General features: G+C 41.1%; 3 protein-coding genes across 4 annotated transcripts; all 3 read left to right on the top strand.

Moving 5' to 3' along the window:
• The first annotated feature begins 6,567 nt into the window (after positions 1–6,567).
• ndufa9a (NADH:ubiquinone oxidoreductase subunit A9a) lies at positions 6,568–23,440 on the top strand. Its single transcript, XM_063072569.1, has 11 exons — positions 6,568–6,718; positions 8,561–8,725; positions 12,055–12,152; positions 13,157–13,248; positions 15,198–15,339; positions 15,436–15,538; positions 18,591–18,661; positions 18,770–18,846; positions 20,287–20,382; positions 22,912–22,978; positions 23,187–23,440. Exons 1-11 carry the CDS (start codon positions 6,667–6,669, stop codon positions 23,355–23,357), a joined length of 1,134 nt encoding a protein of 377 aa, XP_062928639.1. The 5' UTR covers positions 6,568–6,666; the 3' UTR covers positions 23,358–23,440.
• An 8,898-nt stretch (positions 23,441–32,338) lies between these two features.
• gtse1 (G-2 and S-phase expressed 1) lies at positions 32,339–62,430 on the top strand. 2 transcript variants are annotated; one of them, XM_063072146.1, is made up of 11 exons: positions 32,339–32,452; positions 33,659–33,714; positions 36,003–36,060; positions 43,615–44,233; positions 47,294–47,441; positions 54,238–54,585; positions 55,194–55,263; positions 57,267–57,518; positions 57,968–58,139; positions 58,365–58,478; positions 62,062–62,430. In XM_063072146.1, the coding sequence occupies exons 2-11, from the start codon at positions 33,693–33,695 to the stop codon at positions 62,146–62,148; spliced, it is 1,890 nt and encodes a 629-aa protein (XP_062928216.1). In that variant the 5' UTR covers positions 32,339–32,452; positions 33,659–33,692; the 3' UTR covers positions 62,149–62,430. The 2 variants fall into 2 exon arrangements, with proteins under 2 accessions (XP_062928216.1, XP_062928217.1); XM_063072147.1 differs by lacking the exon at positions 32,339–32,452 and adding an exon at positions 32,697–32,729.
• Positions 62,431–65,477: 3,047 nt separating this feature from the next.
• On the top strand, positions 65,478–103,632 carry trmu (tRNA 5-methylaminomethyl-2-thiouridylate methyltransferase). The gene is made up of 11 exons (XM_063072148.1): positions 65,478–65,630; positions 82,350–82,515; positions 85,968–86,074; positions 88,940–89,056; positions 91,416–91,588; positions 91,697–91,750; positions 92,644–92,710; positions 96,206–96,306; positions 97,453–97,597; positions 98,794–98,876; positions 102,254–103,632. The coding sequence occupies exons 1-11, from the start codon at positions 65,546–65,548 to the stop codon at positions 102,383–102,385; spliced, it is 1,230 nt and encodes a 409-aa protein (XP_062928218.1). The 5' UTR covers positions 65,478–65,545; the 3' UTR covers positions 102,386–103,632.
• The last annotated feature ends 4,897 nt before the right edge of the window (positions 103,633–108,529 follow it).

Genomic DNA, 108,529 nt, shown 5'->3' on the forward strand with positions numbered 1-108,529 from the left:
AAGTTATCCACACTGGTCCAGTAGCATGATGGCTTTATAAGGGTTTTAACAGTGGAAAAAATTGTTGAGGTAAACACTCAGCCAAGCTGTAATCGAATGGGTGGGAGGTCAATTGGCCCGCTCCTTCCATTTCTTGTGTTCTGTTACTGAGCACGTTCAGAAAATCATAGAGCAGTTTTATTTAAATATAATTGTATGGACTAAATTTATTTCATTTCTCTTTATTCACTACATTTTTAAGAATAACCTGTCCATTTAACCATGAGGTAAAATGCTTATCGGCAATAGATTAATAGCTAAATTACAGAAAATATTTAGAAATTTGCTTTTTGCCATGTAGTCAATGTTTAGTGAATGAAGGCTTTACCAGTGAATCAGCAGTTACCGCCATCCTTTTCATATGGTTGCTGGCCTGCCACCTTGTGGTTATTAAATATAAGTGCATAACTAAATTTAAATAAAAATTGATTCAAACGTCACACTCAAGTGCATAATTTCAGCTATTGCTGCAGCTTTTAAAAGGTCCATGTTAAAGGCCAGCACGGTAGCGTATCTTCACAATAGCAGCGACCTGGGTTTAATTCCCGCTGCTGTCCATAAGAAGTTTGTATGTTTTGGGTGCTTTGGTTTCCTCCCACAGTCCAAAGACCTGTTGGTTGGTTAATTGGTCTTTGATTAGTCCTAAAATAGGATTAACTTGGGGGATGGCTTGATTGGCCTACTCTGCACTGTATCTCAATAAATAAATTAAAAACAAATACATGAACTGTTTGTTTAGACACAACAGCGTGTAAAGGTGTATTTGTGGTAGACAACAATTTACCAGAGGTTAAAACATTTGCAAATATATAATGATTCTATGCTTCTCTCTGTGGTGATAGAACACATTCCAGGGAACTTTCCTGGAAAATACCAACAAAGTGCATTTGTGAATAGATAATGGAAGGGAAAAAGGTAGTCAAAATAATTGGGAAACTTTTATACATAAGGAAATGTGCAAAGGCACTCTGCAATACTCATTATTCCAAATGTACCAGAGTGCACGCCACAAAGTTTTACTTTACATGGTAAAGAAAACTACTTTTTAACCTACAGCTTTATCTAACTCTAGATATATACAGTGCAGAAAAGACCCTAACACGAGGAAATCTGCAGATGCTGGAAATTCAAGCAACACAGACAAAATGCAGGTGGAACGCAGCAGGCCAGGCAGCATCTATAGGAAGAGGTACAGACGACGTTTCTGGCCGAGACCCTTTGTCAGGACTAACTGAAAGAAGAGATAGTAAGAGATTTGAAAGTGGGAGGGGGAGGGGGAGATCCGAAATGATAGGAGAAGACAGGAGGGGGAGGGATGGAGCTAAGAGCTGAAAAGTTGATTGGCAAAAGGGATACAAGGCTGGAGAAGGGAGAGGATCATGGGACGGGAGGCTCCCCTCCCCTTTTCTTTCTCCCTAGGCCTCCCGTCCCATGATCCTCTCCCTTCTCCAGCCTTGTATCCCTTTTGCCAATCAACTTTCCAGCTCTTAGCTTCATCGCTCCCCCTCCTGTCTTCTCCTATCATTTCGGATCTCCCCCTCCCCCTCCCAACCACTTTCAAGTCTCTTACTACCTCTTCTTTCAGTTAGTTCTGACGAAGGGTCTCGGCCCGAAATGTCGACTGTACTTCTTTCTATAGATGCTGCCTGGCCTGCTGCGTTCCACCAGCATTTTGTGTGTGTTGCAGAAAAGACCCTTCTCGCCCTTTGTGCCATGTCCCCAATTTAATTGTGCCATGTCCCCAATTTAACCTTAGCCTAATCACGGGGCAATTTACAATGACAAATTAACCTATCAACCGGTACGTCTTCGGACTGTGGGAGGAAACTGGAGCAGCCAGGGTCACAGGGAGAAAGTACAAACTCCTTACAGGTAGTGGCGGGAATTGGGAACCCAGGTTGCTGGTACTGTAAAATGTGCCAACCACTATGCTACCATGTTGCCCCCACTACTTTTCCTTGTTAGTTCAAGTTCAGAATGCCCTTAGCTAAATCATACTGGAACAGCTCCACTAAATGAGAGTCAGGTTTATTATCAATGACATATATTGTGAAGAGTGGCGTTTTGTAGCAGCAGTACAGTGCAAGTCATGATGCTACAATATGTTACAAAAACAAAGCAGAGGATGAGTAATGATGTAGTGTTCATGGGTTCGCGGAGGGGTGTTCCGAAATCCAGTGGCGGAGGGGCAGAAGCTGTTCTTAAAATGCTGTGTTTGGATTTCCAGGTTCTCCAATAATAGTGAGATGAAGAAGGCATGTCCCAGATGATGCTGAGTGCGAAGATGTTGTTGCTACACCACTCAACCAGCTGATCTATCTTGCTCCTGTATGCTTCCTTGTCACCTGAGATTCTGCCAACAGCAGTGGAGTCAAACGTGGATTTATAGATGGTGCTTCAGCTGTGCCTCGCCACAGAGACATGAGCGTAGAGCAGCGGCTAAGCATGTCCCCTTGAGGTGCACCAGTGCAGATTGTCAGTGAGGAAGAGAAATTATTATCAATTCACACTGACTGTGATCACCTGATAAAGAAGTTGAGGATCCAGTTGTGGAGGGAGGAACAGAGGCCCAGTTTTTGCAACTTTTTGAGTAGTAGTGAGGGGATGGAATGTTGTCGAATGCTGAGTAGTAACTGATAAACAGCAATCTGATGTCTGTTTTGCATTCTCTATTTGCCCCAAAGCCCAGTAGCGAGACAATGAGATTCTATCTGTTATAGACCTATTGCGGTGGTAGGCAAATTGCAGCAAGTTTAGGTCCTTGCTCAAGCAAGAGTTAATTCCAACCATGACCAACCTTTCCAACCATACCAGGATATCGTCATTGAAGCATCTCACCCTGCTCTTTGAGGGGATCGGTATGATTGATGCCCTTTTGAAGCAAATGGAAACCAGCATATGCAACACTGAGTCATTCCAGCCAATTGTCGCCTCATGTTTTTAGTGCCCAGCCAAAAAAAAAAACGCCGGGGCCTGATTCTTGCCCTCTTGAAGGATGTTCTGACTTTGTCCTCCCAGGCAGAGAACATGGAACCACCAGATGCTGTTGGGATTTGTGTATGTGTGGTGTTACTCTCCCTTTGAAAGCCAGGCATAAAAGGTGTTGAGCAAATCAGGGAGTGAAGCATCACTGCTATTATGCTGTTAGGTTTTTCCTTATAGTAAGTCAGGCCACATAAACACTACACTACATTGCCAGGGCAAACCAGAAACCTTGGCTGACTGCAGAAGTTCGTACGCCGCTTAGGGACCGCGACACTGCCTTCAGATCGGGGGACAGGATGACTAATGTCAGCAAGAGCCATGATTTCTCATGCCATCAGGAAGGCAAAGCGTGAGTGAGTACCCAGAAACAACCTTTGTGACCTCAGAGACACGCGGTGCACGTGAAAGGGTATTTAACCGGTAACCGTGTACAAGCCCATCCTGCGCATCAAAGACAGCGACGCCTCCCTTCCTGATAGGCTGAATGCCATTTATGTACGATTTGACCAGTTGAATGATGTGACATTGAAGAAATCCCCCTCCTGCACCACCCACCGCCCCTCCACCAGCTGCAGCCGAGGTGAGGAGGATCCAAGCCGGGGTAAACCCACACAAAGCTGCGGATTGAACAACATACCTGATCTGGAGCCGAGGGGCTGTATGGATCAGCTAAGAGATGTATTAATGGACATTTTTAACATCTCTTTGGAACAGTCCACCATCCCTGCAGGCTTCAAGGCTGCTACCATCATACCAGTGCCCAAGAGAGCAACGGTACCTGGCCTACATGATTACTGCCCAGTGGCACTGACTTCTACAATCATGACATGCCTTGAGCAGTTGGTAATGAATCGTATACAATTCCACCTTCCAGCTACGTTGGACCCTTTCCAGATAGCTTACCGCTCAAACAGTCCACTAGTCCACTGATGATGCCATAACCTCAGCCCTCTACTCCATCCTTTCCCACCTAGAAAATGAGGCTGTTATTGACTTCAGCTCGGCGTTTAGCATGATCATCCCTCAGAGGCTGATGGATAAACGGTCCTCTTCAGGACACAACGCCCTTCTCTGTAATTGGACCTTGGACTGCTTGATGGAAAGACCCAGTCAGTCAGAGTTAGCAGCAACATCTCAAGCTCCATCAGCCTGAGCACTGGTGGCCTCAGGGTTGAGTGCTCAGGACTGCACTGCCAGATTCAGCTGCAATTGCATCAAGTTCGCTGATGATGGCCTCTTCAGTAACAATGCTGAGTCGGCATACAGAGAACCCTGTCAAATAATAACCCGAGTCTGAATGAGAAGACAAAAGAGAAGATTATGGACTTCAGGAAGGCACTGGTCAACCACTCTCCATTGCACACCAATGGCTCTGCTGTGGGGAGAGTGAAGATCACGAAGTTCCCTGGTGTGCACATAACAGGCGATCTAACCTGGACCCACAACAGCTCCTCACTAGTCAGGAAGGCACATCAGCGTCTACACTTTCTGAGGAGATTAAGGCGTGCGAGGCTCCCTGTGCCCATACTAACAACTAACTACAAGAGCACCACCGAGATCATTGTGTGATACGGAGGCTGCAATGCATCAGACCGCAAGACCCTACAGAGGATAGTTAAAACCACTGAGAGGATCACCAGTGTCTCCCTTTCCCCTATTTGTGACATTTACAGACAGCATTGCAACGAAGGGCCCAAATCATTGTGCAGGATCCGACCTCCGATCCCACAATCTCTTTTTACCCACTACCGTTGGGGAGGAGGTACAGAAGCATCGGGACTAGGACTGCCAGACTGGGTAACAGCCTCTTCCCTCAGGCTCTGAGACTAATGACTGCCCTGCCACCACTGAAGTTTTATCACTAGGGTAGCATGCTGTTTACTGTACGTTCACAGTTTACATGTGCTGCATGCATTTTATTAACATATTTATGGTGCTAGTTTGGTTTATGTGCTGTCTGTGTTATGTGCTGTGTGCATGCATTGTGGTCCAGGGGAACATTGTTTCATTCAGTTTTATAGATGTACAGTCAGATGACCGTAAACTTGAATTTGAACCCTGCCACAGGTGCCATCTGCCTGGTTGTGTCTCTAACTTAATACGGAATTGCCTTTTTGCTCTCACCATGACTTCCCATTGGTCATATCTGGACTTCCTGTAGAGTTCTACATTGCCAGTTTTGAATGCCACGGATGAGCCCCTCGGTAGACTGCAAATCTCACAGTTCACCCGTGGCTTCTGGTTTGGATATGTCCGGTATGGTTTTGAAGCCACACACTCATCCATACAGGTTTTTATGAAGTTAGCTACAGTATATTCATTCAGATCCAAAGATCAATTCCTAAATACAGTCCAATCCACTGGTTCAAAGCAGGTCTGCAAATACTCCTTTATTTCCCTCGACCATATCTTCACCGTTGGTGCTGTCTTCAGGCTCTGCCTATATGCCAAGAGTAGAAGTTCTAAAGGGGACTTGTTGGTGGTGGTTTGTTTGACTTCTTCAAAGTGGCATGGTTAAAGTCCGGTACAGTGATGGGAAAGGTATTAGGGTGCAGTCCCTTGTGACTTCTGACCATGGCGTTCAGCTCCACCAGCCTGACACCTGCCAGAATCACAGGTAGTGCTCTACTGGGACCAGAGTAGCTAGGGTGCCTAAAACTGTAGTAATTTTATGTATTACACTGTACTGCTGCCACAAAAAAATCCATGACATAAAAATAATAAACCTGATTCTGGTAAGGGTCTCTATTGTGGACAGAGTGGGAAGGGGACAGGGAGAGGGGAATCATGACTGGGAAAAGGGGGAAGGGAGAGGGAAAGAAGCAGGAAGCACTAGAGGGACATTCTGTAATGATCAATAAACCAATTGTTTGGAATCAATTTACATCGCCTGTAATGATCAATAAACCAATTGTTTGGAATCAATTTACATTGCCTGCTGTCTTAGAGTTGGTTGTATCTGCACCCATGCCACTCCCCCACCCTTGGTACTGCCACCTGTCCCACACCCCTCCCACAGCGCTCCACCCTCGCCATTCCCAACATCCTTTGCTCCTGCCAGATTTACAAACTCGCTTTCCGCTGCATGTTGACAAATAGATTACTGTGCGAAAGCCTTAGGCACCCTTGCTATATTTATGTGCGCAGTACCGTACATTTGGCTTTTTTTTTAAATGGCCAGACACTTGGTTCTGATCAGAATCACCGGCAAAATTCTGTATAATCCTACAACAATGTATTTAAAATATTATTGATTTATTTGACGTATATTTAAAACAGTAAACCCTGGCCCACTTATAGTGGGCATTAATAGCCCAAGCCCATGGTAACGTTTTAAGTGCACTCGGCACTCGGTAGTTAACAGCGCTGGGTGTACCGCACTCCTCGCTGCAGACCCTATGGATCACAGTTGTTCTGGTGCACTGACTCTCTGCATCGTAAATTAGATTTAAAACAACAGACACTACAAGTCCGAAACAAGAAAAAGTGGAAAGCTCTCTGCGGAACAGGCAGCATCGATAGGGGAGGGGAGCTCCAATTTACACTGCACCTTCGCCAACACTTCCAATATTCCTCCGTGGAAGTTCCCGGGGATGCGCGCTGCTTTGCTGTGATTGGCTACAGGGTGTCAGCTGACACAAAATGGCGGCGGTGCTCGGTGGCCGGGTCCGCGGCCGCGTCCTTCCAATGTCACGTAAGTGTTGGTTGTTTCCCCCTCTCCCGGTATCCCACCGTAAACCAGTCTGTCTTTCCCGTGAGCAGGGGGTTTGAAGGGCATCCTCTCTCATGGCGCTAAAGTCTGTCTGTACACCTAACCCGGGGAAGGACGGCTGCACAACCGGCGGCCTCCACTTTTGGGGTAGATCGTCGCCGTTGCCCCCCGAGCTTCGCAGCAGCCTCCGACTCCCTCGGTCTGTTGTAAGCATCTGAACTACGGCCTGGAGTCTGTGCTTTGGCCCGACGTACGTAATTATCACCCACAGCTTGGTGTCTGTGACGAGTAAGTCTGCAGATGCTGGAAATCCAGAACAACACACACAAGATGCTGGAGGAACTCAGAAGGTCAGGCAGCATCTCTGGAAATGAACAAACAATCGACGTTTCGGCCGAGATCCTCCTTCAGGACTGTAAAGGGTGGGGAAAGACGCCAGGATAAAAAGATGGGGGGTGGGGAGGAGGATAGCTAGAAGGTGATAAGGCTAAGCCAGAAAATAAAGGTAAAGGACTGGAGGGGAGAGTTTACCACAGGAGAAGGGGGCCCAAGGGGAGGTGATAGGCAGGTGAAAAGAGGTAAAAGGTCAGAGTGGGGAATAGAGGAAGAGGGGATGGTGGGATTTTTTCTACTGGAAGGAGAAATCAATATTCATGCCATTCTTGGCAGAGTGTTTACAGGCCACAGTTTTATTTATGTTTTCCAGGTACATATAATTACCAGGTTGTGTATATAATCTCCCAGCTGGATGTCCCCATTGCCAGAGTAGGAATTGATGTTTAGCCTCTTTCTCTAATAAAATGTGTATACAGTGAGGCCATTTGCCCCATTGATTCTGATTAGTTTGTTTATTTATCACACTGTATATCAAAACCTACAGTGAACTGTGTTGTTCAGTTGTGTTGGTTGTTAACACTAAGTTGTGCAGAGGACAGCCCACATTCTGGCACCAACATGGCATACCCACAATATTCAGCAGAACACCAAACAACAACAAATTAACCTTTTTTTTCTTTTACATACACACACGCACTCTTCATTCTACCTTCTTTTTATAATTCCATATGTTAAACTTCTGTCATGTATTTGCCAACTTTTCTCTGTATCTTGTGCAGTTTCAATTTTTTTAATTACATTTGTAAATTTTGAAATGGTCACATTAACATATATCTTGGCTTCTGGCACTTAGGCTTAGAGAATGCCACTATATTCCTTCATCCACCTTGTATCCTCATCAAAGTATTCACAGCTAGGCACACACTCTGCCAGACTCTGCATGTAATCTCTGGTCACTCTTCCTCACACAATATCTATAGAGATCCTACAATTTGGGCTCTTAACTCCTCCCGAGAGAGAGAGAGAGAATGTGGATTCTTCAAGGTATAGTTTGTGAAGGTAGAGATTCTAATCCTTTAAAAGAGCATGAATATAATCTATCATGTGTTTTTTTCCTTGTTTGAAGGTGTTAATGAACCTGTTATGAACTACACTTAACATACATCAAAGTTGCTGGTGAACGCAGCAGGCCAAGCAGCATCTGTAGGAAGAGGTGCAGTCGGCGTTTCAGGCCAAGACCCTTCGTCAGGACTAACTGAAGGAAGAGTGAGTAAGGGATTCCTTACTCACTCTTCCTTCAGTTGGTCCTGACGAAGGGTCTTGGCCTGAAACGTCGACTGCACCTCTTCCTACAGATGCTGCTTGGCCTGCTGCGTTCACCAGCAACTTTGATGTATGTTGCTTGAATTTCCAGCATCTGCAGAATTCCTGTTGTTTGCGTTTAAATGAACTACACTTAGATAACTTTGTGTTTGTATTATGTTGTAGGTGCTGTGTCACCAGGTTTTGCCTCAGTGTCCATTATCATTCAAAAACGGTATATTCATCCTGTTATTCCCGCTGGTAAAGGTGGCCGATCATCTTTTAGTGGGATCGTAGCGACAGTTTTTGGAGCATCTGGATTTCTTGGACGTTATGTGGTAAACAGACTTGGTAAGGTCCAACACTTACATTTATTGATATGATGGGCAATAAGAACATATATTTCTTAATTACTTTATTATGCAGAGAGACTTTCTCAGACATCAGCACATTACTTCAAACTCAATGCATTTCAAAGGATTTCTTGTTATGGCTGCTACAGCTGGAAGACCATGTTATGAATTCTGTGCTGCATAACAACTTGAGAGAAAATGTACTTGTTTCAAGGATGACCAAATCCCCAGAACTTAACATATCAAGGAAAGCTGTCATCAAAGAAAATTTTCAGCATGTGCAATATAGGTAACAACTGACTTTATAGTCAATTATTTTCAATAGATCAAATATCAGAAGAGTGAATTGTAGGTTATTTTTGGTGTACCCACTTTCTGCATTAATGTCTTACAAAGTGCACAAGCAGAGTTACTAGTTAATGTCTCTGAAGCTGCATCATCCTTAGTTGGAAATCAGAGTAAAGGGGAACAAGTGTGTTAAACTAAATCATTGCCATCATGAGAGAGAAAGCATTAGACAAATCAATGGGTCTAAAGACTGACATATCACTGATTTGTGCACTTATGTTCTGAAAGAAGGTGCAGTCGAGATGTAGGGTTGATTAGTTGAGAATTTCCAAAATTCCCTACATTCTGATATGGTCACAGCTATTCGGAAAACTGCAGATGGGAATATTACTGTTCAGAAAGGAATGCCAGAGAAGCTATTAGCCTAACATCTATTGTTGGAAGATGCTGAAGATCGTTATTAATAGGGTAGTAACAGCCACTCTAATCATAAGGAAATAGACAGTCAATGTGGTTTTATGAAAAATGAAATGTGTTTAACAAACGTATTGTAGTTCTTTGAAGATGCAGCTAGTGGGTTGGACAATGGGAACCACTGGATTTAATTGGATATCAATAATGGCAGAAGGTGCAGGCAGAAATTATTTCTTGAGGTATTGAGAATAGAACTCAACTTGTGTTAAAGGAGTCACTTTAAAATGTATAAGCTGTAGATAGCAGGTTGCAACTATAGTTAGAGTTTGGTGCTGAGGTTTGTATTGAACTGGACCCAGTCTGCTATCTGGGCTTGATGTTCACTATCTTCTTGGCCTTTTCTGGTTCTGGAGGGTGAGGAAAGCTGACTGCTCTACCCAAGATGGAGTGTGAGCTGCATGCAGAAGGTAAACTGAATGAGATTGAATGCTGGTGTTTGGAGGGATCTGTGTGTCTCTCGACTCAATTATGGAATGATATACTTGCATTGGAGGCAGTGAAGAGAGTCTAATGGAGCAGTTTCTGGGTTGAAGATGTTACTGTATGAGGAAAGATAGAGCAAACTGGACCTATAATTTTGGAGTTTATAATAATGAAAGATGCTATTGGATCATAGAAGATTCTGAGGATAGCACATCAAGCAATTTCCAGTGGTGGGGGGTGGAATCAAGAATTAGAGGGCATATTTCCCGAAAAGGATTACCATTTGAGATTGGGATGAAATATACTTTTTGCTCCCAGCAAACTATGAACTTTTAATTATTTCAAAAAGCCGTGGATGCTGATTTATGAATTTTATAAGGCTGTGGTAATTTTTTGGACTATGGAGGAATCCAAAGGCAAAAGAGTGCAAAAGGGTGGCCAAGATTCAATCAGCCATGACTTTATTGAGTGATGGAGCTGCCTCGATGGTTCTGTATAGTCTACCTCTGTTCAGATTTCTTGTGTTCTTGAATCCAAATCCAAAGGGCATTTTCCCTCAATGACTTTCCCCACCATATTGACAGTTCAACATTCATCAGAAATCTAAAAGTAATGTTCTCAAAATACAGGAGGATCTCAGCAGGCCATGCAACATCTAGGGAAAAGAGTAAACAGTCAGTGTCTTGGGCTGAGACCCTTCTTCAGGACCTGATGAAGGGTCTTGGCTTGAAATGTTGACAGTTTACACTTTTCCATAGATGCTGCCTGGCCTGCTGAGTTCTTCCAGTATTTTGTGTGTGTTACTTGGATTTCCAGCATCTGTTGATTTTCTCATCTTTCAAAGAACAGGGATTTTCTTCCACCACCATTGATGCTGCCCTCAACCACATCTCCTCCATTTCCTGCACATCTGTCCTTATTCCATTCTTCCACTGTCATAACATGAATAGGGTTCCCTTGTCCTTGCCTTTCACTGCACAAGCTTCCTCATTCAGCACATCATTCTACGTAACTTCTGCCACCTTCAACAGGATTCTACCACTAAACAAATCTTCAACACCCCTCTCCACTTTCCATAGAGATTGCTGTCTACGTAAGTCACTTGTCCACTCATCCCTCCTCATAGATCTCCCTCCTGATACTTATCTCTGCAAGTAGTTCAAGTGGTACAGCTGCCCCTACACCTCCTCCCTCACTACCATTCAGGATCCCCAAACAGTCCTCCACAAGGCGACACTTCACCTTGCCCGCCTACTGGTACTCCTTCTTTGCTACCTGTCCCACACCCCTCCAATGGCACTCTACCCTAGACATTCCCTACATTTTTGCTCTCACAAAATTTATAAAATCATTCTTTGCTCTATGTTGACAAATACAGTACTGTGCAAAAGTCTAAGGCACCCTAGATAGATACACATTTGCACAGTACTGTACATTGGTGAGACACAATGCAAATTAGGGAACCGCTTTGTCAAGCACTTTTGCTCTGACCACTGCAAAAGGCAGGATCTCCTGGTGGCTTCCAATTTTAATTCGACTTCGCATTCCCATTCTGACATTTGTGTCTATGACCATCTCTATTGCCATGAGGAAGCCAAACTCAGGTTGGAGGAGCAACACATTCCATCTGGGTAGCCTCCCACATGATGCATGAACATTTTTGCTTCAAATCCTGGTAATCTCCCCCTTTCTCCATCCTCCTCTCTTTGTCCACTCCCCATTCTGGTTACCATCTTAATCACTCTCAACTGTCCATTAACTCTCCCAGGTTTCCCCCCTCCTCTTTCTTCCAATCCCTTTCATTTCCTTTCAGCTTCAGCCCATTGTCTCTTCCACCTGTTCCTCCCAACTTCTTCCTTCATCCCACCCTCCCCCTCACCTGGTCTCACCGATCACCTGCCAACTTGTACTTTATCCCTCCCACCTCCTTATAATGGCTTCAGCCCCCTTTCCAGTCCTGATGAAGGGTCTCAGCCTGCAATATCAACAGTTTATTCCCCTCCATAGCTGCTTCCTGATTTGTTGAGTTCCTTCTGCATTTTGTGAGTGCGCCACACAAGATTTCCAGCATCTGCAGAATCTCTCCTGTTCATTAAAATAAAAAAAGTTTTGTTTAATACTAAAATGCCTCCTTCCTTTTAGGACGGATTGGCTCTCAAGTAGTGATTCCATATCGCTGTGATCCATATGATGTTAACCATCTCAAACCCATGGGTGATCTTGGACAGCTGACTTTTCTAGTGAGTCTCATTACTCTTGTAAGATGTTGATAACAATATATCATGGATAAGTTTAATGGGGTTTTAAAGTTTTGTTGACGTAATTGACTTATTGTGCTGTTTCTGCTGCTGAACAACTGTTCTGTTGAAATTATGATGGAATAAGCAGTGATCAAGTGGAAATGTGTAAGCAAGTCACCCACATTATCAACTAGTGGAACTCTTTGTTGAGTTTACTTGAGTTAGAAGTTTGTGGTTTAGACTCTGACTCCACAGATTGAGGCACATAATCAAAGCTGATTACCCAGTTGTGTTAACCCTACAGCTATAAAATCCTTGTATATAAATCACATAGAGTAGCTATACTCTAATTTTGGTACCTCGGGTATTCCTGAATTTAACTACAAGCATGGACATTTAGGCCTTCAGCTGCTGAGGTGCCAAACTCCAGGCTTCCTTGCATGTAATTCTCTGTCTCTCTTTCCTTATTTAAAATGCTCTTGAAGTGTGTGCTCATCTGCATGGTACTGCCTTGAGATGTTGTGGGGCTTATCAATATTAAATAGCCTACATGAATGAAAGTTGTTATTGGGAATGCTGTCTCCTTCAGGTGAGATGTTAAACTAAAGTGTTTGGTGGTTGAGAAGTGTAGAAAGGTGGCAGTGATCCTGTCTAAGGAATTGGATAAATAACTGGTTGTTATTTATAAAGCCAGAGTGTCTTTCCCATTGCTTCTGTAAAGTGGCTCAGTAGCCACATGTAAAATTCCATTTTTCCCCCAAAAATTATCTTTATCTGTATTAAGAATGGTAGGTCTGGTAGGCCTGAAATAGTACTGAAATTATCCCACATGAAATCTGCCACCCCAAAGAATTCAAATAGGGAACGACAGTAGATTATGAATATAAACATATAAGGAGCTTTTTAGATTTGGGGGTGTTACATGCTCAGTTGCGATGTTGCAAAGTGTGGCTGATTTTTTAAATATAATGTTAATCAGTTCTGTATGATTTGATTTTTCCGAGGAATGGAATCCTAGAGATAAAGATTCAACGAAACGAGCCGTCGAATGTTCCAATGTTGTTATTAATCTTGTTGGAAGGGAGTGGGAAACTCAGTAAGTGCTAATTTATAAAAGTAAGGTATTTTCCTATATGTTGTTGGGTATATTGACTCTGCTGCCACAATGTCAACAAATTTAACGACATATGCAGGTGATACTAAGCCTGATTCTGACTCATTAAAGATGGGTTTTCTGTCCTCTGCAATCTGGAAATTATTGGTATACCCAGAATGAAGCTTGTATGACTATACTCTTAAGAATACAGTTTGTCTTTTAGTTTTTTTTTCCTCCAAGGTATTGATTCAGAACAGTTAACATTTCCATAGTAACATCCTTGCACTAATGTAACTGCTACTAGTGTAGCCCCCCTGGCCAGCCTCAGGGTCTCTCGGCTCGCTGTCGTCTAGGGAAACAGTCCTCGGCCCCGCCAAAGTGGGTAATTAGTTTGTGTGGTTGCTGTGTGATGTACCCCACCCCACCCAAATGACAAGACAATACACTAGATACAATTAAATGATTTACAGTTTATAGATATTACTGGAACTATATAATTAATAGAGAATAAAATATAAAAGGAAAATAAAAGGCGCCACACTTATCAAAGTTCAATCTCTTCGTGCACAAACAGTTGGAGCTCAGGACCCTTCTTCATCCTGTGACCCCCTCGGACTACCTCGACCTGCCGCCTGGGACCAACAAAGGTGGTCGACCAGACGCTCCACACGAGTCCGTCTCTGTCTCCTCTCCTCGCCGAACACCCTGGACCTCGAACTCCTGCTCGGGGTCTGACCCTGTTAGCGGACTCACAGCACCTGGCCCATCCTCTTGTCTCTCTCTCCCGCCTTCTTCCCAAAAATCCATGCATCACAATATCTTACAGACACACAGAAAGCATAACAACTATCCCAATTGGTTAATTCGCCCTCTTATCAATAGATAATCCAAAACAAACTGCTAGTGGGAGGACTTTCTCAGCATTTACCAGAACAAAGAAGCCAGTTTAATTATAACATAACAAAGAAGCCATTTTAATTAGCCTACACAGTCAACATAAAAGAAGAAACCCCTTACACTAGTTTACACCCATATTGCATAATTGTACATTAATATTCATATACTTAAAGCTCAGAAGAGTTTATACTGTACATTGTAGTTAGCAGGGTAAATTAGCAGGATGTCCTCGACATCCACATTTCAATTATTAAGCCAGTTTATTGAAGCTAAACAACAAATAGGCAAAGTACTATGGCAGAGGTAATTTTGTTGTGTTGATGTAGTGCAAGGTAGGGAGTTCTGAATTGACCATTTATTCTACTTCTCTATAAATGTGCAGAGTTTGACCATAAATTTTCCATTGTACTCGAAGACAAAAATTACCCCTGTCCTGTCATAGAGGATAGGATATGTGCTGGCATCTGTCATATCCCTTGAAGGTGAATCACCGGTATCTATTGTTTAATTTCAACATTACTAAAGTAATGCTAACAAATAACTGATTTACTTATGAAGGAAGATGGCTGCATCTTCCCAATATTGACCAAATCTGGGGCCATTATCTCAACGTGTATCCTGCTGTTATCTAATTCTGCTTCACATGTTTGTCTTAACTTCATGACATGTCACTTTGGCATAGCATTCAATCTTAGATGAACTAATGGCTTCTCAGCTGAACATGAATCTTTTATTTTCACCACAGATTTTGTACCGTCAGTCCAGTTTCTATCCTTTCCCTCGTTGGTCTCTTGCACCAGACTTTTTGTGACTTTTGGTGCCCTGAACAACCCAAAATTCTTCAACATAAAGACTGTTTATAAAGACTTAAGGAGTGCCTGCATAAACCTCTTCAAATTTTGTGTAGACATTGGGTTGAACTTTTCCCTGCATCTAGCTAATGTTGCATTTAGGATTATTGGGCGCAATTGACAACAGTGACTGCCAAAAACAGTACATTTTAAGATATTTGTCATTTACTATTTGTTACTAAATGTTTTGCTTTCTTTTAGTAACTTCAGGTTTGAGGATGTACATGTCAAAATTCCACAAGACATTGCTCATGCCTCCAAGGAAGCTGGAGTTGAAAAGTTAATCCATGTTTCTCACCTGAATGCTGACATAAAGAGCATTTCAAAGCTCCTAAGAACAAAGGTAAGAAGAATGGTACATTATGAAAACTTAAGTCTTTAGAAATTGGCAGCAAAGTGTACGAGTGAATGGAAATATGCTTGCTTTATTTTTTATCAGGCTGTCGGAGAAAAGGCTGTGAGAGAAGAGTTTCCAGATTCCATCATCATCAAGCCATCTGAAATATTTGGAAGAGAAGACAAATTCCTAAATTATTTTTCACGTGAGAATCTTTTCGGATCACTAAGATGTTTTGAATCTCAGTTATAGAATTGACAGAATCTTTGATCTGGAATATTACTTTGTCAAGTGGAACTCTTATAAAACCGTAAAGGACAAAGAAGGAGGCCATTTGATGCAATGAATCTGTTACATTTTTAAAAAGTCCCGTTTAGTTGATTATTTTTATAGATAATCCTGCAGATAAGAATTGGTTGATTTATTGTTGATACATGTACAGAGATATAGGGAAAAGCATGTCTTCCATTACTGTTTATATAGATCAATTCATTACACCATGTATTGAGGTAGAACAAGGAAAATCAGTAACAGAATGCAGAATAAAGCATAACAGCTACAAAGAAAGTGCAGATACTAAACATAAACACAGTGGCAAATACTTAACTAAAGTATGCACTCAAGCCTTCACTGCAGCACCCCCCCCCCCCCCAATGTCTATCATTTCTGCGGCACCTATTGTCTACCTGGTCCACAGCAACCCGAAAGGAAGCATGGTTATCGTGTGCTAGATTTAAACCCTAAACCCTACTGGTGCCATGATGTCATCAGCTAAATGGAAATTAGTTGGTGGAGGGGGTGCTGCGCAGGGGAGTGACTTTCGATGAGCAGGTAAGTCAAGACACTTAATGCAGCAGGGGTAGAAGTGTACCTTGATCTTAATGGTACATGATTCCTGGCTTTTGTACCTTCTGGTGATGGAAGTGAGAGATGAGAGAATGTCTGAGATAGCTGGAGTCTTTGATTATCCTGGCTGCTTTACTGAGGTTGATGGAAGAGAGGCTGGTTTCTGTGATGTATTGAGCTGTAGCCACAACTCCGCAGTTTCTTGCAGTCACATGCAGAGACACCAAGCCATTATGCATCCAGATAAGGTGTTTTCTATGATGCATTAATGAAAATTGGTAAGGGTTTACTTTAAATACATATCTAATGGTCCTCTGAAATTTCTTATAAAATCTGATCCCACCAACCTTAAGTTTCTAATCGTTCAACATAGTGGGGTGGAAGCAAATCATTTTTAGTTTGATGTATTAGTCAATTATTTTGAATCAGTAATCTCTGATTATCAGCCCAAGTCAGAGGAAACAGTTTCTTTATAGTTGCCTTATCTATACATATAATAGTTTTGAATACCTGCATTAAGTTTCCATTTGCTGTAAGGCAGACAATTCAATCTCTCTCCTGACTGAAGTTCTTCAGCTTTGATATTATTTCACTTCTGCTTTAGTTTTCCCTAAACATTGGTGCTCAGTCTGAGCCCTTACCAATACAAAGTAAGATTGTAGCATAACTTGCTTTTGTATTCATTGACTTTATTTACAAAGATTGCATTGATATGCTTTCATAATTTCTTTTTCAACTGTCCTTCGTGCTTTTGGTGTCGGTGAATGTACACCCTCAGATCCTTATTAATGTGCACCTTCTAAGCAGTACAATATAAATTCAACTACCTTCCTGTTGCACAAGTGAAAGTGCATTTTTAGCCACTTAATCAGATCATCCATTATTAACAAGAAATGCGCTAATATTGATATCGGTCCTTAAGGCATCCTGTGGTGCAGTTCTCCGGTTAATAAAATATCCCTTCACCAACACTCACCCTTAAGTAATGGTCAGGACAGTATATATGAATGTTATTTAAATTGGGAAAATCATAGAAAAGCAGAAGTCCAAGCAGATTTATGTATATGTGAATATAAAACACTATAATATCCCAATATTGTAGAAGATTAATGCAATACCATCCTTTGTATCTGAAGAATTAGAGTGCAGTGGGAGTGGGGGGGGGGGGGGTGGTAATGCTTCTTATGTGTAAAGCCCTGGTTAGATCACATCTTAATACTATGATGAGTAATTCAAAAATTTCTAAATGTGTTGAGTTTATACAAAAAAATTAAATGTATAATATCACCATAAATCAACTGAGGGTGATAAAGGTGGCAGAGTTAAAATCAGGATAAGAGAATAGTTTATATCACTTGGCTACAGCTTCCAGCATTGAAGACAACCCAGCTGATTAGCTCAAGCAAAAATTTTTCAGTGACAAAAGTAAGGATTGAATTAGAGTGTGGAATATGAACTTCCTTTGGAAATACTGTATACAGGTCCACAATCTCTTATCCAAAATCCTTGGAGCCAGTTGCATTTCGGAAATAAGAATTTTTTGGATTTCAGACCCCCTCCGCCACCACAATACCAAAAAAACACGTATGCTCAAGTCCCTTATTTAACCTGTGTCAGTGCGGTGGACTTTAGGACCCGGAGGTGCACCAAACTTAAGCACATTTTCCCGTATACTTTAAATCATCTCTAGATTACTTATAATACCGAATACAATGTAAATGCTATGTAAGTAGTTGTTATACTGTATTGCTTAGGGAATAATGACAAGAAAAATTTTTATTTCCAACAAAAACATTCAATAAAACATAGAAATATACAGCTTCAAACGAACCGAATCAAACAAATGGTAAATGACTTACTGGAATAAATGTAGAACATCACTGTCACTATAAAACTTAAGTAACTTGTCTTTCTGTTTACTTAAATCACATATAGTGGTAGTTCCGACACTATTTTCTTCAGTAAGACACTGCATAGACACACCACGATCAAGCTTCTGCAATAACTCCACTTTCTGTGTTATTGATAATGATACATGCTTCCTTCTCTTTTTCTCATTGTTACCCATAGGGGTATCTGCAGCTCTTTTTGACATTTTTTTTGACAATAGTAAATGCACGTGTAACCAGTACGAGCGCTAAGCCACAACTGACGTCTGACATCTGGCGACCTCTGCTAGTGCTGCCACGTCACACCTGAGTGACATCAGCTGTTGGCGGAAAAAACTTTGTTTTCGGAGCTTTTCGGGTTTCAGAATTTCAGATAAAGGAATGTGTGCCTGTATTACTTCATTGTACTATTAAAAATCAACAAGAGTGTTCATTGCGGGTATTCATAATGAGAAACATTTGTTTGTCCTTTGCTTAATTTTAAGCACATAATTAGAGAAAATTGCAATTTTTATTTTCCAGAAATGCGTTGGTTTGGGCGTGCCACACCACTTATTTCTATGGGCAAGAAGACTGTGAAGCAGCCTGTATATGTACGTACATTAGGAAATGGGTTCTGATTCATTTACAGTATTTACTTGGTCATTACGTTCCTACTAATTATTTCAGTTAACTGTACAGATTTTTTCTGTTTTAAATAGGTGGTGGATGTGGCTAAAGCGATTGTAAGTGCTATTAAAGATCCCGATTCCAGTGGGAAAACGTATGTTACAGTTGGGTAAGTAATCAGTAGCCTAACAATTACTGCTTGCTCCCCCAACCCATAATTTCAATTCCCCACTGCCACCCTCCACCTATCAACTAAAATACACACCACCACCAAATTTATTCTCCATTAATGGCTTCAGAACTTTGGAGCCCATTGTTCCCATTATTCAGGGATGTTTGTAGAATCTTGGAGTGATACAGCATGGGAGCAGCCCACTGAGTCTGCATTGACCACCAACCACCCATTTACACTCAACCCGCTGTACCTTCCCAACATACACAAAAGTATTCCCACATGCCCCATATTCTTCTGTCTTTTACACATTCAGGCAATTGCCAGCAGCCAGTTAACCTTACCAACCCACACTCCTTTGATAAGTGGGAGGAGATCAGAGCACCTGGACGAAACCTATATGGTAAAAGGAAGAACATGCAAATTCAACACAGATAAGAGATCACAAATGGATGTGATGTCCACCATGGAGAGGGAAAATTGCTTGGGATGAATAGAAATATTTGTACCATTGCACCCTGTGAATATAAAGTTTTAACACAGGATTGATGAGAATAGAACTATTTATTTTAGGTCGCAAGCGCGAGGAAATCTGCAGATGCTGGAAATTCAAGCAACACACACAAAATGCTGGTGGAACGCAGCAGTCCAGACAGCATCCATAGGAAGAAGCACAGTTGACGGATTCGGCCCGAAACGTCGACTGTGCTTCTTCCTATGGATGCTGTCTGGCCTGCTGCATTCCACCAGCATTTTGTGTGTGTTATTTATTTTAAGTGATGGTTGATGAGGTGCTAATTGACAGAAGAGTAGTGGCAGATACATTGCTCTTCAAGCAGAGCCACGTGATCTCCAAAGGCCAACTCATATACTAGAACAGGCAATTATACAGCTTTTGGATTTAATTTCTCTTGAGGCTTAATACAATATTGTAGCGGTCTATGAGGACTGCCTTTCAATGTGAGATGAGTGAAATGAAAAACTTAAGCTTTTATGTGAATGCCAGCAGTCTGAGCCAATATCTTTACCAAGCATTAAAGTGCTAGTTAAATTAAATTGGAGGGGAACTTGGATACTAAGATTGATTTTAGAAATGAATTGATAAATGTACATCAGTAAAAATGTTGGAAATACACAACAAGTCGGCCAGTCAGTCAAGCCTGATCTGTGGGATGAGAAACAGCATCAGTGTTTCGGGTCAGGAATCCTTTATCAGAACTGAAATAGAAACAAGTTTGCAAAGCTGCAGGTTGAGTCTGGGAGGGAGTTGTCTGATAGGGTCTTTGACCTGAAACGATTCTGTGTCTCTTCTCACAGATGCTACCTGACCTGCTGAGTATTTACAGCATTTTTTGTTTGTGTGTGGGGTGGGGGGGAGTTAGTTTTTCTTTCTGGTTCACTATCCACACATTAAAAAATTGTTTTTTCACTTAACAGGCCCCATCGATATCTTCTTCATGACCTTGTGGAATATGTATATGCTGTTATGCATAGACCATTTATTTGTTACCCATTGCCAAGACCTCTCTATCAGTAAGTACTTAAAATAGATGAAAATGTGAGAATACACTGCAGTCCATTGATATCCCAATGTGAAATTCCAAGTTGCCTGTCCCCGTCAGTTTTCTCTGTCTGTAGTTGAGAGTTTTCTCCTGTAAAATTAAAATTAACAGAAATGCTTTTAAAATTCTTTAAGAATCTCAGGGATGTTGATGTGCTACTGAAGCACGTTATGCTGCCTGACCCACTGAGTTCCTCCAGCATTTTGTGAGTGTTGCTTTTAATATCTACTATATTATCTTAAAAGGTTCTGACTATTTTAACACAGTTAAGACATACCAAATATATACAATGAACACAACAAATTGGGATTGTCACTGAAACTTGGTAGTGACCATGGCCAATCAAATTTAAGTACTTGCCCATTTAATTCACTATTAGGCACTGTCATGGTGTATTTGCATTTAAGTCAATGAAGATCTAATTGGTTAGCACAGAAATGTGTTAGTTGATTTTAAAATGAACAGAGCTCATCATTGATTTTTCCTGATCCCAGATCATCGAGTCATTAAGGGAGGGATTAGACTGAAATTATCACTTTTTTTTAAGGAAATCGGATGAAGTGGATTGAAATTATTTCTGTGGGGGAGTCCAGGAGCGGAGGGGTGTAATCATAACATTGGACCCAGACTTTCAGGACTGTAATCTAAGGGAAATACTTCCATGTGCAGTGAGAGGTTGAAACTTGGGACTTATCTGCAAATGGCAATCAGTGTTGAGTCAGTTACTAGTTTTAACTGTAAAGTTAACAGGTCTTTAACCAAAGATTTAAAGAGATGTGGGAAAGACACAGATGCATGGAATTTGCTCATAAATCAACTTTCTTGTGAAATGATGGAACAGATCTAAATGCTATGAAGGAATACACCCGTTCCTTTGTTTCTGTGTTCGTATCTGATGTGTAATGCTTGAAGTTTACTGATGTAGTTAGGATAAGTGAAGTTTAAAGTTTATTATGTGAAGATGGAAGTAAGCACAGTTAAAATATTTCACAGTAAAATTTGTCCTCCTGGTTATGCAAGACTATAGGCAGGAAAATAAAAATAGTTCTTCATGTAAAAATATATTATTTAAGGCTTACAGCTTTAGTTGTATCAAATAGTAAGAGTAATAAAATACAGTCCTAGTAACCAGTCCTGAATTTACCAGGGAGTAGCTGAATAACCAAAGATTATAGTGAACTGCATCATTTGCGTCAGCAACCAACACAGTCTGAGGATTGCTGGAGCAACCCGCAAGTGTTGCCATGCTTTTGGTGCCAATATAGCATGCTCACAACTTACTAACTATAACCCGTCCATCTTTTGGAACGTGGGAGGAAACTAGGGCACTCAGAGGAAATCCACATGGTTACAGGTAGAGCATACAAACTCCTTGCAAACAGTGACAGGAAGTGAACCCAGGCCACTGGCATTGTAAAGCGTTAACACTAACTACTACGCCACCATGCCATCCTGCCATTATATCGTGCTTGCCTTTCAGAGTACTGGCTCACATCAGTACTGTCAGGACTGATGATAGCAGGAACTTGCCCCATTGCAAGGACTGGGTGATTCCACTGACGTTGAGTTCCAGGGAGCTCAGCTCAGCTTTGCAATAAGGAATGACATGATCAATGGATTGAGTGTGCGGAAGGTTAGTGACTTTCATGGAGCTGCCCACGTCAGTAACTGCCTGTTATGGGTCAGACATTCTGACCAAATTATGGGTTTTTGAAATTTGTTGTATGTGTTTGAAAGCTTAGGTCTAGCCTATATGTTGTCATTGTAAAAAAAAAAGATTCTGCATTCCTTTGCTGACTCTCTTGCACTGATCTTACCTAATACTGGATGGTTCTTTACACTTGTGCCACTTTTCCTCCAGTTTTGTGCATCTCATTTCCCCTTGCCAATAATTATTACATACTAGTGCTAATCCCCTTTAAGAATAGTTAAATCCTGCCACTTTGCAGGAGTGAATAACTAGTTACTCACACACCGCACCCCCAACCCCAGCTTATTCTGTCCCAGAGCCTCAGGAATCTAAAGTCCCAAAAAACTCTGAATGCATCTCTTCAACCATAAGTCACAACATTTTTCTGCTCTAATTTTGGATCTACTATGTTACTTAAAATATGTTCAGCTTCTGACCTTAGTTCTACAGTAAGGTTATAGAGTCATAGAAAAGTACAACACAGAAACAGTCCCTTTGGCGCATCTAGTCTGTGCTAAACAATTTAAATGGCCCACTCCCATCAACCTGCAACCAACCCATAGCTCTCCATACCCCTAGCATCCATGAACCTCTGGAAACATTGAAGTCGAACTCGCATGTGCCACTTGCTAGTGGCTTGTTTCACTCTCTCATGACCCTCTGAGTGAAAAAGTTTCCCTTCGTGGGTCAAATATTAATTATTTATTTCTCCGCAGTAACTACTTGTCCTCCTGAGTATTGAATTTTGTTTTAGATCAGTTTGAATTCTTTTGTTTTAATCTGTTAATTTACTTTTTTTTCCCCTGACAGCTTGGCAGCGAAGCTGTTCGAACTAAGCCCGTTTGATAGGTGGACATCACGAGACAAAGTGGACAGGGTATGAATGCACGGTTGCCGTACTTTACATTATTAGATCAATGCTTTCAACAGAACTGTACTTTTTTTTAAGTGTCCATTTTCAAAAAAGAATATGGAAAGATTTATTTTGAACTTTTTAAAAAAAAAAAATCCGTTTTCAGTGAAAGTGTGAGGTCTGAAATCACCATTAGCAAATTTTCATATATACATTGTTCAATTTATTTTAGTTGCACATCACAGATATGAAGTACACTGACCTTCCTGGACTGGAGGACCTGGGAATTATCCCAACACCCATTGAACAAAAAGCAATTGAAGTTCTGCGACGCCATCGCAGGTACCGCTGGTATGCTGCTGATGTAGAGGATGCAAAACCAGCAACCCCTGTGAACTACTGATTCTCTGGAAGCCATCCCACCTACTTATCTAGTAAATGTACAGAAGTTGAAATGCTCGGTTTTAAATAAATATATAAATAGAACTGCTTTCCTTGTGCTTTATTAAATGGATAAGCTTAAGAGGCTAGAGTAGCTCTGATTTGTCACAACATTCACTTGTGATATGACTGCAAGTTTGGGTGTCAGTGGTGTCACTTACTGTGCTGTCAAAGCAATTGGTCCAGCTGTACACAGGGTCATGGGCACAGAATCAATATTGCCGTTTCATTGTTGTGTTCAGAGGATACTGCACTTTCCTGCTTTCTAGGTGCTCTGATTTAGGATCAAGAATTTGTTTCTCAGTGATAACAGGCTTGATCCATCAACTGGCTATAAAACTGGAGTAGGTTATTTAATCCTGAGCCTATTTTCTCATTCATTGATCTATCTAACTCTGTATCCCCCAGTATCTAGTTAATAAAAAATCTCATAAAGATGTAAACCAATAATCTAGCATTAACTGTCATTTTCAAATATGGCCTTATGCCAAATTTCAGATGTAGAAGTGTTTAATTTCACTCCTGAAATCCCTCCTTCAGTGTTAAAACCATCCAAGATGTCAGCTCTGTCCATTTTATCCTCTTCAGAATTTATTTCCTTAATTTACTAGTTCTACTATCTTTAGGACCTGAGCTCTAAAGTTGCTTCCCTTTGTTGCATGTCTTTTGTCCTTTAAGAAGCTCCTTAAAACCTGCTTCTTTGATTACTACGCCTTGATTATGATTAACACAACAACAATCAAATATATAGCATATATCTCTGTAATTTTGCTCATGATTAACATGATGGATGATAATTGGCCAAAATCGATTTGTATTGCTTTTTACAGGCTATATACTGATCTTGGGACAATTAGTTCTCTTTCTTGCTTTTTTTAAATGTTAGATTGGCTTGAGCAGTTTCCAAATACATGATTTTTAAATTAAAACACTTCACGTAATTAAAGCTCATCTGGAATGTCCTCATTTACTTTATGTAAAATCCCGGCATAGATGGAGTCAGGTTCTTGAATTAGTCACATTGGTTTCATTATTTTTTTTTCAAAACAATTGTACATGTTCATTTCAGTGGCACCTTATGCCTAATTAAAAATTGGTTGAAAATGCAATGCCATTCTGTTTGAATACTCTAAATTTAATTTTTCAACATGACTTTTACAATAGTTTCCATATCATCGTTTTTTTTGTGTTGATTTTAATATCCTTTATAATTTCCTTAACACACTATTTTGAGCTTTTGCTATCAGTTTTGTAAAGTTTGGTTAATCTTAAGTCAGTCTTAAATCTAGAATCTTTGTTTCTCATTGTTCAGTAATAAACATATTAAATGTGGTTTGCCCTTCATTTTCCTTCTGGTAACATTGAAGCCCTCAGAACATAATTAGTTTTGCAGCTTCAGATAGCCATTTCTTTTCTCTCTCCACCGAGGTCTCTTGTATTCTGTCTCCAAGTACTGATTTTGAAATAGTTATTACCTTGGCAACTTGGTCAGCAGCCTATCCCACCCCTTAGTCTCTTTGCAATCAAAACATTTAAGTTTTCCCTATTCTAGTTTGAAGGGTCCTTGACTTGAAATATTGAATCTGTTTCTTGCACCACTGATGCTCCTTGACATACAATGTTTTATTTGGATTTTCATCTTTTGCAATTTCTTTTGCTCCAAAGACTTGCCTCTTGTTTGATGAAATACTATTACAGAAGACAAGCCTGTACACATTAAAAATATGAATTGCTTTACTGGCATGAACATGTCCACTCCTAAATTTAAAATCACTCCTTAAGAGATATTCTGTGCCTTTGCTATATGGTTATCTAATCTTGAAATTAATCATTCTGACTTTCCATTGCTGCCAGGGAGCTACTGGATGATTTCCTCTGCAGGTTTGCATGCTTTGTTTTATTTTAATACGAGACCATAAGACAGGAACAGAATTAGGCCATTGAGTCCATCAAGTCCGCTCTGCTGTTTGATCATGGTTGATTTATTTTCCCACTCCATTCTCCTACTTTCTCCCCGTAACCTTTGATGCCCTTACTAATCAAGAACTTATTCATCTCTGCTTTAAGTATACTCAATGACTTGGCCTCCACAGCCGTCTGTGGCAATGAATTCCACAGATTCACCACCCTCTGGCTGAAGAAATTCCACCTCAGCTCGTTTCTAAAAGGGATACCCTTTTAATCTGAGGCTAAGTACTTTGTTGCTTGACTCTCTCACTAACAAAAACAGCCTTTCTGTGTCCGTTCTTCAAAGCCTTGCAATATTTGTTAGGTTTCTATGAGATCCCCATCATTCTTCTAAACTACATTTGAGTACAGGCTCAGAGCCATTAAGTGCTCCTCATACATTAAATCTTACATTCCCAGGATCTTCCTTGTGAACCTCTGGATCCTCTCCAATGCCAGAACGATCTTTCTCAGATATGTGACCCAAAGCAAAGTCAAAGTAAATTTATATCAAAGTACATGTATGGTATCATGTACTACCTTGAGATTATTCCTTGCAGGCATTTACAAGAAAATAAAGAAATACAATAGAATTTATGATAACTATATATAAACAAGGACTGACAGACAACCAATGGGGACTAAATGGGAGAATGGGTCAGCTCATGATAAAATGGCGGAGCAGACTTGATGGGCTGAATGGCAAACTTCTGCTCCTTTGTCTTATGGTCTTAATGTGCAAAAGAAGACAAATTGTGCAAATAAAAACAAACAATATTGAGATCATGAGTTGTAATTCTTGAAAGTGAGTTGTGGAACCAGTTCAGAGTTGTGGAGAATATGAGAAATTCTGCAGATACTTAAAATCCAAAGTAACACACACAAAATGCTGGAGGAACTCAGCAGGTCAAGCAGCATCTATGAAAATGAATAAACAGTCAAAGTTTCAGGCCAAGACCCTTCTTCCTGCACTGGAAAGAAAGGAAGAAGGCATCAGAATAAAAAGGTGAGGGGAGGAGAGGGAGGATAGCTAGAAGGTGATAAGTGAAGCCTAGTGGGTGGGAAAGGTAAAGGACTGGAGAGGAGGGGACCCAGGTGAAAGTGATAAGCAAGTGAGATGAGGTAAGAGGCCAGAGGGGAGGGAGTGGGTTTTTTTTTACTGGAAGGAGAAATGGATATTTATACCATCAGGTTGGAGGCTACCCAGACTGAATATAAGGTGTAGCTCCCCCACACTGAGGGCAGCCCCATCATGGCACAAGATAATGTCAGAATGGGAAGCAGAATTAAAAAGTTTGGCCGTGGGTAAGTTCCACTTTTGGCAGGATGGAGTGGAGGTGCTCAATGAAGCGATCCTCCTATTTACATCAGGTCTCCCTAAAGTAGAGGCAGCTGCATTGGGAGCACTGGGCACAACAGGCAATCTTAGAAGATTCGAGGTGAAGTGTTGCCTTACCTGGATGGGCTGTTTGGGGCCCTGAGTGGAGGTGAATGGGCAGGTGTAGCACTTTGGCCAGTTGCAGGGTAAGTGCAGGGAGGGATGGATGGACAAGGGAATCATAGGGGGAGCAATCCCTGCAGGAAGTGGGGGTGGGGGAGGTAAATATGTGTTGGTGGTAGGATCCCTTTGGATATGGCAGAAGTTGTGGAGAATGTTGCGTTGGATACGGAGGCTCGTGCTGGTACATAAGGACGAGGAACTATCATTTAAGGCGGCAGGAAGATGGGGTGAGTGCAGACGTTTGGGAAATGGTGAAGTTGCATCTGAGGGCAGTATCAATGGTGGAGGAAGGGAAGCCCTGTTCTTTGAAGAAGAAGGATATCTCTGATGTCCTGGAAAGGGAAGTCTCATCCTGGGAACAGATATGGTGGAGACGAAGGAACTAAGAATAGCATGTTTACAGTAGACAGGATGGGACGAGGTATAGTCAAGATAGTTATGGGACTGGGTAGGTTTTTCAAAGATGTTAGTTGACTGTTTGTCTCCATAGATGGAGACAGAGATTTTTTAAAAATCCCGAGTAAATTTAAGGGCAAGGTGGAAGTTGGAGGCAAAGTTGATGAAATTGATGATCTCAACAGGGGTGCATGAAGCAGCACCAATGCGGTCATCAGTGTAGTGAAGGAAGAGTTGGAGAGCATAATCAGGGAAGGCTTGGAATATGGACTATTCTATGTAGCCAATGAAAAGGCAGGCATAGCTGGGTCTCATGGGTGCCCATGCCTACCCCTTGAGTTTGGAGAAAGTGGGTGGTGCCAAAGGAAAAGTTGTTGAGGATGAGGACCAGTTCTGCCTGATGGAGAAGGGTGGTTTTGAGGGGAACTGCTTATTTCTTTTATTGAGAAAGAAGCAGAAAGTTTTTAGGGTTTGTTGATGGGAGATAGGTGTTTATGGGACTGGAAATCCATGGTGAAAATGAGGCACCCAGGGCCAGGGAATTGAAAGTTAGTGAGGAAGTCGAGAGCATGAGAAGTGTTGCACGTGGAGGTGGGAAGGAACTGAATCAAGGGGGACAGCATGGAGTTGAGGTACGAGGTCATGAGTACAAGCAGAAACAATGGTCCCACCTGGAATTGTGGTGAGTGAAGTTATCCATACCAGTTTAGGAACCTGATGGTTACTGGGTAATAGCTGTTCCTGAAACTGGTGATGTAAAGCCTAAGGCTCCTGTACCTCCTGCCCAATGGCAGTGGTGAAAAGAGCACATGGCCTGGATGGTAAGAGTCATCGATGATGAATGCTGCTTTCTTGTGACAGCATTCCACGTAAATAGTGGGAAAGACTTTACCTGTGATAGACTGGGCTGTATCCACCACATTTTGTATTCTTTTCCATTCCTGGGCTTCGGTGTTCTCATGCAAGGCTGTGATGCAACCAATTAGAATACTCTCCACTGTGCCTCTTTAGAAGATTGTCAAACTTTTTGGTAATATGCCAAATCTACGCAAACTTCTAAGAAAGTAGAGTCACTGGTGTGCCTTCTTTGTGATGACACTTCTGTGCTGATCCCAGGACAGATCCTTTGATATGTTAATACTGAAGAATCCCCTAATGAGGACTGACTCAAGGACCTCTGAATTCCTCCTCATATAATCAATAATCATCTCTGGTTTTGCTGATGTTGAGTGAGAGGCAATTGTTGTGGCACCATTCAACCAAATTTTCAATCTCTTTCCTAAATGCTGATTTGTCACCACATTTGATTCTGCTATTGTCCTTTCTTGTAATCCACTCCAACAGGGCTCCTCTTAATGTTATTATTAATTGAAATTCACTATGGGGGAAGGGTGAAACTCCCCACATCCCAATCTATCCAACACTATAAAAGCTGCATTATTTTAATAACTTATCAGGTTTCCCCTTAACCTTCTCTGATATCACAACAGCCCCAGTTTCACTGATCTTGCTGTAACCTCAGTCCTTTAACTCCTATGTCATTGTGATGAATGTCCTTTCTATCCTTTCTCCGATGTTGATATCTTTCTTAAAAGCGTGTTTCAAATCGAATCAAAGTAACAAATCATTTGTAAAGAGCTAGAATAACTCCGTTGTTTCAACTGCAAAGCCCTTATTAACTGACTATCCCATATGTTATCATAATTACTTTGTTCAACCTTGAGAGCTCTCTTCTTGGATTAATACAATATACATTAAACTCTTTTGCTGTGCTACTTCTGCAAGGGTGCACCACTATGCAGTTATTCACATTAAATTAACACTGCTATATGCCTTTCCATTTCACCAAGCCTATTCCCCTAATGTCAACAAAATCTACAGCCATTAATTTCATCATCTTCATTGTCAAATTTTGAGTTATCACTTTGAAATGTTAGTCTTTGTAATAATGTCATCACTTACAGCAATTAAAGCAACAATCCCAACACTGCCTCCGAGGTGACCCGTGTCAGAAAATTAGTTGTTTGCCAGAAAGTTATCCATTCAGTACTAAGCTCTTCCATGTATCTCTTTGTGTCAAATTTGGAACACAATTCCTAATCTCTTTGATACCACATACTTTTATTATCTTATTCAGTCATTTAATCCATTACTGAGCAGTATAATTCTAGTATATTGTGAATTATTCAAATTGATGGAATAGAATCAATAAAGGACGGATAAGAATTTCATATTCTGCATGCTCTAAATGTGTGCTTTGCTTCTGAATTAAAATACTATTGAAATTGGAAGCAATGTTTAGTGGCAAGTATAGAACACACAGTGGAGATCAAATTCCTAGCCTTTAATTTTGTCATCTTACACTGACAGAACATATCATCCTTGCCTGACTTTCCCGTTACCCATGTTTTTATTGGGTTTGAGCTGATCTTCTCCAGCTGACAATGTGAATGCACAGCTAAGTACTCCCAGACACATCCTGATCGGATCCTGACTTCTTTGAAGTCCCTACATCATCTCCTTCACATCCTCCCCAACTCCCCCAGCCTCAAGCCCTACCTCTCATGTACCAGGTCTCACTCAGGCTTCCTCGGACTTTGTGCGTTCTCAAAGTTCAAAGTTCTCAGGACTGGGTTGACACTTCAAGAGCAGTAAAGGCATTAGATAAATTAAGGTGATTGTTATTACATCAGATGATGTGTGGGGAATAAAAGTACAAAATTATAATTGACATAGCTGACAGCAAGGCTTTGCTCCCAGATGAGCTCAATGTCTTTTAAGTTGGCTTTGACCATCAAAAAATGGAGGCACCTTCACGAAGTCCCATATCCCCTGACGACCCTATGATGTCAGTCTTTGAGGTCAACGTGAGAGCACCCTTCGGGGGGGGGGTGAGCCCATTGAGATCACTAGAGGGGGTACCAGGCTGAGTACTATAGACCTGTGTTGATCAACTGGCTGGAGTGTTCATCAATATCTTTAACCGCTCACTTCGGCAGTCTGAGCCAGAGAAGATAGCTTCACTCAACTGTGCCCACAACTTATAGACTCACTTTCAAGGACTCTTCATCTCACACTCTTGATATTTATGGTTTATTTATTATTATTATTTACTTTTCTTTGTATTTGCACATCTTGTTGTCTTTTGCATGTTGGTTGTTTGTCCTGTTGGGGCGCAGCCTTTCAATAATTCTATTGTGTTTCTTGGATTTACTGTGCATGCCCGCAAGAAAATGGATCTCGTGGTTGTATATGGTGACATATATGTACTTCGAACTTTGTGAAATCCACCTCCTTCAAACAGGCTTCAATTATACCAGTGTCTTAGAAAAAAGTGTTATCCTGCCTCAATGAATATCGTCCAGTAGCACTTACGTCCACTGTGATGAAGTCCTAGGAGAGCTTGGTGACGGAAGATATCAACTTCTGCCTGAGAAGTGATTTGGATCTACTCCAATTTGCTTACTATCAACAGTAGATGCTATTTCATTGTCTCTTTACTCAATCTTGGAACACTGGGAGAGCAAAGATACATACAACAGGATGCTGTCCATTAACTACAGCTAGCCATTCAATGCTATCATCTCTTCAAAGTGAATCAATAAGCTTCAAGTCCTAGGCCTCAATACCTTCTCGTGCAACTGGATCCGCAATTTCTTCACTTTCAGTCCCCAGTTGGTTAGGATTGGCAACACCATCTCCCTCGGCACAGGTGCTGTGTGCTTAGTCCCCTTCTCTCATCATCTTCATTATGTGCTCTGTCATATGATTAGGCTATTATGGTCTTAGACCATGATTGTTCTTTGCAATTTCTTCTGCAGAAGTGGTTTTCCATTGCCTTCTTCTGGACAGTGTATTAACAAGATGGGTGATCCCAGCCATTATCAATACTCTTTAGGGATTGTCTGGCTGGTGTCAGTTGTCGCATAACCAGGACTTATGATATGCCCCAGCTGCTCATACAACCATCCACCACCTGGCCCCCTGACTTCACTTGACTCTGATCGGGGGGCTAAGCGGATGCTACACTTTGCCCAATGGTGACCTACAGGCTAGCGGAGGGATGGAGTGCCTTTCACCTCCTTTGGCTGAGACACATCTCTACCTTTACTTATGACTGTGAGCACCATCGTTATATTTAAGGTTGCTGAACACACCACTGTCATTGGCTGAATCAAGTATGGTGATGAATCCACATATAGGAGGGAGATTGAAAACTTGGCTGAATGGTGCCACAACAACAATGTCCATGTCAGCAAGACCAAGAAGGTGATGATTGACTTCAGGAGGAGGAAACCGAGGGTCCATGAGCCAGTTCTCACTGGGGGATCAGAGGTGGAGAGGGTCTGCAACTTTAAGTTCCTCTGTGTTATCATTTCAGAAGATCTGTCCTTGGCCCAGCATGAAAGTACCATTATGAAGAAAGCATGACAGATTCCTCTACTTTCTTAGAGGATTGCAAAGATTTGGCATGACATCTAAAACTTGACAGACGTCTATAGACGTGTGGTGGTGACTGTATTGACCGGCTGCATAATGGCCTGGAATGGAAACACCAATTCCCTTGAAAGGAAAAGCCTACAACAAATAGTGGATACAGCCCAGTCTATCATGGGTTAAGACCTCCCTACTATTGAGCAGGTTTGCATGGGCATTGTCCCAGGAAAGCAGCATTCCCTACCACCCAGATCATGCTCTCTTCTTGCTGCTACAATTAGAGAGAAGGTACAGCAACCTCTGGACCCACACCACCAGGTTCAGAAGCAGATATTACCCCTCATCTGTCAGGCTCTTAAACCGGAGGAGATAATTTCACTCGCTCATTATTGAACTGGACTAATTTTCAAGGACTCTTCATCTCATGTTCTCAATATTTATTGCTTATTTATTATTATTATTATTATTAGATCTTTTTAATCTTTATTTTTGTATTTGCACAGTTTATTGGTGGCATATATGTACTTTGATAATAAATTTGCTCAGAACTTTTGAATTTAAAATTGCTTTAAGAAAGCAGCGGGACATGACAGAACTACAACTCCCCAAATGCATTGCCGATGGGGGCGTAAGCGCTTATCGCTAACGGCTTAGTTTAAACTCACCAATCAAACACGGGCATTTTTGTCCTGTGACTAAATTTAAAATCGTGGCGTTAGAAGCATCGCAGCGCAGTGGTAGTTTGTGCGGTGGGTGCAATTGAAGATTGAGCGGCTGTAAGTAAGAGTGGTCAGATGTTAGACATAGTGGGAGAAAGAGCAGTGATTGTACCTCAAGTTTGAGCCTGCCTTACGCTAAGGCCTCAGCCGCCGCTTATCTCCATCCCAGGCCGGCGGTCACCCAGGATGGATGGTTCAGCACTGCAGCCTAGGATACGCTTCACCCTCCTTGGGCATGGCCCAGGTGTCCACAAAGACGAGGTTGAAGCTGTCCGTTAATCTGGAGGAGAAACGAGTTTTTCTTGCGTGTGCAGTTGTTCAGCACTAGGCTAATGTAAAAGAGTGGGAATTGCACGTTTTATCTTAATAACTCATTGTTAATGAAAGATAATATGTTGTCATTGCTCCTTGCACGCACCTCATCGTCAAGGCAAATAAGATAATGTTCTAATATGAACCTGACGTGAATTGGAAATGTCTATAGGTCTAAGCATCAATATGATGGGTGGGCGGGAGTAGGGGGGAAGAGTGGAGAGGAGGAAGCTTTAAAAACAGACCAGAAAAGGAAATTGACTCTTGAAATTAAAATTGTATTGGTTTAAACAAACATGACCGGAGTGGCAAGGGGATCCGCAGCTGGTGTTGTGGAGATTCTGAAAAGTTAAGCATCGGAGTCGGGTTTAATATCACCAGCGAATGTCGTGAAATTCGTTGTTTTGCCAGCAGCACATTGCAATACATAATAAAATATAAATTGCAATAAGATATTAAATAAGTAGTGACAAAAGAGCAAAAAAAAAGAAAACTTTTTAGTGTGCTATTTAGACCTTAAATTTTCTAGTACGTAATTTTAATATTGTAGCATAAGATCAAATTGAGCTTTAACTTGTAATAACCTTCTGTATATTTTGACTTTAACTGATATAATTGGTTTTTAATGCATATTTGTTAGCAATGTGCACTTGTGTACGTTACTGTATAGCCAATAGCTGTATTTTGTTTTGCTCCATTTGCTGTTGAAATGATTTGAGGAAATTTGACCTTATCAGAACCCTCAAGTCAAGTTTATTGTTATTTAACTGTATACTGTCAAATGAGACGCTGTTTTTCCAGACTAGGGTGCAAAGCACGGTACACACTTGACACAGAATAAATTATGGAAGTAAAGATGAAATGTGTGTGTCTTTGAAAAGTGAGCACTGGAATATCCTAAAACACTATTACTGTTCATTTATATTTTTTGTTTGAAATTTCATACCTCAGTTTTCACCAGCTGCAGAGATCAACAATACAAGAAATGGATTGCCCAAGTGAGAATGGTAATCAAATTTGTTTACATTTATTGTATTAACTGTTGGTTTGTACTTGGTGTTAACTAACTTACTGCCCATTAAGCAGCTGGTACTTAAGGCAGCAATGAAGGTCCTCCATCTCTGGCAATGCTCAGGGCTTCATTGACAGCAGCTTCCTCTTTTTCACTACTGTCAGTCCTGCGAGTCCTGGGTGAAGTCTCAGGAATGCCACCACATTCAGATGTAGATCGATTCTTCATTGCTGTTTATGTTTTTAAAAAAATAAATAAAATAAAATAAACCTGAATCCAGAGGACCCAGCGGACCACTCTTAGTCTGGTTTCTACCCTTTGACCTGTTTGGCAAGGGTGAGCCAGCCAAAGCATAAAGGCCTGACTCCAGGCGACCTAGATCTCTGGGTCATTGAGGCATGCAAGCCTCCAACCCAATGCAAGGTTTTGGTCCTCTTGGAGGACTTGGTGTTAAGCATTCAGCAAAAAGTATGAAAGGGGACAGGCTTACTTGGTCTGGTTCTCTGAGTCCATTGACTGGTCATGAAGGTTATGGGGTTGATTTACACATTACAATCTGGTACGGAATAGCCAACCTTGTGTGAGGTGTTGGGTGCGTTCTACCACGTCAACATTTGAAAAACACTAGGGCAATCTTGACAGAATGCTGGTTTATTGTGTGCAGTTTTGTCAGCTAGTTTAACTAGTCATCCACATAGTTATTATTTCCAAGTGCTGAGTATACGAATATGTGAAAGTCCATTACCTTTCCACCATGATTAATGTTTCTAAAAGTCTGTAGGAGATGGTGGTTGGGGTGATTGTAGAGGTAATTGTGTAATACAAAAGTTCCAGTGATTTCAAGGTGCAAGGAACAAAAAGTGTGAAAGAGCAGTCAGTAGAATATATATTGTTTCCTGTGTACTCCCAGTATTGTTAATTGAATCAGATGCTGGCTGGAATCAAAGGGAATATAGATGCAATCTAATGAATTCCATAGATTAAGGAAAATTAGACAAATTAATCTGTTCAAGGGAATTTGTTGGCTGCTGGGGAGTTGTCTGATTAATGTGACTAGTTTTTATAAGAGGGGGGAAATCAACTGGTTTAATCATAAGATATAGGAGCAGAATTAGACCATTTGGCCCAACTCATTTTCCCTCTCAGCCCCAATCTCCTACCTTCTCCACATATCATCCCTTCATGCCCTGACTAATCAAGAATCAATCAACTTCTGCCTCAAAGACTTAGCCTCCACAGCTGACTGTGGCAACAAATTCTACATATTCACCACTCTGGTTAAAGATTTGGACATCAATGAACTTGGCTTGCTTTCTGACAGATGCAATAGCTGATTGTCAGGGGATAAATGGTAGTTAAACATACTAATATTCTAAAATGAATTTCTGGGGAACTCCATGGACTTGATGCTCACCAATATGTAACAGGAATCAATAATTTGTCTTATTAGTTTGGGTAAATGAAGGGAGAATTGTGATCTGTGATCAAGCAGCATTGTTCTCTTGTTAGGTCGGATTTTGTGTCCAGATTTTGAACTTAATGGGATATTTTGCTGTGGTAAGGTGCTATATAAATGTAATTTGCCATTGACTATCTTTCGTTCTTGATACAAGTCAAGGGTGGTGTAAGGTGGGGTGGGGGAGGAAGTATGCCTAAACTCCATGGATAGGAACTAAATTGTATAAAATGGGAATTTGTTTTTTTTAAGGCTATTAACCTGGGATATGAACCTAAAGCTGCTTTATTAAGTTAATTATATGGAAAAATGACAACTCTATGGTAGGAGTTGTGGATAACTTTATAAATGTAGTTAAATGACAAAGAGAAATCAAGAGTTAGGTATGAGTGATAGAAAATAATTTGCAGTGTGACAATGGATTAAGGAGAAGAGGAATGGGAGTAATTAGTTTGCTGCCCTGGGACGCAACATGGATCTGAAAGGCCTTCTGTTATCATTTGTTAGGAAAACTGTAAACTGGTTAGTGAGTATAGAACAGGCTCTCAGATTAAGTGATTTTTAAAAGATGAAGATGCAGAGTCATATAAACAGTTAGGTACTTGAGTGTCAAGAGATTGTCGGAAAGAAAATAGTTTGCTTTGAGGCTTTATGGCTGACTCCTTGTCTGTACATGTTAATTTAAACAATTAGTGATAAATATTGCTTTCTACTGGTGATTTATGTTGAGATTTGACATTGATTTATTTTGGAAACTCAAAGTTGTAGTTGGTGTCTGTTTGTCTTTTAATTGTTCAATGACTTCAAAATGTAACTTGTATTTTCAGACTTCAATCTTTTGTCTGAGGAGAATTCTGACTTTGACATTCTGTTATCTCCAGCAAGGTAATGTTTTTTCATGATCTTTGATTGCTTCTACTAAGACAGACAAAAAAGATGGTGACTATCTTATTCCAAAAAGCTTGATAAGATACCATATAACTGCAGGTGATGATTGTGCTCCATTTAGTGATTCCTGAACGGTTCTCAGGTGGGGAGTAGTTTTGGTGAAAAATTATAATGGTTGTGAACAGAGACTAAAGTCAAGTGCAATATTTGCAGGTTTCCAGATATAATTGAAGCATGACTAATGATGAGCAATACATCCCTTTCCACTGATGCTGCCTAACTTGATGAGGATCTTCAGCATTTTCTGTTTTCATTTCAGATAACCCACATTTGCTGTAGCTTATTTTGCCATTTCACAATATTTAAGTCTGTCTTCCTTTCAGGAAATCACAAAACTTGGATTCTTTTTTGGGAAGAAAAGAAATTGCCGAGTTCAGTAGGACAAACTGATTTTTTTTTCAGTAGAACCCACAATTTAAAAAAAAAATAGGCTCACTTCTTTGCCTGCCAGTGTACAAAATGCCAAAATAATCCATTTTAAAGTTATGTTATTAGTCAGAGGTTAGCAACATCAACCCAAACCTCCAATTTGAATGGTCTCTTTTTAGGGAAAATTCTCATTTGAGTGTGCCTTAAGGGAAGACTGTTTGGATTGGAACATGGGGCTAAATTAGAGCCTAGCAAAATTTGTGTTGAAGCAACACACATAAAAGTTGCTGGTGAACGCAGCAGGCCAGGCAGCATCTCTAGGAAGAGGTGCAGTCGACGTTTCAGGCCGAGACCCTTCGTCAGGCAGGACTAACTGAAGGAAGAGTGAGTAAGGGATTTGAAAGTTGGAGGGGGAGATCCAAAATGATAGGAGAAGACAGGAGGGGGAGGGATGGAGCCAACTGGACAGGTGATAGGCAAAAGGGATACGAGAGGATCATGGGACAGGAGGTCCAGGAAGAAAGACAAGGGCGGGGGGGGGGGACCCAGAGGATAGGCAAGGGGTATATTCAGAGGGAGAAAAAGGAGAGTGAGAGAAAGAATGTGTGTATAAAAATAAGTAACAGATGGGGTACAAGGGGGAGGTGGGGCATTAGCGGAAGTTAGAGAAGTCGATGTTCATGCCATCAGGTTAGAGGCTACCCAGACGGAATATAAGGTGTTGTTCCTCCAACCTGAGTGTGGCTTCATCTTTACATTAGAGGAGGCCGTGGATAGACATGTCAGAATGGGAATGGGATGTGGAATTAAAATGTGTGGCCACTGGGAGATCCTGCTTTCTCTGGTGGACAGAGCGTAGGTGTTCAGCAAAGCAGTCTCCCAGTCTGTGTCGGGTCTCGCCAATATATAAGAGGCCACATCGGGAGCACCGGACGCAGTATATCACCCCAGCTGACTCACAGGTGAAGTGTTGCCTCACCTGGAAGGACTGTTTGGGGCCCTGAATGGTGGTAAGAGAGGAAATGTAAGGGCATGTGTAGCACTTGTTCTGCTTACACAGATAAGTGCCAGGAGGGAGATCAGTGGGGAGGGATCGGGGTGACGAATGGACAAGGGAGTTGCGTAGGGAGCGATCCCTGCTGAATGCAGAGGGGGGGGGAGGGAAAGATGTGCTTAGTAGTGGGATCCCGTTGGAGGTGGCGGAACACACTTTTATGTGTGTTGCTTGAATTTCCAGCATCTGCAGAATTCCTGTTGTTTGCGTTTTTAAATTCACTACTGCGAAGCCTCTTCCGGTGATGCCTACACCGAAGAAGTTTAGATCCTCTCTTCGGGAGTTCAGTGAAACCATCTCTCACTGCTCCCCATCTGTAATTTCTTTGGCTCTTCAACTTTTCGACCACACTTTGACTCAGACTTGCTATCACAGCCATATATCCTTTCTTGGAACGTGCCTCCGTCGCCAACTTACTCCAGTTGGCTTTAGGATTCGTTTCCAAGCCTCTCAATTTGGACCTTCTGAGGATCCCAGGTACTCACATGTTATTGACTCTGCCTCTCGCCGCTTCTCCCGTCAAGCTCTGAAGGCGACTCTCTCCGCCATGGGGAGGTACTTGGTGTCCCTATCCCAGATCCTTCCACACCTTCGGGACACTTTCTTCACCGTCTGTAATGGTCCTACCCGTTATTTCATCCTCCGTCGGATTCACGCCTGCAATTGCCGTTTTTTTTGACTTTGTCATGTTAGGCAAAGATCGCAAGATCCTACATCTACGGACTCCAGAGCCTGCTGGCCCTGAAACTAGCAGGCATGAACTTCAGATTGCCTCTGCCATTGATCTCACCGGCTCCAACACCTCAGGGCATATTCAAAACCCGGACTCCAGCAATGACCATGGACACATTCGAAGTGATTGCACAACCACCAACTGCGACTCCAGCCTTGAACTCCAGGCCGGGTCTTTATGTGCTGCTATTGTGACTCCCGTCTCCCCTTCCCCCACCACCACTCTGCAACTCCGTCTCCCTCAGATCCCACTGTCAGCTCCTGGGCCCTCAGAGGCTCCATCTTCCTCTCACCCCAACCATCCCCTCTCCACTGACACCCCCAGCTTCTCTCCTCCCCCCTCTGATCCCAGCTCTCATCTGTGCCGGGTCTTTACCATCCCCTCCGACCTTCAACTGTCGGAGGCAGAGCGCTCTGTCCTCAGTAAGGGCCTCACCTTTGTCCCCCTTCGCCCACACCTCAGCGAGTTCCGTGTTCGCCACCATGCGGAACTCTTCTTCCGCCGTCTCCGTCTCCGAGCCTACTTCTTCGGCAAGGACTCTTCCACCCCCACCGATGACCCCTTCTCCCGTCTTCAACCCTCCTCTTCTTCATGGACACCCCGCTCTGGTCTTCTGCCTGCTCTGGATCTCTTTATCGCTAACTGCCGATGGGACATCAACCGTCTCGACTTCACCGCACCTTGTCCCCATTCCAACCTCATTCCTTCGGAACGCTCTGCTCTCCACTCCCTCCGCACTAATCCTAACCTTATTATTAAACCCGCCGATAAAGGGGTTGCTGTTGTAGTCTGGCGTACTGACGTCTACCTTGCCGAGGCACAGCGACAACTCTTATTTACCCCTCGATCGTGACCCCACTAAGGAGCACCAGGCCATTGTCTCCCTCACCATCACCGACTTAATCCGCTCAGGGGATCTCCCATCCACTGCTACCAACCTTATAGTTCCCACACCTCGCACTTCCCGTTTCTACCTCCTACCCAAGATCCACAAACCTGCCTGTCCTGGCCAACCTATTGTCTCAGCTTGCTCCTGCCCCACCGAACTCGTTTCTGCATACCTCGACACGGTTTTATCCCCCCCTTGTTCAATCCCTTCCTCCCTATGTTCGTGACACTTCTCACGCTCTTAAACTTTTCGATGATTTTAAGTTCCCTGGCCCCCACCACTTTATTTTCACCATGGATGTCCAGTCCCTGTATACTTCCATCCCTCATCAGGAAGGTCTCAAAGCTCTACGCTTCTTTTTGGATTCCAGACCTAATCAGTTCCCCTCTACCACCACTCTGCTCCGTCTAGCGGAATTAGTCCTTACTCTTAATAATTTCTCCTTTGACTCCTCCCACTTCCTCCAAACTAAAGGTGTAGCTATGGGCACCCGTATGGGTCCTAGCTATGCCTGCCTTTTTGTTGGCTTTGTGGAACAATCTATGTTCCGTGCCTATTCTGGTATCTGTCCCCCACTTTTCCTTCGCTACATCGACGACTGCATTGGCGCTGCTTTCTGCACGCATGCAGAACTCGTTGACTTTATTAACTTTGCCTCCAACTTTCACCCTGCCCTCAAGTTTACCTGCTCCATTTCCGACACCTCCCTCCCCTTTCTAGATCTTTCTGTCTCTGTCGCTGGAGACAGCTTATCCACTGATGTCTACTATAAGCCTACTGACTCTCACAGCTATCTGGACTACTCCTCTTCTCACCCTGTCTCTTGCAAAAACGCCATCCCCTTCTCGCAATTCCTCCGTCTCTGCTGCATCTGCTCTCAGGATGAGGCTTTTCATTCTAGGACGAGGGAGGTGTCTTCCTTTTTTAAAGAAAGGGGCTTCCCTTCCTCTACTATCAACTCTGCTGTAAACGCATCTCCCCCATTTCACGTACATCTGCTCTCACTCCATCCTCCCGCCACCCCACTAGGAATAGGGTTCCCCTGGTCCTCACCTACCACCCCACCAGCCTCCGGGTCCAATATATTCTCCGTAACTTCTGCCACCTCCAACGGGATCCCACCACTAAGCACATCTTTCCCTCCCCCCCCCCCTGCATTCCGCAGGGATCGCTCCCTACGCAACTCCCTTGTCCATTCGTTCCCCCCCCCCCATCCCTCCCCACTGATCTTCCTCCTGGCACTTATCCGTGTAAGCGGAACAAGTGCTACACATGCCCTTACATTTCCTCCCTTACCACCATTCAGGGCCCCAAACAGTCCGTCCAGGTGAGGCAACACTTCACCTGTGAGTCGGCTGGGGTGATGTACTGCGTCCAGTGCTCCCGATGTGGCCTTTTATATATTGGCGAGACCCGACGCAGACTGGGAGACCGCTTTGCTGAACACCTACGCTCTGTCCGCCAGAGAAAGCAGGATCTCCCAGTGGCCACACATTTTAATTCCACATCCCATTCCCATTCTGACATGTCTATCCACGGCCTCCTATACTGTAAAGATGAAGCCACACTCAGGTTGGAGGAAAAACACCTTATATTCCATCTGGGTAGCCTCCAACCTGATGGCATGAACACCGACTTCTCTAACTTCCGCTAATGCCCCACCTCCCCCTCGTACCCCATCTGTTACTTACTTTTATACACACATTCTTTCTCTCACTCTCCTTTTTCTCCCTCTGTCCCTCTGAATATACCCCTTGCCCATCCTCTGGGTCCCCCCGCCTTTGTCTTTCTTCCCGGACCTCCTGTCCCATGATCCTCTCGTATCCTTTTTGCCTATCACCTGTCCAGCTCTTGGCTCCATCCCTCCCCCTCCTGTCTTCTCCTATCATTTTGGATCTCCCCCTCCCCCTCCAACTTTCAAATCCCTTACTCACTCTTCCTTCAGTTAGTCCTGCCTGATGAAGGGTCTCGGCCTGAAACGTCGACTGCACCTCTTCCTACAGATGCTGCTTGGCCTGCTGTGTTCACCAGCAACTTTTATGTGTGTTGCTTGAATTTCCAGCATCTGCAGAATTCCTGTTGTTTGCGTTTTTAAAATTTGTGTTGATATTTGTTAGTTCTGAACTGCCGCAAGTTAAGATGCCAATGGATATGGAGGAGAGGTAAGGTTGAAACAAAGGGTTTTTTTGCTGATATCTAATGGCTTACTATTTAAAAATAGTATTGATCTTCCCTGCCTTCGTACTAGGGTACATGACCTATATGTAATCTTCCTGGAGTACTTGAAGATGCCAAAGAGTTGCTGTACATTTTTTAGCATCATTTCTAGCTTTATTTTGAAACACAATGTATTATGGACTAATTTATTTTAAGTATTGGTGTTTCAACGATTGAATTTATGAGCATCTGGAGAGACATAATCTGATTAAGGATAGTCCAGCATGGCTTTATCAAGGGCAGGTCATGCCTTACGAGTCTGATTGGATTCTTTGAGGATGTAACAAAACACATTGGAGGTAGAGCAGTGGATGTAGTGTATATGGATTTCAGTAAGGCATTTGATAAGGTTCCCCATGCAAGGCTCCTTCAGAAAGTAAGGAGGCATGGGATCCATGAAGACCTTGCTTTGTGGATCCAGAAATACCTTTACCCGCAGAAGGCAAAGGGTGGTTGTAGATGGTTTGTATACTGCATGGAGGTCAGTAATCAGTGATGTTCTGCAGGGATCTGTTCTGGGGCACCTCCTCTTTGTGATATTTTTATATATTTATATATAAAAATAACCTGAATAAAGAAGTAGAAGGGTGGGTTAGTAAGTTTGCTGATGCCACAAAGGTTGGGGGTGTTGTGGATAGTCTAGAGGGTTGTCAAAGGTTACAGCGGGACTTCAACTGGATGCAAAACTGGGCTGAGAATTGGCGGATGGAGTTTAACCCAGATAAGCATGAAGTGGTTAATTTTGGTAGGTCAAATTTGAAGACAGATTATAATATTAATGGAAGACTCCTGGCAGTGTGGAAGATCTGAGAGATCTTGGAGCCTGGGTCTATAGGACACTCAAAGCTGCTGTGCAGGTTGACAGTGTTGTTAAGAAGGTGTATGGTGTGTTGGCATTCATCAACCATGGGACTGAGTTCAAGAGCTGTGAGGTAATGTTATGGCTATATAAGACCCTGGTCAGACCTCACTTTGAGTACTGTGCTCGGTTCTGGTGACCTCGCTACAGGAAGCATGTGGATAGTATGGAGAGAGTGCAGAGGAGATTTACAAGGATGTTGCCTGGATTGGAGGGAGTACCTTAAGAGAATAGGTTGAGTGAACTTGGCCTTTTCTCCTTGGAGTGATGGAGGATAAGAGGTGACCTGATAGAGGTATATGAGGTGATGAGAGGTATTGATTGTGTGGATAGTCAGAAGCTTTTTCCTAGGGCTGAAATGGCTAACACGAGGGGGCATAGTTTTAAGGTGCTTGGAAATGGGTACTGAAGGGATGTCAGGGGTATGTTTTTCACACAGAATGGTGGGTGCGTGGAGTGCACTGCCAGCAACGGTAGTTGAGGTAGATATAATAGGGTTTTTTAAGAGCCTCTTAAAAGACCATATGGAGCTTAGAAAAATAGGGGGCTATACGCTGGGGAAATTCTAGGCAGTTTCTAGAGTCGGTTACTAGCTGGCACAACGTTGTGGGCTGAAGAGCCTGTAATGTGCTATAGGTTTCTATGTTCTATGTGCTAAGCACAGAATTAGAATGGCGCTCTTTAGCACTTCATGGAAATAAGAATTAGAGAGAAGCTGTTCCGTGCCACACCTGACATCTAGTTCAAGAATAGGTTAGCAGCTGGGATATGGTCTGGAGAAGCAGAATAGAGATAAAGTTCAAAGTGCATTTAATATCACGGGTGGAGATGCATTTCTACTAAAGGAGGTGCAAGGTGCTCCTTCCCTCCACTAGCCTGCAGGTCACCCTTGGGCAAGGTGCAGCACCTGTTTAACCCTTCCCCACCCCATGAGTCAATTAGGGTCACGTGAAGCCATGGGAGCAGGTGGTAGATGGTCTCATCAGCGGCTGGTGCACATCACAAGTTCTAGTTATGCAACCACTGATGCCAGGGAGACAATTTCTGAAGAGTATAATGGCTGGAATCACCCATCTTGTAAAGACGATGGTAAACCACTTGTGTAGAAAAATTTGCCAAGAACAATCATGGTCACAGAAAGATCATTATCGCCCTTGTCATATGACACAGCACATAATGAGCGAACATTTATTATCAAAGTATGTATACTATGTACAACCTTGAGAATAGTTTCCTTACAGAAAAGATAACTGCTCAAGTTGTGCCTAAGCAACATTTAGGAGGAAGTTTAACTTTTGTGTTTCAAACAGAAGGCAATAGGCGCAGGTAATAGCTTTACGGTACTAAATTGTCTTTTTTTAAATTCCTAGTGGGAAAAGTGATGAGGATGATGAAGTTTTTCTTGGACCAGTTGGACACACAGAAAAATGTATTGCTACTGGCATTGATTTAGATTGCAAGCAAGAGAAAAGTTTACAGCAGACAGACACTTTGAACTGGAGTCCTCTGAACACTGACAAGTTTATTGAGGTTTTTAGAGAAGCCAACTTGTTAGCACAACATTATGAAAATCATGCAAAGGAGAAATCTAAAGCAATGGGAAGTGAAATTATTCACAATAAAGCAGTGGAACAATTCATAGAGGAATCAAAGTTAAACTTAACCCTTCTAAAGGGTATCGCCAGCACAGGTTCTCCAAGAAAAATGACCTCTTTCATTCAAAATACACCACTGAAGTCTCATCTGCCTGCAATTTGGAACAAGCATGAGGACAATTCACAAGCTTGTCTTGGCATTCCCATAAAATCACCGAAGAAAGCTGCTGTTCAAGCAACTAGCTGTTTTGTGCAGCCCCTTCAAAACTCTCTTGATTCTTCCTCCTTAAACAATCAAGAGATTACTGCTTGTAGTGAGACCACAAATTTCAAGGAAGCTCCAAAAGATCGACCATCAATACCTGAACCAACAAAACCCATGACGTCAGAAAAAGTAAGCCCTATTTAGTTTTCAAACTTTTCTCTATAAAATGTTTATTATTATTTACAGTTAACAAGTCGGTTGGATGCATAGCTTAAAAATAGGAGTTTTCTTTAATGGTTTAGTGCATGGGAATGCAAGGCCCAGAATTAAATAAATATGTTCTGCATGAACTCCAAAAATGAGCTTGTTTCTTATTCTTGTGAAGCTATTTGAAGTTAAATTTGTTATCAAAGTACATGTGTCACCCTATACACACTGAGATTAGTTTTTTTTTGCGGGCATACTCAGTAAATCCTAGAAACATAATAGAATCATGAAAGACTGCATCCAGCAGGACAGACAAACAACCAATGTGCAAAAGATGATAAACTACGCAAATACAGAAGAGAAAAATAATAAATAAGCAACAAGTATTCGGAACATGAGATGAAGAGTCCTTGAAAGTGAGTTGATAGGGTGTGGGAACAGTTCATGGTGGGGTGAGTAAAGTTATCCGCTTTAGTTTAAGAGCCTGATGGCTGAGGGATGATAACTGTTCTTGGACCTAGTGGTGAGTCCTGAGGCTTCTGTACTACCTTCCCGATAGCAGCAGTAAGAAAACATTGCCTTGGGGGGTGGGGGATGTCCCTGATGATGGATTTCAATAGTGCACGGTGTATTCCAGGATTTAGGCCTACAACAATGAAGGGCCAATATTGGGGGAAAATGCAAGTGAAGCATTTCCCATGGACCTGGGGCATCCTCTCCTTGGTAAAGATTGTGAAATTGGGAGGTTCAGCTGGTGCAGCCTGGACAAGTAGTTTGGAGTTTGTGGCCCCTGCTTCCCATGTAGAGGGAATGGATGTTTGGCTGATGGACTGTTAATCAAGCTAGATGCTTTGACATGGATTGGTAGAGTTTTTGACACTTCACTCATCTAGGCAAGAGGAGACTCCTTTATCATGTTCCTGATGTGTGTGTCTTGAGTGGTTGTGTTTGAGGTTTTAGTATAATAAGCTTCTGATCTATTCTTGTAGCCATAGTACACACTTCATTGATTAAACTGATTTTCTGGTCTTTTTTTTTGGGTAACCTCCTCCCCCAACCCCACCCCTGTCCCAACCATGATATTGGTGGTGGCTCAGAGATGATAAAGCCTTTTGAATGTTAAAAATGAGTGGTTGTTCTTTCCTGCTATAGATGGAAATCCTAGCAATGCCATATCATAAGTGCAACTTGTCACTTACTGAGTTCTGAATGTTGTCGAAGTCTTGCTGAGGAATTGTTTATAGAATTAAACATTATACTTTTATAAGCAGGGCTCTACACTTTTGACATTTGGTATAAGAGTGTAGTCGTTGGTGAAGAAGCTTGGGGCTGGTCACTGCTTTAATCAAAATCAGGTTTAGTATCACTGGTATATACCGTGACATTTGTTAAATTTCTTAAGTTTGCAGCAGCAGTAAAATGAAATGCATGATGTGTGGAAAAAGTAAATCAGTTGCTGTGTGTATATTAAAAATTGTGTGAAAACAGATAATAAAGTGAGGTAGTGTTCATGGATTCAATGCCCATTTAGGAAGAAGCTGTTCCTGGTTTGCTGAGTATGTGCCTTCAGGCTTCTGTGCCTCCTTCCTGACAATAACAACGAGAAGAGTGCATGCCCTGGGTGGTGGGGGTTCTTAATAATTGATGCTTCCTTTCTGATTCACCCCTCCTTGAAGATATTTCTGATACTACAGAGGCTAATATCCATGATGGAGCAGACTTTCTGTAGCTTCTTTCAATCCTGTGTGGTAGCCTCCCCTCCATCAGCCAGTGATGCAAACTGTCAGAATGCTCTCCAGTACATCTGTAGAGTGGCAAGCCGAATCCCCTCAAACTCATAATAGAATATAGTCACTGTCTTGCAGGCTTTGTAGCTGCATCAATATGTTGGGAGCAGGTTAAATCCTCAGGAACTAGAAATTACTCTCTCTCTCTACTTCTGATCCCTCTGAAGATTGCTTTGTATTCCCTCATCCTACCCTTTGTGAAGTCCAACAATGGTTGTATCGTCAGCTAATTCTTACATGGCATTTGAGCTATGCCTAGCCACACAGTCATGGGTATAGAGAGTTGAGCAGTGGGCTAAGCACACACCTCTGAGGTGCACCAGTGTTGATAGTCAGTGAGGAGGAGATATTAGACCAATCTGCACAGATTGTGGTTTTCTGGTTAGAAAGTAAAGGATCCAATTCCTGAGGGAGGTACAGAGCAAATCTGACAATTGTATCCATTTTCTATGTGCAAGGTATGACTCCAGCCACTAGATTATTTTCCATTTAATGCCCATTGACTTCAGCTTTTGACAGCACAGCAGCAAGCTGCTCTGATAATGTTGGTTAAGGATTGTCACGTTTATCCAGCCTCTAGAATTGGGTTGATCAGTCCATCACTTGGATGAGGAGTTTGACGCTTGGAGTTTAATCATGGGCATCAATGAGCAGCTAATACTGCTTAGGTTATTGATGAACCTTCTACCAGTGAGATTTGTCCTACTTTTTTGTGAACTGGATAACCTGGGATTTCCTCATTGTAGATCCTTGCTCTTCTTGAAAGCATGAGTCCTCTAGCAACCTGAATGCTATTTCCAGTAACGGCAGTAGTTCCAGATGTCAATGGCTCAGAACTTTTATTTGTGCCTTTAAGCTGTTTAAAAAGTCTCATTTTATGTTGTAGACTTTTAAATCTGCCTGTCAGACCCATATAATATGCAAACCCACGCTGACAGAGAATGATATTGAAATTGTACAATTGTGCTGATGGCTTAGTCTGCCTTTGTTAGCAAGTGTGATATTTGCAATGTTGCAGAGCAATGATGTACACTTAGCAATTCGGTTGAGCTGCTTCGGAGGTCTATACAGCTGGGAAGATATTGAAGATGAGCACAGTGGAGTTCTTTGGAATAGGTTACTAATCATTCCCCCTACCCCCCCCCCCACTGATTGTTAGTTACTGAAGATCAGGCAGCTCAGTGGAAACGGTAGTTTGAGAAAACCTTTTGTAATGCATGCATCTGAGGCAAGTAAAATTATATTTTTATTGCAGATCTGTCCACCTAAACCACTCGAGTCTAAAGCTTCAGGTTCCATGAGGAAGAGCGATGCTCCTTCAGTAGGAAAGCCTCTCAATCGTATTTCATCATCTGCATCCAGTATCCATTCCAGTCTTCGCACTTCCCCATCTGTTGGCCGATGTAAGTTAAATTTTCAATTTTACAAGTTAGTGTTTTTCACTTAAACTTGTGCTATGCAATCTCTCCCTGTTAGTTTCTTAATTTAATATTACTTCTGCTTTACTGTGTCATTTTGTTTAAGCACAGGAATCTAAAGTTGTGTGCAAGGGTGAGGATGAGTAAACTATTGCATTGAGGCTTTCTTTCAATTGTCACTATAAACACTCATAATGAAAAGTTTCTTTTTTGATGTTCTGCCTTGATTTTAAAACTAAAGCCCTTGTAGGGTCTCTGCCATAGGGAAAGGAATTGCTGGTTTGTTTGTTTTTTTTTGACTAGGGTTAGGGACATAGCTTTCCACAGATAAAAAGAAACTCCGATACCACTAGTGTGCCTGGCAACAGAACTGAGGTTATGTTGACCTTCAGCAGTCAATCCCTCTAAGGATATAACAATTTCAATGTAAATTTCACTTGTCATAACAAACATAAGCAATCTCGCAGCAAACCTACTCCTAGCACAGTGGTGTGGTGATTAGCACAATGCTTTACAGTGTCAGTGACCCGGGTTCCATTCCTGGCACTGCCTGCAACAAGTTTGTAAGTTCTCCCTGTGACCACATAGGTTTCATCCCACAGTCCAAAGACCTACCTGTTGGTAGGCTAACTGGTCATTGTAAATTTCTGGTGATCAGATTGGGTTAAATCAAGGGTTTCTCAGTGGCATGGCTCGAGGGGCTAGAGAGGTTTGTTCTGCACTGTATCTCAATTAATGGGGGGAAAAAAAATTCCTGACCCACATTCCAAATCCCAGTCACTCACCTGATCCTCACTTGCTCTGACCACTCACAGCACAAGACATCAAATGCAATCCATCTCAAGGCAAAAAAGATTCAACAAATACAATTATGGTGCAATGTGCTATATTTTGGCCAAACACTTTGAAGTAGTTCGTTGATCTCGCAAGTATATGGGTTAATGGATAATAAGAATTTAGTGTACTGAAACTTGATTTAGGATTTTAATAACATTTAATTGTTTGAGTAAACTTTTGAATTTTACTAATGGAGACTAAAACTATTGAAAAAGGAGGAACTTTTCTTGTTCCATTCTCTCAAATCACAGCATAATAATAATGATGAATCTTTAAGCAGATTATAGCCATGCTTCTAGAAGGGGTGATTGATAAGTTCATGGCCTAAGGTAGAAGGAGTCAATTTTACAAAACCTAGCACATTTATTTTTCAACATAGTTCCCTCCTACATTTACACACTTAGTCCAGTGGCCGTGGAGCATATGAATCTTGGATCTCCAGAAAGTGTCCACAGCAGGGGTGATAAGTTCGTAGCCTAGGAGATGAGTTATATAGCTCTCGTTATATGCACATGCAGGTCAACTCTTTGAGTGATTTTGCAGAAGTTTGAAGTTAATCCATCAGGGGTGATTGATAAATTCGTGGCCTAAGGTAGAAGGAGATGAGTTATTAACTTCAAACTTTCTGCATAATCACTTAGAGTTGACCTGCATGTGCATGTAACGAGAGCTGTATAACTCATCTCCTTCTACCCTAGGCCACAAACTTATCAATCACCCATCTGTGGACACTTTCTGGAGGTCCAAGTTCCGTATGCTCCACAACCGCCAGACTAAGTGTGTAAATGTAGGAGGGAACTATGTTGAAAAATAAGTGTGCTAGGTTTTCTAAAATTGACTCCTCTTACCTTAGGCCACGAACATATCAATCACTCCTCGTATTTTGTCTCCTGGAAATCAATACCTCAATATCTATTTGCCACCTTATGTCCAAACGAATGTTGGTAACTTGGTACAGATTAATAATGGCAAATTGTGAAAATCGTTCCTGTGGTTTCCTTCATTAAGATGCACTGGTACTCCACTTATTGCTAGAATTTAGAGTTTATTTAAAATCTTTCATCCATCCCACAATGCGAGGGAGTAAAATTCTTTGCGTTATAACTCCATTGCAATGTACAGACATGTGATTTTTAAAAGTCTAATGGCTTGTAGAAAGAAGCTGTCCTGGCTTAATGCTGTGGTAGCATTTGCCAGGTGGAAGCAGCTGATAGTTTATGGTTGGGATGACTGGTGTCCCCGATGATCCTGCTGCTATAAATATCCTCAATGGAGGCAAGTTCACATCCACAGATGTGCTGCACTGTCCATGCCATTCCCTGCAGTGCCCAGCGATCAAGGTTGGTGCAGTTCCCATACCAGGCAGTGATACGCTCTAATGGTTCCCCTGTAGAAGGTCTTGAGGATTTTTGGGGGGGGGGGGGCGCATGCCAAACTTCAGTTGCCTGAGGTGGAAGAGATGCTGTTGTGCTGCTTTTTTTTTTGCCACAAAGTGGATGTGTACAGTCTGGGTCAGATCATTCGTGACATGTATACTGAGGAACTTGAAACTATCCACCCTCTCAACTGCAGACCCATTGATGTTCATCGGGCAGAGCCTGTCTCCATTCCTCCCGTAATCCACAATCAGCCCTTTTGTTTTTTGGACATTGAGGGAGAGGTTGTTATCCTGGCACCACTGTGTCAGGGTGTCAACCTCTCCTCTGTAGGCTGTCTCATTGCTGCTAGAAATGAGGCCGAACAAAATTGTGTCAGCTGTGAATTTGATCAGCAGATTGGAGCTGTGTGTGGAAGTACAGTTGTCAGTGTAAAGGGGGTAGAGAAGGGGACTTGGAACACAACCCTGGGGCACTTGTGTTGAGGGGCAAGGGTGAGGGAGCCCATCCTTGCCATCTGTCAGCAATCCGATGAGTCTAGGATCCAGCTGCACAAGATGGGGTGTAAGCCATGTAGAACAATGCTGCTTTTGATACTCCTGTCTGATTGTTCACCTTGGAGAGTTCACTGATATCTGTAACCTCTTGCTTTAGCAGTCTGAGGTACCCAACTGCTTCAAGCAGGCTTTAATTGTACAGATATGGTAACACACTTCCATTGAAGTGCTTTTGAGAGGTTGGTGATGAAACGCTTCAATTCCTGTCTGAGAAGTGACTTGGATCCACACCAATTTGCGTACCATCACAGCAAGTCAACAGCAGATGGCATTTCATTGGTTCTTCACTCAACCCTGGAGCATCTGAAAAGCAAATGCATTCATTAGGATGCCCATTATTGAATACAGCTTGGCATTCAGAATCAAAATCACTTTATTGCCAGTATGTGAAACATGCCAGTATTGATTATGGTTCGGTGCCAAGCATAAAACACAGGACAATGCCATAACTAACAACACACCAACAACTAACAGTTTACAGGACAGCAGTGCAAACAGCCATGAGCAATCAACAATTAGCGGAGCGGTTACATGCGCAAATGTCAATAGTCAAGCAAATACGAACAGACTACATAATTATCAACAGAACAGAGATCAGGAAAGACCATTTAATGGATGTTGTGCAGGGACTATTGAGGTATTACACTTGAGTGAGTTTTGTTGAGAAGCTGATTAGCTACAGGAAAGATGCTTCAGAGATGACATTTGGTCCTGGTGGTGATGGGCTTTTAGCATCTCCCTGATGGCAATTTGGTGAAGAGGTGACTGCAAAGGTGGGTGGAGTTGGCAATAATTTTTTCAGCTCTTTTCACACTGGCCAACGAGTAAGTCTTTTAATGTCAGTAGCTGACAGCCAATGATCTTTGAGTGGACCACTTGCTGTAACTTGGACTTGGAGAGGGAGGAGGTGGCGGGAAACCAAATACCATCATCACCTCACAACTAATCAATAAGTTTCAAGACCCAGGCTTCAATACCTCATTGTGCAATTGGATCCTTGGTTTCTTCACTTTTAGACCACAGTCAGTTAGGATTAGCAACAACATCTCCTCCGCAATCTCCATCAGCACAGATGTACCACAAGGCTGCATGCTTAGTCCAATGTTCTACTTGCTTTACGCTTATGACTGAGGCTAAGCACAGCCTCCGTACCATATTTCAGTTTGTTGATGACACCACTGTTGTAGGCCGAATCAAAACTGGTGATGAATCAGCATATTGGAGAGAGATTGGAAAAATCTGGCTGAGTGGTGCCACAAGAACAACCTCGTACTCAATGTCAGCAAGACCAAGGAGCTGATTATTGACTTCATGAGGAGGAAACCAGATGTCCATGAGCCAACCCTCATTGGGGGAAATCAGTGTTTAAGAGGTTCAGCAACTAAATTCTTTGGTGTCCTCATTTCAGAGGATCTGTCCTGAATCCAGTACACAAGTGCAATTACGAAGATAGCATGGCAGTGCCTCTACTTTCTTGGTTTGTTAAGTATAGGTGTGTCACCTAAAACTTGACAAGCTTATAAAGATGTATGGTACAGAGTATATTGACTGGTTGCGTTGTGGCCTGGTATGGTATGGAAAATTCTACAAAATGAAGTGAATTCACCCTAGTACAACACAGGTAAAGCCCTCTCCACCACTGAGCACATCTACATGGAACACTGTTATAACAAAGTGGCATCCATCATCAAGGCCCCCCACCCCCCAAGCTACTGCCTTCAGGAAGGAGGTACATGAGGCTCAGGAACAGTTATTACCTCTCAACCATTAGGCTCTTGAATCAGAAGGGATAATTTCACTTGCTCCATCGGTAAACTGTTCTCGCAAGCTATGGACTCACTTTCAATGACACTTAATATTCTTGGTATTTATTGCTTATTTATTATTTTTTGCGTTTGTATTTGTACAGTTTGTCCTTTGCACGGTGACTGTTCGCATGGGTGCGGTTTTTCATTGATTATGTTTTTTGGATTTATTAAGTATGCCCGCAAGAAAATGTATCTCAGGATTGCAGTTGGTGTACTTTGGTAATGAATTTACTTTGGGTTAGGTGAATGACCACAGAATTCAGAATTATAATTGACCTGGGTCAGTTACGGGTCGCTGAATTCTTTTGTTCCTTCTCCAGGAACTTCTCCAGCTTGTAGCACTGAAATGGGGAATCTTCTGTTGGGCAGACTATTGATCCTTATTCTCCTTGTCCCTGGATTGGGGCCCTCCCTTACAATAGTTTGTTTCCGAGCTCTCACTTCTAATCTTTTTTTATTCTTTTTCCTCTTTATTTCTACTCTGTTATACTTCAGTTTCATTTGTCATGATGGATCCAGCTGGCTTGTGTCAATCTTTCATTGACTGACCCAAGGCTACAGGTAGCATGACCTCATTGCTCTTCTCCCAAATGGATGTCATTCCTTTTTGTTTTTCTGAATTAGGCTATTTCTAGTCAGTTATAGCCAGTTCAAGTCGTACGCTGGGATTGGGTTATTACAGTTTTTGGGTTATTCTTATAACTTCTGTTAATTCTGCATTGTTGAAGTGTTCCATAAATAACTTCTGTTGGAAATTATTTCTATTTAGAAGATCATTGGTGGAGTCTTCATTATGTCCACTTTTGATTACTTTAGTCTAGCAAGAATTAGTTCAGAAAACTGGTTCAAAATGGTGGTCACAAGAAGAATCACTCAAATGTCAGCCTTCACTTTTCTCACCACATGGTAAAAACAAAAACATTGTTTTGTGCCTTGTCTATTGTCTTTGTTCCAGCTAACTGTTCTGCAGTTTAAAAAAATTTTGGGCCAATAAAACAATGTTAGTACTTGCTCTCAAGCTTTTCCTAACCACTCAGATTTTTTTTTATATGAAGTCCCAGAACCTGTTGCAAATACCTACTCCCTGGTGCTCTCCTGGTAATGAATTGCTTAACAACTACTGCCCGTGAGAATTGGTGTTGAGTGAACATCTCTTGTCCCAACAAGAGGACCTATTTATTTGCATTTTAATATTTGTAAACAAGGAAACTGAAACTTAACTGTTGGATTATTTTCTTGTTTCTTAATAGTTCTAAAAGCTATGTATCAAACTGTCATTTTCTGTAACAGCATTGTGGTTGAATGCTTTGCACTTTAAAAGTTCAAAGTAAAATTTATTATTAGAGTACACGCATTTCACCACATATAACCCTAAGATTTTTCACAGGCATACTTGGCAAATCTGTAGAGCAATAACTGCAACCATCAGGATCTGTTAACTATAAACTGTGCAAATGCAGATATAAAATAGCAATAAATAACTAGCATGAAATAATAATAAAAGAGTCCTTAAACCAGTGTAACTGTCCCCTTTTGTTCAAGAGCCTGATGGTTGAGAGGTAGTAGCTGTTCTTGAACCTGGTGGTGCAAGTCCTGAGACATTTCTACCTTACGGCAATAGCGAGAAAAGATCATGGCCTGGGAGGTGAGGATCTTTGGGTGCTGCTTTTTTATGGCAGCATTTCATGTAGATGTGCTCAATGGTTGGGAGGATTTTACCTGTGATGTACTGGACCAAATCCACTACCTTTTGTAGTATTTTCCACTCAAAGGCATTGGTGTTCTCTTACCAGGCCATAGGGCAGCCAATCAGCACTTTACACCACACATCTGTAGAAGTTTGCAAAGCTTTTTTGACGACATGTTGAAAATTTCCAGACTCCTGAGAAAGTAGAAGTGCTGTTGTGCTTTATTTGCAATTGTATGATTGGTCAGGACAGGTTTTCTGAGATAGTGACCCCCAGAAATTTAAAGTTACTGACCCTCTCCACCTCTGATTACTGGCTCATGGACCTCTGGTTCCATCAGTTCTAAAAAGACTCCTGTTCCTGAAATGTTAATGCTTCTCTTTGTGCAGATGCTGCCAAATCTGAGTGTTTGCAGTATTTTCTCTCTATATTGCATTTACAGTAAATTGCTTTTCTGCAAAATATAAGTAGTTATTTCTAGGTTTAAAATACTACTCTTGCATTTTCTTTTGCAGCATTGTCTCTAAACTTGCCCTTGAAAACATCAAAACTGCCAGCCCCAAAAAACAGCAGAATTGCTGTACCAAAAAGTAAGCTATCAAATTCTACATGTGTAACCAATGCTCAAAGCACCAAATTAATAAAACCACCAAATATTTCTAAACTCTCCACACCTGGAAAAGTGAATCGGCGAGGACCAGGAACACAGACTGTACCTTGTCGAGAAAGCTTGCAGAGAATTGGCTCAACAGCTAGTAAGAAGTCTGATGTACCAGTAAAGTTGAGCAAAGCTGAGAATGTGCCTGGACAAGATCAATGCTCAAAGGCTAAGCCATTTTCACAGCCTCTGCAGAAGACCAGTGGTAAATATAAACTATTGTCTGAAATAGTTACATCTTGCTAGCTTATTAATAAGCTCTTGTGTACCTTTGTGGCTGCTTTTTCATTCTCAACTGTATTGAATATTTGGGCATCACAAGTAGATGTCACTGCTTTGACGTTGTGCACTGTTGGAAATACAAATGATTGAATGAAAAATTCAAATGGTGGGAATGAAATGAGAAGAATGATCCCTCTCCTTACTCTTTTGAACTTGCTAAAATAGACTTTTTTTGCTTGATTAGTATTTGATTTGCATCTGAATGCTGCAGCTTGTGCTTTCTGATAGAAGGCTTAAGAATTTTGCACTTGCGTATTATAATGGGCAATCAAAAGAGGCAAAAGTAGATCTGTACTGTCAGATTTGAGATCTTTTTCATGGGAAAATGGACCTCAAAGGAAATCTATTTTGGTACAAGTCGTGGGTATGCAGAATTAGGAAAATTTGCATTTTTTTTTAACTTGTGGATGTTGGCTTTTGTATAATTAAAATTATAAAGCTGTTTGTGTATTCTGGAGTTTAAAAAAAAGTTTTCAGTGTTATTCATGAGCTGAACCAACTGTTTTACATTTTTAAAATTTGATCTCCAAGTACCATCACCTGGAACAAGATCAAAAATAACTGAACCGAAGAAGACATCAGTGTTCCATGAATTTGAAAGGTAATTGCATCCTGTTGCGTTAACAGTAGGCTACTAATGCAAGCATGTTATACAGATTAAAGATTTGTGAATGTTGTGTATTTAAATGTTTTTTTCCTGGAAGTCAGTCAGTCATTACATTGCCATTGGATAAAACAACTTGTGGCTTTGCACCCAAGCTCAGCCTTGTTTTTCCACAATGAATATTAGTGCTCTTGCAACACAAGTTTCGCATAGCAATCAAGCCATTTGTTTGTTTTATTTGTGTGTCTGGAGTAGGGTTGGGCTTTTCCTCCCTCCTGTGACCTAGTCGGGGAAAGATGCTTAAATGAACAATGATGGTGATAAATTGATACCAGAGCACCTAAGTAGAAATTGCCCATGTCCATTCTGCTTGATGCTGCCACAATGGTTATTAGCAATGTGCAGCGTGGGGATGGGGCCTCTGATCCCATTTAGTTTTGGCTTTATCTTTTGTATTAGTTGACTATTAAATTCACATTGTTTACATTGTAAAATCACCTTTAAGCTTCTCAAAATACATTGAGAAGCTATTGATCCTTCCAATCTCTGTCTTGCCAGTCTGTATTGCTGCCATTCAAATCTATGGCTGTGACTTTGCTCCTGTCAAAATAACCCTAACTTCTCACATGGCAATATGAGATCTGACTGTTGCATTATGCCCCTTGACCTCTACAGTGATTGGATAAAAATGTGGATCTCAAAGGTGCATTTATTCAATTGTGCTTCCTATACTTGAATTCGATGTCAGATTATACCCAGAGCTGTTTCAGCAATGGGGTCTGTACCCACTGCTGTTATCTCCATCAGAGGGTCTTTTACTTTTTCACTTTGACATTGATCAATGATTATATTGGAAAACATGATGTCTCCTGATGGCATCCTCTACATCGGCTTCAGCACTTGAATCTGCACAGGAGTCCTGTCAGGTGTTCATTCCCAGGTGAGTTGCTTTTTGTTCCAAGCATTTTGAGGGATGAGGGTTGAATCAATCCATTTTCCTGCATCTCTGCTCTAATAAACTGTTGGTAGGTCCCATTCCTTTTTTGCATGTTCTCATGGCATCCGTTTGAATGCAGCTTAAACCTTTTGGCATTCCTTTTACATCAGTTCCACAATGAAATAATTCAACACACTACTACCTGTCTGTTGCCTTTCTCCTTTCATAGATGCCTAGCTCAAAGTCACTTCAATTCCACACAAAAATGCCACTTTCCCATTATTTCCTTTGCTGATTTAATTGGTTTTGGATTAACCAATATCCCTTATTTTGAAAGCCTTCATTTATTTTGATATTCTTTCCTGCAATTGTATTTTCTTGCTCATGAGTTCTGCACTCTAAGGCAATCCGTTGAGTAGTTTTAAAGGAGCCATGTATCTTTTCTCTGTCTGTATTTTGTCTTGTGCATTTAGTAGGGATAATTTGCCAAGTGGGTTGGAGTGTTGTAGAAGCGGAGAGTATAGCTATGTATTTGTGCTTTGTTTTTAGTTCAATTTTCAATCTGTTTGGAATTAGAGGCAACCAAGAATACTGTTTTCATATATTTTTTTGACTGCTTCACTTCGTTTCAGACCCCCCTCCCCGTGCTCAGTCTCTGAGCCTGTTGCATGTCACTGCATTCTTGCAGATGTTAACCTGTAGCCCCTTATCTTTTGCACCCTGCAGCCTACACATTTGTAGCCAATGCATCAATTGCAACTTTGTCCCTATCTATATATTTGAAGGAACATTCCATAAGGCTGTCAACTCAATTATAGAAACTAAGTTCAAGAAGTGTTTTCTTGTATAGCATATTCTGCGGCTGCAATTTTACAAATGTGACTTTTTTAAAAAGAAAAACTACAATCACTTTTAAATGACTTTTTTTGTTCAGTTTTCCCCCTTTTGATTGAGGTGGTAGAAATGTTTGCCATGTTCCTAAGGTGCCAACAGATGTTAGTTTGCATTAAGATGGTTCCTTTTTAGTTTATAGCCTGCTAATTTCATGTTGAATCTTTTTCAGTGGCATAGCAGCTGGTACTCCAAATAAAACTCTGGCTAGAGGAATGCTGCAAACGCCTAATGTGCCAAAGAGAAGAGTTTCAATGACACCTGGCACAAGGCCATTATCTGGTTTACCCACACCACAGAGCCGTCGGTTGTCAAGTATTCCAGCATTCACTCCTCGCACGCAACCAAGGCTTGGGTCGTTATCTCGGCAAGTCATGTCTAAGCGAAATCGTAGTATGTCTGCCAGTGGTGCAGTTTTGGAAAGGTGAGTAAAGTAAAATAGAAATTGTAATGCTTAGGCTGTGTGGAAGATAGTTGCCTTTTAAAAATTCTTTTAAATTTAAAAATGCCTATGGATTGAATGTTAAACCTTGGTAGAAAATATTATGTAAAAATGTTGATAGTAAAGGGAAGAATTCTATTTTATGTTTTAGTTCCTCTAGACTGGTCATGCCTTTTACTAGCAAGTATTTCTCTGGGCACAAAGCCATATCTGTTGTTTTATAATGCATTTAAAATACATGAAATCTGAATGATCAACTATGGAGAAGTTTGAGATTCGACCTCTGTTTTGTTCATTGAGAAATGCATTGATTGTGATTAATTGGACATGGATACATCCTCCAACTAAACATTTGTAAGTATAGTAATGCTGGAAATTCAGAATACTTGGACATTTTTTCAACTTGTCAACATTTTTCTTTCCTCTTCCAGAAGTAAGCAAAAACCGTCCGAGAAGCCTGAGGTCCTCTGTTCACCTAATTCCTCTGGAGATGAGATGTCTGCTCCTCTGGTTCCTGGCATTCTGGATTTCTCCCCTGATAAACCACAGACCACATGCAAAGACAAAGCCAAAGAACACGTATTTGAAATTCTAGGCAAAGAGGTAGTTATACATATTAACTGCAACAACGGTTTGTAATCCAGTTTTAACAACAAAGATTTAAAAAAAAAATACAAAATACTTTTAATAGCCCTTTTTGAACAATTCTATTTTTTTATTCTTAATAAATGGAACAATCTGCAACTGCTTACCAGGCCTATTGAAATAATTCATCAAGCAGAGCATTTTCATGTTTTATTTTCATCTGTTTTTATTTTCTCACTTTAGAATCTTCTGGTTGAAATTAATACAAAAATTAGGCCAATTGAAGATCGTCTGCTAATTGATCTCTCCAACACTCCTGATCAAAAAAGAATTGTACCAGTTAAAGTTCTTGAACCAGTAAGTTATTTTTGTTCTGACTATCTTGTATGAACTTGGCATTGTTGCAAGTTTATCATTTAGTGTGCCCAGTACTCGTCCATAGACTTCTAAGTATTAGCAACACAATTCTATGCAATATGCTTTTTGTTTAGTTCTTTTAAACACTCATTTGAGTTGATGAAATTTGAATAATATTATAATTTCTCTTAAAATTGAAGGATTCAGGACTGGATCTATTTGTTTAGTGCAGAAAAAGAATTTACTTCGGTCATTTACTAAAAACCTGAAAATAATGAGAGGTTGTAGCTTAAGTATTCTTATTGGGGGGGGGGAACGGTGTAATTAAGGTAGAAGATTTGAGTGAGGGTTTTAATACTTTTAATTCCCCTAATATAAATATCAATATGTATGTTTGTATTTTGCCTTTGATGGACTAGTAACATAGCTGTTGTTAGATCCCGGTGCTTTTGCAATCCTAAGGTAGGGTTCGTAAATCGTCATCGATGAAGAATCCAAAGATTCTCTGGAAGTTAAGAATGAGACAGAACTTGTTGCTTACAATCATTTTATTAAGTGTTACAAGAGCAAAGAGGAAGAAGCATGATGAGAGATGAAGAAAAGGGTGAGACTAAAAGCAGTGTGGTGTTCTTGCATGAGGCTACTGATAGCAGAAAATTCTATAGATAACGGTTGACCAGTAAGATAGCCTGATTCAAATAATGATACCCGCCACTGAAACAGTTTCCAGAAAAAGGCAACTTCAGCTCAATTGATGGAAAATTCACTAAATCTTATGGTATACGTGATTGTATGAAAATGCAAAAAAAACGAAGTTAAACTATAAGAAAAAGTAACAATTCCACATTCCAATCCATCATTATTAAAAATCTCTGGTGCATGTTTTGTAACTCTTCACAATCCTTGCCTCCGCGCCCCCCCCCCCAGCAAAATCGTGTTAACTTTGCCTGATTACTTCATTTTTTTTCTATATTCCCTGCAATAATGCCTATACAAATGTATATGGGGGATGTTCAGCTATTGGGCCTTGGTTTTCTGCAATGCATTTCCTTCCCTTTAGAAAATAGTAAATGTAATTTGTTCAGAATAAAGCTGGGGTTCCGAACTTCTTATACTATGGACCGCTACAATTAATTAAGGGGTCCATGGACCCCAGGTTGGGAACCCCTGGTCTAAGGGACCTTCCATAAATTCACAGAATTTTAGAAAATTAAAGCCAAAGCATGGTTTAACATAATTTTGCCAGCCAGCCTTTAAAATCATGTGGTGAACTTCATTAGGACCCTAAGATGTATTAATCTGTGGCTCCAATCATTTGCTCCATACCCATTTTCCTGAGTTTTGTTCTACATTCCAATTCCTGATTTGAAAGTAATTTATAGGATGTTTTAATGAAGACTGACCCAAATGCCTGTTTAATTCATTTGCTTTCTCTTTCTATTCCTATTTCCAGCAAGCTTTATTCCTTGTTCTATTCTTCCTTTGATCTTTCCATTTTCTTTTTTAATATTGTGTAAATTATCAGTCTAACAGTTTTGACAATACAAAAGGAAGGATTGGGTATTAAAGAGGACAACTGGTTGACAATGAGCATTGGAATAGTTGCGAAAGGCAACACATCAAAAAAGTGGAAATACCCTACTTCAAGACAGTCAATTTCAATGTTTCTAACTCGCCTGTATTCTAAATTTCTTTCCATAATCAGTGATGTCCATGAAAGCAACAGATGTCCATCAGCAGTCTTTCAAGATTAGGATTGCTTGGTTTGGACTCAATTATTTTTTCCTTTGGGTTGCAGTACAACTTAAGTGGCTCTTTTAGCAGAAGAGTTGAAGGGAGATTATTAACGAATCCTGGAAAGTAACAAGCAAGTTCGGATGAACATTTACCTCTAAGTGGGGGGTGGGGGAGCATGATATAAAAATAAGCAGCTCTGCTAACCTTTACAAATAACTGGTTAGTTCTTGGGAGTATTCAATATAACTTTGGTCTCCAGACCTTTGGGAAGGATGTCATGATCTTGGAGAAGAGGTCTCAAGGTTAAGTGGTGACCTTGGAACAGTTGTAATTGAATTGGTTAAGTAGAGGATGAGTAGACATCTTCAAAATTTGAGTTTTGAAGGAATCTTTGGACACAGAGCTTGGAATAAAATGATGCAACGGACTTTTAACATTGTAAATCACGAGTTGTTATGTCTTCCCTCTTGCTGTGAAACGGAGATACCTCTTTCTCCCTTATTGGAGAGAGCCTGTGGTATGTCAAATACAAGGTGAACATGTACTCTTTGGGGTACTGTAAGTCTGTGTCTTTGCTGTTGCTTTGCTGCATGCTTGAGTGCTCAGTGGTGGGTACCGATGCTTTATTTTTGCTGGTGGGGGGAGGGGGATCATTGCTTGCTGCTGCTTGCAGGAGGGAGGGAAGCTGGGGAGACTTTGGGGTTCTAGCATTTAACTGTAATTCTTTGTGGGCACTTTTCATGAATGGTTGCGAAGAAAAAGAATTTCAGGATGTATATTTTACATTTCTCTGACATTAAATTTACCTTTGAAACAAATGGGGGTGAAACTATTTTCTGTCAGGTAGGTAAATAAAGGGGTTAATTGGCATGTTTTCCACCACCTTTAATATTTCAATTGCCATTATATTGGGCTTGCAGTGTGTGAACGACAAAAAAATTCTGCATTGATGTTGGGTGACAGGGTAGCATAGCCGTTGGCATAACACTATTACAACACAAGCAACCAGGTTCAATTCTACATCTGTCTGTAAGGAACATACAAAATGCTGGAGGAACTCAGCAGGTCAGGCAGCATTTATGGAAAAGAGTAAATGGTTGACGATTTGTATGTCCTCCCTGTGACTGAGTGGTTTCCTCCAGGTACTGTGATTTGCTCCCACATTCCAAATACTTGTGGGTTAGTAGGTTAATTGGTCAATTGGGCACTGTGTTCTCGTTGGGCCAGAAGGGTGTGCTGTATTTCAAATAAATGAAGTAAGTTGTGTCCAGGCTACAGAGACACCAATGAGAAGGATGCAGACTCAGGGCACATGGGGAGACTTTCCACCTGCAGGTGTCACTAGAGTGTCACAATATCCAGGCAGGGAGAACTTGCTGATCCTTCATGGTCACTGGGCATGAATCCCAGAACTTCTACGCATAGCACCGTGGGAGTAACAAGAAGAGACAGACTGTAGCTATTCAAAGAGATGCTCTCTCACCACCACCTCAAAGGCAATTAGGATGAACAGTTAATGGTCTTCCTAGCGATACACGTATTCTGGATAAACTAATTGACAAAGCAAACACTCAGGGGTGGGGGGGGGAGGAAATGGGAATTATTTCCCCACATAAGAGTTAAAACTTGCAATAAGGTAGCTGTCTGGGTGGTGAAAACAGGATTTGCTATAGATTATTAGCAGGCAACAATTTGAAGGGACCTAATTTGAAGAGTAAATGCAGATGGGGATATCTTGTCTGCAAGCAGAATGGTGTAAATGAGCTCCTGTATTATAAGATTCTCTGAAGACTGTGTATCTGGATTTGCTTTGACTTTTACTAATGTTTAACATTTTCAATTTCAGCTTATAGATTTCAGCTCCCCACTGATTTTGTTGAGTCCAGTGGACAAAGAAAATGTGGATGTGAACTCTCCTTTGCTGAAGTTTTGAAAAAGTTGCTGTTCCATACTTAAAATTGCTTCTGTCTCTTCAAACTGTTTTGCTTTCTGTGAGTTTTTAATGTTGGTGTGAGGCTGCAAGTTCTTGTTTCTTTTGATGGGCTGAAATTGATGCAGTCTTTTGTACAATTGATATAAATATCTTTTTATTCACAATTTAAAATGGTTTAAATATTTAAATCCAATCTTGATGCATTTATCCTCAATAAAATTTGCCTGATTTGAAAATAATTGTTTTTAAGCATGAATAAAAGTCTAATTAAATCTGAATAAATGTGTGTGTAATTTTTCCAGTGTGTACACTCAAACCCTACCCCCAACCCCTTGTAGGTGGTAAATTTTGGGTTTTGTTAAAATTGTTACATAGTGATCACATATGGTCATAAAATTGTGACCATGAGTGGATAATGAAATGTTTTAGAAAATGGGTTGTGTGACATGGATTGTCATTTTTGAATGTGGCTTTGAAGCTCAAAGTTCAGAACAAGCCTTTTATAATGGAATCTGCAGGCAGTAGATTGGGTCAATGAGAAAGTTGTAGAATCTTCCCTGCCCAAGGCTCTGTCCTACTAAAGAGGTCAAGGTTTAAAAGCCTAATTTATACCTCAGTTTCATTGTTTTCTTGTTTTAAGTCTCTCAATGTTTTAGATTAGATGACGTTACAAGAAAGGAAGTTAAAGAATATTTCCATTGCCAATGTGTAGGGACAATGGTTTTTGATATTCTATAAATAGGAATGGAGGCTTGGGTATTCCTGGAATTGCAGTTCAAATCTTGCTATCATTAATGAAGAAATATTGATGTCTTTAAGATGGTGGAATTCTCAGTTTTGCATAGTTTTTTTGGTCTTTCAAGATGAGATTACTTGTAGGGAGGGTTACCACTAGCAATTGAAGGAGCATTTAATTGAAGATCTAGTCCTTCAACAAAATGCTGGGAACTTGTCAGCCTTGCGGCATCTGAGGAAAGTGAGTCTTTAAACTGAAGTGTTAATGGATTTCTTTCCACATGTGCTTCACTGACTGAGTGATTGTAAGTTTAGGCAATCAATTAAGGTTTTAATGCAGTATTACTGACATGAGTTGCATGAAGTGTTGTAGAATGCAGGGCATTTTAATTGCATGTGTTGAGCCTTTGAAAAATATTGAACTGCTTGTTCTTTAATTAAAGAACAAGGAAATGAATTTACAAGAAATAAAAACACCGATGTTGGAAATACTTGAATTACACACTCAATGCTGGAGGAACTCGATAGGTCAGGCAACATTTATGGAATGAATAAACAGTTGATGTTTCAGGTTGGAACCCTTCTTCAGGACTGAGAAAGGTGGGGGGGAAGTCAGAGTAAAAAGGTGGGGATGGGAGAGGAACGAGGATAGCTCGAAGGTGCTAGATGAAGCCAGATGGGTGGGAAAGGTCAAGGGCTGGAGAAGAATGAATCTGATGAGGAGTGTGAGCTATTGGGGGTGGGGGGAGAGAAGAATCCAGGAGAGAAGAGGAAAAAGGTCAGTGGGGGGTTGGGGTGGATAATTGGGTTAGATAACTAGTTGATGTTTTTAAGTTGGTGCCCTTTAGGAATTTTTAAAAAATGGGGGGAGGAAGCAAATATCAGGGCTAAAAGGGGCCATGAAATGCCCTTGGCAAATATGATTAAAGAGATTTCTAAGTTATTTTACATGTGTATTAGAGGTGTGTGTGTGTAGCCAGGCAAAGGTTGATCCATGCAAAGATCAGTGCTGAAAACTTGATCTTAATACAATTTTTATTTATTTTGTTTAGAAATAATGTAGAGTAAGCTCTTCAAGCTATGCTGCTCCAGCAGCCCCCTGCCAAACATGATTAACCTCAAGTGTGGTCGTGTGAAGGTGGAAGCCATGGGGGCCCATCAAGCTTCGGCCCAGGACAGTGGACTCTGACGAGCTGCCCTTGGCGGCCTATGCCCCATTTGGAGTGATGGGCGTTAAGAAGATAATGATGGTCATTGTGATGGGCTGAAGGGCCTTTTTCTGTGCTGTATCACTGACTATAAACAAAACTCGAGCACTTTTGCCAATCACTGTTGACCTACTAGACGTATTTTGTTACATTTAAGTTTTGTGTACATGTTGCGGCTTTTTGCGACCATTCTAATATGGCGATGCAATATTCTTTGTAGGTGATGAGATTCAGTTCTGAATTGGATAGATTGCTCTCTGTCATGCACACCCATCTGGTTAAGACCACATAACACAGCCTCTTACTTATCTGGTCTGTTTACTTCCCATCAGGTCAACTCCCCATATCATGCCACAACACAAAAGTAGCTATATTTCATTAGGAGTTTGGGGAGATTTGGTAAGTCACCAAAGACATCTGCAAAATTCTACTCTCATACTGTGGATAAAATTCTAACTGGCTGCATCGCCTTCTGGTATCGGGAGAGGGGTGGGGGGGCTACTGCACAGCATCGAAAGAAGCTGCAGTAAGTTGAGAACTTAAATCACCTCCATCATGGACACTAGCCTCCAGAGCATCCAGGACATCTTCATGGAGCAGTGCCTCAGAAAGGCAGCATCCATCATCATTAAGGACCCCCATCCCCCAAGTCATGCCTTGTTCTCATCAGGAAGGAGGTACAGAGGTCTAAAGGCATACACTCAACAATTCAGGAACAGCTTCTTCCCCTCTGCCATCCGATTTCTGAATGGACGTTAAACCAATGCTGTTTATTTTCCACTCACAAACGAGAGAAAATCTGCAAATGCTGGAAATCCACTACTTATTTAACTATTTAACATTTATGATATATACTTACTGAAATCCAGTGTTTTCTATTACTGTATTGTGTATTGCATTGTACTACTGCCGCAAAGATAAGCAATTTCACGAGAAATGCCGGTGACATTAAACCTGATTCTGATTCACTTTCACCTGCGTGGCGGTCCAGTGCTGCAAATCGGATGGACTGATTCCCTCTCGTGACCCTTCACTGACTGCGGTACAAGGAGCCACGAGAGGGGATCAATACCTCCAATTTATCGATCTGATTGCTAGGGTAAGTAGTTGCATGTCATGAATCATGTAGCCAGCTGCATGTTTGCGGGTGAACCTTACATTCTTCCAGCAGGTACGGACTGAGATTGCCAGGCATACACTGAGGATCCAGGGCGCTGGCTTCATAAACCCTAGGTCCCCATGGCACCGGTTCCGGGCCCCCCAGAATCTGGATCATCCACTACCCCCTCGGAATGGAGCCGGTTGGAGCTTCCCCCACCGGGGCTGAGTGACAACCAGGGAGCCGGGCCCTTGTCTCCGGCTGCAGTTTTCCGGCGGACCGGTGTACAGCGGGCGCCGGGTGGTGACCCTCCCTGGGGAAGGAGCGGCGGCGTTGCCCCGGGTCAGCGTGGCGGATGAGCCGGTGGCTGCGCCGAGTCGTGTGCGCTGTGTCCGGCGGCGTGGACAGCGCCGTCGCGGCGGTCCTGCTTCGGCGGAGAGGTAAGGAGCAAGTAGCGAGCGGCAGAGGGCGGAGAGGTCATGGCGCCGGCCCAGACCGAGGGATTTGGTCGCCGAGCTGGAGACTCATTGGGGTCAGTTTTAACCTCGGGGATTGTTCTTGTAGAGTTCCACGATCCCGTGGGTTTCATCCTACCTAAATAATTTTCGCATTCACCACGGTGTAATGGAATTGCTTGTTCGCATTACTACAGTCAGGCAGGAGGTATAAAGCACTAGGTTTTGGATTAGCGAGCCTACAACCATCAGACCTGCACAGCCCTAACCCTCCCTCAGCAAACTGACCAGCGTGGGCCGCCACGGACTTGTTTCTGATTGTGTTTTGTTTTTTGCATTGAATTGTTTTGGCATAGTCTTTCTCTCTCTTTACTGTCGCATAATTAGTGCATCATTTGTATTCTGTGTATTTTTTTGTACCCACCTGCGTGTGATGCTGCTGCAAGCAAGTTTATTATTGTAACTGCACCTCACCTCACTGTACTTTATATGACCAGTTTGGCTTGAGTGTGTACATTAAGGAGATGTAGGGGGTGGTCACAGGCTGGTGTGGAAACACAAATGCTCTTGAGCAGAAAATACTACAAAAAGTTTGCGATACGGCCCAGTCGATCACCTCCCAACCATTGAGCGACCCCTACCACCTAGGTAGGACATGCTGTCTTCTCGCTGCTGCCGTCAGGAAGAAGGTACAGGACCCTTCAGACCCACACCACCAGATTCAGGAACAGTTATTACCCGTTATCAGGCTCTTGAACCAAAAATGTTGGGCATGAGGCCAAGTGGTTAAGGCATTCGTCTAGCCATTTGAATGGCACTAGTTCGAGCTTCAGCTGTGGCAGCGTGTTTGTGTCCTTGAGCAAGGCACTTAATCATACATTGCTCTAGTCTGAGCGAGGAGTGGCGCCCCACACAGACTTCCAATCTGCACCTTGTAAGGCATGAAAATGCCTGACACAGGCCTCTCATGGTCTGAGTCGAAGCCCCCCACTCCCCGTCTGAGTCAACGTCCTCCCTCCCCCCGAACCAAAAGAGACAACTTCACTCAACTTCACTTGTCCCATCATTGAAATGTTCCCACAATCTATGGACTCACTTTCATGGACTCTTCGTCTCATGTTCTTGATATTTATTACTTATTATTTCTTTCTTTTTGTATTTGCACAGTTTGTTGACTTCTGCACTCTGGTTGAACGCCCTAGTTGGGTGATCTTTCATTGATTCTATTATGGATTTATTGAGTATGCCCTCAAGAAAATGAATCCCAGGGTTGTATGTGTTATGTATGTACTTTGATAATAAATTTACTTTGAACTTTTGATGTTATTGAGAATGTATGGAGAACAACCATAGCGTAAAACACTTGAATAGAGTGGAATTTGTTAAATGTGACCAAGAAAGCTTCCTTGATCAATATTGAGTGGGACATACTAGAAAGAGTGCCTCACTGGGCCTCCGTGGGGAATGAGGTAAAGCAAGTGGTGGGTATGCCTCTTGTCGAGGATTTGGTCAAGAGACTTTAATTCTATGATTTCTAAAATAGTTATGGAGAAAGGTACAACTCGCTCGCAGGGTAGGGTCCTGAACTGGGACAGGGCATGTTTTAGATCCAGACAAGATTGTTTGCAGAGAAAGAAGCATTAGGGTCAAAGTCAAGTGGGAGGCTTTTAAAAGTGTGATGTCAAGAATTCAAGGTATGCATGGTTCTTTTAGGGTGAAGGGCAAGGCTGATAGGTTTTGGGAATCCTAGTTGATGAGAGAGATTAAGGCTATGGTTAAAAGGGGGGAGAGAACAGCACATAAACAATTGAGAACTAGTCATAGAGCACATAAACAACAGGAATTCTGCAGATGCTGGAATATAAGCACATATACATGTTCTTCAGCCCAATGAATCCATGTCAACTACAGTGCCTACCCAGATGGTCCCAATTTTCTGTGCTTGGCCCACATCCCTCTAAGCCCCACCCTTCTATGTACAAATGCTTCTTAAATGCTATTGCTGTAACAGACTCAATGACTACCTCTGGGAGCTCGTTACATATGCTCACCAACCTCTGTGGGAAAAGTTGCTCTTCACCTCCCTTTTCACACTTTCTGCTCTACCCCTAAGTTATGCCCCTAGTTTTGGAGTCTCCTACTTTGGGCAAAAGACTGTTATCAATTATCTATGCCAGGGGTTTCCAACCTTTTCTCTGCCATGGACCAATATCAATAAGCAAGCGGTCATGGGCCCCAGGTTGGAAGCTCCTGATCTATGCCCTTCATATTTTTTCTATGTTTCTATAATGTTGCCCCTTATTCTTTGACATTCCACAGAACCTGGTCAACCTCTCCCGGTAAATCAGTCCCTCTAGTTCTGGCAACAGCTTTGTAAATCTTTTCTGCACTCCTTCCAGTTTGGCCTCATTTTTCTAATAAGGTGATTAAAATTGTACTCAATACTCTATAAGTGCAGCTTCATCAACAGCAAGTACTACTGTAACAACATATTGTCCCAACTCCTATACTCATTGTCCATACTGATGAAGGCCAGTGTGATAAATACCTTTTTCACCACCTGTTGACCTGCGAAGCTGCTTTCAATGAATTATGCACTTGTACTCCTAATCCCTATGTTCCATTACAGTCTTTACTGCTGTACAAGTCCTATGCAGGAATGACTTTCCAAAATGCATCACCTCATATTTACCTGTTTTGAAATCCATTTGCTACTTCTCAACTTCTGTAACTGATCAAGATCCCTTCTTAATCTACAATAACCTTCTTCACTATCAACACTTCCAGTTTCACATCATCCAGAAACTTATTGATCAAACTATGTATAGGAGTAACAAATAACAAGGATCACATCCCAGCACTGCTCCCTGAGCCACACACCAGCCTTCATTCCAAGAAACAACCTTCAGCCACCAGACTCTACTTCCCATCTCTGAGTCAATTTTGAATCTACTTAACCAACTCTCCCTGGATTCCATGGGACTGGTCCTTCCAGATGAGCCTGCCATGCAGGAACTTGTCAAAGACCTCGCTAAAGCCCAAATAGATGACGTATGCCATCTTATCCTCATCTAACCTTTAGGTTACTTCTTCAACAAACTCTAAAAGGTTCATCAAGCATGACCTTCCCATGCACAAAGCCATTCTGCTTCCTTCTAATCAGACTCTGTCTGCTGAAATCCTGGTAGATTGTGGATTCTGTTCGTCTGAATTTCCTCCAATGACGTACCCACTACTGATGCCAAGTTGATCTGCCTGTAGCTCCTTGGCATGTCCTTGCAACCTTTTTTAAATAACGTAACAGTTTTAACCATCTTCCCATTTTCAGAAGCTTTATCAGTAGCTAATGAGACTGTAAGAAGTGTAGGGGTGCACGGGGGTGGGGGGGGCGCTAAAAAGAGAATATGAAAGGGATTTGGCAGTATCTGCCCTGCCTAAGCCAGTCCAGGTATGCCTGGATAAGGTGGAAAACTTTTCAGCTTACATTGTGGGCAACATTTTAATTGACTTGAATTATGAATTGAAATAACTGGCAATTTCAAAAACAAAATGCTGCATGATGGAGAAATTTCATGGTGATTTTCCTGATCAGCAACCCAAAATCCATGAGGTACACCAAAAAGTACTCAGGAAGCAAAATCTTCGTGTCCAGTGTAATTGAATTTTAATTCCCAACATGTTTTTCAGTTACTTAAAGTTCTCCTTTGCAGGATTTGAATTTGTGCCTCTGAATAAATATAGAAACATAGAAAAACCTACAGCACAATACAGGCCCTTTGGCCCACAAAGCTGTGCCAAACATGTTCCTACCTTAGAAATTACTAGGCTTTACCCATAGCCCTCTATTTTTCTAACCTCCATGTAGCCATCCAGGAGTCTCTTAAAAAACCCTATCATTTCCGCTTCTACCACTGCTGCCGGCAGCCCATTCCACGCACTCACCACTCTCTGCGTAAAAAAAAAAACGTACCCTTGATATTTCCTCTGTATCTACTTCCAAGCACCTTAAAATTACGCCCTCTTGTGCTAGCCATTTCAGCCCTGGGGAAAAGCTTCTGACTATCCACACGAACAATGCCTCTCATTATCTTGTACACCTCTCATCCTCCGTTGCTCCAAGGAGAAAAGGCCAAGTTCACTCAAACTATTCTCATGAGGCATGCTCCCCAATCCAAGCAACATTCTTGTAAATCGCCTCTGCACTCTTTCTATGGTTTTCACGTCCTTTCTGTACTGAGGCGACCAGAATTGAGCACAGTACTCCAAGTGGGGTCTGACCAGGGTCCTATATAGCTGCAACATTACCTGTCGGCTCTTAAACTCAGTCCCACGATTGATGAAGGCCAAAGCACCATATGCCTTCTTAACCACAGGGTCAACCTGCGTAGCAGCTTTGAGTGTCCTATGGACTCGGACTCCAAGATCCCTCTGATCCTCCACACTGCTAAGAGTCTTACCATTAATGCTATATTCTGCCATCGTATTTGACTGACCAAAATGAACCACCTCACACTTACCTGGGTTGAATGCCATCTGCCACTTCTCAGCCCAGTTTTGCAGCCTATCAATGTCTCGCTGTAACCTCTGACAGCCCTCCACACTATTCACAACGCCTCCAACCTTTATGTCATCAGCAAACTTACTAACCCATCCCTCCACTTCCTCATCCAGGTCATTCATAAAAATCAAAAGGGGTCCCAGAACAGATCCCTGTGGAACGCCACTGGTCCTCCATGCAGAATATGACCCGTCTACAACCACTCTTTGCCTTCTGTGGACAAGCCAATTCTGGATCCATAAGCAAGGTTTCCTTGGGTCCCATGCCTGATTACTTTCTGAATGAGCCTTGCTTGGGGAACCTAATCAAATACCTTACTGAAATCTATATACACTATATCCACTGCTCTACCTTCATCAATGAGTTTTGTTACATCCTCAAAGAATCCAATCAGGCTCATAAGGCACGACCTGCCTTGATAAAGCCATGCTGACCATCCCTAATAAGATTATGTCTCTCCAAATGTTCATAAATCCTGCCTCTCAGGATCTTCTCCAAAAACTTGCCCACCACTGAATTAAGACTCACTGGTCTATAATTTCCTGGGTTATCTCTACTTCCTTTCTTGAACAAGGGACCAACATTTACAACCCTCCAATCCTCTGGTACCTCTCCTGTCCCTATTGTTGAAGCAAAGATCATCACCAGAGGCTTAGCAATCTCCTCCCTTGCTTCCCACAGTAGCCTGGGGTACATCTCATCTGGTCCCGGTGACTTATCTAACTTAATACCTTTCAAAAGCTCCAGCACATCCTCTTTCCTAATGACTATACACTCAGGCATTTCAGTCTGCTGTAAGTCATCCCCACAATTGCTAAGGTCCTTTTCACTGGTGAACATTGAAGCAAAGTATTCATTAAGTACCTTCGCTACATCCTTCGACTCTGTGCACACGTTTCCAGTATCACACCTGATTGGTCCTATTCTCACACGGCCCCTCCTCTGTCTCTGTCAGCCCCTCCTCTGACTCCCACAGCACCCCCCATCCTTTTATCTCTGCTTCTGTCTTTGATCAGTATCTTGTGTCAAATTTAATTTTCTGTGAATAGGACAGTGTAAATAGTTACCCTGTTATCATTTCTCCCACACAAATTGCTCTAGTCAAGTACGTTGAACACTGTTGTTCTCTAAAGGGAAACCCATCAGGTGATCAACAATAATTGTTCTCTTTTGTTATTCTTGCTGAATTAACAGTGACGGCTCCATTGTATTTAATTGCTATTTTCTTGTTGATTAATCTTTTAAAAAACACAATTAAACAGGGTGCAACTAACGTACCACCAGAGGGGGCTCTGGTATTATTTAATTACTTTTCAAGACCTAGCCATGAGTTTGAAAGAATGAGCAGCAGACTTTCCTTGTGTCTCAACCAGTTAGTGGTTTCATGTTGGAGACCATTAAAGTTTGATCTTCACTTAGCAGTGTTACCTGACCTCACTTTGAGGCTTTAGGGGCAATGGAGAAGATATGGTTTCCATCTTTATTCCTTTTCCAGCAAGTCTCTTGACATAAAGATATTCTGCATGAGCTGAGACGGAGACACTGAGGCTGCAGATCGGGTAAAAAGCAACGTAACGAGACAGAGATATAAACCATAGAAAGGGTGCAGAGGAGATTTACAAGGATGTTGCCTGGATTGGGGAGCATGCCTTATGACTACACGAGAATAGGTTGAGTGAACTTGGCCTTTTCTCCTTGGAGCGGCGGAGTATGAGGGGTGACCTGATAGAGATGTATAAGATGATGAGAGGCATTGATCATGTGGATAGTCAGAAGCTTTTCTCTGGGGCTGAAATGGCTAGCACGAGAGGGCACAGTTTTAAGGTGCTTGGAAGTAGGTACAGAGGAGATGTCAAGGGTAGGTTTTTTTTTATGCCGGGAGTGGTGTGTGCATGGAATGGGCTGCCGGCGACAGTGGTGGAGGCGGATATGATAAGGTCTTTTAAGAGACTCCTGGACAGGTATATGGAGCTCAGAAAAATAGAGGGCTATGGGTAACCCTGGGTAATTTCTCGGGTAAGGACATGTTCGGCACAGCTTTGTGGGCTGAAGGGCCTGCATTGTGCTGTATGTTTTCTATGTTTCTATATTCTATATCTCCTTTCTATCATTATGGGGAATGTAAGATCGCTGGCAAATAAAATGGAGAAACTAGCGGTACTCACGAGGACACACAGAATGAATACCAGGAGCATAAGATCATAAGAAATAGGAGCAAGAGTAGCCATCTGGCCCGTCGAGCCTGCTCCACCATTCAATAAGATCATGACTGATCTGGCACGATCTGGAATGCAGTGTTGAGTGTTTCACTGAGACATGGCTACACTAGAAAACCCAGATTCCAGTGCTACTGTGAATGGTTTTCAACGCTGCAAGCAGACAGAGTTAATCTATAGTGTGGTAAGAGGAGGGGAGGTGGGCTGTGCTTGTGAACAACAGATGGTGTTATGCCGGTTACATTTCTGTGAAAGAATGAATCTGCAGTCTGGACATTGAACTGCTTGCTGTGAGTTTGCATCCATGTTATCTACCATGTGAGTTCAGCCACGCCATATTGCTCGTTGTTTACATTCTGCCTTCCTGACGCAGTCCCGATGCGTCTGATGTCATACACATTACCATCGTGAGACTCCAGATTCAACACCCCAGTGCGTTCTTTGCAGTATCAGGAGACTTCAATAATGTTTCTCTCTCGACAGCCCCACCCATCTTCAGTCAGTTTGTCAGGTGTCATACAAGAGAAAATAAAACATTGGATCTCTTGTATAGGCATCCGTTAGTCTCATGAGACCGTGGATTCGCTCCTTGGAAAGTTTCCAGGGCGCAGGCCTGGGCAAGGTTGTATGGGAGACTCCCCTCTCCATGCCACCGATGTTGCCCAAGGGAAGGGCATTAGGATCCATACAGCTTGGCACCAGTGTCGTCACAGAGCAATGTGTGGTTAAGTGCCTTGCTCAAGGACACACATACTGCCTCAGCCACGGCTCAAACTAGCGACCTTCAAATCACTAGACAAACGCCTTAAACACTTGGCCAGGTGCCAACACTGGATTGCTTGTATGCAAATGTTAAAGTTACATACAGTTCCACTGCTCTCCCCCCCAACTTGGAAGATCAGATCATCTCTGGTTCACTTCATGCCCTTATATACGGTCAAAGTATAGCAACAACTAGCTGCCACCAAGAAAGCTAAGAAATGGTTTCCAGAGGCCATTGAGGCCCTGAAGGGCTGCTTTGAGGTTACTGACTGGAATATGCTTTGTGAGGCTATTTGGGGAGGACATTACTGATTTACTTATTGTATCACTGGCTATATCAATTTCTGTGTGGGCACTGTAATATCATCAAGGGCTGTTGCTGCTTCCCTAACTATGAACCATGGGCCACCAGTGATGTAAATGCTCTTCTCGACCACAAAAAAGAGAGCCCTTAGATCAGGAGACAGGGAGGAATTGAAACCTGTGCAGAGGGAGCCAAAGGAGAAGATGAAGGTGGCTAAAGAGGAATACAGGAGAGAGCTGGAGAACATATTTGGGCAGAGTAGCACACGGGAGGTGTGAAAGCCATGAAGAACATCACTGGCTTCAATCAGCCTGGCTGAAGAACCATTGAATGCAGCCATAAATGAGCTAATGAGTTAAACAAATTCTTCAGTATATTTGACAATTGTCCTCCTGTACACACCCACCTCAGCACATCAGTCCAGGTGCTGAGGCACCCAATGCTCCCTCAGCACTAACACCTCCCCTCCCCCCCACCTCCTCCAGTTCATGCCTATACCCCCTCCTTCCCTGCATCTACCATCCATACCTCCACATACCAACTGCTATTGTCCCGATCTTCACCTCCCCCAGCCCCCACCTTCCACTAACTCCCCAGTCATCATGGACACACCTTTACTACTGAGCACGTGAGAAGGGCTCTGTGGAAACTCAGACATGGCGAAGCATTGGGACCAGATGGTGTGAACTCCAGGGTCCTGAAGGACTGTGCTGAGCAGCTGTGTGGAGTTCTCCAGCACATTTTCAATTTGAGTCACTGCCTGGAAAGGGTCCCAAAAACATCATGTCTGGTCCCAGTGCCCAAGAAGAACCAACCAAGAGTCTTGAATGACTATCAGCCAGTGGCCCTGATTTCACACATCATGAAGACCCTATAGAGGCTGGTCCTGGCTCACCTCTGACCCTTGGTCAGATCAGCCGTCCATCCCCTACCAGGAGCACACGGAGTCGGCAATGCCTGCTGAACAGAGCCTACTCCCATATTGATAAGCAGGGCAGCACTGTGAGGATCATGTTTTTTGATTTTTCTAGTGCCTTCAATACCATACAGCCCTCATTGATGGGGGAAGAGTTCCGTTCAATGCACTTCCTTTGCATCCTGGATAATGGACTACCTGATGGGCAGATCACAATTTGTGTGGCTTCAGAGCTGTGTGTCAGACATGGGTATAAGCAGCCCTGGGGGCCCCACAGGGGACCATATTGGCTCCCTTCCTGTTTACTCTGTATACCTCAGACTTTAGATACAGTACTGAGTCATGTCATCTGCAGAAATTCTCTGATAACTCAGCAATAGTTGGGTGTACAAAAAGAGGACAGGAGTATGAATACAGGGCCCTGGTGGAGCACTTTGTCAAATGGTACAAGCTGAATCATCTGCAGCTCACATCAGTAAAACAAAGGAGACTGATGGAGTTTAGGAATATTCAGCCTGCCCTGCTCCCTGTTAATATTGATTGTCAGGGCGTGGATTTGGTGAGGACCTACAAGTCTGTGAGGGTGCACCTGTACAGCAGACTTGAATGGAGCACCAACGCAGAGGCTGTGTACAAGAAGGGCCAGAGTTGCCTCTACTTCCTGAGGAGACTGAGGTCCTTTGAAGAGTGCAAGCCTCTCCTTCACATGTTCCCCCATCTGTTGTTGCCAGTACAATCTTCTACGTGGTGGTATGCTGGGGCAAAGGCATCACCACAAGTGATGTCAACAGGTTCAATAAACTGATTAGAAAGCCTGGCTCTGTTATGGGAGTCAAACTAAACACACTGGAAGCTGTAGTAGAGCAAAGTACCCTATGGAAAATCCTGGCATTTCTGGGCGATATTTCTCACCCTCTGCATGCCACCTTGGCTGAACAGAGGAGCACTTTCAGTAATAGACTAGGAACTGTGCTGCTACAAGAGTGCTATATGAGGTCATTCTTACCCTCGGCCATTAGGCTCTGTAATTTGAGTCAACCTACAGCCGGGGAAGTGATGACCCCCTCCTGTTAGACAGTTGATAACCTCTGTTTACCACATCCTGCTATCTGGACGGTGTGAATGTGCACCCATTACTGTACAATATTACAGAAATTCTTGCAGTACCATCTTATCAGTGCGAACTTGGAAATCTTGTAATCTTTGACTTGTAAATCTTGTACATCTTATTTTTAAAATAACTTTTTTTTATATTCCTTCTTACTTCTCTTCTATTGTGTATCTGTGCACTTGCTACTGTGACACTGTAATTTCCTTTAGGAACAATAAAATACCTATCTATGAATTTTAATAACATGACCGGAAAAAAAATCAAACTAGTTCTCAGGAGTTTTAATTTATTGAATGTTTTGTATTAAATTGTCACAAATACTGATAAATCAGAAGAATAATTGGTGTGGGATCTAGCAATATTTTAATAATTTTTTGAAACAGCTTTTTATTTAGGAAATGTAGTGGGAGCTATGAATTGTTATGCATGGCCAGAGTGTTTGCTACAGATAGAGATACTTACTTCTGTTTTACTTATTTAATCAGCAAAGGATTTGAATAGAAGCTCTCACCATGTTTCAGGTATGCCTTTGAACTGGTGCGTTCTTTAATCTTTTTTACATAAATCAGTGTGAGGAATTTTACCTGTTCTACTTAATTTGATTTTGTTCTTGATATATTTTCCTGAAATATGCAGTACTGTTAATAAATTATTGTTCCTTTATGCTGAGAACAGTAATTTAGTTCACTATCAGATTACATCAACCCCAGTTTTAAAATCCCTTTGTTTTAGCAAACAGGTTAACCATGAAAATGTAAATACAGTTGATCAAGCAGTGAATAGACAATTGTATCAGCATTTAAGGAGTTTCTAGATGAGCACTTGAATCGCTTAGGCCTAGGGGGTGTGGGCCAAGTGCTGGGAGGTGGGATTAGTGCAGATGGGTGCCCACTGGGTTGGCATGGATGTGGTAGGTTTTTATTTATTGAGTTACAGTGTGGAATAGGCCCTTCTGGCCCTTTGAACTGCGCAGCCGAGCAATCCTTTGATTTAACCCTAGCCTAATCACGGGACAATTTACAATGACCAATTAACCTACCAATCAGTACGTCTTTGGACTGTGGGAGGAAACCGGAGCACCCGGTCACAGGGAGAATGTACAGACTTCTTACAGGCAGTGGTGGGAATTGAACCCTTGTCCCTGGTACTGTAAAGTGTTTTTCAGTGGTTCAATTTAATATTAGAGAATGTACACGACACTGATTGGCCTAAGCTTAAATAATATTGAGGCAGACTACAGAGAGGAAGTCATCACCCTGACACAGTGGTGTCAAGAAAACAACCTCTCCCTCAATGTTGCAAAAACAAAGGAACTGGTTGTGGACTACAGGAGGAATGGAGATAGGCTCACCCTATTGACATCAATCAATCTGGGGTTGAGAGAGTGAACAGCTTTAAGTTCCTTGGCATACACATCACTGAGGATCTCACGTGGTCTGTACATACGGGATGGGTGGTGAAAAAGACACAATAGCGCCTCTTTCACCTCAGACATTTGAAGAAGTTTGGTATGGGTCCCCAAGTCCTAAGGACTTCCTATAGAGGCACAAGTGAGAGCATCCTGACTGGCTGCATCACTGCCTGGTATGGGAACTGTACTTCCCTCAATCGCAGAACTCTGCACAGAGTGGTGCAGACAGCCCAGCGCATCTGTAGATGTGAACTTCCCACTATTCAAGACATTTACAAAGACAGGTGTGTAAAAAGGGCCCAAGGATCAATGGGGACCCGAGTCACCCCAACCACAAACTGTTCCAGCTGCTACCATCCAGGAAATGGTATCGCAGCATAAAAGCCAGGACCAACAAGCTCCAGGACAGCTTTTTCCACCAGCTATCAGACTGATTAATTCAAGCTAACACAACTGTATTTCTATGTTATATTGACTATCCTGTTGTACTTATTTATTACAAATTACTATAAATTGCACATTTAGACTGAGACGTAACGTAAAGATATTTACTCCTCATGTATATGAAGGAAGTAAGTAATAAAGTCAGTTCCATTCCATTCACTTCAATTCACATCCTTACTCTTTGCAGACATTCATGAAACAGAAGAAAACAAAACCCAAAGAATGAATAACAGGAAACGTTAGAACCCCAGAGCTCCCCTGCTCTCCGCACCCCCACACGCAAGCAACAGCAAAAGCATCAACCCTTCCAACCCCCGCTCCAGCAAAATCGTCGGCTCCCGCAATGCAAGCCACAGCAAAGCCCCCAGAGACCATCAGAAACTATTATCCACCCCAACACTTTGACATCTCACTAATGAGGGAGAGAGAAGTCTCGCTCCTGCAGCCGATAAAGAGGGAGCCCATTATAACACTGTGCCACGTTGTATGGCTTGTTGCTGTACACCCCTGCGCTTCAATAACTGGAACATGTAAATCACTAAATCTGGGAGATTCTGATAATTTTCCTCACATACATGGAAAAAGTATAAAGTCTACTGTAAAATAGCACAACGGATCCAGTTCATTGACTAGTTACAGAGTTCTGTGAAACCCTGCAGGATGTTATCAGCCTAAATGATGCATACAGCTATTGAAAAGATATAATCATACAAATCTAGTGCTGATTTTTTTTTTGCTGATTACTGGCAAACTAGTGCCTTGTGCAATGAAGGTGTCTCTTTCTGACATCTGTGTTCAATGTAAAAGAATATTTTCATGATTTGGAAATTAAGGTGAACTAGTGGGTTATATATTAGAACACAGAACAGTACAGCACAGGAATAGGCCCTTCAGCCCATGATATTGTGCCAAGTTAATTAAATAAGTAATTAAATGCCTGACTAAACTAATTCCTTCTGCTACACAAATGTCAATATCCCTCCATTCTCTGCACATTCATGTGACTATCTAGGAGCCTCTTAAACAGCTCTATTGTATTTGCATCCCTAGCAGTGGTTTCCAGGCACCCATTACTCTTTGTGTTTTTTTTGGAAAACAACCTCCCCCACACATCTCTTTTGAATTTACCCCCTCTCTCTTGAAGACATTTCGATCCTGGGACAAAGATACTGGCTGTCTACTCTGCCCCTGCCTCTCTCACTGCTGAGGTAATCCAGAAGCAATGCTAGCCTTTGAAATGTGAAGGTTTTTAAAAAAAAACATGTTTTCATATGGAGTTTTATCAATAAGAATACATTTTATATTGAATCAATTAATTTTTGAAGATGTAATTTGTGGCTTGCACCTGATGAGCACAGGCGAGCAAATACAAAAGGGGAGCCACTATTTTCTCCCCTCTCTGAGGAGTCTAGGGTTCTTCATCATACCTACATTTCAGACCACTGATCTAACATCTACTTTGCCCATCAAACTTGTTTCAGGGTCTGTACCCGGCCCATTTCTATCAAATCCTCATCTTGTAGCCAGAAAACCTGGTGTCTGACTTGTTTGATCGTGAAAAGTGGCTGGAGAGGTTTGGAAAACAGGTTCATGTGTTTCTTGTACAGAACAGCTGTATTTTGTAAATACATTGAGCTTTGGTGCTGCTTCAAATTTTTTTCTGATTATACATTGCACAGTTTTGCCTCAATTCAACTTCTGTGAATTGAGGGATGGGGCATTGATTGATAGAACATGGAACAGTATAGAAACAGGCCCTTCAATCCATTGTATCTCTGCCAATTCAGACGCCAATCCCATCTAAATTTACATGGTCTATCTATCTTCATTCCCCACCTGTTCTTGTTCTTGTCTCAGTGTTTCTTAAACATTGCCATTGTATTTGCCTCAACCATTTCAGAATGGTGGCATGTTGCAGGCACCTGTCACTCTAATTAAAAAAGAATTTTGCCTTAAATCTCCTTTGAAATGTTCCCCTCCCACTTTGAACAGAATTTTCAGCTTATTTATTTATAGTACTGTGCAAAAGTGTGAGGCACATATGTATAGCTAGGGTGCCCTAGACTTTGGCACAGTACTGTGTTCATCAACATATAGCAGAGAGCGAGTTTGTAAATCTGACAGAAGCAAAGGATGTTGGGAATGGTGAGAATGGAGCACCATGGGAGGGGTGTGGGGCAGATGGCGGGGTGGCGAGTGGTATGGATGCAGTCACACCTAACCCTGAGATTCCAGGTAAGGTCATTTGATTCCAAACAGTTGGTTTATTAATCATTATAGAATGTCTCTCCAGTGCGTCCTGCTCCCTCCCTGATCCCTACCCCTTTACCCAACCATGATTCCCCTCTCCCTGCCCCCTTCCCACTCTCAGTCCACTAACCAATATCAGAATCAGGTCTATCATCACTCACATACGTCATGAAATTTTTTTTCCTCCAACTAATAAGACAGAGCAAAATCGTAAAAGGTATCAAGGTGGCAGGGATTGAACAGAAAGTGGCGTTATTCGCAGATGATGTTTTGGTCTATCTGAGTGAACCAGAAAAATCATTTATAGGATTGTTTACACTGTTGGATGACTTTGGGAAAATATCAGGTTATAAAATAAATGTAAAGAAAACGCAGGTTATGTCCCTAAATTATACACCTTCCAAAAAAATTGCAGGATACATATGATCTTAAGTGGGAAGCTAAATCATTAAAATATTTAGGAATAACCCTGCCGAAGGATCTTTCAACACTGTCACAGGTAAATTATGGGCCATTAATCTCAGAGATAAAAGCAGATATGCATAGATGGAATCTTATCCCCTTTTTAAGTTTAAATTCAAGGATAAATACTATAAAAATGAATATTCTTCCTCGGTTATTATATCTTTTCCGTACTTTACCAGTGGAGGTGGATGGTAATCAATTCAGGGAATGGGACAAATGGATTTCCCGCTTCATTTGGCAAGGAAGGAAATCTAGAATTCGATATAACACCTTACAGTTAGGGAAGGAAGGAGGAGGTATGGTTCTTCCTTGCCTGAGAAATTATTTTTATGCCTCACAGATAACCCCTCTGTTATATTGGTGTAATAGGGAATATGAGGCTAGATGGAAGGAAATAGAATTTGGATTAGTTGACAGTTTTCCTCTTCAGGCCTCAATAGCTGACAAAGGATTGATGGCCCAGTTGGAAAAATTTAATAATGCTTGGATAAATCTTACATTAAAAGTATGGCAGAAGGTGGTTAATTCATGTGGAATTAATAACATGTTAAAACTCTTTAGATGGTGTGCATATGATACCGAATTCCTTCCCAACAGAGGAGATAAAAGATTTGAGCTATGGATAAAGAAAGGTCTTACAACCTACCTCTCATTTATAGATAAAAGAGTATTACAAAGTTTCCAAATCCTGCAGGACAAACATGGCCTAGAACATAATGACTTTTTTAGGTACCTTCAAATACGAAACTATGTTAACCAGAGTTGTAGATATACAGACCTATCAACAGTAGAATTAGAATTTTTCAAGATTCTGAAGTCGGCTTGCAGTTCAATACCTAGTAAATCAGTTTCTCGCCTATATAATGCACTCTCCCATGCTAAAAATGTAAATACACTGTATATTAAAGAGAAGTGGGAGAAAGAAGTGGGGTTGGTACTTTCAGAGGAGGCTTGGGGGAAAATCTGCAGCTTTCAATGGTCCTCGACTAATTCTTTGACTTGGAGAGAACATTGTTGGAAAAACATTATAAGATACTTCAAGACCTCATATCAGGAAAAATATAAAGATACAAATGTGATGTGTTGGAGAAGGTGCGGTTCCAAGGAGGCAAATCATTTTCATATTTTCTGGGATTGCCCTAAATTAAGTCTATTTTGGGAAGGTATTCATAGAACATTAGTTAAGGTACTTAGGTCCCAGATACCTCTGAACTTTGAGATGCTCTATTTGGGGCATGTATTGTTCCTTGAACAGAAGGAAGATATAAAGTTGCTACAGGCCCTCTTAGCGGCAAGTAAGAAATCAATCACTAGAAAATGGCTAAATCCAATACCACCTACATTAGAGATTGGTACGAAATTATCTTGGAAATATTTAAAATGGAAAAGTTGACTTACTCCCTGAGAACTCAAAAAGAAACATTTTATCAAATCTGGAATAAATGGATTGAATATATAACCCCAATGCGAGCAGACTTTAGATGACTCTCCTAATGATTTATATTGCTCTTCTCATCAACACAGTAATATTGCTAACGTAAGCACCCCTAGTCTAAATGTTTGTTTTTTTTTGGAAAATAGAGAATTAACACAAGTAAAGGGAAAGATTTGGGAAAGGGATAAAAAAAATGAAAAAATTAAGTAAATAAGTACATAGGGATTGGATAATTATGTCTGCGGGCAGGAACAAGCACGAACAAATTGGGATATAAACACCTACAATGGTTGGTATATAGGCTTGTATGCAACATTTTGGACCAGTGGAAATGGTCCAGAAGGGTTGTATGGAAACTATTACCACCATTTTTCTTAACAACTAATTTCATTACTTAGCCTAATAGGTTAGATTTACCACAGTACATAATTATCTATTTAAATGTTTATTTTCCTTTTATATCATCTCAATGTGTACTTAAGAATGTATAAATAATTGTAGTTTTATACATATAAAAAAATGGAAAAGGTTATATGTGTGCAAAAAGTACATGATAATTGTGAATTCCTTATCCAAATAAAAATAAAATTAAAAAAAAAGAAATTTTTTTTCCTTTTGTGGTAGCAGTACAGTGCTACAGGACTGTGGCATATAAAATTACTACAGTACTGTGCAAAAGCCCTAGAATCCTGAGTGATATATATGTGCTCAGTATTATAGATAGATAGCTATACTTTATTAATCCCGAGGTATATGTCATTTTGTATTTAGAGATGTATATGCTTTGTAGATTGTGTGATATTAAAAGAAGAATTCAAATCATCTTCACTAGGTTACCAAGTGACGGGTGTCTTTATGAAAAACTGGGACTTGGTGGATGAACATGGCACTTGTACAAGTGATCAGGACTGTAAAGATGCACACCAGCTGTGTAAGATGCTTGACATCCCTTTCTATCAGGTTTCATTTGTGAAAGAGTATTGGCATGAAGTCTTCAGGTAATACAGATGTTTTCTAATTAATTTTTTTATATTCATAAGAGAAAGAAATGTTTATGGATTCCAGGCTTTATTTTGAGGGAGATCACTTCGTATTGCTATAGAAAGTTAATTTTTTTAAAGTCCAAAAATATTACTTACAATCAAAAATAGATGATGAGACAGTTCTCTCAGTTCAAATTGAGAGAACTAAAACTATTAATCTTTGTTTTACATATATCTTGTTCTGAAATTTAATCATTTATTTGGTAAATTCAGACTCTCCCAGTTGATATCTCTATTTGTGTGAACGTTGCTTCATTCTGACATTGGTGAATTTCTTTTCTTTATATCCTAAAGTGCTGCTGTTTGTAATGCTGCAGTGTGCTCTTCCCTTTGCTTCATGGTTTTGATTGATTAGGTTTAATTTCATACACATTGCTTGAAAAGCAGAGATGGAATTAGAACAAGTGAGTAAATAACTCTAAACCTCCTCCAGTACTTCTTGACAACAGTATCAACTACTCAAAGCAAGTGCTTGAAAGTACCGTTTCAGTTGTAGAATGCTTCCTAGCATGTGGGAATCATGGGAAATGCATTGAATCTCGTGTTGGGAGAAGTGAAAGAGATTTGTATTTTCTTGTTGAATCAGCTGGCATTTGTTGTTGTTGTTCCTCCCCACGTCTTGTGCTGCATCAGGTGGCAACCCTCCCATTTCTTTAGCACTTGTCTATTTTTCTTATAAGGCCATTTACCTTCTTTAATTCTAATCCTTAGATACATTTAGAACTTGTAATTTTATTATTTTGACATCAGGTTCGAATCCAGCCGGCTCCTTACGCGCCTTCCATTCATGCTGGGCTAACTCGACGGTCAGCCCAGCACGAATGGAAGGCGCGTAAGGAGTCGGCTGGATTCGAACCTGATGCCAACGGGTGGTGCGGATGCCACTACACCACTCGCTGGCGTCAGTCACCTTCAGCCCAAGTAGATCCCTAATGGGGGAAAGCCGGAGGCAGTAAATGTTCAAAGAATCCCACAGGATCATGTACATAATTAAAATGTCAAAATAATAAAATTACGAGTTCTAAATGTATCTAAGGATTAGAATTAAAGAAGGTAAATGGCTGATGCAAAATACCCTGGTGAATCACCAGTAGTACAAGGAACTTGAGACACTTCTTAGGAAGGAATGTTTTTTTGAAATATAGTTTATTGTTGCCACTGTTACGTACCCTGTAACTGGGTTGCCAAACCAGCAGAAATGGACCACTTAGTTGGAGTCTGGATTACTGGAACTAAGAAAGTTTTATTAAAGAAATAAGTAACACAGTACTCAAATAGTAAGGATATAAATGCAACAGGTTAGCAATGAATAAACACACGTACACAGAACTAGGATAATAGGATCAATCAAGCTCTATCGCAGTCTAGGGGTAAAATGACACAGAGTTCAGTTCAGTTTCAGTTCGCAGTAATCGCCGTTGTGCCGTTGGGGAGGGAGAGAGAGCGAATGCTGATATTCAAATCGGATTCAACAGACCTTTGATATTCCTTGCAGTTAGCTTTTCGGCGCGAGCCCTTTTTAATGTCTTCTGTGGTCACCGACTGGTGACCCCTCTGTTCCCGATACAATTGTTCTTCTGCGGTGAACCCGGCACCCAGCGAGGGTGGACACACACACCAGGTTCCTGCCGACCGTACCGCCTCACCCTGTGTGTCTATGGTTGGTTCCGCAACTAGATCTCCACAACTCTCACCAACTTGTGGGGGCACACCGCACTTCCAGGGTCTCATTCTCGTGGTGTCGTGGTGTGTGTCTTGCCTTAGCGAACCTGTTCCTTTTATCCCCCTGCTGGCCTGTCCATCAAACTTCAAACAGTTCAGGTTCAAAGCAACCGGTCTCTGACAATACTCGGAACTGTGTCTCCTTTTCGTTAATCTCTCTCTCGTCTCCCATTAACATTTCTGAATATTCCCCCATTGTCTTTCTTATCAGCCTCAATCTTCTGATAACTTGGTCTTTTGTCACACCACATATACCAAGATGCTGTGAAAACTTTAATCTTGTGTATGGATGGATCATGCTGAACGTTAATTACACTGAGGTAGTGAAAGATATAACACAATGCAGAATATAGTGTTGCAGTTACAGAGAAAGTGGAGTACAGGTAGAGAAATGAATTGCAAAGATCATGAAGAGGTAGATTTGGAGGTCAAGTATTTGCCTTTTACTGCAAGAGAGGTCTGTTTAAGAGTCTGATAACGGTGGGATAGAAGCTGTCCTCAAGTCTGGTGGTGTGTGCTCTCAGGCTTTTGAGTAGTATTTTTTGAGGAAATGTTGTACGGATTTATTAGAATGATGCCTGTGTTTTTGGGGATTAAGTTATGAGAGATGATATAATTCAGTGGCATTTGAAAAATTAAATTATGATTTAATTGAAGTTTTTAAAGAAATTAAGGAGCACCAAAAAGAAACTACTTTGGCTGTTTGGGGAATTCTGGAGTAGTTAACTCGGCCTAAAAATTAGAGCTATGTCTTTCAAGAATGAAATTAGGAAGTACTTCCACATGCGAAATTCCATATTCTATATAATTCAATTTATTCATACCATTCAGGTATTTGATTTACTTGTATTGTCATCAGATTATCAGCATTCCTACTGATTGCCGCATCCTTCATGAGCTTATCTTTCTTCTCCATAAATGTACTCTATGTCTACACAACCTGTTCTCAGTAGTCTCCGTGGTAAAAGTTTCTTTTCTTTTCAATCTCATGTTTGAAATCTTGGTGAACAGTTTACTTGTCTCTAGTTCTGTGCTTCCTTCCACTGGAAATTCTTATCCTCTCTAATGTTTTCATAGCTGTAAAGCTCTTTATTAGATCACCCTTTTGACTTCTCTTTACCTTAAAAAGAGATGCAACCTGTCCATCCTTCCCTACTGTTCTGACGTCAGCTGGTTTAAAATTTTTGTCTGATTTTGCATTTGCTATCATATTTCCTTTTGCTTCCCCATCCCTCTCAGATTCTTATTTTTCAATTAAAGGAGATGACATTTTTAAAGTCAAAGTTCAATACCTTCCACGTAGTTATTGAAATCGATTTGCAAGTTATATTCTGCGAGTATTTGAATTCCTAGATGTGAATAACATTGGTCCCAGCACTGATCATATGGTCCCCAGTTTCTGTTTTGGTTACAGATGAGATGAGCTAAACAAATGTTGTTGCAGTAGAGCAGAGGTTCCCAACTTGGGGTCCACAGACCCCTCATTTGATGGTAGGTGCCTATGGGGTAAAAAAAGGTTGGGAACCCCTGGAGTAGGGTGAGACTTTCAGCAGACCTCTCAATGCTATTACAAATCTGAACAATGAGATTTTGAGCCGATGCAGTGTTGATCGGTTTAATGTTTGAAAATCAATTACCAGAATATGAACAAAAAATTAATATATTGTTTTTTTTCTCTTTTCCAGTAACTTAATAAAGGAGTATGAAATGGGGAGGACACCAAACCCTGATATAATGTGCAATAAAAATATTAAATTTAAATATCTGTTGCATTTTGCCATGGAAATGCTGGGTAAGTGATTAAGTATTCACTGGATGCTTGAAAATACAATATTTTGTGCATTTATGTTCAGCTTTATTAATAGATATCTATTTATTGTGCACTCTTACATAAATGATGCAATTCAGAAATGTCTAAGAAATAATATTTCAATTTGGCTTCTAGTGTTTTAACAATTCTTTGAAAATCAGAATCAGGTTCAATACCACTGGCATATGTCATGAAATTTGTTGTTATGTGGCAGCAGTACAGTGCAATACATAAACTGTAAACTACAGTAAATATATAATTTAAATAGTGCAAAAAGAGAAAAATGCAGATATGACTGGGATTATTTTGTAATAAGCTACAAATGTTTGCTGATACATTGGTAATAATTTTGTCATTATGATTAATAAATTCATCTACTAAACTGTGATAGCTTTGACTTTACACTGGGAGTCAAGACTATGTCAGGCGAGACTGTTATCGAGCAGAAGAGTAACTGAATTTCAGGTTGATATCAACTAAGAGAACTAAGGTGCGAGAAGGAGGGTTGGAGAACATTATAAAGTTTTGTATCACAGCTTAACTAGTTCTGAATGTGTTTAATTTGTTGAGAGATACATTACGGGAGCAGGCCCTTCTGGCCCAATGAGACTGTGCTGCCCAATTACACCCATGTGACTAATTAACCTACTGATCTGTAAGCCTTTGGACTGTGGGAGGAAACTGGAGCACCCGGAGGAAACCCATGTAGTCGTGGGGAGAAGGTGCAAACTCCTCACAGTGCAACTGAACCTGGGTCGCTGGCATTGTAATAGTGTTATGCTATTTTGCCTCTCGACTTCGCAAGTACATGCGAACACTTTCAAAACTGGAAAAAAGTTACAGAAGAGTTCAGAGAACTTTTGAACCCTGCTAATTTTATCAGATTTACCTGCCGCTGTCTGTAAGGAGATTGTACGCTCTCCCCATGATTGCATAGGTTTTCTCCGGGTGTTCCGGTTTTCTCCCACAGTCCACGGATGCACTGGTTGGTAGGTTAATCGGTCATTATAAATTGTCCCATGATCTGCCTAGGGTTAAATTGGGGGTTGCTGGGCGATGTGGCTTGAAGGGCCTATTCCACACTATGTCTCAGTCAATCAATAAATAAATACCTTATGAAACTCCTTTTTACTGGGCTTGTTCGCCCCTTGCTGACAGCCACTGGACTCAGTGGTGAGAAAACTACCTTTGTCACATTCCGTACATCTAGGGTCCATATGACTTGGGTCCCACCAAACCCGGGAGGTTGGGATGTTTCGCCAACCCGAGCCCCGATCTGTGTGAATACTGTGTACTTACTGCCCCGTGTAATCGCCTGTCAGCAAGAAATAACAGACCATACACTGCATACAATTATAAAGAAAGTATATTTACAAATTACAGCTTTATCAAACAACTAGTAGGAAAAAGAAAAAAAAAGGGCCTGTTACAGTTAACCCAGTCGAAATGCTCACATAAGTTGGAGCTCATCTCAGAATTGTCTTTAACTCACGTGCTGGACCCGTGGTCTGCGTGAAAGCCCACACCACCTTCCGAATGTCGCTTGAAATCCATCTTGAACAGACAAGCTCCCCCCATGGGAGTATTGGTCTTTCTTCCTTGAAGCCATTCATCTGCACAAAGCACCTTGTGCAACAGGGACGGTATCCTCAGCCATCTTCCCTCCTGTCTTCTCCCGGCTCCAAGCAAAATCGACCCACACCAGTGTCCATCACAAAAACCTCTCCACCCACCATTCACCAGAACCTTCTCCCAATTCCACCATCCTGACGAGATGACACTACATTCCTAAGCATGAACATTACAACCCCTTCTCTTTAGCTCAAACCCAAACATGCTGAAAGCAGACCAGACTGCTTTTACAGAACTGCTAAAATGAAATACCTACGGTATAGCAGTAAAAACATGAACCAGGGCATTACACTTACAAACAGGACCTAGGTGGCAGGAGTACAATTCTCTGCCATTTGTATATAGATGAGAATTGACTATACGTATGTGCAATCTAAAGATATTACTGAGATTATTTGTGGTGCTGCAATTGAAAAAAAAATTAGTGATAGCATCTCTTATGTTGTAACATAATATTTTCATGATCCTTTCCCCTTGATGGTATATTCCAGAGTTGTGTCACGTGGCCAAGTGGTTAAGGCATTGGACTAACGACCTGAAGGTCATGAGTTCGAGCCCCAGCCGAGGCAACATGTTTTGTGTCCTTGAGCAAGGCACTTAATCACACATTGCTCTGCGACGACACTGGTGCTAAGCTGTATGGGTCCTAACGCCCTTCCCTTGGACAACATTGGTGTCGTGGAGAGGGGAGACTTGCAGCATGGGCAACTGCTGGTCTTCCATACAACCTTGCCCAGGCCTGTGCCCTGGAGAGTGAAGACTTTCGAGGCGCAGATCCATGGTCTCACAAGACTAACTGATGCCTTTACCTTTACCTGTGCCAGATTAAGCCATCAATTTGGTCCGACATGGATAAATATAGTTGATCAGTGTCTTCACTGGGAAGTCACACAGGGAATGTATATGAAATGGGATAACCTGAATCCATCATCAGCAACCGGAACTCTCAAATAGCATTTTCAAGTATAATATGTTACAATTTGTATCTGCAGAAAAATCTCAGAAAACTTTATTCTCATTCTTCTTAACCAAATAATACAACAGTTGTACTATTCATGATACTGCCTTGACAAGAATTGGCAAAGGTTTGTTTTGCTTTTTTGAGACATCTAGTATTGAGACTTTAACTTTGAATATTATAGTAGATGAAATCTGTATTCCTGTGCATATCAGAAATTAGGATATGTAATAGTTGCATTTTTCCTATTGAGGTAGGGGCAGATGCGATGGCAACTGGTCATTATGCCAGAACATCACAAGATGATGAAGAAGTTTTCCAGCAAAAAATCAGCGGAAATACTGAAGATATTTATCACAACCATGATAAAAATAGTGAGTGAATGGGATTAAATTTCTTGATTTCTTAATTCTTAAAGGTCTCTTGGTCAAAATAATTTTGAACACCGTGTAATCTTAACATCCAATTTACCTGGACTGATTTGCAGAATCTCCAGAGTAAAGAAATGAAACTACCCATGGTTTGAAGCTTTTATCAGGTTGTACATCTGAATGCAAATTTATATACAGAACAGTATAAAAGTCTTGGGTAGATAGATAGCCAGGGAGTTTAAGAGTTTTGCACAGTACTGTATTTTTCAACAAGGAGCAGAGAGTGAATTTGTAAATCTGGCGGAAGCAGAAGATTTTCGAAATGGGTGGAGGATGGAGTGCTGATGGAGGGGTATGGGACAGGTGGCAGAGAAGGAGTGCCAGGGCTGGTGGAGGGTGGCACAGGTGCAGACACAGCCAGCCCTGAGACATCAGGCAAGGTTATTTGATTCCAAGCAATTGGTTTATTGATCATTACAGAATGTCTTTTTGGAGCTTTCTGCTCCCTTCCCTCTCCATTCTCCTTTTCCCAACCATGATTCCCCTCTCCCTGTCCCCCTTCTCACTCTCGGTCCACAGTAGAGATCCATGTCAGAATCAGGTTTATCGTCACTCATATATGTCAAGAAATGTGGGTTTTTTTGCACCAGTATGGTACAATACATAAAAATACTACAGAATTTTGCAAAACTCTTATACACTCTAGCTATATATGTGCGTAAGATATTTTTACACAGTACCGTTGATGCAGTTGGATGTACATGCTATGATGCATTATTTAGTAGCAATCTGTACAGATCTGAGCTGTAATAACCATTATTGTAGCTGCTACTTCTGTTCTCTTTTTATTACTGTTACTTAAAATGGAGTTTGGCTTTATTAGCAGGAATACTGCTCCACCAGCTTTCTAATCTTTCCCTTCCCAACAAAGACTTTATTTCTCCTCTCTGTCCATAATTGAAGCAGGCATCTATTAGAAGATTAGAAATGAACTGTGGCTAATCTTAAATCTAGATAATGTTTCTGTTAGAAATAGACTGTGTAAAGACATACATCAGCAGAACTCAGATAACGTTAATTTAGATTGTTTAGCACTGACATGCAGCACTTCCCCTAATTTTATGGTTGAAATCCATAGAGTCTCAACTGACTGAAATGCAATGTGATTAGTACGATTAATACTAGTGAGGATCCAACTTTGAACTGAGGCACAGTTGTACAGCTGTTGTCTGTTTGCATGTTATCCCAGTGACTGCTTGAGTTTCTTCCCCATGTCCCAAAGACAATTTACTGATCGGTAAATTGCCCCGAATGTGTAGGTGAGTGGTAGAATATGGAGGGGATAGGGACAACAGGTTGCAGGAAAAATTACTGATTGAATGGAATTGCTTGGGTAGCCAGCAAGGTCTAGACACACCAACATGGTCTCCTTCTATGTCATAAGAAATATGAAGCAAATATTTCCAATATATATCATTTGTAGTGATATTGCAATTCTGATATAAAGGAAAACTGCAACGTGAGAATAATGCAAGTGGAAATTTAGAGAAAATAAAGCATATAATTGAAAGCATATCTTTATGCCTGCAGTATATTGTGTTGCCTTGGGTGTATTGGGTTATTACGGTCATGTACTGAGATAAAATGAAAAGTGAAACTGAAATGATTTCTCCATCAAATTAATCCCTTTTCCTTACATCATTTATTAATCTGAACAATCAAAGTTTGAGGTAATATGAGAGCTAACCTTCAATAAGCAGGCATGGAAAAACATGGCAGCTCCAAAAAGTAAGGGAAATGATGCGTGTTGTGTAGGATGAAACTGAGCAGAGAAGTTGTATAGAGGGCAGGCTGACATTGGAGAAAGAACTGAGTCAATATGGGGGTGAAGAATTTGCAGAAAATAGAAGAGATAGCATCCAGACTCAGTCTTATTGGTGTCGTACGAGCAGTGGTGTTGAAAAATGTTGAAGAGATAAAACTTCCTTTCATTTCCCTGGCTTGAAAGGCATGCTTTATTTGGTAATGGTTATCATTAACACTGAAGTTGTGAGGATATAAATGTCAATGGTAGTTCACTTAAGCTGTTGTAAGAATAAGGCAGCAACAAAAATCGAATATCGTGCATTCAGACATAAAGTAATTGAAAGTCAAAAGTTAAGTCGATTGTCATGTGCACAGGTGCAATTCAACACGTGGCTGCATCACAGACATGTAGTATTAGAGACAATATTCACAAGAAAAATATACAAATCACAAGTTAAAAGTTTAAATTAAGGTTTAAATTGTTCAGATGTTTAAATTGAATATTAATCTATTAAACCATTCTACCATTAACATCTGGTTTCTTTTCCATTTGCAGCTGTAAGACTTTTGAAGGCTGCTGACCCACAGAAAGACCAAACTTTCTTTCTGAGCCAGGTATCCCAACAAGCTCTACGACATACCATCTTCCCCCTTGGCGAATTAAGGAAAAATATTGTAAAGGAAATTGCCGCAGAGGCAGGATTTCACCATATATTGAAAAGAAAAGAAGTATGATATTTTGAACATTGATTTCTGAGATTGTAATTCTTGATTCAACAGAATGACATCTATTGAATGCTTTCCTGTGGTGATATATATATACTTCACTTCTTACAGAGCATGGGAATCTGTTTCATAGGAGAAAGAAATTTTGAAAATTTTATTCTTGAGGTTGGTTTATATAATTTCTATATTAGAGCTACTTTGTAATGCATCAATCCCTGTAAGAAAGTAGGATTATTTCACTTTTTACACTGTTTAAGTATCAAGAATACAAATATTATGATTTACTTATAGGCTGTAGTCTCTGTCCACTACAAGCAAAAATTTTCTATGGGCATTAATCTTACTTGAACATTTTGTATCTTCATTTGACTGAGAACATTGATTTTAATCACCTTAAACTGGCTGAGGGCTTCATTTGGTTAGTAGACATAAAATATTGTGTGAGTGAGTTAATTATTTTTCTGCTAATATATACTTAAAGTATTGAATAACATTTCTGATGTAATATTTTAATTGCTTACATCAGCTATCCTGGTTGAAGTGAAATTCCTAATGTGATATAAATATTATATCGTAAAGTGTTGTTGACTTGTGCTATCTGGAAACATATTTAAAATACTCACCTCTTACTTCGGACTTGTAAAGCAGTGGTTTTCAATGTGGGCCAAATGCCCCCTGCCCCAAAGTCCATGCCGGATTTCGTAGTGGCCACAAGTAATAAAAATACGAAACTGGGGACCACAGGAGTTTCTGAATGGGCCATAATAAGTTTACTATTTTAATGAAATATTACTAAAATTTACATTTTAAATAAAAAAAATGTATATACTGTATGTAATTTATTTGGAACCCTGAATAAAATGAATGGGAAAATATGCTAGAAGGATTCAGAAAGATAATTATTCCACTAGTTTGTGCTAGATTCAGTCATTATACAGGGGTTTTTTTTGAGCAGTGAAACACAAATGCATTTATTATGTAGAGGTTTGACAGAATATTTATATAAAACATGATTTTAATTTTTTATGTAATGAACTATTTCATTCTCTAATCCATAGTATATAGAACCTCGTCCTGGAAATTTTGTTTCTATAGAAGATGGAAAAATAATGGGAACTCATAAAGGTAATTAAAATATCCAAGAAAATGAATGCTGAAATGTGTTTGTTTATTAGGAAAAAAGTAAGCCATTTTGGTTCTGTAATTGGCTGTCTTTTAAACTCACGTTGGATTGCTTATTCTTTGTTCCTTCTGGCTGTAGAAAATTTATTTCTCAGCATCCTAAACCAGTCCAGCTCCCATAGGGTATGAACTCTGCATCACACCGATATTCTTGTGTAATGCAGCAAAACAATCTGCTAAACCAGCTACAAGATCTAGATCACCCACCCTTCTATTTCTTATTAACACTGGCATAATGATTATTGACACACTGGAATAGGAGCCATGCCAAGTGTTACACTGTATGAATTTGGCCCATTCATCTGTAAGAGTTACAAGCCCGCAGGAGACTACACTGTTGTAATATTGGAAGCATTCTGAGTACACTGCACTACTGAGTTTTAACTTGGAATGCACCATTAAAAACCACAGTAACCAATATTATGAGAAGGGCTGTAAATGGCACTGGAAATATAGAGGTGAACTTAAATTAAGATCTACTTGTAAATTATCTGTACGTTCAATTAATTAGAATAGCTTAAAGTTGCCAAATGCTTAATTAATTATGGCAGTTTGTCACTTATGGCACTTGTCTTTTAAAAGACAAGTGAGAAATTTATTCACACATCTCTGAAAGTATTACTGACCTGGATGTGAGGTAGAAGGGTGGGTTGGCAAGTTTGTAGATGACACAAAGGTTGGTGGTGTTGTGGATAGTGTCGAGGATTGTCGAAGATTGCAGAGAGACATTGATAGGATGCAGGAGTGGGCTGAGAAGTGGCAGATGGAGTTCAACCCGGAGAAGTGTGAGGTGGTACACTTTGGAAGGACAAACTCCAAGGCAGAGAACAAAGTAAATGGCAGGATGCTTGGTAGTGTGGAGGTGCAGAGGGATCTGGGGGTACATGTCAACAGATCCCTGAAAGTTGCCCCACAGGTGTATAGGGTAATTAAGAAAGCTTATAGGGTGGTAGCTTTCATAAGTCGAAGGATAGAGTTTAAGAGTCGCAAGGTAATGATGCAGCTCTTTAAAACTCTGGTTAGGCCACTCTTGGAGTACTGTGTCCAGTTCTGGTCGCCTCACTATAGGAAGGATGTGGAAGCATTGGAAAGGGTATACAGGAGATTTACCAGGGTGCTGCCTAGCTTAGAGAGTATGCATTATGATCAGAGATTAAGGGAGCTCAGGCTTTACTCTTTGGAGAGGAGGATGAGAGGAGACATGATAGGGGTATACAAGATATTAAGAGGAATAGATAAAGTGGACAGCCGGCGCCTCTTCCCCAGGGCACCACTGCTCAATACAAGGGGTAACCTCTGCTTTAAGGTAAGGGGTGGGAAGTTCAAGGGGGATATTAGAGGAAGGTTTTTTACTCAGACAGTGGTTGGTGCGTGGAATGCACTGCCTGAGTCAGTGGTGGAGGCAGATACACTAGTGAAATTTAAGAGACTACTAGACAGGTATATGGAGAAATTTATGGTGGGGGGTTATATGGGAGGCAGGGTTTAAGAGTTGGTACAACATTGTGGGCCGAAGGGCCTGTACTGTGCTGTACTCTATGTCATTAAGTTGAAAGCTTGGGTAATATTGTAAGGTAAATCTGTACACATTTCTAGATTCCGCTGTGTTTTCCAGGAATATTATCTGTTCATTTTAAAGTGGTATTTTCAGTTTCAAAGCAGATTTTTACCATTGTAACTTACTCCCTTGCACCCAATATTGAGAGAAGTTTGAAGATAACCCAAACAGTTTACAAGTACCCAAATGTTCATTCATACATTTGGGCTGTACATGAGATATTCATAAGCTGTGGAGTATCTGTTTGAATTTTTCAATCCCATTGTTTACTCGTAAAAAATCAGTTAACTGAATAACCTCAATACTCCAATGTTGTTTAAAGGGCCAACAATCAAACAACGTTCTTCATCCACAAAAAAATTATTTCCTCCTGTAACAGCCTTGCTGGTAAGCCTAGACTGCTTTGCATGTAGACTAACGGTATAGTCATTCTCAGCTTCCATGATCCGAGTTTGTTTAAGGCTGTTGCTGAACTCAGCTTGTTGCCGTGGCTTTTTTTCAGAAAATCATCTAACCCATATTTGAGGAGAGGAGATTTCATCTACTTTTCTTTCAGTCTACTGGAAGAGGCAGAATGATCTTGGCATTTTAATACAGTGCAGGCTTTCAGAAACTGCATTCATGTCCTGATCGAGATCTCCCTAGTAACCTCTGGCAGGATAACTCAGTCTTTGGGTTCCCTGAGGTGCCCATTCAGGCTGTTAATCTTCTTCCCCTTCCTATCACTACACAGCAGCAGTGAACAGAGTGACAGTAGGTCTGTGATGGGTCTTTTGCTTTTTGTTTGCTGGCTGCAAACATCAGCCTTTTATCGCACATATTGAGAATTCTGAGAAGCTAGTTTCAGCGTGGCATTTCAGAGAGGACCTCAACACTACTGTACTATGAAGCTTGATTTGAAGCTCAATCTTAATGCAGCTTTCCAAAAAATAACATTTAGTGACTTAAAGCATTTTTAATATAAAGAAAAATCTGATGTGATGTAGGTCAAGCCTTCTCAATTGATAAACTTAGTACCTTGTGTATTATGGAAATATTCATATGAAAGTGTGCATAGATTGGAATGTACATTGTGTAAATGTAATACCTTACACGGTAACTGTCAGGTTAAAAAGATCTTTCACCTCACGGAGCCTGAATTAAACCTCTTTAGGCTTAAGTTTTTGGTCTTTTTGCCAGGAAATTGCGGCCAATCATCCAAATAAAATTGTACCTGGCCATTGTCTTAAGGGCTAACTAACCTACTTGCTGCCTTATAATAAAATCAAAAGCTCTGGAAATACTCAGCAATCAGACGGTATCAGGACGGAGATTATATGAGCAGTTGAATATATCCAGTGTTTTCAGATTTCCAGTATTTGTTTTATTTTCATTTCTTTTTATTCCTACATTTTCTGGGTATATTGAAATCTATATTTTCTTTTATAACTGTTCTGTAAAAATCTGAAATAAATGTTGAAAATCAATATCAGAAAAGTAGCATTTATGCTTTTTAATAGTTTTAATGCATGTCCATTCTTGAAATTTTTGCGGAGGACAAGTTGACCAACTCATTACAAGCATACAGACTATGATTCATTATGTTATTAATTTTAGTTATTGTACTACAGCACGGAATAGGCCCTTCTGGCCTTTCAAGGCTGAAGCCGCACAGCAATCGTTGAATTTAATCCTAGCCTAGTCACTGGACAATTTAGAATGTCCAATTAACTTACCAACTGGTGGTACTTTGGTCTGTGGGAAGAAACTGGAGCATCTAGAGGAAACCCATGTAGTCACGGGGAGAACGTACAAACTCCTTACAGGCAGTACCAGTACTGTAAAGCATTGTGCTAACCACTGCATTTATAATTTTGTGCTCCGTTTATGTTAACTTTCAGGTTGGTTTCTGTTCACTTTGGGACAGCGTGCCAGGATAGGTGGTCAAAGAGATGCTTGGTTTGTCACAGATAAAGAAATTAAAACTGGTGATGTGTTTGTGGTGAGTGTTACAGGACTCATGTATAAGATAGTAACAAGTTTAATAATAGAGGATGGTACCTGAAACAGGTCCTTGTTAAGAATCAGTGATTCATGTCCAGTTGTGGTTCCATTTTACCCTGGCTAGATCCACTCTCACCCTTTTGAAGTGAACTTTTTCCATTTGAGAAGTTCCACATTAGATTGTTCCTCGCTCTTCTCCGTTACAAATCTTATCTTCTGATAGCGTGATCATTCTTTTCCAACTGTTACTTGGTCAACTTTGTACCCCAGAACCGGAATCAGCACAGCCTCCTTTCTAGTAGGGCAAGACATTTCAGAAATTGTTCCGGTTTCCCAAATGCTTCATAATACTTTAGTGTTAATTTTAGACAAATTGGACAGAGTTTCTCTCTGCCAAAGAGAACTTCAGTGTGATGATCAAACAGCCAAGTGGAAGATGTTGAGTATCAAACACAAAATACTTTGCAGATGCTGGGGTCAAAGCAACACTTACAACATGCTGGAGGAACTCAGCAGGTTAGGCAGCATTTGTGGAAACGATCAGTCAACGTTTCGGGCCAGAACCCTTCGTCCTAATCGTTTCCACGGATGCTGCCCAACCTGCTGAGTTCCTCCAGCGTGTTGTGAGATGTTGAGTATTGGTCTGTAACTAAATGGTTAAAAAAGGAGTAAATATCCAAGGGTGGATATGTTAAGTGGAACAGCGAAGGAAAACCAATGACTAGGAAAACCTTTTGTGGTTACTTTTGATAAATTAGTGAAGCCTTCAGCACAGACTTTAAATCTGTAAGTTCAGTGCAAATATAGTACTAAACTGAATTAGCATAAGGATTAAATACAAAATGGGTTCTGTTAATACTATGTGAATCATTAGCCAGATCCCCATCTGGAGAATTGGATTTAGGTATGGCTAATTAATTCATCATGAAATTTAATCTGATCTTTTTGCTAAACAAGAAACTTCAATATTGTCCAAGAGAAATTTAACAGATTTAAGAAGAGAACTGGTCAAATCATTTATGGTAATCATGCAACTCTACAGTCTTGTAACTAAAAATTGCAGTGAAGTTCCTACAACTGAGTCAGTCTGTTGTTCAAAGTATAAGGCTATGTGTAATAATAATCCATATTTGTTGTTTGCCAGGCACCAGGTACTTACCACCCAGCTTTGTACAGGAGCTCACTTGAAATTGATCCTGTTCATTGGATTTCTCAAAGCCCACCTCCGGAACTGCTCAGGGATGGAGTGATGCAATGCTATTTTCGCTTCCAGCATCAAATGCCTCTTGGTAAGAAATGGTCGGCCTTAGCATGTGTGTATCTGCAAAGAATAGGTTTTGTTTCTTTACATGATGATATGGGCATACGTTGACCCATGTTTTTAAAAAATGTTAATTTATATAGAGTATATTTGTGCATAATTCAATATTATTGATCAAATACTCCCCTACATGTTCTTCGTTAGGCAAGTATCAGCAAAACGCATGAATTTGTCAACCAATTTCCTGTTGGGGTGTTGTTACAGGTGTCAAAACCAACACTACTGTGGTTGATGTTTAACAAAGATTTATTCATTCTGTGGATGGATAATAAAGTATTATCACCATTTGTGTTTGCCATAAAGATTAAATAGCTACAGGCGATGTTATATGGTTGAAGCTTGCTCTGCTATCTATAATTTAATTTGGTTTCCATTATTAGCTCTGCAACTATTCTATTGAGATGACTATATAGTTGTGTATCTGAACGTGGTAGGTTATTAAGCTCTTTCCTGAGACTGGCTACACTCAATTCTCTTGGGGCCTATTGATAGGAAATAGAGTGAATAAAGAAAATGTATCTATTTTAACAGTGTTTTCTCTTTACCAACATGACGTAGCACTAAATTCAATAATACAGTACCTGACATTTTTGCCCTTATTGCTGGCTTCATATGAAGACCATAAGACGAAGAATCAGGCCATTTGGCCCATTGAGTCTGCTCCGCCGTTCTATCATGGTTGCTTTATTAACTCTCTCAACCCCATTCTCTTTCTCCCTGTAACCTTTGATGTTCTGTAATCAAGAACCTATAACCTCCACTTTAAATGTACCCAATGATTTGGCTTCCATAGCCATCTGTGGTAATGAATTCCACAGATTCACCACCCTCTGGCTAAATAACTTCCTCCTATCTCTATTCTAAAGGTCATCCCTCTTCTCTGAGGCTGTGTCCTCTGGTCCTAGACTCCCCCACTATAGAAAACACCTCCATGTCCAGTCTGTCTAAGCCTTTCCGTATTCGATAGGTTTCAGTGAGATTCCCCCTCGTTCTTCTAAACTCCAGTGAGAACTGGCCCAGAGCCATCAAGTGGTCCTCATACATTAACTCTTTCATTCCCAGGCTCATTCTTGTGAACCTCCTGGTTTTTACTTAACAAGTTTGCATTGTATGCTGAGTGTCAGGAATTAAGGTTTTATATCATGTATTCTCTTTTTCTTGCAGTACAGTGTCAATTAACCCTAAACCCAGATCTTACAGTTTTGGTGACTCTTGCTAAACCAGTCAGAGCACCAACACCAGGACAAGTGAGTTTCATCGTATTCTTCTGTTTCAAGTACAAATGGAAAATACTTTGGTTATGAATCTTCCAGTTGTGTGTTGGCAAAATTAGTTCTTTGATAACTCTTCGTTCCCCCGCGAATTTATGGTGGTTTTTAAAAAAAATTAAACTAAACCAATCCTCTTTGGAGATATTATTTATGCTGGATCCTTTGCATTTTGTTGGGTACACAATGTGAGGTTTGACTTGCAGCTTCCCCAGCTCACCTATCTAATTTTCCACACAGCAGCTAAAATATTTGTTCCGGTTTCCTGTATTCAGTGAAGATTTTCCGTAGTGCACTCCATTGTTATTGTAATGGATGGGTGACGCGGAAGTCAAATGTATAGGTCATTATAGTAAATTTCTAGCTATCTACCGTGAAAATGCATTTGGTGGGGTGGAGATACATCTCTACTAAAGAAGGTGTAAGGTGCTCCTTCCCTCTGCTAGCCTGCAGGTCACCACTGGGAAAAGTGTAGCACTTGCTTAGCCCCCCCCCCCCACCCCCATCAGAGTCATGTGAAGCGAAGCGAGCAGGTGCTGGATGGTCGTATGAGCAGCTGGCGCATATCACAAGATCTGAGGTTATGCGACGTCTGATGCCAGGCAGGCAGTCTCTGAAGAGCATTGATAATGGCTGGGGTCACCCATCTTGTAAAGACACTGCCCAGAAGAAGGTAATGGCAAGCCACTTCTGTAGAAAGAACAATCATGGTCGTGGAAAGACCATAATCACCCACATCATATGCCACAGCACATATTGACAATAACGATAATGATCTTGAAAATACACACAAATATGAAAGGAGAAAATCTACTTTGATTCCCTTGGTTAAGCAATTGGTATGCACAAAGTTACTGGGAGAATTTGGTCATTCTCGAATAGTGCTGAAATATCTTTATAATTTACTTGAAAAAGCAAACAGTGCTTCAATTTGATAATTTATTCAAAGGCAGTACTTCAGGTTGAACTGTCAGAAAGGGAAAACATGATCCAATGGAAAGATAATTAAAAAGATCAATGGCATGTTAGCTTTTATCATTAGGGGACTGGTTTACAAAGTAGTTACATTATATTATGCAATCCAACTTGAGTTCTGGTCAAAGCGTAATTGTAGGATTAGAGTTCTTTTATTAGATAATTTTAGCCACTGATGATAATATATGTAGAATATATGCCCTTGAACCTTTAGTATCAGTGAGGTGTGTGATCTTTTTATCTCTTGCTAATTGTGTAACTTGAATGGCACCATTGCAGTTAGGCTTCAGTGTTCCTGGTTTGGCATCAAAAATTGGACCCCAAGTTTCAGACCATTTTAGAAATGATTCTGAGTTTGCAAGTTTATTAGTACTAAAAGCAAACAGTTCAATATGATATAGCCTTTGACTAAGGTCTAAAATTTAGGCTGGATCTGATGCTTTCTTTGATTAACGACAGCACTGTGCAAAAGTCTCAGGCACACTTAGGCACTCTAGCCATATACTGTATGAAACTTTTGCATAGTACTGTAGTAATTATATATATTGCACTGTACTGCTGCCGCACAAAAAATTATCATGACATATGTGAGTGACGATAAAACAGATTCTGATATGGAGCTGTATTGTGGACTGAGAGTGGGAAGGGGACAGGGAGAGGGGAATCATGGTTGGGTTGGGGAAGGGAGAGGGGAGGGAGTGGGAAGCACCAGAGAGACATTCTTTAATGATCAGTAAACCAATTGTTTGGAATTAAATGACCTTGCCTGGTGTCTCAGGGCTGGTTGTGTCTGCACCCCCTCCTGCCCCTGCACTCCTTTTCTGCCACCTGTTCCACACCCCTCCCATGACGCTCCACCCTCGCCATTCTCAATATCCTTTGCTCCTGCCGGATTTATAAACTCGCTCCCCACAGAGAAGTACAGTACTGTGCACAAAGTCATAGGCATCCTAGTTTTATTTATGTGCTTACGACTTTTGCACAGTACTGTGGTTTTATTATACGTTTGTCTGCATTATTTCTAATTTACTGTGTCTTTTCATATCCTGCACAGTATATTGCCTCTTGACAATCATCAAAAAAGATTAACTGATCATTGTCACAGTGCTGAGCACAAACGACAGTCAAAATTACAATAGTGCCCACACTTCAGAGTGACTTCAATGGCTTTAAAGTGCTTTGAGACACCCTGAGGCCATGAAATACATGCTTTTTTAAATAAAATGTTAACTAGCTAATCGTGATTAGTTTGCATAATTAACTAACATTAATTCTGAAGCTTTCAAGAAAATGTTTTAATTAAGTGATTGAATCACTAAAATGTCTGTACTCTTGTTTTCTATTGAAATCTTGTGTTCCATGAGTTCAAGTAAAGATATTTTACTTGAGGAAAAATGTAATATTAACCTCTTTGCTAGTTAAAGGGTGAAAGAGGATACACTGAATCAAATTTAATTATTTTAAAATTTTAATGGTAATTATTCTCATTCTTTAACCTCTTGTCATTCAGCCTGATGGATTACACCGTTGAGTAATCTTAAAGCAAAGTACTACAGGCTGCTGAAAATTAATGGAGCTTCTCTGTCAACGTACAAATTTGCTGGCTCCAGAGGAATTTATATACCCTTTGTAAAAGGATTATTTCACAACTTTTGGAAGCTCTGACAGATGCTTGGCTCAAAGCCCTCACATAGAGACAAATAACAAAGTCTTACTTCAGCTAACTTAGTGAAGTCTTTTCAGTTTTTTCTTGCCATCAATTAAAAAAAACAAAATGCTTACTGGTTATGGCTTAAGTGTGGGTGCCATGGTAGCGTAGTGGTTAGCACGATGCTATTACAACTCAGGGAATCGGAGTTTGGAGTTCAGTCTTGACGTCCTCTGTAAGGAGTCCGTACATCCTCCCTGTGGAATGTGTAGGTTTTTTTTGCGTGCTCCAGTTTCCTCCCACCGTCCAAAGACATCCTGGTTAGCAGATGAACTGGTCATTGTAATTATCCCGTGATTACTTCCTTACTGCCCAGTACACCGCTGGTGTTTAGGGTAGCCATGAAGGTCCTTCATCTCTGTCTGTCCCTGGTGTGGTTTAGGGTCCTCATTTCTGCCTCTACAGTGTGGTGCTAAGTTGACCTTGAACTCCCGCGTTCCCTCTGCCCATGAATCCAGTGGAGTGCTATCTTGATGTCCTATGATTAGGTTAGAGTTAAATCGGGGGTTGTCCGGGGCTGCTGGATGGTGCGGCTCACAGGGTCGGAAAAGCCTATTCTGTCTAAATAAAATAAGTAAAGTTATATTTTACATGTTAGGGACAATATTATTAAAATGCTGCATTTGTAAGTAAGCATTATGTATGTTTAAATGTTTTATACATTGATTTTCAGTTTGCTGTGCTCTACAAGGATGAAGAATGTCTTGGCAGTGGTAAAATAATGAAGCTTGGCCCTTCCATGTACACACAAGAGGTAAGCCAGGGTGGAATCGGCAGATGTCAGAAGACTGGTATTACCTGTTAAAGAGCCTGTGATGTAACCTGTCACTCAGCTTGGTAAGAGGCTATGAACCAGCAGAACCAGAACGAATAATCATCCATCTGTAAGGAGACTGGAATCCAAACATATGAAGACCACATCTCTCTTCCTTTCCTTAAACCCTGTATTCAAACATACCCTAATATTTACAGTGGAGCTTAACACTGGTTTTTGAGATCCAGCCTTTTTTGAGTGTAAGGTTAATTTTCAAATTACAAAATAGTTTCCCATCATGATTTTTTCTAATCAATTTCAGAATAAAATTATCCCAAAGTGATCAGAATGACAAGTTTTAATAAATATTTGATCGATCATATTTTGTAATTTGTTTAACAATACCTGCAGTTATTGAAACTGAATTGTCATTAAAGAAAATGATACTTTAATACTAAAGTCAATGGATTTTATGTAATTTAATAAATAGGAATAACCTTTTCAGAAGAATAAATTGTTTAATGAACTGAAAAAAGTTATTTAATGAGTTTGGAGGTTAACGAGAGATGAAAGATCAAAGTACATTTATTATCAAAATATGCAATCTGGAGATTCACCTTCCTGCAGACAGCCATGAAACAACGAAACATCAGAGCCTGTTCAAAGAAAATCATCAAATACCCCAAATAAAGAACAAATTCCGCAAGCGGCAAAAAACAAGCGAAAAGCACTCAAGAATATTAAACATCAAACCGCAGAGTCCTTGAAACAGTCTAGAACGGTTAGCATCAGTTATTGCAATGGACTATAATAGTTTCTGGAAGGGCATAACAGATAAAGGATTATTATTTTATGTCGACTCTTCATTGGTACAACTAATAGTGATCTACTAATTTATTTTGGCACACCCAGAAAATGTGTTAAAATAACAGCTTTCCAGATGCATCAGATGCAAAAGTCATATCATGGACACAGGACTGGTTCAGGATTGGAGGCTCACTTTGAAATTCTGTAGTGACACAAAATGACCAGAAAGTGACCGGCATTGCTCTTCTCTCCAGGAAGAAAAATGGATGTTCAAACTTATAAGATTTCTAATACTCCTTAATATCTAGGCAGAATGGCAGGCGGTGACTAGTGGGGTACCGCAAGGCTCAGTGCTGGGACCCCAGATGTTTACAATATATATTAATGACTTGGATGAGGGAATTAAATGCAGCATCTCCAAGTTTGCAGATGACACAAAGCTGGGCGGCAGTGTTAGCTGTGAGGAGGATGCTAAGAGGATGCAGAGTGACTTGGATAGGTTGGGTGAGTGGGCAAATTCATGGCAGATGCAATTTAATGTGGATAAATGTGAAGTTATCCACTTTGGTGGCAAAAATAGGAAAACAGATTATTATCTGAATGGTGGCCGATTAGGAAAAGGGGAGGTGCAACGAGACCTGGGTGTCATTATACACCAGTCATTGAAAGTGGGCATGCAGGTACAGCAGGCGGTGAAAAAGGTGAATGGTATGCTGGCATTTATAGCAAGAGGATTTGAGTACAGGAGCAGGGAGGTACTACTGCAGTTGTACAAGGCCTTGGTGAGACCACACCTGGAGTATTGTGTGCAGATTTGGTCCCCTAATCTGAGGAAAGACATCCTTGCCATAGAGGGAGTACAAAGAAGGTTCACCAGATTGATTCCTGGGATGGCAGGACTTTCATATGAAGAAAGACTGGATGAACTGGGCTTGTACTCGTTGGAATTTAGAAGATTGAGGGGGGATCTGATTGAAACGTATAAAATCCTAAAGGGATTGGACAGGCTAGATGCAGGAAGATTGTTCCCGATGTTGGGGAAGTCCAGAACGAGGGGCCACAGTTTGAGGATAAAGGGGAAGACTTTTAGGACCGAGATTAGGAAAAACTTCTTCACACAGAGAGTGGTGAATCTGTGGAATTCTCTGCCACAGGAAACAGTTGAGGCCAGTTCATTGGCTATATTTAAGAGGGATTTAGATATGGCCCTTGTGGCTACGGGGATCAGGGGGTATGGAGGGAAGGCTGGGGCGGGGTTCTGAGTTGGATGATCAGCCATGATCATAATAAATGGCGGTGCAGGCTCGAAGTGCCTACTCCTGCACCTATTTTCTATGTTTCTATGTTTCTATCACAACATGCATGTCCCCAGTGGGCATAGTCAAATATTTTAAGAAAATAGCTGAGGCTAAATAATTTCAAAAGGAAGCAAGTGATCAGCTAACAGTCCAATGATATGGCATTTTAATGCTTTCACATATTAACAAATTTCACTCAGAAGGTTAATTGCCTTTTATGCAGTTTGGTTCTTCTACATATGAAAATTAAGTAAAGGGGATGTTTGAAAGGAGGTTCCTACAGTGCAGTTATATGAAAATTAACACAAGAAGGCATTACCAGGTTCAATGAGCAGTACAACTTGTGGTAGTTCTCTGTTCTAAATTTTCCGGAGCAGAATAATTTGAGAATGTGTGATTTAAGATTGTTTAATATTTTTTCTGGAGCACAAGTGTAAGGGAGAATTATGTAATTGTTACTGTGGATCTGATGCAGCACAAAAAAACAATAAATATACATATGTAAGATAGCTTGTAGATATTGATTGTATGACCTTAAAGTAATGATATACAAGCAGAGGTATCCATAAATTATTATAATGATGGGTTTCAACAATTGCTTACACATTGCTTGCAGTTTCTGCAGCTTAATTTCTATAGAATTAATATTGTAAAGTCTGTGAAAACGATGCCTGAAGGTTGGTTCATTGGAGCAACTGAGGGCAGGACACAGTGTAGTCAGAATTTAGAAGTGTGGGGAAAATATATTGGTGGAGAAAATTGGTTGGGGTTGGGGTGTCAGGATGCTAGCAAGGTTAGTGAAATTTGGAAAAGTGTAGTTGAGAATTTTCAAATAATTGCACTGAAGGGTAAGGAGCCAGTTGGCTTTTGGTGTGCGAGTTTCTTCTCTGCATACTCTAAGGGCAGAATAGTTATTGATAAGTTGGAACTGGTGAAGCTTGAAGTCACGAAGTTTTTGCAAACTTGTCTGGAGCTGCCAAAGGCTGGTATGAAGATTTTCACAGCAGTAGGAGTGAGGTAAGGGGATTTGAATACTTTAATTGCTTCATTCTTGATCAGTGATCACAGTCACTCGTAGTTTAAAGATATAATTATCACTTTGTGAAACAAATGCAAATAACATTGATAGCTTTTAGGACTGATAATCATATATTCTTACAAGCCCCAAGAACAAAAATATTCATTCTGCAGGAATGCCAGAATAATGAGATAAAAGATGGGTTTTTAATGGCCCTTTTTTTTTTGAAGAAGCCATGACAGATGAGAGAATAGCATCCTAATTATCTTGTTTCTCCCACAAATTTCACATTGATGAAATTAGACAAAGAGCCTGCTATTCAAACCTTTATCCAATCTGTCAGTGGAAGTACTCTGATGACAACTACCTGAACAGTTGTTCCTGTGAGATATTTCTTCTGGTACAGATAAGGTGCATTTACGCTCATGGTCATATAAGCTGATTAAACATTTCTAGCTTTAACCAAACAAAATACATGTACTGTACGTATTTTGTTGTAAAGCAATGGGAATATCATATACATAAAACCATTTTTGAAATGCTATTTTACTTGTGAAGAACCACGGTTCATCCTAATTTAATAAATAGCCAATGAATAAATACTAATAAAGCATACTTGGTTATTAATTTTCATAACAGAATGAGTTGCAAAGTATCCAGATTATAAAGAGAAGTGAATTCTGAGGCAAGGGAATGTCCCTTGCTAAGGTATAACCAGAGCTAATTACTAGGAGAAGCGTCGGATTTGATTTTACCTTGTGCTGCATTGGAAACTGCCTTGGATTCTTTCAAACTGGAAAATACCTTCCAACCATTTCAATGTTATTAGTAGATGTCTGTCTTTTACCTAGATGTGCCATTTGAGGAAACTGGCAGGTCTTTAGTAACTCACTGTAACTAAGTGACACATATCTATTAAGGGTATTGTAATGGAGAAATGCCCCTTTCTGTTCTTACCCTGTCAGTACTCCACTCCAGGTTATCACCCGAAGGTGTTTGTCAGGTTAATTTCCTGGTCTAAGCCCATAGCCATCTTTAGCAGCTTCATCAAGAACCTTCTTTGCATTATAGCCCAGAAGTAGACACTGCAAACTTTCAGTTCTATTTGTAGCTGCTTTTAAAGTGAATCATTCTGTGGCTGAAAATAAGGAGATATGATTTAGGTTGGTGAGTGGTAACAAACATTTGCTTATTGTTACCTACCAGGCTAAATGTAGTAAATGGCCATTCTCCTCACTGTCAACAACACCAGCAGCATTTGTGCAATCTACAAACTTACTTAATCATACCTCCACATTCACATTGAAGCAGAGAGAATCCCAGCACTGATCCCTGTGGCACACTGCTAGTTAAAAGCTGCCACTCAGTAAAGCAGAGGTTCCCACCCTGAGGTCCAAGGACCCTTTGCTTAATGCTATTGGTCTATGGCATAAGAAAGGTTGGGAACACCCTACACTAAAGCAACCCTATACTATTGTCGTCTGGCTTCTATTACCAAGCCAGTTTGCCGACTTGTTTTCTTTTTATTACCGAATTCCCAATTTTAACAAAGGGGATCAGATGTGACACACCGTGTTTCTCTTCCGAAGATGCTGCATGACTGGACAGTGAGCTTTTCCACCATTTTGTATTTTTTATGTCAGATAATAACCAACTGAAACTCTTCTTGACATTAAGTGGCTTTACTATCACCAAATCTGTCATTGTCAACAGCAGAAGGCCATCGTTACTAAAAAAACTTGAATGGACCAGAAAAATACTTCTGTATCAAGAGTGTATCGATGACCTACAGAAGAAACTGTTTTTGCAAATCTGAAGGAAAAGCACATTTACTCACAGGGCAGGCAGTGTAGAATGAGGAAGAAACAGGGGCAACATTGCACATCATGAACTAGAAATTTGAGGAAACAAACCCATATGTTCTCATCGAGGCTTAAGGGTGAAGAGGAGTTATCTGCGAGATGGTGAGGGCCATCAGATGGAGAAAGGAGAGAAACAGTGTTTCTTACCAAGCAGCTCTGGTAGCACCTGCTGAGTTCACAATGTCTAAAGGTACAAGGCAGGAACTTGGTGGCAAAACTCTGTGAGTTTCATCCGCACCCAAAGCTCAGTGGCATCAAATCCCAAATAACATGCTTCAGTGGCATCCCAAATGCCACCTACATATTCACTCCCTCCACTATCAGCGCTTCATAGTGTGTAACATCCACATAATCCCTGTACAAACAATTTATTCAGAACATGGGAACACCACAACCCCCAAGTGTCCTTTATGCCATACAACATCACCATTTGTTGCCATTGGGTGAAACTCCTGGTTGTTCACCTGAAATTTATTGGACGTAATGCTGGTATTATCTTTCCATGAATTATCAGTAATATCTGACCAACATTTACTACTGTACCTGGTGTTGGCGTTGACTCACCTGAAACATTATCTCTATTGCACCCTCTACTGATCAGCTGTGTCTCCACTATTGTCTGTCTGTCCAGATTTCCATCAGAGAAATATAGAACAGTACAGCACAGGAACAGGCCATTCGGCCCACAATGTTGTACTGAACCAGCTAAAAACTAAATCAAAAACACTCAAACACCCTCCTATCTACACCATCTTCCTTACATCCATCTGCCTATCCAAATGTCTCTTAAAAGCCTCAAATGTATTTGTTTCTACCACCATACTAGCAGCGCATTCCAGGCATCCACCTCTCTCTTGAGTAAAAGCGTGCCCCTCACGTCCTCTTTGAATCTACCCCCTCTCACCTTCAATGCATGCCCTCTGGTATTGTGTTGCAACACTGAGAAACAGATACTCTGTCCACTCTGTCTATGCCTCTCATAATCTTATGCACCTCTATCAGATCTCTCCTCAGCCTCCGGTGCTCCAGAGAAAACAACCCAAGTTTCCCCAGCCCCTTGTAGAGCACATGCCCTCCAAACCAGGCAGAATCCTGGTAAACTTCTTCTGTACCCTCTCCAAAGCCTCAACATCCTTCCTAGAGTGGGGGGTGACCAGAACTGTACATAATGCTCCAGATGTGGTCTAACCAGAGTTTTATAAAGTTGCAA

Source organism: Mobula hypostoma, chromosome 20 (assembly GCF_963921235.1).
Source record: "Mobula hypostoma chromosome 20, sMobHyp1.1, whole genome shotgun sequence".
In the NCBI taxonomy this organism is placed as follows: Eukaryota; Metazoa; Chordata; class Chondrichthyes; order Myliobatiformes; family Myliobatidae; genus Mobula; species Mobula hypostoma.

Coding starts and splice junctions, on each gene's coding strand:
- trmu (XM_063072148.1), top strand. CDS start 65,546: ATGAGCCGGTGGCTGCGCCGAGTCGTGTGCGCTGTGTCCGGCGGCGTG. Junction 89,057..91,415: donor TCACAACCATGATAAAAATA/GTGAGTGAATGG, acceptor TTCCATTTGCAG/CTGTAAGACTTTTGAAGGCT. Junction 91,751..92,643: donor TTGAAAATTTTATTCTTGAG/GTTGGTTTATAT, acceptor TCTAATCCATAG/TATATAGAACCTCGTCCTGG.
- ndufa9a (XM_063072569.1), top strand. CDS start 6,667: ATGGCGGCGGTGCTCGGTGGCCGGGTCCGCGGCCGCGTCCTTCCAATG. Junction 18,847..20,286: donor AAAACGTATGTTACAGTTGG/GTAAGTAATCAG, acceptor TTCACTTAACAG/GCCCCATCGATATCTTCTTC. Junction 20,383..22,911: donor TTGCCAAGACCTCTCTATCA/GTAAGTACTTAA, acceptor TTCCCCTGACAG/CTTGGCAGCGAAGCTGTTCG.
- gtse1 (XM_063072146.1), top strand. CDS start 33,693: ATGGATTGCCCAAGTGAGAATG. Junction 47,442..54,237: donor TTCCCCATCTGTTGGCCGAT/GTAAGTTAAATT, acceptor TTTCTTTTGCAG/CATTGTCTCTAAACTTGCCC. Junction 57,519..57,967: donor AGTGGTGCAGTTTTGGAAAG/GTGAGTAAAGTA, acceptor TTCCTCTTCCAG/AAGTAAGCAAAAACCGTCCG.